Here is a 104,169-nt window from a genome sequence, read left to right as displayed (position 1 = left end):
AAACAATTCACAAACCTACTTAATAAAATTAGTCCAATAAAATGGAATACAATCTAATCTCCCCGAACTGATCTTTTACGAGTCATGCAATAAAAAATGCAAATGCTCATAACGAATAATAATAAGAGAACAATGAATAATGATTCGAAATGTATAATGGTAATTGCGTAATGCGAGTAGCAAAAATTTCAACACTGTTCTTTGAAAATCAGAAGCAGGTGCGTATGGAATGGGCGCAGCGCTTTCCTCATAACTCATAATGTTGAATGGATTGTAGATAAATTGCGTAGGTGTTTGTCGAAAGAGTTATAAAGTCTGCGAGAAAAATGTTTGTTGTTTTTCTACCTGGAAAACAGTCACTAATACAAAAAATAATTTGGAGGAAAGGCTCCAGAAATAGTCAGTTACCTTCATATCGATAGGCATGAAGGTGGCAAAAAGGTTGACTAACTATTATATTTGAAATTTTTTAAAAAATCGGAATTTTTAGTAGTAATGGCAAATCTAGTGATCTTAGTAGAGGACCAAAAAACAAAGAAGAAGCGATTAATTATTCACAATTTTCGAAAAATATAAAATCTTATTACAAAACACTTCTCAGACATATCTCAAACTGATTTTGATTTTAACTGTAGATTCACAAGGACTTCATTTTAAAATTAGTGAAACTTATACAAAGTCACTGAAAGAAGGTACATAATCAAAACGCCAAAATCTTTCCTCTCGCCGATCCGCTTTAACCCTACAAAACTGGGGTTCGATTTATAAATTGACCTTCAATTTTCTATTCGTTAATTTTTATTAAAGTAGTGGACATAAAAGACTGGCCACGTCCAAGTGTCCACAAATCTAGTCTAAGTTTCATTGCATCTTCGAAATAGAGGAACCTAGAGAGTTCAGGCATAGGGGTGCTTCTCGACCCCATTATTATTATCATATTTTGATAGTTTAAAATAGAGTTTTTTAACTGGAAATTTTTTTAAAAATTAAATTACATGTTCAAACCCATTCTGAAAATAAAAAAAGAAACAAGATGAACTCATAAGAGTTTACACATTTATTGAGTATAATTCGGTAGCAAGTGACGATAGATTATTTCTTCTTTCTTCATTGTACGCAAAAAAACATCCTAATAAGGTTTTATTTTTAAAATCAGTTTCGACTTTGTTCAAAAAACAGTGAGCAAAGTTTAAAACAGAGTATTTTCATTTCTTGAAAAACTTTCTCACTTTCCTGACAGATCGTAAAAGACAAATCAATTTTTGAACTGGATATGAATTCCTTTATAATTTTTTAGAACTTCACTAATTTAATTGTCATCATATGATTCTCTTACAGTTTCTTTTGTTTATTTCTTTCTCAGTTTTATCTTTTTTACTTACTTTGACTATAAGATAATATTTTATTTTCAAAATCCCTTTCGACTTGGTTTAAGAACTATTGAGCAGATCTAAAGAATAAACAAATTAACTTGGTGATTCGTCATTCATTAATTTTAAAAGAATTTTACCTTTTTTTCCTTTTCCCATTTCGGTGAAACGATAAAAACTGAAGCAAGTTTGCAAGCAAAATTTCTTACAAAAAAAATCTGTAGATCATAACCAAAATTCTTCAGAACTATACAGCTTCAAAATTAGGTCACTAAACTTAAAAATTATTATTGAAATTATGAAATAAATGATGGCTCTTAGTTACTTCTGGTTTAAAATGAAAAAATTCAAGTCATTTCAATAAAATTAATGAAACAACGATGCAGGAATTAGCGTTAAAAACAATAAGGAAGAAGGAGATAATGTATCAAATTATCAAATGATGCTATAGCATGAAGTAATTTTATGATTCAAAACAAATAAAAAAACAAAGATAGAAATGCAGCAATTAAAGTATGGCTAAATTGCAATTAAGTTACGGCTATCTTCAAATAGTGATTGCAACCAGGAGGTCAAGGAAAACACTTTTAGTAACTTCGTGAATTCTCACGAACAGAGGCCTGGAATGGCGATATAAAAAATAATGACAGGGAAGCATTTATACCAATTAAATAGATCTGGATAGATCTCCTGGACGGATGAATGATAAATTCAATTGGAATGCCCATAATAAATTTCTTCCACAGAATCAGAAGTGCACTTGAAAATGTTGTAAAATTGCCTACTTAATTAATGACCTAAACTAACGTAAACAACCTTGACTATAAAACACCTGAAATTAGTCCAAGACGATTTATATCATTCGCTGAACAACTTAACTAAACCAATACTGAAACAACATCATAAACTTAATTGGATGTTGTGATTTCAATCCCATAAACAATGTCGAAATACACGCACATACAACTCATCTACCTTCCAATTTAGCAAACGTTTAATAATGCCATATTAAACGTTGGTTTTATGGAATAACGTAACAGTGAAGAAACCGTGCATCTTCTAAGAAAAAATGACTGTGTGGGAACTTAACGTGTGTCGTGTCTTCTGTAATACCTTGCATAAAGCATTAGCCATTCAGTCAGGCAGAAATCTCATGGTGTTCCTCGAACAGAATAGATTTCTAGTAGTAATGGGATGGATAATCGATGTATTTTAACATTCGAATACCTTGAATTGCAAACCCTTTCGATTATTAAAAAAATTTTTCAATTCTTCTAAATTTTATTTAGATAAAAAAGTATGGAAATGTACAAAAAGATCTGTGAAATTTTTGAGTGAAGTGAGCTTTTTGGGTATTTTGGGCACATCTAGGTAGCAAGGCCAAAGAGAACGTATTGAAAATATCTAGAAAATCAAAGAGGAATTTCCGGCACATACCGCTAAATGTCACTAGTTTATATTGAATTTTCGATTAGATTCTTGGATCATCTGGACTTGCAAAGATTGAAGGGTAAAGAAAATTCTGACTAATTTTGAGTAAATTGGACTGATCTTAAGAGGGAAATATTCTTTATTTTTGGAACAGAAGCCTCAAAGTCCAACAATTAAAAGAAGATATCTAATTTTTTCTATTTAACTTATCATTTGCTACCACAATCCGTATCAACCTATAACTCAAACTAAATGTTAACTTCTACCTAACATATTATTATCCTCTTCTAGTACATGTTCTTAAATGAAAACAAAAGATATAACGCAGGTGGCCCTGCATTCAGGGCTTATTTTACTTCTTAGAGCAGTAGGGCCAATGTCATAGCTGTTGGTCTGCCTCGAGCTTTATAATATAAATAAAGACAGCTATCTGGTCAGAGGTATGTGATTCTGGATATAATTTGACGTCATTGACACAGTGGTGGAAATGAGAATTTTACTGGCAAAAGCACCAATTTTCTTATGTGGCATGCCACAAATTCGTAGCTTGTAGCGAGGTACCTTAACTCAGTGGATTTCAGAAATGGTTAGAGAGTGAGGGAATCTAGGTTCGAATGCCTATTTGGATTCAATTACCTATATGTTTCAATGGAAGCTCTGATTTTCTACTTAAAAACCCATTCTGGCCATTGAATGTGCCACAAATTCGTGTCTGCACGAGAGGTATTTCAAGTAAGAGGATCTTAAAAATTGGTAGAAAATGAGAAAATTTACATTGGAACGAACTCCTGTTTGGATTTAAATAGCTACATGTTTCAATCGGAACACTGACCCTTCACCGGATAACTCGAACTAACCTCTAGGGTTAAAAGAAAGGAACTTGAAGGTAACCCGGCAATTGACTCTTTACTCTTTGACACACAATTAAACCCAATAAGGATATTATGCGGCATGATCAATATCGTCAGAAACTCCCGTATATGGACAACAAGAATTGTAATCGTTCTTGTAATTGTATTTATAGGATCTCATCGCATGATTTAAATAAAGACCATTCTTTTTAAGGAAAGCTAATTTAAAATAAGTACAATAGTGAAACATTTCTTCCGAAGTTAATTAAAATGTGCAGATTAGTGGGCCACGAATTGCAGAATCTGCTTAATTGCCTGCGGGTAAATTATTCAACGCATAATCAATTAAAAGTCTTAACTAACAGGAAACTGGTCGTGCATAATGTATAGTATAGACCATGGATGGTGAGATATGGCCGATGATGAACCGTGTAATGCGAGATCGTTATACACTATTATAGCAATGAAAAAGTGAAAGCGGTAGGATGCTAAAGGTCGTATTTGTACTCTAACGGTGAAAAATTGCAAGATAAGTCGACAAGCAAAATGTTAATGAGTTAGTCACATAGCGCGGGTTACAGGTGCGTAAGATTTATGCATAGATTCGTAGCATTGGAAAATATTTTGTGGGTGTGTGTGACAATAAGGAACATCTTCGATGCCGGAAGCAATGGAAATTCTTACCTGATCCTACGCGATATAAATCGAAGTTGTCGCTGGAATAATACAAAGTAGACGCGTCGCAATCCACGTCCTCCCATTCTGCGCAAATTTGATGATCTTGATCAAAGGCCGTTCCGTTGGGACAGAGAAAACGGAAGTCTTGGATCTGCAATAATGATACATGCTAATAAAGATAATTTTGTTTTTAACAAAATTTCGTTATCCCGAAATGATCGTCTGAGCATTTCATACCTCAGAAACTGACCAAGGCTTTATTGCATCGATATAAAGATTGATGTTATTTTAATGCTATCTACACTTACCCCTATTCCAGAAACTTTTACGCAAATGTGGAACATCTGGCATTGCGTATCTGGATCAGCGTAGTAACCCCCCAAAATCTTTTCTCTACAACTGAACTGTGTATTGGGCATGTCCTCTAAGCTGTACGTGGGGAACGGTCGATGGTTGAGAAACACTGCTCTGCATGGCCATGGTGCCAGAATTCCTGCAGAGATGGTATGTCAAAACAATATCAGTTAACAAATCTGATAGGCACAGGCAAAATAAAAAAATCTATTCGTCTGCTAAGTGCCTGAGTGTTTTTGTTTAGACCAGAAAGATCCTAGAGACGAATCATTTTTAGGAAATAAGGTGTTCTTGTTCCTCTAATCTGAATTGTATCAATTTTTTTCTGAACTTAGAAACCAAATTTTGCACTAAATAGCACTAGAGGTGTTCCTTCCTACCGAATGAAAGCTGCAATAATTCCTTGCAGATGAGGTCAAAATGTGATTCAATTCATTTTTAAAGATTTTTAAGACGATTTTCAACAACACAAGAAATCTGATATTTTAGATTTCTGTCCAGTCGTAATAACAAGTAGGACAGTAGGAGTCCTATCCAACAAGTAGGAGGTCTAGGAATGTACTAGAGTTGTGAATGATATATTTTTTTGTGATTTCAATACTCTCCATTTGATATTTAGCCCTAAATGTGGAAAAAGCAACCCCCACAAGAGGATCTTCACTTCAGGATCTTTAGTTCCTTTGTAGCGTTTTTACTTCAAAATGGATTACTGTGGTCAAGTCGCAAGTATCTAGCAATTTGCGGATTGCTAAAATGCTTGGGGTCAAATCAATAAGTATGTTTGTATATATATATATATGTTCTTCTGAAGATTTTCTCTAAATTTGGGATTCTGAAGGTCTCCATGGGAGACTTTCCCAAAAATCATCCATTTATCAAAAAATCATCAGCCATCTCTTGACGTGACCAAAGGTCTGGTTTTGTATAGTTTATTTTAATGAAGATGTGTATCTTTTTTCCTCATTTTCGAAGGAGAATCGTCTCACATCCATTTTCTTTCATCAGATTTCGCAAACAATCAAGTACGCTTCAGTAGTACTAAATCGCCATTTACAATAAGCAAATAAAAAATTCAATTTCGTATAAATTCCATTCGAACTGCATAATCTCAATAATTGAGTTAACATAATATTTCCCCCGCAGATCATCTTCCAGATGTTATCGCATTCCGAAGAGCGTCATATAACAGAGATGATGATTTCTCGATTGCATAATCCTCAGTTAGCTCGCTAACGTTGTATATTGGTGTCACTACTTCTTCTGCTTCACGACATCATCGTTACATCACCGACCGATCTGCAGATGCCTGCACGATTAGCTGATTTAATGGATTAACCTCTAAGTGTATATAAGTACGTTTGAATAGTTATGAGGATACGGATTTGGGATTGACTTAATGGGAGTAATAACGTGTGTTTTGCCCGCTATTAAATTAGACATCTTCGCTCGTATAAAAGAAATTAAAGCAAATTGAATGAGGGTAATTACAGAGAAGTACAAAGAAAAGCCTTGGAGCGTTTGATGAGTGTAATTGGTAGAGTGCTCCCTAGACCTAAAGTGCAAATTTAAGGGGATATTTTTTGAGTCAAAATAAGAAAAAATCTCCTATAATCGTATGTTCGAAATAGGCTCATTTACAAACATACAGATTGTTAAAAAAACAACCAAAAAATTGTTCTATTCAAAATAATTATGAAAGTTTGCCAAATTCTACTGGGCATTACTATTTTTATGCACAATTCCGACAAACTACCCCCGTGGGCATGCCCTTGAAATTTCTGAATGTACTCTGACATGTCTGAAAAACTGATATTTTTGAGAAAAACAGAACAGATTACTATACGAACGCACACAACATGACGAGAATAACTGGAAGACTGCAACAAATTCAGACAAGATAACCGTCCCAACTGAACCATTCTGAACCTTTCTTATGGTACAAAGCAAACAAAACAGTCCGATTTCCATTTCCCTTCACCGACTGTATTGGAATATTTCCAGAAGCACATTTTTCTCTTTCCTTTGTATTCTATAAATGATTATTTATATTTAAATGTAAGTGTTTATACAGGGTATTTTCTAAATACGGTCCGTAACTTCAGGACACAATTTCTTATGGTATCTAAAGAAAAAAAGTTCCTATAAATATGTGGCCGAAAATGCTTATTGTTAGATTCCGAGATATAGGGTGCTGAAATAAAAGAAAATTATACCATTATTTGAAATAAATTTGGAACCGCCAATGCTAGGTCCTTAAGATTTTGCTGGTATTGTACGTTGGTAAAGAGCCGCATTTTTAGTATAAAGTCGATTTTTATCTGCCCCCGGTGACGTAGTTAAGCGTGAGTTAGTCGACATTTTCGTCGTAAAATATAGAACGCCAATAGTTTTTAAATATTTTTGTTATTTTCAAACTTTCCTAACATTTTACAATAAAAAAGGCCTCTTGATTTTTGCAAAGTACTACCTATTCTTAAAAAAATTGTACACAACTACAAATAACAATCCTGGAAATAATCAGTTTCGACACAAAATTACGGCATGTCATTTTTCTAAAAATAAGTTAGAGTTAGACAAAAAAAACGAGAGACCTTTTTTATTGTAAAATGTTAGGAGAGTCCAAAAATAATAAAAACGTTTAAAAATCCATTGGCGTTCTATATTTTGAGACGAAAACATTGACTGTTTCACGCCTAACTACACCATTGGCAGCAGATAAACAATGACTTTGTATATATGTGTATTTTCTATATATAACCTAGCATTGACGATTCCAAATTTATTGCAAATAACAATATATATATATTTTTTTCAACACTGGTATCTCTGAATCTAAGTGTTTCCGACCACACATGTTTATAGGAACTTTTTTTCTTTAAATTCCATAAGAAATTATATTTTGAAACTACGGATCGTACTTAGGAATCACCTTGTGTATAGGAAGTCTTCATTCCAATAGTCGCCTTCATCTTAAGCAATAACTTTCTTCTTCTTCGAACGATTTCTTGCCTTAGGGACAAATAACAAAGTTCAACGAATCTGTGAATTTAAAAAGTTTCGTTCCCACATCCAAATACCACATCTTGACATTCAAACTCATTTATCGAATCTTCACAAGCGTCATGCTCGACCGATGTATATAAAAGGAATTTGAAACACAGAACTCATAACCTTGATGCAGCTAAACACTCGGTGTATAATTATCGCCCCTGAAATAACAGGATCGAAGTTATCTCGCAATCGAGCACATCCTTCTTGGCGTAACATCCAATTTTGTCAAATTTTCCGGCTTTTGCTTTCGGAAACAATGGCTCTAGTGCCCTAAATTGATTTAACAATAGACCAACTATTCGTGATTCTGAAATGGTGTTACATAGGTGGTCAGACGTTACATAAGGACAAGTTTTTGTAGTATGCATATTTTGCTTGGTATGTCGAAAATTTGCATATTTAACGAAAATGTTAAATGGCACAGCCGATTTGGGCTATTCGCGTCTTAAAGATGTACGAAGATTAAGTGGCTGTAAATTATTCCATCGGTTTAATGATGAATTTAATGGCCCCTAATAAGATAGGCGGGGTATATCTTTAAACTCTTAACTAATTTCATCACCAGGTGTAGGAATTTCTTCCATCATATGATGTAGAAATAAAAAAATTGATATGGTTGTTAAGGAAAACACCTGAAGATGACCTCAATTACTTCAAAACCTGTATGTAACCTGAAAAAGATAATTACACTGCTCCGCGATATGTACGAAGAAAGATGCCTCCATATCCCGCTTGAGGTCCACAAAAAAAACAATTCTCAATATTCTTATTTCATATTTCCAATTTTAGCGTTCTCTCAATTTCTTTGTTAAGGTTCAGATTTATAGTCATTTAGATAGTTCCCATTTGTCCATAAATTTGTCGAATATCGAAATCGTGGGATACCAATTAAATTCTAATTAACCTTTCATAAATGTCTTATGTAATGTACAGGGTATTATTAAGTATGTAGATAAACTCTAATAAATCTTCAGCTTATTGCATGACAAAAAGTGTATATAAACATAGATCACAAATGCATCTTTACTGAGACACAGATTATTAAATTTCCAAGAAGGTTTTTTTTCTTAGTAGTTTGTTGAAAATTGGAATATGAATTCCGTTTTAGGGCCCACATTATTAGAAATGGCTGTGAGAATTTAAAGGGCGGTTTTTTCTGAGGTCACGCCTTCTTTCTCTACCCCAAATGTGCTGAAGAATGATTCCCTAGAGATTGTTTAGACAATTAATACCCTATATTATTCTATACACAACTTTGACTGTTTTTGAGATATTTACTCAATAATTATAATTTTTTATATAAAAATCTTTCGATTTGAAATATATAGTAAATGGAACAAATTCATGTGTAACAAATTTTTTTAAAGCACTTAAATACGCCTTCCACTCTCCGAAATATTCTAATCTGAAGTTGTTTTTCTGTAAAATTTTAAAGTAGGTAGAAAATTGCTGAATTGAAGCCTGGATTAGAGATCATAGATTGATAAAACGCCGATCTGCATGTTCCTGAAAAATTATGAGGATTGGCAAAAACATCTCAGGCCACTACCTATTAATGATTTTAATAAGAAGTTTTAGATTTCAGTTAAACCCCCCAAAAATGGTGATTTGGTTGTCTTAAAGATTTAGATATGCATAAAAATTAATCATGAATTTGAAAAAAGATGATCCATTTAATTTTACCTTATTTCAAATTATCATATTTATTCTCGTTAATGATGTGCAAAAGAAAACCAAAACTAAATCTATGTGGATTTTGGTCTTTTTATATAACACAAGTTGTCTTGTTCTTGGTCTAGTGGGTTCAATTAAGTCTTGATCTTGGACTTGGTCTTGATACAAGATCTCTGGTATTGAACGTTTAATTGAAAACGTTTTAATAATGGGATTTTACTGAATTTTGTGTAAAACCAATACCTTTTGCTTATCATTACTTATCACTAATGTTATCCAGAAATTGCCCTGGTCACTAACAATTCAGACGTATTCAATATAGAAATAAATAACACCTAATTATAGGCAAATAATGTTACACACCAAAAAAAGAGGATAGTCTAGTGTCATATTGGCAAAGTTTATCCCGATGTTTTTCTTTCATGTTGAACAGTTTTCAAAATTCAAAATAAACTTTTAACTAAAATTTTAATTAAAAAATTCACAGTTGAGCAAAGGGTGTTGGTAACTAAATATTTATTGGTTCACCCCCACACCTTAAAATAAGTCCATACAAATCTAAATAGTATCTAATCAAAAAGCTTCCAGTAAGACCAATTTCCAAAAATACATAATTAAAAACAAGTTTACTTTTATTTAGAGGTAATAAACGCTTGTGGAAGAGTGCTAGAATAAGAAACAACTTATTACACACTAAGATGACATGAAGAAACAACATCCCGTTGCAATTACTTCTATATTACTAAACAAATATTGCAAATCAAAGTAAAGCAATCTCGACAAATAATGGTTACACTTTAATTGCAGGTATTTGAAGATATCTACGTTTAATTCATATAAAACCCATTAATATTTTCTTTTTTTCTCCCTATGTAGGTAATATTCATATGCAACAACATCTTTGCAAAATACGGTAAATACTTATAGATCAAATATTTCTAAATAAATAAAAATTTTCATTAAAGAATATTTTTATTGGCTCATACAAATCAAAAACATCATATTGATTCTCTTGTGAATTCGAAATTTTACCATGTATTTGTACACACCCTAAAGACAACAATTTTGATTAATTAAATCTTCTCAAGCACTGTAATTGTTTCGGCCATGGCAGAATGCAATTTAGCATATAAAAGACTGAAACAATGACTCTCCCAAAGTTCATGTAAAATTACTGAAAATTTGCTTACGCAAAAAGTTACCTAATTGCCACCCAAAGCTGCAAGGTACCACTTAGCGATTCGTTTTGGGAAAATTTCATGAAAACAATGGGTAGGAAAAGTCAAAATGTTAAAGGAGTGTTTATGATCATGTTACAAATAGTGAAAATTTTAAAGAAATAGGGTTTATTTTTTTGTAAAATATGAGACTTGGATAAAGTAAATTTTGTAAATCTCACAACATCTAAATTTGTATCCAAAAAACACAGACACACGCAGCACAAAATGAGACTTCACTTGCAGGGAAATATCCATCGGTCACTGCTACTCACCTAAAAATATCAACACACTAACACTCTGCATTGTGACTAGTCATTGACTGCTGAAGAACGAAGACTAATGAAGAAGAAGATGCATCTCACGAAAACCTAGCGTTGTCCTAGTGAAAGGATACACATAGCCGCGTCCTCCATGATCTAAGTAGGGGGTCACAAGGATGTTCTCCATCGCAGGGAATAAGTCACGATGCTAGAAGAATTGATTCTTAATAGAGAATATTCTGCTAATATGGAACAATAGTACATGGTATGGAAATGATGATTTTTTATATTGTAGAAATCTGCGTCAATCGATCAATCCAATATGCCCCTAAATTTAGAAAACACTGAAAAGTTTAAAGAACGTGAAGATACAATATAAGCTGCAATTTTTGAAACTTTACGATTTTGTCCCTCTACAGGTTTTACGAATTTACAAAAACATATATTTATGAACTGAATTTTTGTTATATCTACACCTATAAATTGTTGATGATTCAAAACTCGAGGACATTTTTTGGAACATAGATTAACACTTTGACGGTGCAAGAAGAATTTCAAGACTAAGAGAGAACGAAGGTGAAACAAAAGGTTAAAATCTCGATAATTTGGTTAAGTATTAGTGTGAAGCAATAATTGATAAAAAATATTAGTTACCAACAGAAGAAGCATCATCCTTGAGCTTTTTAGAGTTTATAATTTGCGATTGAACTTTAATAATAATCATATTAAAAAAATATTGAAATAATGAAGACAATATGTGTTTTGCATGTTTAATCTTCATTACAAAAATGGCATAGATGATTGTGCAAGCGCATTCCTCATTGGTCTTATGTAACTTGAAACAACTATTCAATAGAGAAATTGTTGTTTCATGTATAAAAATCTTTGTAGAAATCCCACATCTCTTATGAGAAAAGTAGGTAGGTAATCAATTTCATTATTTATACATGGTTCCCCGCATTAGACTATGAACTTTAAAAGTCAAATAAAAAGTTCCTAATCAAAGTAAAAAAATCTTTTATTGGACTAAGATACAGTGTGGAAGTTTTGGATGGAACAGTTCATATAACTAAGATGCCGAACATATGAAGCCAAAATCTTCGGACACGTCAATTTTAATTTTTTCTCACGGTTGTTTTGATGATAAATTAATGCATACAAGGTAGTCCAAAAATCAGGTACGACCGCCAATTTTGTTTTTTCAAATGGAAATACCTATTTTTTATTTCATTTTTGAATTTTATGCAAAATTCTAAATGTGTGTTTCATGTACCATGTCCTATACCCAAACACAACAAGTCTCAAGAAACTTACGATTGAACGTATCAAAAACTAAAACTTTTGATTTCTTTTAAAATTTCTTTGGTCCTGAAAAGTACCGATTTATCACAAAATAGCACCCCCTCATTACCACGTTGATGTTAAGGTTTATTTGAATGGAATTTTTCCTGAACGCTGGTTTGGGAGACGAGGGGTAATTGAATGGCCGGCACGATCATCTAACCTCAAGCCTTTAGATTACTTTCTATGGAGTTATCTTAAGAATAAGGCGTACTTTAACCAACTAGCAACTATCAAAGCCTTAAAAGAAAGAATGCGTAATGAAATAAGAACAATTACCCCAGCAATGCTTTAAAATGTCAAACAGGAGTTCATTCATCGTCTTGCTTACTGTCAAGAAATAGGTAGGATCCAATTTGAACATTTAATTTAATTGATCCTTGTTGTTTTAATTTGTATTAAATCGATCCTTTTCACGACCAAAGAAATTTTACAAGAAATCAAAAGTTTTAGTTTTTTACATGTTCAATCGTAAATTTCTCAATACCTATTGCGTTTGGGTATAGGACATAGTACAGGAAGCTCACTTAGAATTTTGCGTAGAATTCAAAAATGAAATAAAAAATAGGTATTTCCATTTGAAAAAACAAAGTTGGTGGTCGTACCTGATTTTTGGACTACCCTGTATACATTAATTTACCATAAAAAAAACCGTGAGAAAAAATAAAAATTGACGTGTCCAAAGATTTTGGCTGCATATGTTCGGCATCTTAGTTATATGAACTGTTCCATCCAAAACTTTCACACTGTATACCTAATTGTATAGTATTTATTATTAATTTTGCTGAACGACTTTCGAAAACAATTATTTTTAAAATTTGTATCCCTGCTTGTTCTTCATTAACATGAAAAATCTCGCGAAATGTTACCGAAAAACTCCACAGTCCAAAAATCGTTGTTTGGTATGGTATAGCAACAATTCTGAAGCTAAAAGAACGAATTTGAAATGAAACTGCAAGAACAAATTGAGATTTACTTCTCCGGGTGATGCAAAATTTTGAACTTAAAGTTTAAAATTCTACTGAAGTTGGTGAAAGACATTTAAAGGATATGATTTTTAAAAATTGAATAGTTACTTAAATTAATAATAAATACTATAGAATTAGTTATATATTAGTTCAATAAAAGATTATTTTACTTTGATTAGAAAGTTTTTATTTGCATTTTAAAGTGCACAGTCTAATGTAGAGAACCCTGTAGTAAGTAGATCTTCCCAGTAAGTAAGTATTCTTCCCAAACTTAGCCATTTTGACGTATCCAATGATGCATTAAAAGATTGATTTTCAATTCTCATAACATAATTTATGTACCTATCACAGCTTGATTAATCTTTACATAAAATCAATACTACTGATATCCTCACACGATGTAATAAGGAACTAGGTACACACAAGCTTTACTACAATGGTAAAAGTTATTTACCAAATACGCAATTCTCTGGTGGGTTGAATGGTACATCATCACACACCTTCTGAATTGTTCAAGTCTGAAAGTACTACTCAATTTCTTTTATTCTTATTTGTCAATAACTTTGTGATTTAAAACCTGGGATTCCTCTGACCTTTGTTTTTATGGCAATACCACTTGTCCGACTATGTAATAAGGATATAAAAATAGGAAATTCAGTGTCTTAACTGATATTATAGTAATCTGCGACAAGTTCCATTTTTAGACTATGATTTTATCATCATTGAAGAAAAGTAAAATCATATACTAAAGTATCAAGAAATCGCGGTATTTCAGTATTATAGCATGGACTACATAGAATGTAGAACTACGACTACATGGAAATTTTATGATGTAGCTGGAAAATTGAAACAGATAATTAATAATTGGTCAATTTATTGAGCCTACTTGTTTTGTAATTTTCTACAAACGCATAATATCTGGAATGATCTTTAATTTTTCTAAGATTTATTACGTTTCTATTACATCGCCCACACCATTATTTTTTAGTGCAGTGAAACCTATACCTACAAATCAAAAAGAAAAGATACTCCATAGTTTTTGCAATTTTTTCATTGTGAAACCTTGAAAATGGTATTTTGTCACCAAAAATGATCAATCTTCGGCAACTTCTCGAAAAATGCCATCCTTCATCCACAAGCAACTTAGTTGGACGTATTTCAATTCTGACCATAACTGAATTCAGCATGCACACACAGCACAATATCTTTGAAGAAAAAGCAATTTCCATCACTCTGTATGTAAAGCGAATGGAATTACAGTTGAACTCACCTGAACAACAGAGTGTGGTATCTTTAGATGTTTCTAGAAGTGCCTCGACTCTCGCGAATTTCCTTCCTGGATGGGCATGAAAGATCTGAAATATTTCCAGTTCAGTAGTATTTTCAAGAAATTCTCGTTTAAATGTTTCAGATGTTCCTATTTCTTAAATTATCTATGTGACGTGAAATTTTCAAAATCTGATGAAAGATTTTCACACAAATTTTCCAATACATTAATATTTTAAAAAATTCACTAGTCCTTGCAATCTTTCTGGGTTTTACTTCATCGTAGTTTTAGCAGGTATCACGGTTTTTACTTTCGGATCACAACTAATCAGCAACGACCCCAAATCCATACTAATTTTCCTCACTTTTAATTTCCTTAAGTACCTTCAAGTCTTCAAGAAGATTGATTAACATTCTGATGATAGGGACCTCACTTCACATCCATCACTCTGAACAGTGTGGTTTCTGTCATCTGAATAGATTCTTAACGAAACTGGTGCTATGGTGCGCTTCCTCAAAGAACTTTCGCTATCCAATAGGTCACCAGAACGTCTGAAGATCGACGTAACTGCGAATAATAAAAGTGTAATCGTGAGAGCAAAACGGTTACCTACTTCCATTTCCTCTATTTGAAGTCATCTTGAGTAGCTCGGGTCATATAATGTTCATGTTCGTATTGTAAGATGGGAAAATGCAAATTGGTCTAATTATTTTTATGTAAGGATTTCGGATATTTCCTGTATGTATAATTCGAAAAGCAACACAAATGTATTAGGAGGTCATCAAAACCTTAAAGATCAAAAGTTGATAATAGCAGTAATTACAAAATGACGATCTTTATCATCCGGCTACGAAAAATAGATCCGCATTCTGTTATTCTAAAAACAATCAGGTTGATCTTCAGAACCTATTCACGTGGGAACACTAGTGCATTTGAAACCTTTACAGGGCCGTATTTTGATAACAGCAGGATATATTTTAATTATTGTTCGTGTAAGTGATGGTTCACAAGTCCATTCCTGTGGTATCATCTTCAAACCAATACAAAATTGCGATCATAGTTGACCTTCCTCCTGCTGGGGCACTTTCACTCCTTTGCCTGAGCCGTTCAATAGAACGGGGGTAATCGCCTTGGGGTCGTCGTCGTTTGGTTCCGTGTAACTTTATAAATAACAAAATTTATCGTTAGGCTTTGCGAAGATGTTCTTACGTCATTAGAATAATGCAGGTTGCTTATGTAAACCGTAGATGGGAAAATGAGGCAGCAGGTTTCAAAAATAACTGCGCCGAAATTTAACACCTTCGATTTTTTTAAGCAATTACAGGCAATTGAAAAAGTCCACAACGACAATAATAACTTGTTTGTTACTTTACTGTGTGTCCTCAAAAATTAGGCAAATGGCCACAATTTGAGCGCTCCTTCAGTTTTTAAGATATGTAGTTGAAGATTTGATATTAAGCTTTTTTTTTAATAAAATTCTTTCAACTGATCTTAACATCTAGCATCTAACTGATTTCGCCAAAATACATTCACACGAATATCTTGTCTAGGAATGTGTGTGTAAATACCTACGAATAAATCAACATCCACAAACAAATTACCATCCATTACGATGATTGATAACACGATTAAACGTCTGTTTACATAACAAACGACAATATTGTTACGAAATAGTTAAATTACGACGAGATCGTTGTTATATCAAATTAAATTTAACAAAAGAAATCTACTTAAAAAGTATAATTTAAATTTGCTGAAAGGAATCTGGCAACCATTAGACACTTCAGTTAATTAAAATTAACGACTTCAAAATGTTGAGACTATAGAACAAGTTATCAACGGTAAATAACATTTCCTTTGGCCTTGCATATAAGGTATACTTTTGTTTCGACATTTACGTATATTAGTATTGTTTCTTCGCACTTTGAATAGTTGCAAGGAATTGCTGCATTAATTTCGAAATCATAATTTGACCACTTTTTCAATATCACCCCTCAATTTTATCTTAAGACATTCATACTCGTATCGTGTATTCAGTACGTTGTATATTTAGCGAATAATGTTCACATACCAACTGAGGACTTTTACTTTTCGCGAGATTAAGTAATATTGCCTTGTTTGGTAAACAATGTAGGACATCTTCGTTTTATCATGGGCACGTTAATTAATTTGCTTTTTTATAACAAGGATGTCAACCGAATTTCAAGAGAGGAAACTGAGACATTTGTTTATACAGGGTGTTTCAGGTTTTAATCGGGAAAATTTAAGACGATAGAACTTGGAAAAATTATGATAAAAGTTCATATGAACTTGTATGTTTTAAAACTTCGTTACAGAAATACAGGGTGTTTCGGTACAGATTTAAAAAAACATTTATTTTCATGCTGCTTAAGTTTTTGAGATATCAATTTGAAATTTTGTAGGTACACTACTATTTAGAATTCACATGACTTGATTTGACAAATAGCTATGAAAATTTCTGAAATTATTGTACATAATGACCGCGCTAACCAAAATTCTTTATAGCTAATTAGTGGTACATTTGCAAATGGCGGGAAAACGGTGACAGATATGAAAAAATCCAAAGAACAAAAAAGTTTCTAAATTGAACAAGGAATTTAAAACATAGGTCACTGAAAATCAGTGACCTATGTTTTCCCACAAAAAAATTTAGAATAGTAAAATGAAGCTTGACTCCTGAAAAAGGAACATCCTGTAGATTTCCACAGCGACTTGTCAAATAAAATCGTGTTAATTCTAAATCTAAAAATTTTCCCTGCAAAATTTCGAATTGATATCTTAAAAACTTAGAGAGCTGTGAAATAAAAGTTTTTTGACATCCTGCATTTGGTAACGAAGCTTTAAAACATACAAGTTCATATGAACTTTTCTCATAATTTTTCCGAATTCTATCGTCTGTTAAATTTTCTCGATTAAAACCTGAAACAACCTGTATAAATTCACTGGGAAGCTACTATTCCGCACGTTTCCGAAACTTTATCATAATATTGTGCTAATTATCAATGGAGTATTATTATTCTTATTATAAATTCGAAATCAAGTTATCATAAAAACTTAGTTAAAACACCTGTTCAAACTCGCCCGCTTAAAAACCCTCCTAAGAACGTTAGTTTCAGGCAGAGTCCGGAAGACGGCGTTTTTTCACTGGAATAATTCTACAGATGTTCGATAGGTGGCGGGTTATTTGTTATTTGCATTTATCATTGTTAAAAAAATGTATGATTTTCCCAATTTCTGTTTATTCCTGAAATTGATTAAAACTTAGGGATTAACAGGAAGGAAAAACATATCTCATGCAGCGGGGGTCATAAATAGTCCCTGATGAAGTCAAATTTGGCGTTAAAGCTAGAAGAAGTGGACATGGAGACGATATGGTAACATGTTTAAGATTGTTTCTGAATTCCTACCTTAAACTCAAATTGGTTTATAAGAAATATTTATGAGCCTCTCTCTGTGACATATGTCTCAAAGTGTGTACATATTACGATATGAGTTGAGTATGACTGGACGTTATATACATGTAAGATTGTCTCTGAATTCCCATCTGAAACTTAATCCTCACTCACTTAAAGTATCCTTATGTCTCAGTGTACGAGATATGGTCTCAAATTAAATTAAATTGCATGTGAAATTTCTATGAGTGAACTTTTAGAGTTGTTAATTCCCAAATAATAATAGTAAAAAAAAACAGAAAGGGTTCTTGACACGAGAATAATAACCATAGTGGAAATTTAGAAATCTTATCGAGAAATTTCCGCTTCCCTCGCAAACATCCAAATTCAGACCTTCATTGTAGCTGGTCTTTGCTTCGAAGGATCATGGGTTATAATGACTAAAATAATTGAATTCGTATCCTCCATGAATTGGCCATTTGTTTTTATCGGGAAGTCTCATATCCGCACTTGTTACCTAGACCAATATGGTTATCTTGTAAAAGATTCCTGAGTATATTTTGGTTTTCCATGCATATTACAAGATCAAATAATTCGTTAATAGCTAGAAGATTAGGGAATCGGAATAGGGCGGAGTATGTAGTGTCAATTAATACACCAAATGTTAAGTCGGAATTATAGTTTTGCACAATATAACACAACACAAGCATAACATAAGCATATGAATGACTAATGAAACTGAATTTATATATTGCATTTTGACTGGCTTGATACAAGGTGAACAACGTGGAACAACACAAGAGATATGCCTTATGTTATGCTAATCTTAGGCATCTATATATTAGCCCACATATTCCGTGTTGTGCTATGCGAATCTATAAATCCAACTTTAAACATATGTTTACTAAATTTTTAAAATATATTTTATATTTTTAACAATTATTTTCATTTAATTGACCTAAAAGTGCATCATAGCTTCAGTGAGCAGCTCATTTGTGTGCTCAGATTTCTCAGGAACCAAATGACGGTTGCCGATAATGCAATTTTTGAGTTTGCTTCCGCTTTCAATTATTGCACTGTCGCACACGATGCAATTTTCTAATGCCACACTAAAATTACAATTAAAAACTTCAAAAAAACACAAAAGACATAACTTACTTTTCCTTGATAACCACATTGTTCATTACAATGCTGTTAAATACTCTACTAAAGCTGTTTACCATGGAATTAGTACCAATAATCGCATTTTTAAAAGATGTCTTTTCACTTAGTTTAGCCCCTTCCCATATAATACATTTGTCATCTATCTGGTTCGATAGAATGGTAGCTTTAGGGTTCTTTTTAACTATTTCTTTATCTCCCGAAATTTTGCTCCAAAAGTCATGAATCTAAAATTTAGTCGTGTTTGAAATAATCTTTTGCCCCCTTATCATACTTACCTTTCCATTTATAGCCCAATAAGACTGTAAAGTATTAACTCGTACCCCTATAGACCCTTTAGGAGCAATGCATATATAACATCTAATAAGGTCGCTGTTATATGTAGATTTTAAATCTCCTATATGGTCATTATATGCAGAAGTATCTCTAATAAGCAGCTCAAGATTATCCTCTTTTGCAAAACTAAATATGTCATTCTTATCGTTTGTATTCACGACTGAAATATCCGTTTGAGCGTATTTTGGAGGTTTTGACAGTTGTTTTTTTACAATATATGGTATGAGCTCCCCTTTAATTGAGGTAAAGTTATCTTGACTTTTAAGATATTGAATTACCCAGTTTTTAAGTACGTAAACATGAGAATCTATTAGGGAACTATACATTTTTATATTGGTGTGTTTTCTGAAGAGGCTCATTGGTAATGAGACATTTGACTCAAAGTCACTTGCTGAGGCTAAGAAAACTAGTCTGCTGGTTTGTTCATCTACTCCAACTAAATCTTTCTCTAAGAAGCAAAACAAAATTATTCTTACATCTGCTTCAACTTGGCTTAAACCTACCAGGCTTATGTTTAGATTTAGGCCCAGGAGCCACAACAGTATCTCCTGATGTCGTAGGAAACATTAAAGAAACAACAGATGCACTATGCTTTCTAAAGGTGTTTAATATACCAGTAAGATTGACATCAGTTATGAGATCACAAGAAACTACCAAAACATCAGACTTGAGTTTCTCATGCACCTCTTTCATTCTCAGGCTTTCAGCTGTACCTAAATCCTCTTTGTCTTCTAAGATGGATACATAATCAATTGTAATATCTAAAGAGTCTGTCTCAGTTGCTTTATCTATGGCGTTTTGTATTTCTGCCTTTTGGTTTTCTAATACAATCAGGATTACTTCTGAAATTGGTTAATATGGATGAGTTTTCAAATAGGATTTAATTAATGGTTTTAGGTTGTATCCAGAGAGTACAATGCATGTCACCCATAAGGAAGCAATTTGTTTCTTCTGTAATATTTCCATCTTGCATGTTAAGAAAAATTTTGCAACATATTTTTAGTCCCTATAAATAACAACATCCTAATTATATTGCAGTTATCGTTTTACACACATAACTTCAGAAGAAGAGTTTTTCAATCTTAAAGCCGATTTCGAATGAACATTAAATTGTTCATGTTGCCTTAATTTAAAAGATGCTCTATTTCTTATTGTTTACAAGATACTCATGCATTCCAGCAAATTTCTAGCATCCTGTGTTGTTGAAGTGTCAAAAATTTCTTCTTACCAGTAAATCCAGAGGCTGCCAGTTTGTTAAGAGTATACCAAATTAAAGGTTTAGGGCCCACAGGCAGCAGACATTTCGGTTGTTGTCCAGATGTGATTTCTAGCATTCGAGATCCCTTGCCAGCAGCTAAAACAACAGCTTGAAACTCTTCCGGAATTATCATTCTTGCGAAATAGTTTCACGTAAATAGGAGCGATAAAAAGTGTTATTTTAGCAATATTTTATTAAGAAACTATAAAATATGTTGCGTTTTGTAAAAATGAAGAAAAAATGTAAACAAATAACAGTGAGGTTAGAGATTGTAACGATTTTATAATAGACACTCAGAGGGCACTGTGAATCATTTTAGAGTATTGTTTTGTAATAAATGGGAAAATTTTTATATCAAAAAATACCAAATTAGTAGATAATAATTTAATAAATATCAAAAATCGTTGGCTATGTGCAACTAGAACTCACTAATACCCATAGTTTCATAATTTGCGTTAATTAAATTTAGTTTTTCCTCTATTAGTACGTAAAATAGTCTACATTAATTACATGAATATTTTGTTTTTCATTTGTTATAGGTGAATCTGAATCTGACAACTGGTAAGAGAAATAAAAAAATAAATGCATTTAATAAATAATTAAGTTTTAATTGTAATTTATTTCTTCAATTTAAAATTCGCTCACAAATAGTTAATATTGTGAAAAATACTAAAAGCAATTAATGCTATAAGTTCACTTAAAATTGCAGCAGGAGCAGTAGTTTTAATTTTGATAATTAGGACTGGACAAAATCTGCAAAAAGGTAACCTATCAAAAGAATTTTAAAATCTGTCTGTTGCTTGATTTCTACAATTTTGAGTCACCAAATGCATGGAGGAACTATTTAAGGGGTTGTCCTACCAACAAGCTTGATTTGATTGCTAAAACAAACTCTAACCTCTGTGAACTACTCAGGCACCCTATAATTTACACACTTGTCGACAACACTCTTATAGAGTAGTTACTTTTCAAAAAATGAGTAGCTACACCTCACTTTAATACCAAAATTGTCACATAGTCACAAGCACTCACTGGGTACCAATTTGAAATAGTTTATGGTTCTGTAATAGGGAACTCTTTTAGTTGTGTGATAAGCAGGATAAGCAAGTGTTGGGCCATTTCTAGTCTCTATGCATACCAGCTATTGGTGATGTGAAATGATTTTGTGTTTTTCTCAAGGTCTATCAATTCAGTTCTCAATCCAAAAAATCAACCTATATGGCATTTTTCAGTATCCCTAAACACACTGAAAAGCTAGATGCAATCCATGGAAAGTAATATCTCAAGCACAGAGCAAAACATTTTTGGCAATTTTCGCAAAAACCCTACCTAATTGACTGATATAGATATTTATCTACTGATCAAAAGCCTGACATATATGGGATAAATAGGATAATGAATGATGTCTCGCATCACACCCCACAGTTTTTTCTCATTTTCCTTACTTAAAAACTATTTGAACTTCTTGTATTGTATATAAAGCAGGGTACCAGGTTGATATTGAGAACAATGAAACACCAGCTTCCAGTATAACATGCCAATGTTTCTACTATATTTTAGCTTGCTCAAGGATGAAATATATGGGCCATATATAAAATAATTGCGAAATTTAAAGCAGATAGTTTTTTCCCCTGTATAAAAACAGAGATAGGAATCAAATTTTATAAATTAATGATTTTACAAATTTAACAAATGTCTGATGCAGGGTCTTTCAAAGTTGGGGTGACAAAAGCCTAAAGGAGATTCCTCTGACCAAAATAAGAAAAAAAGTTCGTGTGGACATAGGTCTGTAAGTGCTTTGTTTTCGAGATACAGGATATTAAGTTTTAAAAAAAAAAGTACGATGAGACAGTGTATTGAAGCAGGATGTGCTCAATTTAAGCATTTGTTGTAATAATGTTATCATTAATTAATTTTAAAAAATTCTGATGAATTTCTAAAAATTATTTTTTTTTAGTTCAGGGATGTGTCGAGGTATGACAATGTAATTTTTCCTCAAAAACTAAGCAAGATACGAAAAAATGCCAAGGGACAAAAATGTACAATTTTTAAAGAGATTATCTGAATAACACATAAAAACCGCAAAAAGTACAGTGTGATAGGTCTTCCTGTAAAAAACAACCAACTTGCCTGCTGAATACGCTCCTGGATACTCTGGATCAATTCTAACTGGTCCAGCACGTATATAATAATTGTTTTAATAAACAGTAAAAATTTTATTCAAATAGGTAAATATGTTTCTAAGCGATAAATAAAAAAACTTTTTTTAAACTTAATATCCTGTATCTCGAAAATAAAGTACTTGCGGACCTATGTCTACACGAACTTTTTTTCTTATTTTGGTCAAAGGAATCTTCCCTAGACTTTTGTTATTACAATTCTCAAATACTCTGTATATTTGTGCAATGTTTGCTAATTTCGCATTGAAATAAGTATACTGAATCGTTCAAACTTACAAAGCGTATTATAAGTAACTGGGTAGAGCGCCTAAAAAGTAAAAGCTAAAAATCCTGCAATTTTTAAGTAGATAAAAAAACCATAAGGAGATTAATTAACGGAGGTAGTGTTTTTTATTTCAGTAAATGGCGAATGAAGAATCATAGGTGCGCACAAACATTATTATAATTTGGTGTTTAACGCAAAACTAATGGCTTCATCTTGGCTATCAGTTTGCCTTGTCAACAGAGGACACGTTTCTTTTCCCACTAGTTACACAATATACATTTAGATAAATCTAGAGTATTATCAATCAATTTCCCACACATAATTAAATAGCAATTTTATCTTGGCAAAAAACAACCCAGACGATTTTTATCATGCCACGCGAAATATCAAGTTTACCTAATTGGACAAAAGATATTGAAATAATTATAATATGAAACAATTTCTTTATAACTATTTACCAGTGATAAGGACGAATTGCCTAAATAGTGTAGTCTACTTATTTACAAAAGATACCAACATCAAAGTCTTGAACTTAATTATTGTTTTGATGATTTATTTGAACAGGTGATACATATATTTAATTATTATTTGGTGAGAACCTAAATTCCACTATCTTCATACCAGCCCTAAATAGAATTGCCTATTTAAATTATTAGGTATAGATAGGAAAACCATATATAAGGAACTTTAAACACCAAGAAAGACATACTGTTAATGAATTCCTCTCAAATATCAATCTGATAAGTCATTCTTATCAACACTCGACCGGCAACCCCTAGAGATATTCACGATTCACCGTATATTCAAAATTCCTTATTTGAACAGATAAAAGCGGGCTCACAACTATTAAAAGCATCAGTCAAAATTCGAAGCGGCGAACTTGAATTTATTTGAGTTTAGGTACAAATTTATAGCGTCTGATTTAGTTGTGTATTCAAATTTACAAGTGCATGCAAGGTTATTATAAACATCAATTTAGTGCCGGTATAAAAACAGAGTCAATCTGTTGGTCATATCAGATTCAGTTTTCGCCAACTACAAATGGCCGATGTCGGTGAATGTGAAGTCTGTTCTTTGGCCAATAATGTCTTAAAGGCCGTAGAATCAGAAGCAGTGCTCAAATATCCTCAATTCCCTATTGTGCATTTGCTGATGAAAGAACTAAATTTGTGCGCCCACGATCCAATTTTTGTGCCTCCGTGGTAACTTTTGTTTTGCGTTAGTGAACTTTCTCTTAGTTCGGTTTAAAAAAATGTGAAAAAGTTATTAATAGGCCAACGGACCTAAAACTTTGTTTCTAAGTAGCTTTAGAGAGTGAGTTAAAATGCTGATAATTCCGTTGCAGAGATCTTACAAGTACATGATGTACGCCACTAAGCAGCCCTCATTGAGAATCAATCAGGCGGACTTGAAATGCAAGACTGGCTGTGGGTTTTTTGGAAATGCTGATTGGAATGGTAAGTTTTAGGTAGTTCGAGTACATTTTTTTCCCAGAAAATTTTATGCTTAATAACAATAAAAAACTTCCTAGCTGTTTTGAAATCATACATGTGTCTAAATTTTTACCCGTTTGATTAATAAAATATTCTTTGTAACGAAAAATAATCTCAGACTCGAGATTTGCTTTTCGCATAATTGATGCAAACTTGACCTCTGTTGAAATATTGATTTATGATTACCCTCTCGATTTAACCAACATCTGGATGATGTTCTCTATTTTTATGGGTGATCTATGATTTTCATAATCGTGTTCAAGAAAAAACAATGCTGTGCCTCTACTGTGATGTGCCATGATCAATCGGCCTTGGACCCTACCGAATATAAGTAAATAATTTAAGATAAACAATTGCACTTGGAGATTGAAAAATGTATAAATTATTACGACTTTGTTAGCTATTATGCAAGTAGGCCTAAGTCTATTCAAATTTTAGTTGACTTAGGATTAGAAGGACAAAAAAATCAAATAAAATTTTACAGACTCTCATTGTTCTTTGCAAAGCTTTTAATGCGTACAAGTTTTTTAAAGATTTTTTAACGTAGGCTCTTGTCTGTACGTTTAATGCAATGTTTTTTCGGTATAATTATGTTTCAAAAAAAAAAATTAGTAGACCTTAATAATAAAAATCGCGATAGAAATATTTTGGCGCTTTTTGGGAAAATTGAAAATTGTAAAACATTCTTTTTGTGGCAAAAAATAGGTTTATAATTTGATATATCCTATTAGAGGTATGGACCTATCACAGTATAAATATGTACAGAGAAGGCTCCATAATAAAAAATAAAAATTCTGACTGGGACGAAATGTAGACGGGAGTCTCTTTATATCTTCTTCGGTAGGAGTGGGACATTCTTACCGACTTCAAAATGACCCATGTGTGACAGGTGGCTTTTCGACCTTGTTAAGGAAGGCTGTTATTTTACGAGTTCATAAGGGGGTTACATGGATTAAACTAAAAAGACCATTCAGAAACTTCAGAAACGTGAACAGGCGACTTTTGGATTTTGACAATTTTTTCATATGTGATGAATAGGACATACAAGGTGAGGAGACGATCAGAAGCGTTCCTCAGGGTTCAGCTCTTGGATCTTTACTATTCCTTCTGTTTTTGATTGACTTGACCGACTTGGACATACAGTTGTGGTCATATAAAAAGCACATTTGGTTTTTTGAAACTTTAAGTCATTTATGACATTTCTATTTAAAAGTAATGGTTGCACAAAATTTAATGAAATTGAAAAACTTTGTTAGGAAAAAAATTTAAAAAAGAACAGTCCTTTCTCGAAAAAAAAAAGAAAATTAAAAATGGCTAGCCAACTAAATAGCACACTCGTCAAAAATAGAAAATAAATAGGTAAATACACCTAGAATCTTCAATGTTTAATGGGATAGCTCTTATTTTTTATCACAGTATTTAATCGGTATGGGATTGACTCCACTAATTTGTTGATATAGTCGGTGGAAATCGAATTCTAAATGTTCCTGATATTTCCCATAATTCGTCCTCATTGAAAGGATTTGTATCTTTAATTTTCCTTTTTACTCATTTCCATACATTTTCGATAGAGTTCAGATCAGGACTTTGAGGAAGCCTCTCTAAAATTTCCATAAAATTTTCTTCTATCCACCGTTTAACAAATCGCGAAGTATGTTTGAGGTCATTGTCTTGCATAAATATATAATTAACCGGCATAGATTCGAAAGCATATGGCTCCATTATGTTGGTCAAGATAGCTTTATATTTGAATTAGTCCATAATACTCTCAATTCAATAAAATGGCCCAACGCCAGACCAGGAAATAGCATCTCATACCATTAGTGATCTTCCGCCGTGTTTGATCGTTTCAATGGTATAGTGAGGATTGGCACTACAGTCTGGTGGACGCCGAACGTACATTTTCTTATCATTTCCGAATCTGTTGAATTTCGATTCATCGGTCCACAGAGTCCGGCGCCAAAATTTGAAGGAGTTTACTTAAGTGATTTTTGTGAAATTTAAGCGCTTCTTATTTTGGTTGAATACGTGTAGCTTTTTCCTGACAATGCATCCACGAAAGTTGTGATATCGTAAAATTCTTCTTACTATTCGGGCGTATGTATGTATTTACTTGGTAATCAGTAAGAATTTGGAGCATAATTTCTACAGAAGTTAAAAAAGATTTGGCTTTAGGATTCATACAATTAGCGCAACTTCTCGTTGTGTTTTTTGCGGTCTGGAAACCCGTTCGTTATTTTTAAAATTGTTGGTGTTTTTGTATAGCCTTAAAGCATTGTGCACCATTTTACGTGAACAACACAATACCTTGGAAATCTCTGTTATAGACTTTCCTTCTTCTTGTAGTCTAACTATTAAAATTCTTTTTTCTGGACCACAATGTTTGTTCCTACCCATTGTTTAAAAAAAAATCATATATTAGTAGTCATTAAGTATTATAGAATTGAACTTAACTTACTTTTAATAAAATTATTTCATGGAAAAAATAATTAAACATAAAATGTTTAGATGTGCTATTTGTATGGCCAGTACTAAACTACTAAAAATCTACCAAAATATAAGTATAGAACTATAATAATTTTTTGCTTTGAACCGAAAATGCATTCTATGATAACAAATCAATGAAATGAAATTTAATTTTTTATTTAACATTAACATTTAGGTATTTTATTGTAAAAATAAATAGTGTGCTATTTACGTTACCACGATTGTAAGTAGGAACTTTTAAGTGTTTTAACAATGGTTTTGAGATTGATATGATATACAGTAGTGGTCATAATTATAGCAACTTTTAAAAATTTTAAATAAAATGTATCTATTCGGCTAAACTCAATATACGTTTTTATATTATTTATCTTCCACAACCGTTGATGTTTAAAATGCATCCAACTAAAATATCAACAATTCCTATAAGAAACTATCAAAACATATTTTTTCAATACCGGACAAAAATATAGCAACTTTTGGAATTTGAAAATTTCACTTCATTTACAGACTTGTGTGCTTAAAGACGTTTTATATTCTAAATTAAATCGACGATTTTCATTATGGGTCGAGGTAAAACAATCTCATTAGAGATCAGGAAAATTATCATTGAGCGGTATAAAAGTGGCGAACGGCAAAGCGAAATTGTAAAGAGTTTGGGTGTGCATAAGTCAATTGTATCTCGAATTATTTACAAATTCAGACAAACAGGAAGTGAAGCAGCTGTAAAAAATTCAGGACGCACAAGGAAAACTACAAAAAGAACTGATAAATGGATAATTAGAATGTGTCAAAAAAATCCATTTCTATCATCCACTCATATAAAATCACATTTAGAGGAAACGGGCCTAGGTCATATCAGTTCCAAGACCATAAGAAGAAGATTAGTGGAAAATGGATTATTTGGTAGGTGACCAGCGAAAAAACCATTGCTGTCTAAGAAGAACGTGAAAACCCGACTTCAGTGTGCGCAGAATTACCAATAGACATTTGAACAGTGGAAATTGGTAGTTTTCAGCGATGAGTCCAAATTTAACTTATTGTAAGTGATGGCCCATCATACGTTAGACGACCCAAAGGCGCAAGGTTGCAAAAAAAGTTTATTTACCAACCGTAAAACATGGCGGAGGTTCGATTATGGTTTGGGGTTATTTCTCTGGTTTTGGTATGGGTCCGCTTCACAAAATAGAAGGTCGCATGGATCGGTTCATGTACCGAGATATCCTCAGGAATCATTTACAACTATATCTTGAAGAAACCATGCCACTAAGAAGCATTTTCCAACAAGATAATGACCTCAAACATAAATCGAAACTTGTTTCAGAATGGTTTAAAGAGGAAAGGATAGAAGTTCTTGCTTGGCCATCGCAATCTCCCGATCTCAATCCCATAGAAAAGGCCGTGTGAGGTTATAGGGTCAATTCGACCCTCACGGGCGATTGATCTGAAATTTTTACCAATTGTCCCTATCACTCAAAGGACTTACCACATAAAATTTCAACTTCCTAAGTCTCACCATTCAAGGGTAGGACGGGGTTGAGGGTGAAAACTTTAAAACGCCATATCTCGGGAACTATTCATCGTACAGCGTGGGGCAAAATGGTGCGTCCTTCAGTAACCACCTTCTTATTTTCATATACTTATAGATTTATCGGTTAATGCCAAAGGGTCGAAATCTCAAAAAAAAAAACTTAGGTGATTTTAGAGGAGTTCGCACTTTGGTATACTAACCATTTTTGCACACTGTGTAGAGGGCCTCTCGAAGTATCTACCCACGTTGAATCAGATTTGTACAAAATTCAGTATTTGAGATATAGCGATTCAAAGTATAGGTATACAGGGTTATTCACCCAATCCGTTCATTAGAAATTTACTAGGATCTGAAAGTGATACGAATTTGAAAATTTGGAGTTAAGTTAAGTTCGACATATACTATTTTTTTTTAATATTTTCAACTTGCTGTCACTTCCGGTTTAACCGGAAATAGCTGTAACTTGTTTATTTCAAGTGGAACCCCCAGTATATTATTTTATTTTTAGATTCTATATAATATTTTAGGTACATTATCTGTATAATGTTCTATACTTAGTTCTTACCGTTTTTGAGATATTTGACCTTGAATTAAAAACATGCCTCTGTAATGAGCAATTTTAAAATTGCATATCTCTGTAGCTATTAAAGACATAATATCCATATTTTTCAGAATGCCAATACATAGTCTTAGGTTCACTCTTTCATTATTTACATGGCTTAGTATTTTACAGGGTGTACAAAATTCAGCTCCTGACGTTTACATTTTTGAAGTTGCAAAAGTCAGTTTTTTTTTAATGGGACACCCTATAACTTTAAGCAGTACCAAGTAGAAAATGTAATTCTCCATTGAACTGTATTAGGGTTACCTATACCTATTTCAAACCTTTTTCGAAATAATTAAGTTTATGTGAAATTAATAGTAGATATTCATTCTGGTAAATTTTTATTATTTGCGTAGTTGGCCGTGGAAAAGAAATAATGACAGTTATTGTACGTTTTTGTTTTTCGGTGGCTGTTAGTAGCAAAATTAAAGTGAAACTTTGAATCAAAATGCAAGAATACACAAACGCTGATATGTGGGGGCCGAATTGACCCCTTAACCTTACACGGCCTTTGTGGGAATATGTGGATAATAAAATTCGGAATAATACATATTCCAGTTTACAGGATTTATTTCAGGCACTTCAAGAAGCCTGGAAGAGTATTGATAACAATTACATCAACAATTTAATAAATTCAATGCCACGAAGATGTACAGAAGTTATTCAGCAGCGAAGGTATTATACAAAATATTAATTATTGAACAATTCTTTTGTAATGTGTTGAAGTTTTATTACTCTTTATAATTATTTTGGAAAAGTTGCTATATTTTTGTCCAGGTCGCAATGAATATATTTTTTAATTTTTGTATACAAATTATTATTGTTTTATTGTTATATACTTGTATCACCAACAGTCATTGTAGAATCATATTTTCAAAACCTATTTTGAATTTAGGCCGTTAAGTCTAAATTATTTGAAATTCTAAAAAGTTGCTATAATTTTGACCACTACTGTATAATGCCATAGTTGAATAGTTGAATTCGGGGCTCTATATAAATAACAAACTAAGGTTTGATGGTCACGTTAGCTTTCTTAGACCCAAATTAGCTTCTAGCTGCTGTGCACTGCGTATTCTAAGCATTCAGCTTGACGTGTCGGTAGCAAAATGTGCTTGTTTTAGGCTTAATTGGACACATCTGCGTAATGAAATTTGTTTCTGAGGTAATTATTCTACCCATATATTTGCCTATATATTTGTGTTACAGAATCGGGCAATTCGCCATGTGTTTAAATCGGGGATTGTTTAAGGAATGCGAATTACTGACGTCGACTGGTTTTCCTTCTTGACTCAGCCTGCTTTATACATAAAAAGTTGAAAAATGACATTTACGCAGTGCTTAAAAAATCAATACGTTTTCCGAGCATTGTTCTTGTCGATCATGACATCGATACTGATCAGATTATCTGTCTTCTAAAGCAATAGAGCACATACTTACTGAACTAATATGGCGATAACTTTAATTATTATAAATGAAATAGTCCACATTTACAACGAAAAGTGAATACGCTGCATCTCTGTATCCTAACATCTTAAATAGCCGAAATTTTCCTTTTCAACTCAGTTCCTTACATACCTGAAATCAAAAGTCCATAAATGGTAATTACATTTTTAAAGCAACAGTTTTGCATTTCAATTTTGTAACTTGTGGTGTGTTTTTTAATCATTTCTGTATTATGTAATTGATCTAATTTTAAATTATTAAATTGTATAATGCAACTGTTTATGAGATTGCAGCATCCAGTTTATTTATCAGAAATGACTGAGTTTCTCTAAGAATATTAATTTAATTTTTTTTTGTCAAAACTTATTCTTGTCATCCTGCCAATTAACAAAATCTAGAAATTTCGACATATTTGCTTTATTATTTAAGGAACCAAATATTCAAAGAAATCATATTAAATGCAGCAATGAATATATTAACGAAGTGAAAGTGCTGGTAGAAACCCAGACAGCCTGGAGTTTTGAATGAAATATCTTCTTCAAGAAGAAACGAAAGGTTGCATTGAAAAAATGAATATAAACACAATTTGTCTTTTGATAATTTAAATTCCTATTTTGGTATAAACTATTGAAACAATAGATTGTTCCAGATTTAATCGTGAGTTTATAGAAACAAAGACCTATTTTTGCAACCGTTTATGCCAATATTTTTCTTTAAAATTCAGAAATCCCAATAATATTGTATTAACTTGTCAATTTTTTTTTATTAATCCAAATTTTGTTCAACAGTGTACCAATACAATTGTCTAATATTAAATAATCATCTCTTTTATTATCTTCAATCAATCGAAAATAGAGATACGAGAATTTTAGTATGTTAATTTTAAAGTGTTCTGAAATTGTGATAAATCTAGTGTGTGATAAAATCGTTATACTTTATAAAACATTCCTTGTTTGTCGGCGTTCAAGTTTGTTCTTGTTTTGGGTTTTTAGTTTAATTATTATTTTATTTATTTGTTGAAGCAGTAACTTCTGATAAATTGCTCTAAAATATTCTATGGGAACTTACTGCTGATTATTTTGAGTGTTGGTATTAATTTGCAAATTCTCATATTAGATTTGTATCATCTTACAGGATACTGTTCACAATGCTATCGAAACCAAATGGAATTGGAAAGGCAAAAAAAAGCGCGTCATTCTCACCCTCATTCTTCATCTCACCATCACGGAGAGAGCACGAAATCTCCCGGGTTCTCAAAGTTTGAGGAAAAGAAAAAGCAGCAAACCGACAAGAAGACCAAATATCTTAAAAGTCTGCCTGTATTCAGAAAATCGTCTAATGTAAAAGGTAGGTAATAGAAGCCCAAAATATTTCAAAAATAGTTATAGGTTTATTGCTTTTCCAAGACATTAGTAAACCCGAAAAATATGCAAATATCAGACAAAACAACCCCGATGCAAACAAATTGATGACGGAATTCCTGTCCAAGTACTGTCACTTGGGAGACGATGTCCGGAAAGACTTTTTAAAATGCATTCAGCATTTTATTTATAAAGTGATCGGGATGGATTCAAAGCCCATTGACGAGCTAGCAGAAGTGGCTCAGAAGATTTACAACTTTTACAATAGTAGAATAAATGAGAGCAGAGTTTATCAGGAGTTAAATACTGACATTAAGGGAGACCTGGAGGATTTCTTTGAAAAGTACAGCATGGTCACCCTGTACAGGTAAGTTAATTTGCGAATGGAGATGTTATTGACTAATGGTGTCGTTACCCACACGTCGACCTTAACTGATTGAGTTTTATCTAAAAATGGTGGGTATCTTTTCAAAATTTCACGTGCTGCTTTTTAACGATAAGTGATGTTTTTGTGGGGGTTATCTAAAACTTATCTCGTTCATTGTCTTAAGGATGAGAATCATGAAAATTTACAAATGTTTTGCAAACCTGGTTTTGTCAAATTTAAATAAGCTACAGGTTTTCATCTTAAATATGTGTTAAAATTGATATTTAGAAGAACATAAAGAACAATAAAAAATCATATTTACGTGACAAAAAGTAAACACTTAATTCGTTATTTTGTAATTTCTGTTTTAATTTAAAATGTCTAGTTTTCAAAGAAGTAAACTTTTAGTTATACATTTGCATTATTAGCACTGTTTAATCAGATTCATATCCGCATTTAGAATTAAAAACAAAGGTAATGAGTACGTTTCGGAGTAACCTTAAGTTGATTGCTTTTATCCTTTTGTTTTCGGGTGCTATTTGCCATAGTACAAGGTGATGAAGAAAACGCATTTTTAGGTAATAAATAATATGCCTGCTTATTTCAATAGTTTATTTACTTATTTGTTTTACAATCCAGTCCTGTAAATTACGCGTATTACAGAATTAGAAGAGACAAATAACAGACATATCACATGAACCATTAATATACAGGGTGTCCTATTGAAAAAGCATAACTTATATCAAAACGATCAACCGTTATCGATAGGAATTTTTCGAGCATGCTACTGAATTATAATTTAAAATCTCTAAAATATCACCACTTGAATGTTTACTCTATTTTCTACTTTAGCTCAGATACATTGGCCCTGTCAAAATGAAAATTTGCAAAAAGGCCCTGTATATTGATGTTATGTCAAAATGTAGCATTTGTATAGTAGTTACCCTGCAGTAGACATTAAGAATTCGTCAAAATGCGTTATTTTGGTTTTATTGCTCATGTAGGATTTCCAGAATAGATCCCTGGGGATACTATACCACATCTCTAGGATTTTTCCTTCTAACAAAAAATTTCACTGTGCAAGTTCTGAAACTTACCTCAAAATAATATTTCTTATAGCATACTTTTCTGCCCCTCCTTCACCAACGACGAAGAAAAAGATCTTTCGATCCAAGACCGCATAAGAAACCTGAACTGGGTTAATGCCCATCATTTAGATTGCTGTATCAGCGAAACCAGCCTGGAAGTACGAGATTTGGTTTACACTGCAATTACTGATTTGTTGGGCATGGATTCGGTCAAAGCTCCTCAAGAGAAACTGCAATGCGTCGTAAAGTGTTGTAGAAGTGTAGTGGAGGTTCTACAGCATTGTCAAGGTAAAGTTGCCATTTTTTAAGATGGAATTTGTTTTGCTCAATTCATATGCCTCTAAGTCTTAATTAAATTTTAAATTTGTTATAGTTTTTATTCTAGTATCTAGATAAAACTCCGAATGCACAATAAAAATATTAAAACAATGTTTATCTTATTATGACAAACAGATTTTTATTTGACTTACATAATATTGGCGAAATGTAGGTTATATTGTTGTTTGTTCTTTTATTAATTTGCCATTATGCTAGGCAGTTTTTAATCCGGGACAAATTCCAGATTTTAAGTGGGCAGTAATTCGGTTTCAGGGTTTTTTGTCAAGGAAAAGTGATGTCTCGTTTTGCATAAATATTTAACAATGGTTTATGACGCAGTGTTTTAGCAAAATATGATGATAGGAGATGGGAATTTGTCGGTTTCATTAATGCATTAAAAAAATATATTAATATTTCTGGAACATATTTTTCTTCCATTTTAGGCGGGCCAGTAAGTGCTGACGAATTTCTTCCCGCCCTAATTTTCGTCGTTTTAAAAGCCAATCCGGCGAGACTCAAAAGTAACATCCTTTACGTGACTCGATTCTGCAAAGAATCTAGATTAATGCAAGGAGAAGCCGGCTATTATTTCACAAATTTAGTAAGTTGAACTGTGGTTTATAACACACATTGTATATCGTTTTTTTACTAATTACTCGATAAATATATTAATAGAGCTGAATTCGACAGTAAATAATTAATTTTCTTCTGCGTGTCGTCCTTTTACGTCCAACTATGCATCCATATAACCTTTTAATTAACAACCGTAGTCCTAAAAATAAATCGCGCATTTTTAAGGAAGTATCTGATTTTAACGTTAACTTTCCTTTCAGTGTTGTGCGGTATCTTTTATAGAAAACTTAACCGCTGAATCTCTGAATATGGCAGAGCAGGAGTTTGACGCTTATATGACCGGGAAAATGACCTCTGTTAGTGCTTGGGATTCGGCGTTAGTTGCTTGTGAAGGTATAAATTTAATTATGTGTCGTGTATTATAATAATAAAATTACACTGAACTTCCAGGGATGCACCAACTTTGCGAGCATTTGGCTGTGTTAAAAACCCTCAAGGAACGCAATATTGCAATTCAAAATGACAAAAAGAAGTTAATGGAAGATATGGAAAAATTAAAGGTATCTACGTTTTTCTTCTAAATCAACAGCAATATATAATATCTAAAAACAGGAACATATCACGTCTGAGGTAGCCGCAGTGCTCGATAGAACCCCGTTGATAATTAAACCCCGGAAGTCTCCTATTACCCTATCACAAGATTACATACCAAGCACTGGCTCGCTAATGGCGAATGTAGCTTTGGCCATTCAGTGCACAGGCCAAAACAAAGATAAAGCCAAGCTTAATTTGGATATAACGCCCTGCATTTCCTTACCATTACATCAAAATGAGGAATTAGATCCCTTGAAAAAAGTACCATCTATGGAGCTTTTAAGCCCTTTTAACGATAATTTGAGTTTAGATGGGTTAACGCCCGAAGATAATAGTATTCTCGGATTGTCGAAAGTCAACTATGACATTGATTTTTCCGATATAAGCGGGGAAAATAGCATGGCAGAAGCCTTAACACCTGAAAAACGCAGCTCTCCTCTTCGAAGCTTCACTCCAGATCCTTTCAGTCCTGTGGGAACTTCATGTACGATCAGCCAAGAACCTCTAATTCCTTCCACAGTGCCATTACAAATCCCCAATGTGGTTGCTACTAAGGTGAAGGATGATTTTGTGTTGCCGTTTTTAGAGGATTTACCTAAGGAAGAACGGGAAGAAACGCTGCTGGATCAAATCGAATCAACTCCTACTATTAATTTGCCGCCTCCTTTGAATCCGACGAAGTATACAGGGTTTTCTAAGCAAGGTTCTAGAATTCCGAGTATTCCTTGTAACACTGGGGAGTCTCATTCATTGGAAACAGAACCGTCGACGTCTAATGTTGAGTAAGTTTTTAGATTAATTCATGTTTTGTGATTGTTACTATTCAGGTAATTCTATCGTAAATAGTGTTTATTAAGTAAAATATACATATGTGCGAGATTTATATATATACAGTCCAATTGCGATAGTGTGAACATAAAAAACCTAGGGTAGTTAATACCAACGAGGGTGTTTATAGAAAAGAGGGTGTAATTAAATAATTTTTTTTTAATAAGTAATAGTTTATTAATAAACACCAAATCAAATTATACATTTCAAAGATGAAAGAAATCAGTAATTTTTTTTTGACATTTTTCTGAGAAATTTTTGCCATTACTGCTTGTCTGAGAATCCTTTTAAGAATGACTATTTCATATTTACTGAATTTTGATTGGACCATTCTTCTATGGTCATATTTAATGTCCTAATGACATTGGAATGGCAAATTTTTTCAATACGTGGACCACTTTCATTTTCATTGTCGCTTTCATCTGACGAAACATCTTCCACACCAATAACTGCTTCCTTGTCTTTAGTCCAATCTTCCACATCTACAGCACTGTATTCAGCCTAGAATTACAGTTTGTCATTATTTTGTTAACCTCTGAAAAATATGTAATCTTATTGTGCATTCACTTACTGGAGCAATTTTTTGTAGCAAATTTATTGTATCCTTAATGGCATCAGGGACAAATGTTTTTTCATTTCTTAATTTTAGCTGTAAGGTACCTTGAAGAAGGTTATCTTCATCTTCATTCTCCTTATCTCCATCAAAACCTGAAAAAATGTTTCTCCAGCATTTTTTAATAACTTCTGCATCTAATTTATCTCACGCTGCAGGCAAATGTAGAATTGCATCTTTTAATGAAATGTTCTTGAGAGTTACCACTATTGCTTTTTCTGATGATACAATAGAACTGAGCAAGCTCTTTCTATAGTTTACTTTGATGAGCCCCAAAATATTTTGATCCATTGATTGTAATAAAGAAGTAATATTAGACGGCAAGAATTTGACGAAAATTATTCCGTCTTCAGTTGTCAGTTCTATTGCCTGGTGGATGAGAAGATGCGTTATCCAAAAGGAGAATTGCGTTCTGTGGCAACTTCTGAGCACGTAGAAAACACCTACAAATTAATAATTTTGGAATATTGGTATAAGTAGGATGTATCACAATGAATACAAGTGATTTTAACTCTTACTCTCATTTACACACCCCATAAATGTCAGTCTTCGTTTTAAAATTTTTAAACCAGAAGCTGTTTTTTCAGCCATTGCGACATACGTTTTGTCAGGTAATAACTGCCAATACAATCCTATCTCGTCAGCATTGTAAATCTGATGACAATTTAATTCATGTTCTTCAATCACTCGTTTTAGGTCCTCTTTGATAGTACATCTGGATCGAATGATAATTTTTCCCCTGTGATTTTTAAAAATCTTATGCCACGACGCTGCTTGAATATCTGCAGCCAACCATCACTAGCTGTAAAAATATTAATTTTTTAATCTTTGGAGAGCAACAATGCTTTTTGTTTCAACATATTTCCTGATACTATTAATTTTTTTTCCTTCTGCTTAAGAAACCAGTCGTACAACTTTTGCTGCAATAGCAGAAATGCTAACTTCTTTAAAGTATATTTTTTCGATGGTTTCAACGTGTGAGTCATAGTATCAATAAATTATTTTTTTAATTTTTTTTTATCCCACAAATTGTCAATTTTGTTACTTCGTACTTTTTGGATAACGTCATGACAGACATCTATTTATTATGCTCTTCCAAAATGTTGTCTTTTTTTCTCAATCTTAAACATATTTTCTTTAATTTACCAATCTTGTGCTGAGTATTTACAGGACTATATTTTCTTCTGATACGTACACGATTACACATACACACACGACATACACAATATTTCGAGACACATAAAAAGGAACTTCCCGCAACAATAAACAAATGTTACACACGATCACTGGTAAAATGTTTAAGTGTTAGATAGGTTTTAGTCACGAAAAAAAGTACGTGTCGTAGTCTCGTCGGAAACCGAATGTCACATAATATAAAAATGCATCGGATTCGTCCCGAATGTATATATCTTAAAAAGAATTAATAAACTACATTCCACGCCTACAACCCTCCATTATTTTTTTCACACTTGCAAATTTCCAATTATTTTTTTCACACTTACGTTAAAACGAATGGATAAGTAAAAACCCTCTATAATTTTCTAACACTTATGTTAAGACGAATTAATAAACAAACCCTCTATCCTTTACGATCAACGATTTATTATAATCGTTAGAAATGCAAATTAACTCTAAAAATATAAACGAACAATAACAAATAATAACTACTCGGTATTTATAATGAATTATAATGTAATTAATTTATAACACAAGCAAAAACTGAGACAGAAACGTTATAAATGCACTTCTTCATATCGTCGAGCTGTTCATATTAACGCATGTTCACACTACGGCAATTGGATTGTGTATATATGTATATACATATATATATATATATATATGGATATTATTATTGAGGCAATTCCATGATAATGTTGATTTGAGTAAGATATGTTGTTATTTATTACATTTAATTTTGTTATCGGATTTTGAAAGTGATTTTTGTTTTATTCCTTATTTTCAACTAATTTATTATACAAAGTATTTCAAATTTCGTACCTGACGTTTTTTGCCCTAACAACTCAGTTCCTGAGTAAGATGATAAAACAATTTGTTTGTCTACTTTTTAATGGTGGATATGACGGCATGATTAAGTTTTTTCTCTTCAACGCATTTTTTCCTTTCTAATATCATTTTTCAGACCAAAAAACCGAAACTCTAATTCGAATTTTGACTTTATTGTATCAATGCCCTTTTGTATATGTACTGCAGAGCCAAATATCGTTAAAATCGATGCAACTCAAGTCTTCAATTTTTTGGTTAACACTGTCATGTACACTACTGACTTTTCCATAATAAAATTTTGCAAAATTTTAATATTTATCAATTTCAAAAGCATCTTTTATATTTTCATTAATATCACATTAATTCAATGCATAATTATTACATACTTGCAGAATCTAACTGTGTAGATTTAAAGGGAGTACAGGATGGACAAATTAGAAAAAAGGAGGGAATAGTTTTTTTATAAGGAAATTACAACTTCCTTTTTTGGACAATCTGCATTTTTAGTATTGATTTTTTGGAAAAAAACAAAGAAACAGCTTTTGATACTTATTACTTTTTGTTAAGGTGAAAATATTGAAAAACTACCTTTTGGAGATTCTTTTAAAAAATTTATTTACAAAAATACCGTACACATAATATTAAAAGTTCAAAAAATGTTCAGTGCAACCAACAACAAATTTTGTTCTCGAAAGCTAAAAGCAACAATGTGATAAAACCCAACAATAAAAAACTTAATAGTAGATAGCCACAAACTGCTAATCTTTTACACGCTATGTCTGAATCGTAATTCGCTTTGCACAAACTTTTTATTATTTTATTATTCTAATGACATTAAAGGTCCAGTTAAATTTTCGTGGCAATTTTTTTGGGTTAATGATTGAAGCCAAAAATGTGTGATGTTGAAACTTAATCAAACCACAACATAGTTCAACTAAATAAAAGAATCGAATAAATGCTAACAAATACAATAATATAATATCCAACAATGTAAAACTAGAGACCAAATTTGGCTTAAATATTTACAAAAGACATATTAAGGGGAATAGTTTGCTGGCAGTTTTTCAACTTCTTTCATATATTTTCCCCTGTCATACCTTTAATTTGTTCTTGTACCTAATTTAAGTCGATTTTCAAGCTACTTGGTGAAACAATAAGGGTACGAATTTGTTTTGGTGTTTTATTCAGACACACCCGTAGTTCAAGCGCTCGCAAAGCAGTAAGAAGTAAACTTTAGTTCTTAAAATAATATATACAATAAAAAAGGAAATATTAACTCTGGTTGTGGTCCAAATACGTAGTACAGAAAGCTTCAAAAGAGGAGTGAAAACTTGAGTATAACCATTACACACGCACCAAGCAAATGTAGGCACTAATGGTTTCACTGGAATAACAAAGAAATGCAAAGCATATAAACAAACGTGGTCCCTTCAGCTGATAAGAACAAGAAATCTATATATGAAAAAAAAACACGTCAGTTTCACTTTTTATGTGCTTATTGAAACTGGGTACTTATTTCTGCAAATGTCTCGAAATAGAATATCTTTTAAAGAAATTGTCTCTTTGAGTCTCAAATCTCCAAAATACCAAAAAAAAAGATACTAACGGTAATTACTATAATATACACATCTATCTGTGTTTATTGAATATCCTAGTTTGAGGATTTAAATATTGAGTTGAATAATGGTAATCTAAAACATAATATATAACGTCCTAATTTGAAGTGAATTATCTCATTTTATAAATTTTATGAAGATTTTATGGAAATGTTTATTAAAATTACACGGGCAATTGAAACTGCATATTCTATAAATTGCTCATGCTCTATTAACTCTCCAAGTTTTAAAATTAGAGATTTAGCACAGAACATGAATTATTCAAATCGAAAAATAAGTGAATATTTAGAGCGCGCCAATTAAAACGAAACAGAGCTGTTTTTTCGGTTGATAAAAAAAATTATGCAAAAATGCTCGGACACGTCAACTTTAATGTGGAGGGGGAAGTTTTTTCATTAAATATTTACGGTGATTGCCTTCACTTTCTGGCCAGGGGATGAATCATCCCTAACATTTTAAATTGGAAGGGGGGTCGAGTGATACGTCAAATGAATGATTTTTTGAAGAACTCTATGGTGTTACAAAAATGTCTTACTTTGAAGCAATTACTGACGAGTAAATTGATTATTTCTTTTTGAACCAAACTTGATGTTAAAATCATAGATTTTGCTAGCTAATAATAATGGGTTTTATGAGTCAAGAAAAAAAATGAAATACTATGATTGAATTAACATTCTGTCTTTTTCTCTATTGAGGATAGAAGCGATCTAACCATTTTTGATAAGTAATTCAAAATTGACAATGATTAATGTTTTTTTGCTATAATGAAAATAAAATCTTTATCAACATGTTTTTTCCTGGAAGTATTGAAAACATCGAATGTTAAACCCACTTGGTTTGTCAGTCTTAGGTAACCTGCTAATTTATTGTCTGTGTTAATCGTTAAAAATTGTTTATTCCACTGCAGAGAGAATTAAGATTATTGAATTGTTTTTTGTAAATGAAAAATGTGCGAACCAAACAGCTAATGTTTTCAACCAACGTTTTGGGGATAAACATGTAAGCCAAAAGTATGTCCTGGAATTAGTACAGAACTTTAAACAAACTGGTTCAATTCTTAACGTAAAAAAAATCGTGGACGCCCGGTCAAAAATGAAGCGGTGGAGGTAGAGGTTTTAAAACCAACAACTAGTACTACACAGTTGTCTACTTCCACTGGATTAAGCGCAACCAGCATTTGTGGTTTTAAGATTACACAAATTTCATCGCTATAAAATTAAATTTATTCAAGAATTGAACGAGGACGATTTTGTCCACCGACTACAGTTTTACGAACTTATAAGCCAAAGAGCCACTGAAAATCAGAATTTTATTTTCAATATCTGTTTTTTGGACGAAGTAAGTTTTTCTTTAAATGGCATTGTTGTTGTTGTGTTAATCGTCACAGCTGTAGATATTGGTCAGATATTAACCTAAACATCTTCCATGAAGCGCGTATACAACATCCTCAAAAACTAAACGTTTGGGTGGGTATTTTTGGAGATTACATTATCGGACCATATTTTATTCCCGGAAATCTGACTGGTGGGACTTATCTTCAGTTGCTGGAAGACTTCGCTTATCCCTAATTACTAGGTCTTGTGGAAAATAATCCAGATTATTCAGAAAGTCTATTGGCATTTCAATAAGACGGTGCACCGCCGCACTATGCTTTAGCGATTCGGCAATTTATAAATGAAAATTTTTCTGATCATTGGATTGGTAGAAGGGGTCCAAATTGAATGGCCCGTAAGATCCCCAGATTTAACTTCATTAGATTTCTTCTTATGGGGTTATCTTAAGTTGAAAGTATACGGCACTCCTCCAGGAACCTTGGAAGTGTTGCGTGAACGCATTGTTAATGAATGCTGCTAAATAACGCCTGAAATACTCCATAAGGTACGACAGCGATTCAAAGCAAACTTATTTCACTGTTAGGAAATTAATAGATAGCATTTTGAACAATTGATTTAGGTGCTTTTGCGTTTTATGTATTCTTACTGTTCATAAAGAAATAATCGATTCACTCGTCAGCGGTTGCTTTAAAGTAGAAAATTTTTGTAACACCATAAATCCTTCAAAAAAAACATTTATTTGATGTATCACTTGACCCCCCTTTCAATTTAAAACTTTAGGGGTGGTTCATTCCCTGTTCAGGGGTGAAGGCAATCACCATAAATATCTAATGAAAAACCTTCCCCCCACACAAATGTCGACGTGTCCGAGCATTTTTGCATAACTTTTTTTGTCAACCGAGAAAACAGCTCTGTTTCATTTTAGTTGACGCACCCTGTATAAAGGTGGTGAAATTAACGGGTGTAGGGCAATGATACACCTTATCTCATTCTGCAACGCAAGTTATTTTTTAGTAGTGTCACAGTCAAACTGTATCAACATTTACGAGTACGCGAGTGTACGAGTACATATGCAAATACAACTGCTTGTACTGGTACAATAGCAAACTTAGTGGACATAAACATACGGATTAACAATGTAAAATGATAGATATAAAATAATTAGCCACGATGTCGTTCATCTAGAGAACCCCGAGAATGACACAAATGCAGTGGATAAAGTAGGAAAACCATATAGGCATCATTCAGTTTCAAGATGTGGAAGATACTGGAAAAACGAACTAAGATTGTTGTATTGATGTATCAGGAATGTTCATGGGCGCTGATCTTATAGAAACATGTGAAGATAATGAAATTTTTGTCTAATCAAGTTTATTCTCACATGACCGTAAAAAATCTGGACCCTAAAAGCCCTTGGTCTTTAAATCAAAAGTGTGCACCGCTGATATTTGTATTTTATTTATTGGTACGCTTAATACGCAGTGCCTAGTGACTAATTATTATTCATGTAGTAATTTCATTGTTTGTTGGTGTGTTTATGTTCAATAAGATTAATTTTGTAAATATTATAGAGCAACCTGATTTTAACACTATTAAAGCATAACCTTCTTTAAAGCCTCGATAGTGCGAATATCAGTTGAAACGTAGGCGTTTTCTTGAATAAAAAAAAGTGTTTCATTCTCCTACACTTGCTAACTACAGCACTATACCGTATCTAGAGAACACTAATACTATCATGCCTCAAAAAATTATTTTTAAAATCCAGTTATTGCAATTTTTGGAGTTTGATAGAATTTATTTTCCTATATGTTACGACAGTTAAAAATTCGAAAAAAATTCAAAATTTTTATAGGGCATTAAATAATCTATACTCAGCGAGACAATTGCTGAAATATTTTTGGCCGGTTTTAACCAAATTCCCTCAATGATGAGATTCGCGAAAGAAAACATAGTTCAACGACAATCAACGTGCACAGACATATGAACGAATTTTACCTTCCTGGACTCTGTTAACTTTACCTTAACAAAACTGATAAATATCAAAGTCTCTCTTGTAACAACTGTACAAAAGGTATATGTTTAAACATTAAGATCACAGTCCTAAGTCCGGAATATAAAATTCATTTAACAAAAGCCCGTCTTAAAACTGATGGTTTTATGCCTTCAGTAAAAACTTCCACCGAACAAAAAGACGAAGAAGAACCCCCTAGAAAAGTATTGCTTCATAAGCCATCAATGGGTACCACTTATTTACGGAAAATACATTAATAAATTATTACTGATTTAATAGGATTGTCCTAGATTTTAATCGATTTTCTTGTCACTGCGCATTTCGATTGTTTGTGTGACGAAACCTTTGGTGCTACCGTTGGAGTAGCACTCTTTGTACGATTCGGTTTGGATGTAAGTGTTCTTTAGGGTGCCACTGATAGCTGATTTGGCTACTGAATCGTTGGCAGTGTTGTCATCCACAGGCTGAAATACAAAATGTTTTATTTAGGAAAATTATGTATATACAATTTCAGATCATCTTAAAGTCATGAATGAACCTATATAATTGATTAAATAAAAACTTATGAAGGTTCAAATTCATGGTACACTTTACCTATTTTAAAAGTTTCTTATAAATACTATAAAACTGATATAGACCCTATCAAAAACTTTAATCCGGAGGTGGCTGAACCAATGTAAACAGTACAACCGAAACCAATACAAATTCCCGGCCCTAAATCCATAATATTTAAGTTTCCTAAGCAGTATTTCATGACAGATATAGTTTAATGCTTTAATTATTTCACAAAACGCCGTTGCGGTAACCTCGCAATGATTAAGGTCCAAGTAAAGCTTTCTAAAGATCAATCAAAGCGTCCGAAGTGCGGTTGTCCTCTAAGAAACCAAACTATATTCCCGACGGTAAGTAATGTTTACATAAATAACTTTATTAACATAAATAAATTTTTCTAACAGTTTTCTCCACAATCTTGACTAGTATTGGCAATACATATTATCATACAATTACATGTGGAATCTTCTTCACCATCTTTAAACAAAAAAAACATTGGCAATTTCCACGAAATTAAAAAAGTAAAACTGACCCATAGTGAGATTCATTGTATTTATTGGGGCGCACAAGGCGACCACTTTAGAAAGACACTTAAAATTCCTGACAAGTATCTCATCCCACCCCGCAGCACCTTAATTTGTCACACATTCAATCGATATTCAACAAAGGATCCATTCTATCATCGGACATCTCCCGACATACCTTTAGCAATAGATCAATAATAGTATATTATAGTGTGAGTATATAAGAAGACTTTTAAAGCAAGCGCAACTGAACGTTTTGTATAACATAAGGCCTTTAAAGGCTCTTATACACGTTAATTATAACTATTTTTATCAAAGGATAATACACTTTCATAGTATTATCTCTGGGCATTTGCCTTGAAGTATAAACAGTAACTTCCAGCAGTCTTATAAAAAAACAATACGTGGAGACACGCTTTTCGGCTACTTCGGTATCATCAGACCTACAATAAAATAAATATAAAGTTTCCATGTTAATTTGAGTAATAATTTATCTAATTAAAGGTCTGTAATGATGAAAAATTAAACGAAACACGTATCTGCAACTAAAACTTACACCTTTATTATGCTATTTTTCCGCCTTATTGATTCGAATGACATTTATATGCATGTTTATGACGACTAATTTAGAAACAAAATTATTATTTATTAATTGCAATATATAAAATCATTTATGGCTCATCATTTTATATTTTTCTATGTATAGATGGAGGAAAAAAATTATAGATTTGACGAAGAAATCTGTTGGTATTGAAGATAGTTATCATAGAAAATATGGTCTTACCAAGAAAAACTAAAAATCTTATTCCAAGGTTTTGCAAACATTTTATTAAATGCCATTTATATTTTAACAAATATATAGTTTATTAAAATTAATACTCTTTAAATAGTTTTCGCTCAAAAATGTTGCGAGTTAGATGATTCATTATTTTAAACTTTTTCTAGAAAGTAGAAATTTATGTCTGAAACGGGAAAATTTCGAATCAATATGCATTATCCACTACCAGGTAAAAAAGTAATTAATCCAAATAATGAATATCATTTAATCCCAGAATCATATTCATTTACGTAGGAATGTTTTTAACTCTACGAAAACACACAAAATAGCTCATTAGTTCTTTTACGCATAGTAACGTTTTTTTTGCTTTTGATGGTGTATTTTACAATGACTTTTGAAAATAAGTATAATGCTACAAAAAAAGGAAATACATTTTTTTTGTTTTTCGCATATCCGAAAGTTTTCGGTTTTTTAAAATTGTGTTTTTGCCGGTCATTACGTAACAAAATTGTTAGTTTTTCCAAAATTACCTGATTTTATATAAAATTTATTCTATAACTTACTAGCTCTATATGTAAAAAATATTCTTACCATGCATGCGCCTTGATTTTCCTTTTTGGGCAATTTACTGTAATTCACTTTATAGAAATCTGAGAACAGGAACAAGAACATAAGGCCGTGAATGGCGATCCATATCATAAACGATTTGGGATAATCGCATTCGGTGAACAACAGCTGGAACTGGTGCGTGAAAATGGCCACAAACTGCAGCATTTGGAATGATGTCAGATATTTCTTCCACCAAATGAATTTTTGGTATTTCGGGCCCATCGCGGACACCATGTAGTAGAAATACATTATAATATGTACAAACGTATTGAGCAATGCGAAGAAGGTACTATGGCCGCCTAGAAAATGTTACATTGTAACTATGAATAAGGGTTTGAGTATAGAGAGCTAACCTGGGGCAAATTTCAAGCCCATCCACACAGAGAAGGGCATACAGCCATGGTGGATGACGTGCAGAGTTGACACATGGCTGCTTTTCTTCCGCAAAATGAAGAAAAGGGTGTCCAAGAATTCGGTGAATTTCGAGATGTAGTACCACCAGCACGTTTTTGCCATCTATATGACAATAATGTAAAGAGCGAATTCTACTCTAGTTAGAAAAGTTTACCCTCAATGCCATAGGGCTGTTGGAATAGTCCACTGGCTGACACCTAAAGCTGTAGCTGCCCCACCATCCACTCATAAGGTACTTAAAAAAAGATAGTTGAATATTTAATTGTAAATCTCGCCATTTCACTCTATTTAAATACAGTACTTAATAAGTATGTACGTATATCGTAAAATCAAATAAACATCAGTAAAACCGGGTAGTTAACTTACCTCATAAAATATCCAGGTACTAAAAAGTGTTTGTATCAAATTGTAAACAATTAGAAGATTCCTAAGGTTTAACGGTTTCCTATTTTCCATTATTTTTGGTCCTAGAACTCTGGAGAAGTACGCGTAGAACAGGCAGATGGCCATTGTGGGCAGAGGACTAGACATCATTGGCCAGTCTTTTACTCTAGGATCTGAAAGAAAGAAAAATATTATATTTTTATTACAATAGATAAACATGCAAAAATGGTGAAAATATGGAAAAAATAGATAGTATTTTGTAGTACATTATCCTTGAAATTATTCATTGATACAACAGCATAACAGATCTGAAACAGTATGGCTCTATTCAGGGGGTGATCTTGTAATTTTTATTTGTAAGTAATTTACCGAAAAGTAAAATCGATGTTAAAACTATATCGTATCTAATAAATCCTCTGTTAAATAAATTATCACGATCGCCATGACGGATATAAGGTTTTAATCTGAAGTATGAGGCGTCTTCCACTGGCGAGTGTATGGATTTAGAACCCCAAATTGGTGTTTAATCGCATAAATAAAATGAGAAAGAATCATCAATTTCGGGTACCAAATTAAGACGCCTACCAATCATCGGACAAAATCTATATTGTGGTTGCACACCAAAGATGCATGATACATAAGACATGTAACATAGAATACACAGAAAATACTGCTTGGAGATAGACTGGAACAAATCAACTGAATTTAATTGGATGTCATTGGAAGCATCGCATACCAGAACAACGCACGCAAATTTTGCACTGGTGTACGATACATCGTAACACATCTGTTTAAATTCCAATGATTTGCAACGTTATGTCATCAAGCAGTATGCCAAGTAGTATTGCTGAAAATGTCATGGTGCATGTGTCACATCTCCTTCATTTTAAATGTGTGACCGGGCTAAGGTAAGCCGCATACCAGAAATACAGGATACATAGAACACGCAACATGAGGTATGCAGTAAACACTGCTTGGAAGCCTAATAGCTCAAACCAATGGAATTTAAGTGAATGGCGCACCAAATGCCGCACACCAAAGCAAAGTACTAGATGTTTTGCTGTAAGATATTTCTTGCGACATTCGTTTAGATTTAAATTATTTTAGAGTACTTACTCAGAAGTAACAAAAAATATTTTTCAAAGATTCTCCCTTTTTCAAATTATAAAAAAATTCTAAGTGTTGAATATTTAATTTCAAACGAAAGATGATAATGAACCTACAGAAGTCCACCAAAAGACAAAAACCTCGTCAAATTTGTGCCGATAAAAACATTTATTTCATATTTTATGACGCTTATTTACTATACGTTATCGTGGAAAAATAATTGTAACACCTCTAATGAATCTATACATTTTTTCTACCATTTTCAGATAAATCATCAAACCCAAGATTTATTGAAATTGCTCCAACAAGAATGTTAATCATTCTAAACCAATATATGCATCAACAATTTCAAGAAAACATGAATCACTTCACTACGGAAATCTGTTGAATTTATACCTACAACGTAACGTAGAATAGTATAAATGACAATTAAAGCCGATGCAGTAATAAGTCGCTGACCTATGCTAATAGATTGCAGGTTAAACCTCGAGAAATATACATAACTAAATAGAAACAAATGTGGTTAACACGACCGATAGCCTTTCAGAGGTCTCCGCCTGAGACTCTGAATGAAATTACTAAACAAAAGCTATAAATAATTATTTATTAAGAATAATTAGTATTCACAAATCAAGCATTGTATGCCAATTCAAGTATTGAGGAAGTTAATAATAAGGAGAAAGATCATTTCGATGGGTACCTAACGTAGATGTTTATTGTAATATGTGTTTGTTTCAAAGTAATCGTAATAAACATTGCAACTTATAAAAACAATAATCACGACTAACGACAAAAAACGTAATAAAAGATATTTGGAGGGTCTTGCTATTAATGCCATTTTAAAGGCAAGTCGAATTCATTATGCTATTATTAATATGTTGGGATATAACATGTATCATTTCGTGTATGCCTCAAAAACTAAGCGATGCCACTTAGTCACGATAGGAACAAAAATGTTCATAAATATGGGATAGGCGGTTAAGGGATGTTACAACACGAATTATTTCAAAACATAGGCCTTATAATAATGTAGTTGCAATTCATCTCCATTCTTAACAAATCAATTAGTTGCGAAAGTAGGTCCCAAAAACCAACCAAACACCGCTTAATAAGTACGTCCAACTCACTGTTACTTCCTAGTTCACCATGTGCATAACTACACGTAAATGCCGACGGTATTTCAAACGAAATCTCTAATACCTTGGGTGTTGTGTGTGTGATTGACATGCTAAATCGACGATATTGTCATTTTTGGATGTGGAAAATGGCCTCAGTAGTATGGTGAAATTTTTGCAAATGTTTTGGCCCCATTTCAATTGGGAGCTGCATATCCAATGTCTCATTCCATTAGCTGATACCTTTTTTAGACAAAAATTCAAACTTTCGTATGGAAGATATTCTTCTTAACAAAGATATGGTAGATCTGAATATGTAATTCCGAAAAGCTCAAACTGAATCACTTCCCCAAGTTTTTATTAGTTGGTTATGCGGGAGATCGATATGTATGGTCTAATGAACGGGTAATTTTGCCCTTTTAACGCGACAGGGGAAAGAAATATGTATTATATGTCTCCCTTGACGACAGCAAGTTATGAGGGTATATCTTCCCTATATTTGCTAGACATACATATATATGATCTTATTAGAGGAATATTGAATTTCTACATCCTGAATATTTCAGCTTCGACAAAACAGAGCTATAAGGAATATTATGATCTGTGAAATGTATCAATGTTATTCAGTAATTTCATCAGAGAAAGCGTTTTGAGAATTCATAATAAAAACGATCGAACCCTCGAAAACATGAAATTGCCTTAATTTATAGCTGTGACTAGAAAAATTAACTTTCAATGTAAGAAATCCATTAGTTTCCAATCCATTAAGCAATTTACCTTGTTTTAAGCTTAAACATCGTTTATTCCCATTCAAAGGTTCAAGCTATTACACACGTACTCGTGTACTTTTTAACAAAATGAACTGTTCCTATATTAGCGATAGCGTATTAAGTACCATAAAACATTAACAAATTGATGTTCAACGTCAGGATGAAATGATAGTTGAAAACACATAGTAACAGCATTTATCGAAGGCGAAATAATTAACACGGCCACTATTAGAAATATCCAGAGCGTAATTAATTTCAACCTGTAATAATAATAATAAAAATAAGTAAAACCAACTAAAGCTTCCCAAATCCACTTTTAACTATTATGTTTTATAACAAATGTTACTTTGCTTGCTACATTATACAGGATGAGAAAGAAATAATGGGCTAACACTAAGCTGTAGATACTAGTCACCAAAATGTTATAATTAAGCTCAACATGGCTTATACTAATGTCGCTGATTTAACCCATCTTGTCCCAAGCATCGAAAAATTAAACAAAACGAATTTTTTGTTTGTAAATATTTATTTTGTTACATTTAAGAATACATTACATATGTCAAAAAAAACTAGAAAAAAATTATGTACAAAAAAAAATACTGGTGCGTAAACGAACCATTGGGAATATATATGAAATACTGTTTTGGGACACATAAGGATACTACTAATAATTTTAACGAAAATTTATACCATAATGTTACAATCTTACACAAAATAACTAAAATTGAATTATTTTGTACATAAAACTTTATTTCATATAAAAAACAGCATAATATTTCATGGTGCATTAACGCACCACTGGTAACAGACGGTCATCAGTAGACCAATAATGTTGAATATGTGGTAATGAATGGTAACCAGAAAAAAGTAAAATTCCTATAAAATTTAAAAATTCGTTTTTTGATAATAAAAATTCATGGTGGTTATTGTCTTGAGCATATTTTACCGAAAAATTTAAAACCAAGTCAATCACTTCATCATCAAAAAACATAAAAAATATTTCAAGGGGAGTTTTCCCCGAGAGCTTATTTTTTAGTTTCTCGCGTGATTGAAATTCATCAGATATAGGTGCGTGAGTATATTCAATTTGACCTTTCCTCCATTTGACTGTAGAAGCAAGCCTTTCATTTGCCGAAAGCAAACGTCTCCTTTTGGACTCCCAAAGTTTCATCATCCGATGAATCCCATTGAGCTTCATTGGTCAACAAAGTACAGGACTGATTCGTACACGACTGATTTGTATATTCCGGTAGATGTAATTCGAAAGTTCCAACTATATCAGTTGGTTCCTCAAACTCTTGTAGATTATTTTCATCGTTTATATTTTCCTCATCGGTCAAAGTATCCACGTCGGGTGGAATATAAACAGCGTCAATATGTTCTGAAAATATTATCTTTTCTTACTTTTAGCTTAAATTCGCAAAAAACTGAATATTACCATATTGCATCTAATACATACATATAAAAATATGTAAATACAAGTAATACTTACGACTTTCATCATTATTCTGCAAATCCGTCACGATCTCCTCCAAGGCTGCTTCTAATTCTTTTTGAGTAAAATACTTCGAAAACGACATATGGATTTTTTTTATTGTAATTAAATATCAAATGAACGGACTACAGCTTATATGGCGCTGAACCGATACAAAAAAAACACTGGATGAATACACGGTCACTCAACAAAACTACACTGTATAGTTACTGAAATTCTAATAGGCACCTGGGTTATAGAGAGATGTGAGTTTTGTTCGCTTAGAGAGACTCAAACCAACTAATTCGTTTTTTCTTCATCGTGAGATCATAGCCACAAAAAAGAGTATTGAGTCAATAAAAATCCAAATGATTTTCTCATGAGGATCAGTTTTCAAACCTATAAATTGATTGGAACTTTATGCCTATATCAACATTATCGGTAATTACCTTATTTAGTCTAAGCAATAATTTGGGTAGATTTTGTGAGTAATGACATTATTTAGTCTGAGCAATAAATTGGGCAGATAGATGGGTTTATTTATTCTAGAATAGTGTTGGGTATTTTCCCAACACAAGAAACAAATAAATACTAAACAATACACTAATCGGCGACTATTCACTCTGAATGCACACACTTTTCGAAAATTGCAATAACTTGATTTTATTTCATAGATAAAACCAGTGGTGCGTTTAGGCACCGGTATTATTTACACAAAATAAGTGATAATTTATATGACAATTCAAATGCACTTTTTCTACTATGTAATCTACATATTATAGACTTATCAAAAAAGATTATACTTTGCAAAAATAAATTACCTTACTATATTTGAATCACTTCAACATTTGACACAAAATTATGCAGCGTTTTCCATGACTCTAAGATGTCATAATTTTTTTGTTTTAAAACAAAAATCAACAGTATGTACGATACTAAGTTCTATAATCTAATAGTAATAAAATTTCTAAATAGGTATGAAAGAATATATATTGGATTTAGCAAAAAAAAATCATAAAATGTGTGGTTCGATAATGCACCACTGGGACAAAATGGGTTAAGAGATACAGTATGTTCAAAGTTTAAATTTTATTCTGAAATTTTTCAATAATTAAGAAATATTTGATAGTATAAATCTGAGAATAGGTAGTTTTATGTTTTTTGGTGTGAAAATTGCGAATTTTAAAGTTATTTTGACGTTGCTCCTAGAGGGCGCTCGTCCCACCGTATTATTTAAGTAATTTGACATATATTTTTTTTGCCTGTTGAGCCATGTTTAAAACAAGTCAAAAATTTAAAAGAACGCTCAATTCTACAGAGAAAATGCATTCTCGTTTAGATTGTCTAAACTATCGGTTTTTAAGTTATTTGCATTTAAAAGGTTCAATGTATTTTGCTATGATTTTTTAAAATTAATTTCCGTGCTCTTCAAGATCTGCGACAGAGAATACAAAAAACCACGAATATATTTTAAAATAATAGGGAAATTTTGTTTAACATTCAGAGATATTTAAGAAAGTGTATTTTAAAATGTATTGAGGTAGGTGGTGGACACTTCCAACATATGATTTAAAGTTTGTCATTATCACTATTACCAATACTTGTTATTGTTATTTATTGTTGCATTGATTATTTCTCCGTACCTTTCCTTCTTTTAAGAATAAAAAAATCATAACAAAATATATTGAACCTTTTAAATGCAAATAACTTAAAAACCGATAATTTAGGCAACCTAAACAAGAGCACATTCTTTCTATAGAATTGAGCATTTTTTTTAAATTCTCGACTTGTTTCTTCTGTTTTTTTGTTTCTGTTTTTTTTTTGTTCTTCTGTTTTTGATGGCTCAACAGATAAAAAAATATGTCTTAAATTACTTAAATAATGCGGTGAAACTAGCGCCCTCTAGAAGCAACGTCAAAATAATCTGAAAATTCGTAATTCTCACACCAAAAAACAAAACTACCAATTTTCATATTTATACCATCAAAGCTTTCTTAATTATTGAGATATTTCAGAACAAAATTTAAGCTTTAAACACACTGTATCTCTTAAACCAGTGATATTGGTATAAGCCATGTTGAGCTCAATCACAATATTTGGGTGACTCGTATTTCCAGTTTAGTGTTGGCCCATTCTTTCTGACTCACCCTGTATAAGGGTAGGGAAGTAGGATGAAACCTAGATCATACTCTTGATAGTCTGGATGGATACTAGAATGGTAATATTCTATCATAATTAATTTTCAACTTATTCTTCAACGACTTTTGAAACGGTAAGGATCAAGTTCTTCCACATTTACAGAAGTACTTAGTCATAGCAACTCCGAAAGGATATTTTCCCCATAAAAATAAGAGTTTGTGGATCAGCTACTGGCAGGGCTACGTGACGTTGTCTGTTACCTGAAAGATATTCTATAGATCTTAGGACAACTACAGGGTGCAAAATTTAAAAGACGAGTTGAAATGTGATTGGCTCAATTATAATGTGATATATTTGCGACATAGGATGAACTCATTAAGAGGATTAAGCAAATGCTTTTACCTCTAAACATTATCCTATAATCGACAGAGAAGCTTTCTATACAATTACGAAGTTTCACCGATCAATGGCGTTTTAAATTTGTTAGTGATTACCAGAAGTTACAATACATGCTCAAAGTGGCCAGTGATCGCTAACTTTTGCATGATAACTTTAAATAGCTATGATTTTTATATCTTCTATAAAGTTGACAAAGAGAATTCCCTAGCAACTTCCACTAAACCAACAGTCAGATATAGTAAATTTACATTTTTATTAAACATTTTGGATGGCGACGAAGAATTATATAGGATATCTTCGAATTGCGTGGTCAAAATAATACCAAATATTATTTGACTAAAATAAGTCGATTTAACTAAACTTGCCTCAGTCCAAAATTTGTTAATCGCGGAACTACAGGATGTCAAAGACTTTAAGATCTTTCAATTTATTTGAGTTAATTTCACGAAATTTTGTATGTGAGAGTGTTTTAGGATGCGAAATTTAAATTTATTGACGATTTAATTGTTTCTTCTAGATGGTGCCATAAACGATCATTAGGACACATTTAAACCTCTGCAACTTTTTTGTACCACGGTGTATATTATTTTAGCATTGAAAAATCTTGTTCCTTATCTATTGTACTTAGAAAAGTCTTTTATTGAAGTCGCTAGAAGCAACGATTTCCGAGAAAAACGCATCTAAATCTGATGATGCATACAAATTGCCTTAAAATTATTTCTTGTTAAAAGAAGTGTTAGTTTTTCAAAAACAATTATTGTATTATTAAAGATAAAACAAAAATTATAACTAACAAAGAAACAACAAAGAGGAATAAAATTAACTTATGTAAATTTTTAGTTTCATTTTTTTTTTTAATTTAATTTGCTATCACAGCAAATATTCAAAATGCTCACCATTTTCCTGTATGCACAAGTTAATTATTTTTAAGAAATTATATTGTGCTCTGAACAATATTTCAGGAGTATTCTTCAATAATTCCACTTCATGAATTATTCTTGCCTCTAATTCTTGTCGGGTATAAACTGGGAATCCATAAACCTTTGAATTCAAAGCACCTCACAAAAAAAATTATAGGGTGTCAAGTCTGGCGATAGAGCCGGTCAATTCACAGGTGCATCACTTCCTCTTCCAATCCAGCTTTGTGGGTATTCCTCATTTAAATGTTGTCTTACATTTAATGTAAAATGAGGAGGCGCGTCATCATGCATAAACCAAAGATCACGACGAAGGAGTAAGGGTAAATCTTCTAATAAAATAGGTAGAGTTTGTAGTAAAAGATTCAAGTAGTTATCACTATTCAGCGTATCTGGTATTACAAAGGGACCAACAATAAAATTATCTACAATTCCAGCCCAGACATTTACTTAAATCGATGCTGATAATGAGTCACTATTGTCTCTTGAGGATTTTCTTAAGCATAAACATGTTCATTATGCACATTAAAAATACCGCATCTAGTAAAAACAGCTTCAACTGTAAAAAAAGTTCTTTTACTAAAATTTGGATTTTCAATTCTTCTGTAGATTATAAATCGACAAAAATTTAAACGTTGAGCAGGATTCGCGGGCAATATGTCTTGATTGAACTTTTTGAATATGAGAGGGCCGTTCGAAAGAAAGTTATTACCTAGTTGCGATTTTTGTGGCATTTTTAGGCTACAAAAAACGAACGAGATGAATTTCCATGAAAGGCTACTATATTGAATCCAAATGGTTTCATCAATCAAATGGTTCGTAGTTTTTGTAAAGTATGTAACAGTAGAAAAATGTAGGTAAGTACAAATATCAACACTAATCGCCAAAAGTAGGAATGTTTTCTTTTGTAAAAATAAAGATTTGTATTTCATTTCGTAACTTTAAATCTATTGAGTTATCCATAATGCGTAGCCACAACACTTATTAAAACTTATAATGGTGCGAAAAACAAATAAATTCCAAAAGTAAGCATCTGCTCCCACATGTAGCCGAATTCAATACGATTACTTTCCATGCAGTCAAAATAGATTTGCGTATTTTTACTCTCCAAGGCGGTCACTTTCATTTTTTTGTATCTCGGCGGCTTCAAGCTATCGATAATCATTATATCATCGTTTCATTATTCATCCATGAAATTATTATTTTCATAAACCGTGTGCATGACCTACTTTGTTCATATTCGAGTCGCTCGCATCTGCCAGGTAGATGACCAACTCAGCCTCAGGCTCTATCACATTTACGGATATTATTCGTGTATACAGTTATCTTAAGACTACTACAACTTACTCAGACGATGGCTTGGCCTCAATAAATGCTTTAATGCAATGGATCAAACAAAAACAAGTGAGGTAATATTATGCATTACTTTTTACTTTCACTAAAAATTTAGGCAAGGTCAGAGGACGTTTTAGGTCATGGACAACCGTCGATCTTAAAATAAGCATCGATCATTGAATTTTTTCGTGGTTCTCCGAGTATAATTTCAGTAAACCGAACTACATTTTTGCTGATTAAAAACCTCCACTAACCTTGCATCGAAAGTTTGCTCAAGTGACTTCAATGTTAAACGCAAAAGTAAACATGTAAAAGTTGGTCATACATTCAGATTTGGCAATCCAGTAACACCCAGACGTAATTCTTACCGTAGAAGACAAGTCGGGTTTACCAGTTTTACGTAATTTCTTCATGGAATGTTCTCTCAGAAGAAAGTGGACCGTAACACTTATAATAGTTAAGTATATTTTGTTGCAAGTCACTGACTGGAAAGGTTTTCAACAATAAAATATTTTTTTGGCAGATTTCTTGTTTTTAATTGAAGAGAGAGGACGAGAACTTTCCACTAATTTTGCAAATATCTATGTGTAGATCTTAATAATGACGTCGTACGTTAGTTAAATAATACTAGTTTTCCAACAATATGATGCATATCAGACTGCAGATCCTACTATTTCTTTATTTTATCCACAGATTCATATTTCATCCACCGGATTCTTTACATTGTGTAAAATAATGTCAAGTTTTTCTTCTTTGTTTAAACTTATGTGAGTTTTTTAAGAGACAAATTCAATACCTTCATAGTCATAATTCTATATTACTAACCTACAATAACCGTTGCAATGTTAGTTATTTAAGGTAGGGTTTGAAGGTCTTTAGCTGGATTCATGGTTTTAGAGTTGTATTTATGTACGTAAAAAACATTAATTTATATACCTTGTCGAATAGGTGATTGATTTGCTAGTTTTATACGCATGAAATGACGTCAGGAGTTCAATTTGGAAAATGTTAACAAGTATTGTAACAACACCTAATAGACATGTCTCGTATATTGTTTAATTTCATACTGTCGCCTAATTTACAAAGGATTTGTATTTTAGGTCAAAACAATCAATATTTCTTGAAAATATTGCGAACGCAAAACTTGTATACATTAGCCATTCTGACGCAGTCGGCCAATTAGGTATTTATCGAAATTTACCAATATCAAACGCATTTGAAATGTATTTTACATATATTTAACTATAAGCGAATCTCGATTATCCGGTGTAATAACTGCAAGGCGGTTTCCTTATAACCAAAAAACATGGATAATGGAAAAAATGCCCAATTTTTTAATTTCAAAGAACTAGTGTTTTTATATATACGGGTAATTCACGGTGAGTGTTCTATTAAAAGTTCACGGGGTTGTAATATAGCTAGAGATCTGAAATTTTGGATACCAATGTAATGGAGTTTAATCTATTCAATTAAAATGTTGGTATTATTGCGACGTTGCCAGATGTATGTGTAACTGAACACAACTTTGTTATTTTAAATGCCACAGCCAGTATTTTATTAGATTTTCGAATTGCCCAGAAGATTTAAACCCCAGTTTATGCACCATATGCCATAGCTATGATGAACCGTTTTCAAAATAAACTTTTTTTGGCTGATTTGGCAACAAATAGCTCTAAATTAAAAAGCACATATCTTTTTAACTATCATAGCTAGAGCGCTGAAATTTGAGCTACAGACTCTTATTAGTTATCTTTATTTTCTAGCATTATAAATTTTTTGTATTTACATACAGGCCGTGGAAAAATTAATGCGATATCGGAACGATATAAATGTGAGTGTTAAATCATAATCATAAATAGAACACCCTATATTTTTGGATGACATATGAAAGATCAATAAATTCTCTATCGAAAATTATTATACATCGATACAATTATTTTCAGTCGTTTTTGAGATATTTAGAAAAATAGAATCTTTGAGAGTAAAAGGTATCACTCATTAGTTGATTTCATTAGGAGGAGGCTATGGGTTAACAACGTAAAATAAACGAAATTGTAACATTCTTTATAGTAAACTAGATCTAAGTAATACACTTAAAATTACAGATTTTGTTGAAAATGGCCACCGTTCTTCATTCTTGAATTTAATTCATAACATGGATGTTTGTAGCTCTCTGTAGCTCATTTGGGTCAAGTAGATCAAATGCTTCTTTCACTCGTTCCTCTAACTGTTCAATATTTTGCACCTCGTCCCGGTATACTCTATTTTTAATGACACCCCATAAATAAGCATCAACCAGTGTAAGATCTAGTGACCGGGTTGGCCAATTCCAAGGACCCAAACGCCGTATCCATCGATCTTCAAACATTAAAGTAAGTTGAGCACTCACTTCATTAGTGCAGTGAGCAGGAGCACCATCTAATTGATACCAACAGTTCCCATATAAATTTAATGGTAAATTGTCTATAAACTCGGTAACTGTTGTTCTTAAAATATCCAAATATTTTCCACTGTTTAATTTTTCTCGGTAAATAAAATATTTTAGTTTATTATCCATAATTAAACAAAACACGTTAAAACTAAATTTAAATTGAAATCCCCTTTCTCGCAAGATTTTTGGGTTTTGGGAAGACCAAATGTGATTATTGCGTCTATTAAATATCCCTTCCCGGGAAAATTTGGCTTCATTCGTCCGAATAATTTGTTTCAAAAAGTTTGGATCTTCTTGAGTTCTCATCAAAATCATTTCACAAAAATGTATACGTGGTTGTGCATCACCAGGAAGAAGTTGCTGTACTGTGATGAATTTATAATTATGAAATTTATTTTTTCCTTAAAATGCGTTGGATTGATGAGTAGGAAATTCTCTAATCTCTTTATGCAGATGATATTGACGCATGTGAAAAGGCCTGGAAATACGCGAGCACGTTTGTCTCATTCTCTTCAGAATTTGTAACTGGCTTTGGCAGTCTTCTTTGGGAATGAATGCAACCATATTCGCGAAAATTCTATTCAAATCTTCGGAATTTTTTTTCCGTCATTGGAGGCAAGTAGGGATATTTTTCATTCAATTTTCTACATGTTCTTGACGTCAATCTGTCGCACTCACCGTGGATATAAAATAAATTTAACATATCCCTATTTGAATATTCAAAAACCATTTCTTATTTCAAGAAATTTCTAATCTAATGCTTAATTAATAATATGGAGAATATTGCAAAAAATCAATTACTTATTTATAATGCTTCCATAGTAACCCATAGCCTCCTTCTAATGAAATCAACTAATGAGTGATACCTTTTACTCTCAAAGATTCTAATTTTTGCAAATATCTCAAAAACGACTGAAAATAATTGTATCGATGTATAATAATTTTCAATAGAGAATTTATTGATCTTTCATATGCCATCCAAAAATATAGGGTGTTCTATTTAAGATTATGATTTAACACTCACATTTACATATATCGTTCCGATATCGCATTAATTTTTCCACGGCCTGTATCTAAATACAAAAAATTTATAATGCTAGAAAATAAAGATAACTAATAAGAGTCTGTAGCTCAAATTTTAGCGCTCTAGCTATGATAGTTAAAAAGATATGTGCTTTTTAATTTAGAGCTATTTGTTGCCAAATCAGCCAAAAAAAGTTTATTTTGAAAACGGTTCATCATAGCTATGGCATATGGTGCATAAACTGGGGTTTAAATCTTCTGGGCAATTCGAAAATCTAATAAAATACTGGCTGTGGCATTTAAAATAACAAAGTTGTGTTCAGTTACACATACATCTGGCAAAGTCGCAATGATACCAACATTTTAATTGAATAGATCAAACTCCATTACATTGGTATCCAAAATTTCAGATCTCTAGCTATATTACAACCCCGTGAACTTTTAATAGGACACTTACCGTGAATGACCCTGTATACATACATACATACATACATACAAAAACATTTTAATAAATATGTATACAACTTAGGACTAAAAAAAGTCAGTTATTTGAGTTTGACATTTTTTACCGGGAATTTTCGTACAAATGAACGTTCAAATCTTGAGTAAACTTAAAATATCCATGTAATCAATCAGAATCATTTTCATTATCTAAAAAACTTAACAAGGCATTTGCGTACCTTAAGGCATCTTCTGGAAGCAGCTTTGCCTCCTCAGATTGCGACACTTCAGCAACATCTGATTCTTCCCTAGACTTTTCATTATTTAGCTCTGTTTGATGATGTATACGCAACTTCATCATCACCCCAAAGCAGATATCCTGGTTCGTTCAAGTCAGAATTTAAGTATTCAGTCATATGTTCTCAGGTGACATTATCAAATTCAATAACATTTTTTACTACATTCAATAAACTTTAGTTTGTACTTCTTGCATAGGTTCGCGCTATTTTCTTCTATCTGTGGCCACAAATCGTAACATGATCTTTGTAAAGTTACATTTTTTACATCGTTCCAACTTTCAACCGCTGCAAAAATAGCATGTTTGATGTTCCATTTTTTCCAAAATTATTTCAAAAACTGCAGTCTTCTTCTAAAAGTAGCCTTAAAATATTTTTGCGAAATGCTCGTTTCAAGGCTCCTCTAACTCCCTGATCCATCGGCTGTAACAACGATGTAACATTCGATGGTAAAAACTCAACAAAAATTTGACCATCGTTTGTTTTCAGAATGTTTTTATCTGGATGCGATGGAGCATTACCCATCAATAGCACAGCTTTTTCTGTGAAGTTTTTTGATTTGAGATGAAACTTCACTGCAGGAATAAATTCTTCAAAAAACACTTTTTAAAAATTTCTTGGTTCATCCATGCTTTGACTTGATTTTGGTAAGTTATCGGTAATGTTTTTACTTTTGTTCATCTAAACGATCGTGGATTTTTCAATTTTCCAATACATAATAGTTTCAGTTTCTAGCGTCAGTTCATTAGCATTCAAATACGGCATCAACGTCAATCTTTCCTTATTTGGTTTGTGACCAGAAGTAAAACGTTCCGTATCCATAGCAAGCGTTTTAGACGGTAACGACTTCCAAAACAACCCAGTTTCATTTGCATTATAGACTTGTTCGGGAGGTAATTTATGTTTATCAATCAAACTTTTAACTTCAGAAAGATACAAATCAACTGCATTTTTATCTGCACTTAGTTATTCACCTTGAACTTCTAATTGCCGTATTGGATAACGTGTTTTGAGTCTTTGAAGCCAACCTTGTAATGCTTGAAATGGTTTTTCAATTTGCATTCTATTGTGGAACCATTTCTCTTTTTCAATAAGTAGTGGTCCAGACACAGGGCGACTTTCTACATGTTTTTGCCTAAACCACTGATAAATTGCTTTGTCTAAATCATTAAAAGTTGAGGCTTTTGTTGTCTTTCTGTTTGATATAAGGATGTCCGGTTTTCGTTGGACAGCGGTTGTATCTCGGTAAGTAGAGCAAGTAGCAACTTCGGACAAAAAAATTTATTACTAATGTGACTATGAGAAATCTCTGGAAAATATTTTCAACTTCGTGAAATCGCCGTAAGGGGGCGTAGTAGGGACGGTAGTTCCTTAAAATCGACAAATCTATACTAAGTCACTAATTAAGTAGCACATTTTAATTTTCTATCAATAAGATTACAGCATTCTGAATTTTTTTTGTTTGACACATAATTTCATAACCCACACAATAAAAGTGGGGGAAGCCGATGAATCATTCTAAGTTCAAACTATCATATCTCTGTTTCTAATTATCCGATTTCAGTGATTCTGTACTTCATTGTGAGGGAATTATAAGCCGATTTAATATCCACATTGACCAAAAATCCATAGTCCAAGACAAAATCGCTAGAGGGCATTCTTTCAGGTAATGGCGATTTTCTTCATTTTTCTTTAATAAATCAAATGGAACTGTACTATTTTCATAAGCCCATCTTGTAGAGCTTTAAAAAACCTACATTTTTCCCGAAAGGCGCATTTCAATATTCTTTTTCGTTTTTGACTTATTGATAAATAACTGAAAATTTTAACTTACAACGAGTTTTCCAATAAACGGTAAGTAGGCTTTGGAGTGAAACCAAATGTTTTTGTTATTTTGACAAATAAATGTTATTAAATTCTTTAATTTACAAACACATAACTTAATTCATTTTATTAAAAAAAAAAAAACAATATTCAGAAAAAATTAAGTTTAAAAGTTAGAAGAAGGAAATTAGTTCTAAAGTTAAAAGCTATAAATGTTCGAAATGTTTTCCGTCACATTCAATACATCGTCGAATTCTTGGCAAAGTCGAATTTACAGATCTCTCAATTTCATGTTTACTTAAACTTAGGATGGCGTTTTTTATTCGAACCTTCATATTGTTCTTGGTGGTAGGACTCTCCTTATATACAAGATCTTTTATACGTCCCCAAAAATAGAAATCTAGACACGTGAGATCAGGAGACCGTGGTGGCCATGGAAAAATACTTCCTCTCCCAATCCACCGAGAGGGAAATTTCTCATCCAAAAAACGACGTACATGTCTATCGTAATGAACTGGGCAACCATCGTGTTGCAGCCACATGGTTTGCCTCGTTCTCAAAGTAACATTCTCTAAAAGAGTGGGTAAAAAATCGCTCAAAAATACCAAATATCTTTCCCCGTTTAGAGGTTGTTCAAAAAATTATGGCCCAATAATTTTTCCTTCAACTATTCCACACCATACGTTTAGAGTCCAGCGATATTGATGGTCAACTTCACGCATCCAACGAGGATTTTTTTCCGACCAATAATGACTATTATGGAGATTTAATTGTCCATTACTTTTAAATGTTGCTTCGTCGGACCAAAGTACTCTTGATAGGAAGTCAATTTCATCACATATCATATTCTCTAACCAATGGCAAAAGTTTAGCCGATTGTCAAAATCCTAGTCACTCAAAAGTTGATGCAAAACAATGTGATACGGATGCAATTTATGCTCTTTTAGCACTTCATGGATTATTGTTTTTGGAACACTTAACTCTCGTGCTACTTCTCTGGTACTCCGTTTAGGATCATAATTAATATAGGATAAAATATTAACAATATTTTGCTGATTTCGGGTTCTGCGTTTTTGCGTAACAGGTCGAGTAGGATGAACATTTCCAGTTAATTTAAGGCGGTTAGCCAATCGTTTAAAAACTTTTCTTGAATGATGTTTTCTCAATGGATACTTAACACTGTATTCTCTTGCTGCAATTGCCACATTTTCGTAACACTGAAAATACACAGCCAGCATATCGTAAGCTTCTTCATTCGAAAACGCCATTACAAAATACTTAGAAATATTAGGAATATTATCAGTAATCAATAACTCGACAATAATATTAACTATAGTAAAGTAGTTAATATGACATTTATTTGTCAAAATAACAAAAACATTTGGTTTCACTCCAAAGCCTACTTACCGTTTATTGGAAAACTCGTTGTAAGTTAAAATTTTCAGTTATTTATCAATAAGTCAAAAACGAAAAAGAATATTGAAATGCGCCTTTCGGGAAAAATGTAGGTTTTTTAAAGCTCTACAAGATGGGCTTATGAAAATAGTACAGTTCCATTTGATTTATTAAAGAAAAATGAAGAAAATCGCCATTACCTGAAAGAATGCCCTCTAGCGATTTTGTCTTGGACTATGGATTTTTGGTCAATGTGGATATTAAATCGGCTTATAATTCCCTCACAATGAAGTACAGAATCACTGAAATCGGATAATTAGAAACAGAGATATGATAGTTTGAACTTAGAATGATTCATCGGCTTCCCCCACTTTTATTGTGTGGGTTATGAAATTATGTGTCAAACAAAAAAAATTCAGAATGCTGTAATCTTATTGATAGAAAATTAAAATGTGCTACTTAATTAGTGACTTAGTATAGATTTATCGATTTTAAGGAACTACCGTCCCTACTACGCCCCCTTACGGCGATTTCACGAAGTTGAAAATATTTTCCAGAGATTTCTCATAGCCACATTAGTAATAAATTTTTTTGTCCGAAGTTGCTACTTGCTCTACTTACCGCGATACAGCCGCTGTCCAACGAAAACCGGACACCCTGTATATACAGGGTGTTACAAATTAGTAGGCCAATCCGCTAACCACAGATTCTTTGAGCGAAAATAAGTCGACTTTCCTTATGCGACTTTTTTCTTTGGCGTTTTATACTCTCTATACAGAGTGTTAAAGTTATTAAAAAATTAATTTATTTGGTTAATAACTTCGGTACTTCTTATCGTATTTTAATGAAATTTTGTAGTTATGCACATTTCAAGGAGACGTTCTTTTCCTATAATTTAGGTAAAAAAAAATTAAATCGGAAAAGGGAAATTGGGGGTTACGGACACGTCCCCCCCCCCCAAACTTTTTTTTGCGCGCGCCAATGGTGAACGTATTTAGTTTTTTAAACTAAATATTCTTTTATCTTAATTTTTTCATTCTTGTAAAATTTTGATTTACCGCTTACTTTAGAAGATATTCCAGCATATTGCCTTTCAATACATCGTAACTATTTTTCGTTTAGTATATCGGAAACGTATCTTTAAATACACGATATATTGTCATACTTATCTTAAATGTTATAAGTAAAACAGACCTTTTCCTAAGTATTTCTGCTAGATTTTATTCAATTTTATGTAAATTGAGAAATTTCAACAAACGGACAACGATTTTGAAAAGTTAAAAATAAATAATAATACTACAATTAAACGGATTGAACGAATCTAAATTAAATGTTCAATATAATTGCCCTCTTCTTCAATACACATCCGAGCTCTTTTTATTACTGAGATACGAATATTTTGAAAAATTTGTGGTTTCAACTTAAATTGTTCTGCGCCTTCTATAAATTTATTTTTAAGAAAAATTAAAAGTTACTCTCAATAATGTTTAATAAATAAAAGCTAATCGTTGCCTTGGTAACCTGACGCATCATCACAGATATCTACTCGATTTTTCAATAGTGACGCAACGTACATTTTGTACCGGAATAAATAATCCATAAGTTCCCGATATACATAAGTGAAAAATGGGTACCATGTATTGAGAGATAATGTGCTGGAATATCTTCTAAAGTAAGCGGTAAATCAAAATTTTACAAGAATGAAAAAATTAAGATAAAAGAATATTTAGTTTAAAAAACTAAACACGTTCACCATTGGCGCGCGCAAAAAAAAGTTGGGGGGGGGGGGGCCGTGTCCGTAACCCCCAATTTCCCTTTTCCGGTTTAATTTTTTTTACCTAAATTATAGGAAAAGAACGCCTCCTTGAAATGTGCATAACTACAAAAATTTCATTAAAATACGATAAGAAGTACCGAAGTTATTAACCAAATAAATTAATTTTTTAATAACTTTAACACTCTGTATAGAGAGTATAAAACGCCAAAGAAAAAAGTCGCATAAGGAAAGTCGACTTATTTTCGCTCAAAGAATCTGTGGTTAGCGGATTGGCCTACTAATTTGTAACACCCTGTATATATATACAAATCTTTATTTCGCAAGAAACAGGCTATCGACCAATTGATCTTTCTGCCTATGTTACAATATCAATAATGTGCAATAAAAAAAAAGTGAACATATTTTCAATTGGAATAATGCTCCAACAGGGTCGTGGGAGGGGAGAGATATCGGGATTGTCTAGTTTGTCTTTTTAGGCAAAGGGGATTAAGTATGGTCCAATTATGAAGGTTGTCTTTCCATTTTGTCTGCAGTTGTAGTAGTCTTTCTGTTGTTCTAGTTCATTTGTGTCTGTTCGTATAAGATTTTGTTGGATGGGTTTCTGTTTGATTATATCACGAACTGTTTGAACACCGATATTGTATGAATTTGCTAATACAGAAATCCTTTCGGCTTGTTCGTATTTTTTTATTATTTCTATTTTATCTTCTAAATTTAAAACTATTTGCTTGTGTTTTGCAGTCATTTTCAACGAAGATAAATAACAAAATTCAAATATAAAGAAAGTAGGGGAAGTCTAGTTGCCTTCAGCAGTAATTTATACATTAATTATAATTGTTTTAAACAGTAAAAATACCCATGAAAGCCGACAAAAGCAGGCCGACTCTCGACCAGTATATGTTCCCGTGTCGCGGGGATGCAATTTCTTAGGGTCGGTAAATGGATCAAAAGAATTTCAGTTTTTAAGTGTCGGCTTTTTCATTTATGTTAAGTATCAGTAAATTACTCAAAGAAATTGATCTTTTGTACACGTATGAATTATCGCTGGAGGCAACTATGTTTATAAGCATTTGTAAGGGCGTATCCATATTTTCTTATAAAACCCGGTTAATCGAGTGTTAGAAGAAAAAATGCACGGTTCAGCGAAATAGGTCAACAACACGGTTAACCGAGTAAAACAGATAACCGGAACACAGATAATTGAGATTCTACTGTATTTATATCTTTAGGTCAACATTAGTGCTCACTTCGGTCACAGTCAAAGAAAAACGGTTAATTTTAACAACTGTAATTCAAACGACACCATTTACAACATCTAATAACATATAAAATGTCACATTAAAAAATCATATTTATAGTCAATTGCACCATATGGTACAAGAAAAAACGAACTATGTTGCTGGATTCTGCGACAAAAACTACATCGGAATCCACTTTTACTTTCTGTTCTTATCTTATATATTCGAAATGAAGTCTGAAAAAGAAGAGTTTCTATTAGGTGTACAACTTTGCTTCCGCCGTTTTTTTTCCGAATTTCGCGATTTTATTGTAAAAAACTAATTATACCTTTAGGATCCAAAGTATTGTCCATCGCTGGCCACTACTTTCTCCCATCTTTCGGGCAGCATACGAATCCCGTGTTGAAAAAATTGGACATCTTTTGAAGCGATCCACGATTCTATCCAATTTCTTACTTCTTCATAAGACCGGAAGTGTTGGTCAGCTAGCCCATGTGCCATGGATCGAAACAAGTGATAATCAGAAGGAGCTAGGTCAGGAGAATATGGCGGGTGGGGTAGGACTTCCCATTTCAATGTTTCCAAGTATTTCTTGACCACTTGCGCAACATGGGGTCGAGCATTATCGTGCTGCAAAATCACTTTATCATGTCTCTCGTTGTATTGCAGCCGTTTCTTTTTCAATGCTCGGCTCAAACGCATTAATTGGGTTCGATAAAGAGCACCTGTGATTGTTTCAGTTGGTTGTAACAGCTCATAATATATTACGCCGAGTTGATCCCACCAAATACAGAGCATGATTTTGGAACCATGAATAGACGGTTTGGCCGTCGACGTGGAAGCATGGCCGAGATATCCCCAAGTCTTTTTGCGTTTGGGATTATCGTAATGAACCCATTTCTCGTCCCCAGTCACAATACGATGCAGAAATCCCTTCCGTCTTTGCCTTGCAAGCAACTGTTCACAAGCGAACAGACGCCTGTCAATATCTCTTGGTTTCAACTCGTACGGCACCCAATATCCTTGCTTCTGAATCATTCCCATGTCTTTGAGGCGTTTTGAGATTGTTTGTTGAGTCACTCCCAATGATTGTGCCAATTCTTGTTGACTTTGACACGAGTCTTCGTCAAGTAATGCTTCCAAGTTCGCATCTTGGAAAACCTTCTTTCTTCCACCGCTATGTTGGTCTTCGACGTGAAAATCACCGTTCTTGAAGCGCTGAAACCACTCACGACATGTCCTTTCACTAATAGTGGCTTCCCCATAAGTATCTGAGAGCATTCGATGAGCCTCAGCAGCAGATTTCTTCATATTGAAGCAGAAAAGTAAAACCTCCCGCAAATGACGAGAATTTGGCTCGTACACTGACATTTTCAATTGCGAATAACTTTATGATGAAGACACAAATAGACTAATATTTTTATGAGGTTATGTTAACAGGTGCCCAAGGCTCCTGCATGCCCACATGGGGTTATTTATTTCGATCATTACTTACCGCTACATATATCTATTCAAAAACGGCGGAAGCAAAGTTGTACACCTAATAAATACACCCTGTATCGATGAAAGCAAAGTGATGATTTATTACAAAGTGGTGCATATAAGAAAGTTCATTACATGTGCCACTAATTTGCAAACACTACAATATATAAATTCATGTTTATGGTTGCATTTAAAGTTCTATAATATTCTGGTAAAATTTTTACGTTCCATGCTGTATAAACTCTAAAACCGATAGATCTTACGGCTCTCGTATATTTTTTCAAATCCCATAAATTTCTGGATGTTTGTTAATTGATATTATTTAAGACCGCGGGTGTATTTCGGTTCACCTGGTGAAATTGGGCACTGTCTCCTCCTTGTTTGTTTTTCTTATTTTTTCTCTCCTTAGGCTCGACCCAAGTTGCATTCATTCCATCTTAACGAGGTGTTCGAGTCAGGGCCTTATTACTAAGCAATTATTATATTAGGTCGTGTAGTATGAAATGAGTAGATTCTCGAAATGCTACATTCAACTGCGAATAACTTCACTCTAAATCTATATTTGGACTTGACTTTTTTATGTGGAAAAGGCACATTCTTCCTCTTTCGATCAGAGTTTAAAGTGTTAAAAATTATTGAAAACTTTTATTTTTATAAAAATTTTTGTACAGCCATGCAAAATAGTGAAATTCGTGTGTTAATGAAATATGAGTTCCACCGTGGAACCACAACAGCTCAGACGGCTCGCAATATTAATGATGTGTTTGGTACTGAAGTCACTTCACAGCAAACAGTATCTCGTTGGTTCATGAAATTTCGTTCTGGCAATTTTGACCTGAACTAACCTGAACAAATGAACCACGTGGACGACCTGAAACTCAAGTGGATAACGATTATCTGAAAGCCGTGGTGGAAGCGAATTATCGTTAATATTCAGTGTAACCAAAAAAACAATATTGACTCATTTGGCTGAAATTGGTAAGGTGAAAAAGCTGGACAAGTGGGTACCGCATGAGTTGAGCGACATACAGAAAGAACGACGTCTCGAAGCTTGTGTTTCTTTGTTGTGCCGGTATAATAACGATCCATTTTTGAATCGGATTCTTACTTGTGATGAGAAATGGATCCTATATGACAATACCAGACGTTCATCGCAGTGGTTGGATCAAGATGAACCACTAAAACATTGTGCGAAAAAAAATCTTCATCAAAAGAAGCTTATGGTGTCCGTTTGGTGGTCCAACGCAGGTGTCATCCATTACAGCTTCATGAAACCTGGTGAATCGATTACGGCTGATGTCTACTGCCGACAACTGACCGAAATGATGAGGCAACTGACGGTTAAGCAGCCAAGATTAGTCAATCGAAGCACACCGCTATTGTTGCACGACAACGCTCGGCCACACACCGCACAAGTCACCTTGGCCAAGCTACAGGAGTTGGAATTGGAAACTCTTCGTCATCCACCGTATTCACCCGACTTAGCACCCACTGATTACCACTTCTTTCAAAATTTGGATAACTTCTTGGTAGGGAAAACATTCAACTCCGACGAGGCTATCAAAGCTGCCTTCCAAGAGTTTATCGACTCCCGGCCTGCAGGCTTTTACAGCAGGGGAATCAATGAACTTCCCGTTAAATGGCAGAAGTGTATTGATAATGGTGGTGCATATTTCGATTGACAATAAAAACATTTCATATGAAAAAAAAATGACTAAAGTTTCAATTCAATTCTACTCATTTCATACTACACGATCTAATATATCTTTTCATTAAAAACTTTAAAATAATTCCTACCAGTGTTTTCTTATAAAAGGGAAAACTCGCGCGCACACATGCAAATCAAAAATACAATTGAAATCCTGAAACAGAACTAAATTGAAATATTTCAATTGGCAACTTTTTTTGAGAGAGCCCCCTTAACATTAAAACAACATTAAAACCAAAACAACTTTTTGGAAATTGTGTGGAAAATTTTATTAAAATTTTTATATCGAAATTCAAGTCCTCAGATGCATTATATTCAGTCAAAAAATATTGTTAAATCTTGACACTCTGAAACAGAAGTAATTTTTTGATTATGCTAATTAACCCTCTTCGAGAGACGCATCTGTTTCCAGATACCGATATGAAAATAGCGTGGCGTAGCGTCGTAGTAACCACCCGTAGGACGAATTTCGAGTCATCCTGTTGTTTCCTGTGTCACTGGTGAGTATAACACCATGTATAATAGTCCCTATTTTCGCCCATAAGAGCAGTAAGTAAACTCACAATACAGGGTATAACATAACTTGAGATATCTCGAATAATAAGCGCTCTACAAAAAAAATGTTTATTATAAAAGTTTAATTATGCCACGGGTAAAATAAATTGACGCTAAAATTAGTGCCCCTCTGCCTTTTCTTGCGGGGAGATAGAGGGTAACTTTGATTTCTTAAGCGGCATTCCTTACTTTTTATTGTAGATTCGAATTCTACGGCAAGAAACACGTAGAATTTGTCTGAAACATTTTTTTCGATTCACGACAGATGGCGCTGTAAGAAACGAAATTTTATTTTCCTTTCGCTTATGATTTATTGGAATGTTTGGTGAAATCTGCTTTAAAATCAAGGTAACCAACAACTTTTTGCAGTTAGTGTTTAAAGTAAGTGCTCAAAATGATGGCCTTCAACTTCAATGCATTTATTAATCCTTATCTTTGTCGGTCTCCACATAATTGAAGGCAACTTGAATGGTGAAATGTACCGAGACATTTTGGAAAACGAACTGCCAATATTACTTGAAGACTTGAGCTTAGAAGGGCTGCAGAGCATGTTGTTTCAGCATGATATTTTTCCATCACACTATTCGGTGGTAGCATGAGAAGTCCTTAATCGTGAATTCAATAATCGTTGGATCGATAGAGCTAGTCCGGTGAACTGACTTGCTAGATCACCAGATCTCACTTCGCCAGATTCCTTTTGGTAGGGCTATCTTAAAAACAAAGTTTCTAAATAAGTATCAACGACATGTGAGAATATGATTAAGCGTATCAGAAATGCTTGTGCCGAAACTCCAACTGACGTACTTCTTAATTGTGTGTGAAATGCGGATTAATAAGTGCATTGAAGTTGAAGACCATCATTTTGAGCACTTACTTTAAAAACTAACTTCAAAAAGTTTTTGTTTAAATTAATTTTAAAGCAGATTTCACCAAACATTCTGCTAATCATAAACGAAAAGACAATTAAATTTCGTTAAGAGCGCCATCTAGGTAAATTGAAAAAAAAATTCCAAACAAATTCTACGTGTTTTTTGCCATAGAATTCGAATCTGAAATAAAAAGTAGGGGATGGCATTTAAGAAATCAAAGTTATCCCTCATTTCCCCCACAAGAAGAGACAGAGGAGCACTAATTTTAGCATTAATGTATTTCCCTCGCGGAATAATTAACTTTCATAATATACATTTTTTTCGTGGAGCGCTTATTGTTCGAGATATTACGATGTCTCAAATTAAACGTTACACCCTCAATGGCACTTTTGATGAGTACGCAAAATGTGAGTTTGAAATTTTTATCTTTAAAATTATCGTTTCGAAAGAAGCTTTATTACAATATAATCGAAAGCCGTCTTAACCATAAATGAGCGTTCCTATCTATATGAACTCAAGATTAAATATAATCAGAAGTGTATAACATATTTGTTACCCAACTACGATCAAAAAATTCACACATCCCTTCAAAAAATTAATAAGTCTACACTTGTATCTTATGAGGGGTTAACAAACTGATGGTCCATCATTCGTTGTGTAGGTTAAGGCAAAACCTAGAACTTAACTAGACCATGACCAATTAATTTTACTTATCATTAATTTACAACATTAACTTGAAAATTTAATATTTCAATTAATAACCTACAACTACAGTTTACTTATAATCAACTCTTCTATTTCCCTCCTAGTCTTATCTTCTTCTGTCGTTCCCCGAACTAATAGTACAAATTCTGTCAGTAGGTTAGTTCAGGTAACCTGCGTGTAAATATCTCAAGCAGACATCGTTATTCGCTATCTGCTCTCGTGAAAACTGACTTCTAGTGTCAATCTTTATTAGATTCTTTGTGTTTTTAGGCACTGCCACACGTCTTTGATAGTTTTCATACTTCATGTTATTGACTCTAAGGTGACATTAATATGGACTAACCATGATTTAAGCCATAATGATTCGTTTAGGGCCAAATTATTGACGCGTTGTTAAATTTAACTGCAAACAATATTCCATAGAAACGGCGAAATAGCTTCTGGATTTGTCAGATTCTTTGCTTCTGTTGAGGGTTACATCAGTGGGTGAGTAAAAGAAAAAGGGAGCACCTGATTACAACACGATATATTACAGACTGCCTATTAAAAAGGAAAAAGAACACATACGAAAAGGAACACTGAAAACGCTGACCCCGCATATACATTTGGCGGACCGCCTTATCAATATTATTGCTTTTAGGCAGATTAAGGTTTTGTTTCTTTAATAGTTTCTATAGGTACTAGATTGAAATTAAATTTAACACCAAAGCTGTGTTCAATTAATGCGCTCAGCTGATCCATTTTATGTAGGAATAACTACACTGTAATAATAATATGTTATTCCCTTTCGTTTAAAGTATTTATTTCTTTATTTAACTTCGCTATAGACAAATATTTCCTACTATTATCACAATACAAATTAATCGAGGATGTAAACAATTTTTTATAAAACGAAGCTGCACTATTAACAACGTAATATTTAAGACATGTATACAAAATAATAGCAGTATGTAGGTACTTTTTAAGAAACATAAAATTTTACTAATTCTGCAAGGAAAAGCAAAACAACTTATGAAAAAACCCTTACTCACATAAAAAAAAGTATTTACATTCCTCTGTCAAAAATAAATATATTAAGAAAATAGTATTTCTTAAAAGTTAGGAAAAATGAAAAGGAAAATATTAAAATTTAAAAAAAAACTTATTTAGGTAAACTAATATTAATGTTTTATAATGTATCTTTTTTAAGCAATAATAGCCAAACATCTATTCTGCATTGAGTTGACTAAGCGTAGACATCTCTAAACTGAAATTGCATTCCAAGTATCTTGGACAATTTTCCACACATCTTCATTATTGATTGGTATTGTTGCAAAATCTCTTTTTTAAAATCTGTCCGTAAATGCTCAATAGGGTTGAAGTCCTGAGATTGAACAGACTACTTCAAAACCTCTACCCTATTGTCGACAAACCATGCCTTTGCCCTTCTGCTCGCGTATTTAAGATCATTATCCTATATAAAGATCGATTTGATGGGCATATTGTCGTTGACATGAGAAAATATTATTATATTTTCCAGGATATCAATATACACAATTTAGTCCATGATTTTCTCAATACGGTGTGTTGAACTTATACCGTAATACGAAAAATAACCCCATATGGAAAATGTTTTTTATAGTTTTTAGGGTACACTTTGGGTTGTCTTTAGATGGTAGAGGTCTTCTAACATATTGTCTGTGTCCAAAAGAACCGAAAAGAAGAATGTTTTATTCATCATCCGATTTTATTCGTTATCCGCCATCTGACCAATGAATACGCCTTCAACTAGATGGGGGTAAGAAATAAGCTCTCTTACAAATTTTAAGCGATTGGAGATCTGTATGTAAGTTACTTTAGAAATTTTTTTTCGGTTTTTCCCATGTAAATTTGCTTCAGCTAATCGCCTCAATACCGTAGAAATGCTCACTTTAACTCCAATTGGTGTTTTTATTTCTTTAAATGTTAAAAAAAGAGACACTTTCGCCACCCTCTGTATTCATCTATCATCTATTGACGTGGTTTTTCTTTTTCTACCACGCATCTTCAGTTTTTTTACAAATTTTGCGGTATTGCTGATCATTTTGGCGGAACATTTTATTTCATTTTGAATAAAATAACTTTTTCCTTCATTTGTAAGTGCTAAAAACCTGTTTCGCATTTCTGTCGTACAATGAGCTTTTCTACCCACAAAAATCAATGTACAATTCAACCTTACTATTTATGTTATATTTATCTTAAATGAAAACTTTAAAACGTTTAAGTAACTATAGAAGAAAATTACATAGTATTTTAATGCGTCCAACAGTCAACACTGCTATTTTTTGCACAGGCCTATAAATATGAGATTTACTTAAATAGGGGAATCCCAAAAAGGTTTCAACATAAGGTGTCTGTAATTGGACCCACTGAAGACCTGATACAGTATCGTGAGGAGGCCTGACATCTATGATTCTCAAAAAGCATTACCTAAGTTAATAATCAACCCTCTGCAAAGACACTCTTTGCGCTGCTATTATTTTGCACACCACTGTATGTGTACCTCTTATCTCTTCTTTTCTTTGTTACATAATAAATAATGGTAATTTTATACAACGTTTTTTCTTCAGCTTTAGCAAAAAGAAGACGTGCTTGTTTTGTTTTAATACAGGTTTCACATAAAGAATCAATAAAATTTATATCCCTTAAGCATTCGCTAACTCATTAATTTGAAATTAAATAAATTTATCTTATGTGACCCACATTGCCACATATGTCAACCACATTGCCTTCAGTTACGTGAGTTACAGCCCGTGTTTTATCATGCGTATTATGTATTATTAACTCTATAATAACTACACAAATTATTGATGCGTTTACCTTTCACAATTACTGTCCTCTCATTTGTTGACTTCCACATGACCAGATTCTGTGAATAACACAGGTCTTAGATCCAGATCCTCACCACTTGAATGCGATTAGATGAAGACGTAATGTTGGTCGACACACTTTTGCTGTAAATGACACTCTTCAGCTCTCCATTGAAGTCGACAACGGTAGAAGCAACTTTTGTCTCGTTAAAATGTGTGTATATTTTTAATTTGCCTTTCCCTTTTTTCATTCCATGAGAAAATTTTAATTATTTATGCTCATCGCATCTGAGTCTAACACAAAATGCCCTGTGACGCATCATAGTACAGGTTTTTATTACACATCTTAAAAATAAATGATTTTTTAATCATTGCTGTTTTTCACAACTGTCTTCCTTTTTGTGTTTTTCTTACATCTTTCATCATCAAGCTTTGCTTACAAAAATAACAATGTGATTTGTTTTTTGAAGGAAACTTCTTCCTCTTTCAATTTATATCTGCATTTGTAGGGCGGAAATGAAGAGCTTTCATACTGGCATTAATACTTTCCCGCATTAAATATTCTTCATGTTCTAATAACAGTCCTTTTATAAATTCTAGCGTGGGTCTACCATCAGATATAGTTTTCATGTCAGCTTTCAGTGGGGCATAACTGGATGGCAATGTGGTTAATGTATACCACAGCTGACAGTACTTTCGCTCACTTTGAACGAACTCGATTCGATCGAATCCCTTTACTCCATTTTAGACAAAACTACACTTGTTAGTAATTTCTAACTGTACTTATTCCTGACGCTGGCATTTCAATTTTATTACGAACAAGTTCGATAATTTTTCGTGAATTATTTATAACTTGTAATAACTAATACCGAAACTTTCAATGATTACGAATAAGACTTTTGCCTTTGTGAAATAACTCCCACAGGTATAGTTAGGTTAACTATGTTTTAAATGCAAGAATACCACGAGGGCGATGTAGATATCATTGAGTTTCAGATTCGACTTTAAGAATCTTAGATATACTATCTTCTGCAAACTCCATGAAATTCCCATTTTTGAAAATTATACTCAAATCATAGACTGTTTTCAAAAATTAAAATTTTCTACCACCACTACCCAGAATTGACCAGAAGGATTATTCAGAAATCACTCATAACTTACCATAAATTCCAACTTTGGAGAAAATTCTAAGAGCACGCAGAAAGTATTTTTTACATATTCTTTTATTTATTGCTTATCATGAATATGTAAGTGTGATCTAAATTATCCGGGTCAAATAAAATTAGTTATGTAGTGTTAATATAAATACAAAGTACTAATGTTTATAAACATTTAAATTTGGTAATTGTTAATAGTCACATTTTAAAAGCACCTAGATGAATGAGTTGATAGAAATATTTAAACAAATAAAATTTATTTTGGTGGGCTTCAAATCCATTTCTGTAGAATAGAATACTTTGTTGTTATTGACTGATTTTACCAAATTTTGGAACGAATCAATGGAAAATTCAAACTTAGTGGACAAACTAGTTATTACTATAGTACTTAAATCATAGAAATTTAAAATTAATGATTTCTATGACTAGGCTTTTTAGCTATAATTTTTAAAGCTAAAGTTTTCAACTATAATGTCTTTCTTTGAAATAAAACTAATTAAGAACAAATATTTAGAAAACACGTCACTTAAGCACTTCTAAGGTAATTATCAAATAATTAAATCAACTACTTGACATAAATCCTTAAAATACCAACCAGAATACTTATATTAATTTGAGTTGCGTATGGTCAATTGAACGAAACAATTGACCGCAAAATGTTTGACCGCTATTTGAACAGTTAAATATTACAAGCGCAATGATTTTCTGCACATTTGAGAAAGATGAGAGGATTTCAATAAAACACATTCAAAATCATCATTGAGCTGAAAAAACTTTGTATTCTGAGATAATTATCACGTAGAAGTTTTTTGCAGTTGAATATAATACTAATCTTAGTATTAACAACCTCCAAACATTTTTTCAAGCACTTTATAATCGTGTATTAATCAATCAATTTGGCTGAAGTCAAAAATACACCTCGAAATAATATATGTGTACCTAGGCACACATTTTTAAAGAAGCAACGATCCCCGTGAAAAAGTTTTCCCCACAGGAATATCGAAGACAAATACTGCACCTCCAATCAATACAATCAATACAAAGTAAGCACACATGATAATAAAGTAATCAAGGTCCCTAAATATAACTCGCAGCATAAAGCTCTCTCCAGAAATTTTTGCGTTCACTTCAGTAGCGTCCGGGATCTCCATTCATTATCCACCCACAATTCTAACAACTTACTCCGCTTCATTCTATTGACATCCTTGTTGGTAGTATCATGCAAGCCACACCTGCATGACATTAAGCTTGTTTTATTCACATTCGTGAATAGTTCACGACATGCGACGCACGTATTAGCCCCAAATCCTTGATGATCGTTGCAATAATGCACTCCCCACGAGCACAATACCAACAAATACAGCCAATTTTCCAAAAATGTCGATCCAAGTTGAATTGTGGATATGTATAAAAAAAAGATTGGTCCAAAACGGAGTCTTGCTATAGCCAATAATCCACCCTTATTGCATCTAACAGAAGGGTCGCCGAAACGTACCCTTTAATTCCTACCTGACAAACAAGAGGCAAATCGTTCTAATGCTCTGCCCCTAAGCCCATAATGCTTTAGCTTCCTGTGCACAATGTCGTATTACACACACAACGATCTTATTCAGTTTCAAGTACAAAAACTCCATGAATGAAAAAAATGCCTTGTTAATATCTCTTTTTTCAAAAACCAAACAATTCTACGAGCAGAATACAGTATTTCTCAATAAAAGCCATTACCCCTTTCTTCACCAACAACATTTCGACGATCTTTAACACGGAGGGATATGAGTAGGTAAGTCTCTGGAAGATGAAAACATTTTCCTTTGTGTAATGGAACAACCCCGGTGATCTTGAAAAATGCGACAAAAGAACCATTTATGAAGAAACAATTTGCCAAAGATTACAACTCAGGGATTTGAGATTCTGATTAAATTAATAGGCTCAATGACTTTTAAGGCGTAACCAATTGTAAAGTGTAAGGAATGGATAAAGGAAAATGTTGATAGATAAATTAATTAAGGTTCGAAAATATGTCAATGCGAAAAGTTAGGAATTCCTACTAGAGTCCAAAACTGTATCATCAACTGATTGAGTGATAGTGGATTTTATGTCAAATTATCAGATTCTTCACTTTCACCTTTTAATATTCTATCTCAGGGGAGTACGTATGTATTAATCTATTCCTAGAGAAGACATATAAAATTGTATTCAAAATACTTTGTAAGACAATTGCATAAAACTAACCATAAATTATAGAATTATCCAAAAGCAAACAATATTCATGTATCAAAAATGCAGTTTGAAATTTAAAGAAAATCTCTACAAGGACAAGCAACAATCTCAAATATGTACAATAATAATTATTCATAACAAGAAAGAAAAATTTCAAAAATGCATTACTTATTAAGATTAACGATAAAATTTGCTATTTTTACAGATAAATTATTAGTCAGTGTTTATAAATTTTAAATAAGTACTTCAGTAAATAATTTATTAATCATATTTTCTACGTACAACAAGTATATAGTTGATGAAATTTTCCAAAAAACTTAATTTGTTCTAAACACGGCTAAATGAATAAATGTATATTGATGAATATAAAAATCAATGAGAACAGGAAAACAAGCAAAAGGCTATTATTTATTTGAAGGTAAAAAAGATTATAATATAAAATCTAAATGGCATCCAAGAATTAAAAGAATGACTAATCTATGAGTCAATAGAACGGACTGGAAATTGGAGATAATGGAGATAACTGTTATCAAACATCAGGCCACATTTGTTATTTAACAGCATATAAAAAATTATATACAATTTTTACTAATAACAAAGACAATTAAAACAATTTTAACTCAACAAAATAACCGAAAAGTTTTCTTAAATGGTGTCCCTGTTGTTTAATTATTGATAAGGTGTTAATAAAACAATTAAAGCATTTTTTGTAATAAAACCTGGTTAAACACAAGAAAAACTGGAAATAGTAGCTATTTAGCTCAATATTCATGGTTTACAGACGACCGCCAACTCAAAGAAGATATCATTGACAATGCAAGTAGGTGTAGAACTTTTCATTTATTCAAGAATTAGCAGTAAATTCGAGCGCGAGGTTACCAGGATTTATGCATGACTTTAAGACGTGCTTGGGTTGGACGATTTTGGGGATAATACCGCTACGAATGATTAATTTGAAAAATGTACTTACCACTTTTATTATCTAGAATGTCATGGTATTTATCCACAATACTTGTGACCAGATGAGCCATCTTGAAATCTGAAATTAAAATAGAAAAATTATTAACCATTATGAGTCAAATAAAACCCATATTACAAGCATAGCTATACACTTTCAATAAGGAAATGTGCATTAGTGTCTTTCTACTAACTGCTCTTAATAGACAAAATTAAATATAATTAATGAGCCGTTTATTGCATTAGGTAATTAATTGCAAAATAAGATATACATAAGCTTAATAATCTTTTCACAATGAAATTAGTGAAATATTAATGACTACACCGGAAAATTTGTAAAACAGAAAGTGTTTTTAAAGTTGAAAGTGGTTCAATTAACAAACCAAATCAAAAGATGCAATTAAAAAATATTCGCCATTGTAGGGTAAAAGAGAAGCAGCTTACATCGCACAGATAGGTAAGCAGGTTATCGAGATGTTAGTGGTTTATTATACAGTTTGTGCAGTTTATTTAAACTATTTTTACTTTGTGATACATCCATCTTATAAAGTAAATAATTAATTTCCACCACTTGTTACATTCGAGATTGCACATTCAGTCTTTTCTGAAGAAAGAGCATTGCAGAATCAGGTGCATTCATTTCGGATCTGATTAATACGATATGCAGTGAAGTCGTATCTAGATAAAAACATGATGAACCATAACTATCGACACGAGCGATTGTAATCGAATTTATTTATACACATTAGAATATCTTAATTATATGCAGGTGCGAGTTCGCTGTAAGCAAATCTATTCTTTCTACAAAATTATTTTCTGCATTAGACATTACTTCCCATTCTGGAAGTAGACATACTTAAGTGAATTTTAAGAATTGAAATTTAAAATGTTCATCAACTGATGGCAACAGGCGACTTGGGGTAAATATGTGATAGACCAAGTAATTGATGAATTTATTTTAATGATATTAGAAGGAAATTAATACAAAACATGTTAATTAGGTAATTAATAGGTACATTCTCAGTTACATACACACTATACAAATAAAGCCGCTTAATTAGTGAGTATAATGAGGGTAATAACCGAAGGTAAGTGGGAAAAAACCTTTAATTGTGGACAATTTATGGAAAATAATTTGGAAATTATGGCTACAATATACACTGTGAGTCAGTTTATACTAACAGGACTCTGGAATTCGATAGAGTCCCTTATTTTAAGTTCAGTAAGTTATATAAATATATTTCGGCAAATGCTTCGTTTTTGAGATACAAGATATGAAAGATTTGGATTTTTTTTGTACTTTCCAAACAGCTCCTACATTTTTTGAGATAATTTATTCAATTTTTTACCACTTGTTACCTATGATGGTCCAGAAGCTTTAACGTGTCTAGATGATTTAAAAACCTACAGGGTAATATTTTTCCAACGGTCAGGCCCACTTTTACCGTCCAGAATTTTTTTGTGATTCGCCATTAATTACTGAATTTCAAAAATTTGGATTCCACGTTCAATTTAGAAACTTTTTTGTCTTTTGCAGCTTTATCGTATTTGTAACTGTTTTTAAGTAGTTTGAAAGTCTCTGAAAGAACGTAACATTGATGCGGTGTCGATTATACATTGAACAGAATGGATCGCATTTTGAAAATTTAAATTCAAAATAAAATAGTTCCGGGTTATTTGTAAAGTAATAGTGCCCTAGCTTATTATTATTACACGCTTTTATGCAAAAATTTTTGATAATTTTGATGCTCTTATGCTATTACCCCCTAAAAACATTTTTTTAAACAAAACGTTCTTTCGGGAACTTTTTAAAATTACTCAGTTACAGATGGATAAAACTGCATAAGACAAAAAAATGTCTAAATTGAACGTGGAAGCCAAAGTTTTTAGATTAAGCAGTCAGTGGTACACCACAAAAAATTCTGGATAGTAAAATGAGGCCTAACTGCCGAAAAAAATCACCCTGTAGGTTTTTAAATCATCTAGAAACAAACGTCAAAATTTATCGACCATCATAGGTAACAAATGGTAAAAATTTGAATAAATTATCTCAAAAACTATAAAAGCTGTGTGGAAAATACATTAAAAAAATCCAAAATTTTGACACCCTGCATCTCAAAAACGAAGAGTTTGCCGACATATATTTATATAACTTACTAAACTTAAAATAAGGTACTATATTGAATACTAGAATCCTGCTAATATAAAGTGACTCACCCTGTATAGGCCAGTAATGAGGAATGATAAATTATTAGAAAACATTACTTGTACTAATGAAGATGTGTTGAGCCTAAGCTCAAATCCGCTAGGCAAATATGAAGTATTTAAAACCATCCATCAAAACGTGATAGGTAATAAAGTAGTCACCTCACTTACTGGTTTCGGTAGAGGCACAACTAGGCATGTATAATACATCATTTTTTTCTCTGATTAATGGTTAAATCTATTGAAGAAAGTAAACCTTAATCTGCCTAAAAGCAATAATATTGATAAGGCGGTCCGCCAAATGTATATGCGGGGTCAGCGTTTTCAGTGTTCCTTTTCGTATGTGTTCTTTTTCCTTTTTAATAGGCAGTCTGTAATATATCGTGTTGTAATCAGGTGCTCCCTTTTCTTTTTCTCTCCCACTAAAGCAACCCTCAACAGGTTATGGGCCCAGTGCGCGAGTGAGAATAAGTCGCGAGTGTTGTAGTGAGAAGTGCCGATTTGAGCTTTCGTTCGCGATTATACGACTAATTACAAAATTAGTGTATTATCTGCCATAAAAAAAATGGAGATCGACAAGCCCAGAATCGAAAAACTACGTGATTCCGAAAACTGGCAACAGTGGCAGTTTGTTATACAAACGATATTAGACAGTGAAGATGCGTTAGACATCTGCAATGGTACTGAAAGAAAACCTGAAGAAAGTGAGCAGGACTATGAAAAGAAATTAAAAAATGGATCAAAGGTGACAGGATGGCAAGAAAATTGTTCGTCACAACTGTGGAATCTAAACCGTTACAACTGTTGATGAATTGTGCTACAGGAGAAGAAATGTGGAAGAAATTGCACAGCGTGTACGACTTAAAATCAGATGAAAGTTTATCCTTAGTGTTGTGTTGTGTATTGCTTTATTCTAGTTAAGTTTTAGGGAGAGTATTGAAGAAAGTAAACCTTAATTTGCCTAAAAGCAATAATATTGATAAGGCGGCCCGCCAAATGTATATGCGGGGTCAGCGTTTTCTGTGTTCCTTTAGATGTGTGTGTTAATTTAAACACCAGTAGATACGAAAAAGAGTTTATTATATATTGAAGTTCTGGCTATAACGAGCGGCAAAAATTAACTAACTAACACTAATATATCTTATCATTAAAAAGGGGCAAACGGCGATGCTGATTCTGATTATTATTTGTCGCCTAAGAAAATTGACTCTAAGCAGAATCAGCGAGGAATAATAAAAAAATAAATTACGCCAAATAGCGATTAGATATGAGCTTAATAAATAAAGGCTCAAATATTTTTCTAATCTAATTCCATTTTAACAGTGTGTTCTTTTTCTTTTTTTAATAGTCAGTCTGTAATTCATCGTGTTGTAATCAGGTGCTCCCTTTTCTTTTTCTCACCCACTGAAGCAACCCTCAACAAAATCTAACTAGTACTTACAATAATTTAGGTAAAAAGCTACCCCGAAGAGTGTCCTTAAGTTTTCCTCTAAGCTTATAGGCAATATGTGTGTGTATCATGAAATAACGTAAGAGAATATTTCTTTTCAACACCTGATAATAAATCCAAGGAATACACCAAACAATAACGTGTTTATTTTATTCCTAACAAATGCATAGATTGCAATTTTATTTGGAACAAGGTCAGTATTTATGGACGCGATCCAAAGCAAACTAGATCACTTTAGATAGATACTTTAGAATCAAGATCAACATCAACTATTTCCTAACTTGGTATGATGATTGAACCAGTATTTTAATTAAAGAAATAATAAATCATTTGTTCAAAAAAATACCAAATAAACTTTCACTTCTAACTTAATATACAGTTGTGGTCAAAATAATAAGAGTGGTAGTGTTGAATTTCAATATATTATCGCCAAATATTTAATGAATAAATTACATACTTTGTAATGTATCACCAATATAGAGTAACGTGAACTCATGAAAAAAAATATATAAAAAATAAAAATTATTCAAAACCACAAATTTACAATATTTATAAAAGAGGATATGGATCTTTTTCCTGGCCAATAAAATAAGAGTGTTCTATTTTTAATTTTTACTTTGGTCGAATGTTGATCAATTTTTTGTAAATCTTATTTGTTTACAATTCTTCGTTTATCTATTATCCGTTAGTATAGTTTTGAGTATCACCATGGGTCGTGCAAAGCACTGTAGTGCTGAAGAAAGGCGTATAATTTTGCAACTGAGAAGTGAGAACAAAACTTACAAATTCATTGCTGATGTAATCAAGCGATCCGAATGTGTTATTGCCAAAGTTTTGAGGGATCAAAAATTAACTGAAATACCAACAGAGACTAGAGGCCGTCCAAGAAAAACCAGCAAATCTATGGATAGAAGAATTGTAAGAAAAGCAGTAAAGAATCCTTTTTCTACATCTTTTGGCATTAAACGAGATCTGGACCTACCATTCAGTACAAAACCTATAAGAAGACGCTTACAAGAGATGAATCTTCATGGGAGAGTGGCAAGAAAAGTTCCGCATTTGAGCAAGAAGAACATCAAGCAAAGATTAGAATTTGCTAAATCCAACTTAAATGAGAATTACAATCGTAACTGGAAAAACATTTTATCTAGTGATGAAACCAAAATAAATTTGTTTGGATCCGATGGAAAACGGTATGTTAGACGATATAAAAATGAAGAATTAAATTCTCGGAATACCTTACCAACTGTAAAACATTGTGGAGGAAACATCAAATTATGGGGCTGCTTTTCTTATAATGGTGTAGGTCCGCTATATCTGATTAAAGAAAACATGACTAAAGAAATTTATATGGATATACTGGAAACTGTTATGCTTCCCTACGCCGAAATTAATATGCCTCTAAATTGGATCTATCAACACGATAACGACCCGAAACATACCGCCAAAGTTGTGAAACAGTGGTTCGTAACAAATAAAATTGAAGTGTTGCCCTGGCCGTCGCAATCACCTGACATGAATCCAATTGAAAACCTATGGAAGTATTTAAAAGAACAACTTGCAGATAAAAAAACTTCGAATAAAAGGCTTTTGTGGGAAGAGGTTCAAAAAATCTGGTACGCCACACCGGTAGAGCTTTGTCAAAAGCTAATTGATTCTATGCCAAAGCGATGCACTGCCCTAATTAAGCAAAAGGGACACGTTACGAAATACTAAAGTATATTTGTTTTTTTTTGTTGAAAGTTCATGTTTACAATTTTTTTTCTCAAAAGAAGTGTATACTCTTATTTTATTGGCCAGGAAAAAGATCCATATCCTCTTTTATAAATATTATAAAGTTTGTGGTTTTGAATTATTTTTATTTTTTATATATTTTTCTTCATGAGTACACGTTACTCTATATTGGTGATACATTACAAAGTATGTAATTTATTCATTAAATATTTGGCGATAATATATTGAAATTCAACACTACCACTCTTATTATTTTGACCACAACTGTATATTAAAAATATTTTCTTGAAACTTTGAACTAAAACGCAAATATATCCGCGGCAATCTTCCAAGATCACCTCAAAAAAATGTATTTATTTATTATTCACTACCAAGCTAGTTATTAAACTATAATGTTAATTTATGTGCATATTTCTACATATGTTTACCATTATTTTCGGGTATTTCTCGGTTAATCACAATAGCAATGATCTGTCAGGGCTTGTTTTTTGCGAATAATTCCTGATAATAAATAAATGTTAAAAAACCTTGCCCGCTTCTCGGAAATTACCTTGAATTTTACTGATATGAATATCTTATAGGATGGACTTTACCCAAACCTATACCTTACCCAAGACCTATGCTCCAATAAAAACAATTATGTTAGAATTTCAAAATTAAGATACTTCTATAAAAAGTGTATTAAGATCAACCTGTAATTTTACTTTGTGTAAAAACAGCAGATATGAGAAAAAATATATATCAAAGCAAATCCTATGGCTCTTATACATAATGTTCTTTTTAAATTCATACCAGGGTTTGTGCACTGAATTTGCTACTTTACTCCCTGCACTAGGGAAAAATTATGTTAGAAATTTCTGAAAACTTGTCTAACACGTATTTATTTATTTATCAAATTACTAGTATTAAACACCCATACTCCTGCCACTCCTGCACTTGACCACTAAATACTGTTTATTCTTGTAAACCTTCAAGATAGAGTTTTGTACATTAAATTTTATTTAAGAGGCTTTGACAGTTTAGAAATGAAAAAATAAAAGCAACATTTTTTATCTCTAGGCCTGACTGTAGGAATCCGAGACAATTTGAAAATGCTTCTGGACAACACATATTGTAGATCTAAACCTAAAATGAGCACTGCGCTTGCCCAAATGGGGTTTTCAACGATTATGAAGTAGTTTCCTGACGAATTGAGCAAAATCTTTTGTCACCTTATTGCTCAGAAATGAAGAACATTAGGACAGAGATTCATCTGAACCACCCACATTAACTACGTTGTTCTAACCTTTCCTGAAATCCTTATCATAAAATCTGGGACACCCTGTATAGGACCATTTTATTTTAAACATTTTTTTAATATCATATAATAGGTCAATTTTATCGTGGGCTTACCGAGAAATAGATCACTAATGAATTTTCGTATACCAAAGTATTTATGAAATACGTTAGAAATACCTCAAAATACCTTGAGCATGCACACCTCGACATACACTAAAATGTCTCGGCGATCTGCCCTTCCATTTACCAATTAATTCGCGAACAATTATTAAATAATTAATAAGTCCTCCTTCTAGGTCATAGATATGGACCCTGGACTCGCCCACGGCCTAAATATTTTTTTAATAAAAAATCAAAAAGCTGTTTATGATTTTGTTATCTTAATCCAGCCAAACATAATGCTGGTAAATAAAGCACACATCAAGGCTCCTATCAAGGTTTATATTAAAACCTGAGTTACATACAAATCTACATTAAATAAATCAATTAGTTAGTTACCGATTTTCCAGACAATTGTGAAATTTTATAAACAGAGAATAGAAGAGTTTCTCGGCACTGATCTTCGATCAGTAAAATCAGTAAGAGTAAATTAGGCTCAATAGGGTATTTGCTACAAGGCGGCTCAAAAAAAAATGTTTCAAGTAAAAAAAATCTGTTTTCTGTAAAACGATGGACATATATATATTTTTTTTTCATTTAATAGAGTTCGAGAGGCACTTCAAGTCAGCAAAAAAATTCATTTACCTGTATCGCTTCCGGTTTACACTTAATTCAGCAAAAAGTAAGCTTCAGACCATTTCGTAAAATTATTGATGGCAATCAAGATGTATTTATACCCTTTGGTACTCTTATGTATTTGAAACTCATATTTTAAATTTATGACAACTATATTTCGCTTTTAAGGAATAAATTGGTTCCTATTCTTATGCGCAAGTAAATTCTTCATTTATTATAGCTTGTTTTCCAGAAATTGAAATCAAAAATTACATTTTTTTTTTTCGTTTTGACGCTCCAAATCAAAGTTCAATAAGAGCTAAAAAAAAAAGTTACGTAACAGGTCAGGATTTTGACAAAAAAAAAACAACCGTCTTTATAAGCAAATAAAAAAATTCTGGTGTATTTAAAATTTGACCTTCTAGCAATTGACTACTACCCCTGATGGTTTTAGAATAATAATCCCTGTCGAATGCGCCCCGAGAAGCAGAAAAATTCTACACCAAATTTCATTGCACTCCATATAACGGATTTCGACCTATCTGCAAAACTTAAAACAAAATTAGCTTTTGGGAGGTTTTATCTTCAGAAGGAGACAATTTCGTATATAAATATATCAACATATCAATTTATTAACATGAATTGATATATTTTTGACCAAGAAATATGTGATTAAGCGTTGACCACCTTATTCTGGAATACCCTATAAGCAGGAACAACAATCAGGAGAATTTATTCGGTGTTTTAGGAAGGATATCATTTCTACCTAATCAACCATTCATAACAATAAAAATAATAATAATTGAGAATATTCTTTGTTTTTTGGGATCTTAGAGACTTGTCTACAGGTAAACTGTAACCAATTATTATTCCAAAAAAGTGACAGACACAGGGGGCAAGAATCAAAAGAGTTTGTAGACCAAATATAGATTCAAAATTATACAATAATAGACACTTCAATTCTCTGTGTTTGAAAAACAAGGCACTGGTTCAGGTATGTATGCATATTAAGGCTAAGTTATTAAATTTGTTTAAACTTGGTTCACCTAAATCTGGCTCTCGTAAATATTGACGTCCATAAAAAACTCATTGTTATCATAATAATAGCAATCCGAGCAACTACCTGCTATAAACAAATTTTTTACTTGTATTCCTAATGTACATGGGTCAAGTTTATCAGAATGGAGCTTAAGCCATAATTGAACAACTCCGCATAAAAAGAAAGGCATTTATGGATATTTATCAACATTTTACAAGCTGTTTTTTTATCTAAAATCAATCCAGAAATAGGTCCTCAGGTTATTCTCAGACTCAGTTGTGTAATTATGATTCAAAACTCGGTTCAAATAGAGTTTCAACTAAACTGAAACCAATTTTTGAACAATGATTGTACGGGGTGGTATCTTCTCAATGGATTTATGGGGCATTGAGAAAACTATAATAGATAGATGAAATTTGATAGCACATTCTGACTTAAAGAGAAAACTTATATCAATATTAATATTTATATATCATTGCTTCATAGTTACCTTAATTTGTTCTTGACATACAGGGTGTTCTTGAAGTATTCTATTTAAGCAAAGCACCATATACATACAGGGAATTTCAAATTCCACCTTCATCATTAGGATCTCAGAAACTAGAGAAGATATAAAGAAGTTTAAATGGGGTCAAAATTGCATAATTTAAATCTTGACCAAATGGCACGTTCAAAATTTGAATTTTCCGAGTACTTCCGAAGATATCCGAAAAAAAAATAAAAATTGGACATTTCGTTTTAATTTATTTGTAGCATTATTTGACAAGGAAATCCAAAACCACAAGCACATTTTCATTGCCACTTTTTCTCAGGTACACAATAATGTTTTCAGAACTGCTGTCCGACGTTTCGTCTTTTGTCTAGCATCATTAACTTTTTTTTATGAGTGCCATATTGGATTTTTCAACAGAAAAATAGTGCGTTTCATTCTGATTTCATTGATATACAATTTCCTATAATTTGCTGTTTTAAATGCCCAAATATTTAAATAAAAATAAATATTACCTTAGTTGGCCTTGATTCTGTCAAACGATTTTCTTTTATACGCATTACATGACAGAACTTGTCAAACGAGAAATAGTAGTAGTAGTACAAAAACAGCTCAAACGTATTTTGAGTTACATCTGGAAAGGGAACAGCCACATAGAACTTTATTTAAAACTTTGAATGAAAATTTATTATTATATTCAAATTATTATAAAATATTATTATCATTAATCGTCGGTCCAAATAATGGTTTTTAAAAAATCTGGAGAATCGTCTCTATTTCAGAGCCAATTGCAAAACTCTACTTTTCTCTGAGGATTATCTGGGTATAATTTATGGGAAATGTATATTTTATAAAATTTTAAATAATTTCCTTTAAATGATCTCCAGATGCTAGTATGTGGCACATCCATATCTAATGAAACTTGATAAGTTAATTGTGAAGGATTCGCACTTATCTAAAAAAAAAACAAACGAATGTTACCTGTTTTTAATATGAAATTTGACTTTACCTCTGCCAATAAGTTATTTCTAGTATCTTTTTTTATTCTACTTCCATACTTCATCCTAAGTTTTTGAAAAGCACCAAACTCAGCTAAACATTCATCCAAAGTTTTAAATAAAGTTCCATGCGGCTGTTGCCTTTCCAGACATAACTCAAAACACATTTGTGCTGTTTTCATACAATACTACTACTTCTCATTTGACAAGTTCTGTCATGTAATGCATATAAAAGAAAATCCTTCAATGGAGTCAAGGCCAATTAAGGTAATATATCTTTTTATTTAAATATTTGGGTATTTAAAATAGCAAATTATAACAAGTTGTATATCAATGAAATCAGAATAAAACGCACTATTTTTCTGTCAAAAGATTCAATATGGCGCCCATAAAAAAAATAAAGTTAATGATGATAGGCGAAAGACGAAACGTCGGATGGCAAATTTAAAAACGTTATCGTGTACTTGAGAAAAAGCGACAATGAAAATGTGCTTGTGGTTTTGGACTTCCTTGTTAAATGACGCTAAAAATAAATAAAAACAAAATCTCCAATTTTTAGTTTTTTTTCGGATATCTTCGGAAATACTCGGAAAATTAAAATTGTGAAAATGCCATTTGATCAAGCCCTAAATTACATAATTTTGCCCTCATTTAAACTTCTTCATATCTCCTTCAGTTTTGGAGATCCTAATGATGAAGATCGAATTTCAACCACCCTGTACCATTGTTATGAAAGATCAAACAGAAATTTAAACGGCAATATTTCAGAGACTTTCAGTTGAAATTCAGTTGCTTGAATGACATTTTTGTTATATGTACGTATAAGGTTGTTTTTTAATATAAGGCACCACATGCATATATTATTAATTATTGTCAATTGTCCCATGAATAATTTTTAAAGAGGTACATAATTTTTGATTATGAATTTTATTTACTGTGGCTAAACTGTGTGATATAAAAGAAAATGAATGTGGCTCTGGAGTTTTACATCAGAAAATTTTCTAGATAGCATTTTTATCATTATGAGAAAACTGAAAAGGTGCGTGATTTTTGCAAAGTGTCAAATATCAATACACAGATACCGATACAGTACTGATACAGATATACAAAGGATAAAGACACTGCTTGGAAAATGTTAAATTTCCAACACTAAAGAGACCTAGTTCGTGACTTATTGGTTGCCTAGGAAACCATTGAGCTTTGCAAAAGTACAATTCATTTGTTTTTGTTTTTAGAAAATGGCTCCCATAGTGGTAAATGGTAAGCCAAATAACAAGTAATAGAAAATTTGAATTTCTTTAAAAAAATCAGCAATATAAAAATGTAAGTATTTAAAGTACCAAGTTATTTACTGGTCTTCCTATTACTTCATACTCTATAAGATTTTCTAGCAAAAATTGCAATAAATCCAGTAAAAACTTAAAAGAAAAATACAAGAACAAAATGACATAACCTTCTTTCAGTCAGACAAATTTCCAATCCAAATTCAGGATGAGGGTGTGTCAGGAGAACCGTGCAAACGCCAGCAAACACTTTATTATCTAATACACATTAATGACTATATCACTATAAAATTATAATCTTACCTTTAATATTCTTTTCAGACGATAATAACAATGTTTTTAGGAAATAAATCACAGGCAGATGTGTAGCACAAATCCAGGTTCCCAGGTCAGGACGCCAGGAGAGATTAAAAAACTAGGTTTCGCTGGCACCGGTTAACTTAACCCCCAAAAAAACAAACCTCCGGACACCGAGATCACTGGGGCGGAGCTGACTTTGTATGGTAACGAATTCGAATTTTTTTAATCGTTTATCACTGATTTGAACACATTATTGTCTGTTAATTATTACTTATTTTGGGCGTGTTTGAGTCACACCAACACCTACTGTTGGTTACGTTACGCCGGTATGCACCGTCGCACTCCTCGACGTTTCTATTTCTATCAAATTCCGCTATTCGTTCGACGAAATGTGAATACAAACCGCGCCGACTGTAGGAAGGGATGCTACAACATTTCTGAGGCCGTCTGCCTCTTGAGTTATATATTGTTTTCTCGGCGAAAAAGCACGAACTGAGTCGACGCACGTTGCTGCTTGTCTGACGTCATAAAATACAAACAGTTCATCATTAGTCATTTTTTTTTTAAGAATTCCTGCTTTTCTTATTTTTCCACTCCACTTCGATCTCTTAGTGAATTGAATAATATTATGTCCGTCTCTGAGTGATTTTTTTAGTTATAAGCGATTAAACCACAACATGAAGTAAATTGTCAGAAGAATAAAGAAAGATCAGTTCCCAGTACCGAGGTCTGGTAGCGGTAGTACGGTACCGCCACTTATTAACAGTTAGAGCGGATGTCCGCTCATATACCAGGGTAGTCCGAATTGTTATCAATTATTCGAAAACTTTGAAATTAGATCTAAATCAACCACAGAGGCTTGTTACCGATCTGCAGTGGAATGCGGTTTCAGATTTTTTAAAACTATTGTCACTCGCTGCCAAAATTTTTCAATAATACTTCGCGTTTTGAAGATCATTGGAAATTGAATTCGTCTGTATATTTGTGTTTTTTTTGCCTTCTATATGATACTTAAACCCGTAACTCAACCGGATACTCTGTATGGTCTAGGCATCTCCTAATCTTAATAAAAGGGACAATCTGAATTTATCCCCCTCCCCTGTCAAAACTTTTTTAATTTGAATGTTACAAACAAATCTCAAATATAGAAGTTACAGGCTTTTATGAATCTCATTGAAGCCTGGACTATTGTTTACATAGTAAACCGCAATGTATTTTTGGATTCTATGTAAAATTCTAAACAGATTTTATATAGTGTTCCCCATCCCTAAATTTAAATGTTTTCAAAACAAAAACCATGAAAAATAAAAATGATCACCTAATATAACTTTTACTTTTTCAACTTAAGCTACACTGCGTATCTCTAAGCGGTTGGTTCCCTCTTATCATATTTTTTTGTTTTTTTTCTAAATACCTATAAAAATAACTTTTTAAATGAGTCAACTTGAAATATAAAATTTATATGAACATATAAATGATTTGCTGCATTAGATATGAATGTGAAATTATTTTAAACGCTTTTAGCAAAAAAACACCCTATATATTTTTAGGTTTCTTCGTGTCCATATTTTCCAAATTTTCATATCAGAAGTAGACAGACTGTACAAAACCATTTTACTTTGTGATGATAACGAAAAAATCAACATGATACCCAATAAGTCTTCAAAGTTAAGAGCAAGAATGTTGTCCATCTCTTATTTTCATTTAAATAGGCATTGGACCAAAGCAGGTGCATTTCATTTTCGACAAAAGTAGTAGTTCTAACATTTAATACCTGAAATTAAGAAATGAACTGAAATAATAATTAAAACCCAATACGTTTTAGCAGTAATTGATGGATTGACGTCATCACTCGTTTCTCCACATTAACCGCGAAATTTACCAACTATGAACTGGTCATTTGCTTAAAGGGGGCCACTTCAATGTATTATTATGGTATAATCGTAGTGTAGCCATTACAAGCAACCATCATAACTAAATATCCATGGACAAACCGACAATCACAAGTTAAGTATAAATGCGCTTACTGTGAGCTACTGAATCAGATGCATTAGGCCTCGATACCCCGACAACATCTATGTATATACATATAAACGCTCCAAATAATTTAAAACTTCGTATAACATTTCTAACTATTTCATTACAGAGCGAACAATGCAACAAACCGAATGCCAAACAAAACACTAATTGAGATGGCCATAATGCAAGTTTACAAACGTTACAGAAGTGTACCCCATCCAAATTAGTGTTCTGTTCGGCGTTCGGTTCGTTGTATCGTTCATTGTCCAGTCAAATGTTCAGGTTTATAGAAAAGTTTTCTCACGTTTTCTACTATAGCTCAAACAACCCTCACTTTAGTGTGAATACACTGATTATTTTTCAATGTATTAAATTTTTACTTTGCTTTAGAGGAGTTTAAGTGGCGCAATAGTATCAAACGGCCTTTAGAATCAACATCTATGTTCCTGCACCAAATTTCGAAATGCTTAGCTAGCTACGTTTTAGTTTCATATTTTCCATTACAATATCCGCCAAAATAAATAGTAGATACCGAAAATAAGAATTAAATATATATAATTCTTTAGAATATGCATTTTAGAAACGTTTGAATATATATACAGGGTGTCTGGTGACTCGACGGCCATAGATTAAGGATGAGTTCCTTAAGGAATTTCGAGTCGAAAATACTTAAATAACTTAGGTCCAGAAACGTTTCTTTTCCAAGATACAGAGTGTTTAATTACTTTTTTTTTAAATATATGTTTTAATGTTTCAAAAACAGTTGTAGATGTGCGCCCGTTTTGTAGGAATCAGAATATTTCTATATATGCCAATAGTGCCCGTATAGCCATAGGAATGGCCATTATTTGGGCATTTGTTGTCTTAAATAACCATTGTTTTGGAATATGGCAACTTTAGAAAATAACCATAGCAACGGTTATGTAAGATGTATAGCAATTCTTTTAATATTACAATTTATCATTCAGTTTAAATTTGACGTTTGTCGCTCCATTTGTATTTACTTGTATTTCTTTAATTTGAATTTGATATGGCTACATTTACAAACACAGAATTTTATTATTAATCTTTGTGATATGATTGTTACATTTAATAATCTTAAACTTACTTTACATTTAATAAATTTTCATGCGCATATCTAAAATCGTTTTTGAAATATTAAAAAATACGTAATTGAACACTCTGTATCTTGGAAACGAAGTGTTTACGGACATAAGTTATTTATATATTATTATATATATTTGCATCATCAGGTTTTTCCTGACGTTGAACTTGTCCGAATTTGATCAGTAAAAACGTTTAATATGGAAAAGCTGATTATTCTAATTAAGTATTTATCGGTAGACATGCATCAAAATGTTAAGTTAATTTATATGTAGATAATTTAGAACAAAGTTCGAAATATTTACCAAAAATAATTAAATTATGGTGAGAATTCCTGTTTAGGTAACATTAGATCATCACGTGGCTTGTATGACGTAACGAAGGTTGTTAAGTTTCGAATGCATGCCATCAAAAGTAATATTTAAGTAGAAATTCATCTATTATTAATTGAATACATTTACAAGTTGTACAAAAATAAGTAATTTAATATAAAATTGGAATTTTGTTGTGGTGTAAACGAAAAAATTTAAAAGGTTTCCAATAAAAAAAAAAACTACCTTTTCCTTTAGTCTCCTTGTTCACATAAATCGTTTATTCAACTAAAATAGTTAAGAACCTGATTTTGTCCGGAAATATATGAAAGGGAAAATAAAAATTCTATCCAATGAAATCAGTGAATGATTTTTTTTAACCAATTAGTGTCGACAAAAATGTTATTCTCCGGCCCTGAATAAGATAACAAGCGGAATCTCAACAGTTTTTTTGCTGTAAAGTTTTTTGATTCACTCTGTATATAATTTTTTCTAGTTCCACTCGGAAAGGACCTTGTTCTCAACGCACTTATTACTCCTTTCATGTGTCAATGTCAATATTGTCAATCTATTAATTCACTGTAAAATATCTCAGCTTTATGTTAACGTTCCAAACTCAAAGGTACAAAATAGCAACATTGCATGGTGATTGGTTTCGTGACCTGTTAATCATATTAACGCTAGGAGGCTAAAGGCATAGTTTAATAGTTATTTACAATATAGCTGATATTTGAATAAAATTATTTTATAATTGGTATTTGAGAAGACCAAATAAAAAAGCTCTTTTCGTGTGATTTGAAGGTTATTATGTAGTTGAACTGATGTAGTTCTTGTAAATGACAAGATTGTTAAAAGTTTGGAAGATAATTGAAACCTTAATTGTCGATTTTTTTTAATTATAGAGTTGATCGAGTCAAAGACCAAGCTTGATCAATATTTAAAAATATGTTCTATACCTTTCAACTGGGTTATTACATTTTTTTTGTGTTTGGGAATGATATTTTACAAACAAGAGGTGAACCTCGGATATATAAGAAATTAAATCTTATCAAATACTACTTGGGATAAGTAGATAATGAAGTTTTACACAAAGCAATTTAAATTAAATACCATGATCGAACGTTAATTCTTCAAATCAATCTTTTCAAATGATTCATGTCGAAAAATGTTAAGTTTATCAATCTATTGGATTGAATAGTCCTTATGTTTCATATCGTTAAAATTTGTCGTATACGCTGGCATTTAGATAGATATCCACAAAGGTTGTTCTTCCATACATTTCTAGTCCGGGAAAATCTGTAGTTTTAGAAAAACATGTATAAGATCTGTTTCAATAGTAAAAAATATTTCTTAAGGTACGTATTAATACCAAAAACCCAAATAATCAATTAGGTTTATTCGGTTATTTGTAAACACAATGGTAAAACTATGAGATTAATACCTGGTTAACACATGGACTATTTCACGGATACAAAAACGCGGTGTTGCCTTACTTTTCTATCGCTAGTACGTCAGTGTTAGCGCTTAATTGCCCAATTTTTATTTCAAGTTAGGTTAGGTCAGAAAATGTCAAAAGTTGAAAATCTTAATAATTTTAAATATACCATAACAAATAAGAAGAAATTACTCTAAAACTCCCGAAAACAAAAAAAAAAATAGTTTGAAGCATTAAAATATTTTTCATTTTATCAGTACAACCGCTCTCAAAACATGTCCATCATCCAAACAAATTTATCACTTTATCAAAACACCCTTAATCTTCCCCAAGAACTCAAAATAAAACCCTTAGCCCTGGTCGGATTCTCCGGTCTGGACGTTGTCAACAACGCCATTCACAAATCAATTTGGGAAACATTTAACAATAGAACTGACAAAGCCCCAGTGCTCTACAAACTCATCAGCAACACTCATAAGTTCCCTGTCATCAAACCGAAACGCAACTCCTATGACTGGTATATTCCCAAGGGAATCCTGAAGAAAAACTGGCTGAACAAATATCTACAGGAGGTTCCTGCTGTAATTGTTGTGTTTTTTGATTTGGATTGGAATGACAATTCATGGAGCGAGAAAATGATTGAGTGTGCTTCCAAGGTCCAATCAATGAGGTATGTCATATCTTATTGGTTTGTATTATTTAGTAATAGGGATGGATGCAACTCAGGGCTGCCTTAGATGGAAGGGAAACTTTTATAGTGGTAGTGTTAATTCAAAACCATTTGCCATTGCCAGAAGATCCTTTAGCTTCAGAGAGAGCCATAGCTTTGTGTTCTAGTTGTGAGTTAAATTCACAGTCGCTGTATGTGTTGCCACATGGACAACATTTACTGGTTAGTATCTCAAAAATAAAAATGTGTAGTTTGTTTTGATTAAAATGAAATTAAGCTTTCATACCAAATCAGAACAAAATAGTTCAGTCTAAAACAGGTAATTATCATTGAAAAAATTTACATATGCAAGTAGGAAAGGTAGATTGGTACATTGGAAAGCATTCTTAGAAGTTTTTATGGTTTACTGTTATAAGACAATTTCAAACCACTTAATGTGCAATTCATGTGTTTGTCTTTAAAAGATCAATCCTTCTTAATTTGAATTGCATTTTTAAAAAACTGCTGTGAAAACAAGTTTCAAATTCTCTTAGATGATGGAAAAAATGTTTAAAAAGCAATGTGATAGGACTTTCTCACTTGATTCTTGATTTAAAGATGGTCAATAGAGATTTGAGTTTGGTTGATCAAAAACTAATCTCAGATGTCACAGATCATTTATACACCAACCTCAAATGAACTTAAAAGCAGCAAGCCAAAAATGCTATTAAAATTTTTTGTCCTATTTTAAATTTATTCACTATTTGGTTATGTCATATCTCTATGTATGCAGAGTTAGAAAAAATAATATATGTCTAGTGTGCTTAATAATTAAATCAATTTGAATCATTAACAACTCTAATTTCAACATCTTTTAGGGATATACAATTAGGCTGGAGAAAGCCTTTTGTGATTTCTGTCACAATTATTACTACAATTGTATCAAAAATGTGAAAATGCATAAAGAGTACTTAAATAAAAATTCCCATCAAAACTTATATGTCAGGCATCAATTTAAAATGGCGTTTTTAAATGAATTGAAGCAAGACATGCATGCGTCACATAAGTATGTTAAACATGACTCCCATAAATAATTTTCTTACAATTAATTGGTTTTCCAGACATTACTTATCAGCCTACAATAATTTACTAGAAATACGCATAGTTGATACAAACGCCATGGAAATTCGCACCATAGCTGGATTCATAAATTTTAAAATTTGCAAGTTATTGTTCACTTTAAATCTTCCCAGAGATGCAATTTCACAGTTCAAGACACATGTTGATAAATTCAAGAATAGAATTGGGTTTCAGGAACTTGTTTTTGAACATTATGCCTGGCTATCTAAACAGTAAGAACACATAAGATATTTTTTCATTGTTTTGGAAATTTAAGCGATTTTCAATATATAGATATGAAATTTTTGCTGAAATATTTGATGAGGCAGTCAAGTCAGGCTTGCCTGCAGTGCAAACTCAACACCCAGGCATTTATTACCAACCAGCAGCACAGTTTGCTATTGACAGAAAGCAGTCTTGTCAGAAGATTTGTTCTGTAAGTCATATAATATAAGTGCAGAAAAAATTAATTCCTTTTAGAGTATCATTGCATACCCTCACCCAGACCCACTAGAAGGTTTGGATAGAATAGAATTTTATGGCCAGAGGCCCTGGAGACCTGGGAAAGTTTCCACAGAACCTCCAGATCCTTCCATAGAAGCAAACGGTATTCAAGCTTTGCAGTATTTGGAGAACCAAATTAGTCATTCAGTACAAAGAAATCGTCATAGCCATGTTTTTTATAATTTAGATGTGTATATTTTAGAGCATCATAATATCTCTGTATGGTTTAGCTATCGCGCAGTATAAAGTTTATAAATGTCCTCGAACAAGGAGACATTTGGTTCTGCAGATGGCAGATGAATGTTATCATTCGAAAGATTTTGGAAAGGCTCTAACGTAAGTAATTATTTGATTTATTTTATTATTTGCAAAATAACTCCAAAAAGGGAAATTTACACATTTTATAGTTATGAAATTTTCATTTTAGTTTATAAGACTGGTCCTTCAATGTCCTGTTAATGAGCTCTTGCTGTGAGTTAACAACTAACTGGCAAACAAAGTATTTTTTACACTGAATTTCAATTTAGCTAATAGTTGAAGTAAAGACATATATATGAAACGCCTCAATTGATATAGACACTTTGACTGATGGTTGGCCTTTACTGCAAGTTCCTTCACATGTAATTTACCAGGACATTGAAGAACAAGTCTTAAAACTTGCAAGTTAAATGTGTCCTCAAATTATATAAATGTTTCAGTTTGTATACACACATGCTCTCAGACTATAGAGAAGAGAAATGGTGGGGAATTATATCAAACATATTGGAAAAAGCCATTGTATGTGCTTATTTGACGGCAAATATTCAAGATTATATGCAATTAGCCTTTGAAATTTTGGGGGCCTCTGCAACTTTGAGTATAGAAGACAGGCGTCGAATTTACGAGAATTTGAATCGTATTTTGAAAGTAAGATTTTTTTGCTTGAGTTTTATTATGTACTGAGAGTTTTTTTAGAAGCAAATTCCATATGGAAATCCTAAATTGGCGCATGATATCCTACAAAATGCCATCATTTTATGGCAACCAGTATTCGGAGGTGATTGTCCCACTTTTTCACTAGATTTAACGCAAATTCAAACTTGCATCGATGTCAAATCCCGGTTTTTGAAACCAACATTTGCAATTGATCAGCAAATTTCTTTGGAGGTTTTCATTAGGTATGAAAAAAGTAACATTAAATCCTTTTAATTCAGCCAGAAAATTTCTAGGAGCACTTGCTCATTTCCACTAACATTTACCCAGATTGCTGTAACAGTGAATTCGCTAAATCAGAGCTCGGAATATGCAGTGATCAATGCTGATTCCTTAACATTCCACTTTAATGAAGTTAAGAAATTTCTTGTGAATTTTGAGCCAAACACTCGGGACTTAAACAATGAATTAGAAGTAATTAATTTAACATTTTTAAAAAACTGTAGGACTTTAATTTAAATATTAATAGATCGATTCTGTAAATATATCAATCGGCAATCCTTCAGACTGTTGCGCGAGACTTAAGTTTAGTCCAAATTGCGCCCAAGTGGAACTTCCAGAGTTGCAGCACTTTAAAAAAAGTTTAACATATTTGGACTTCGACAATATCAAAGCTGCTTCCAAAGCTTCGGTCGTACCTAGAGATTCGAAAATTAGCGTTAAATTTGAGCACGCTCCTCCGGCTTTAGTAGGCGAATGCTACGAAGTTTACCTTACAATTATTAACCAAGAAGCTGGTGCTATTAAAGACTTGAGAGTTGAAGTGTCTTCAGATGAGACTAATGAAGGTTGTATTTCTGACAATAATACATTTTTTAGTATAAAGACAGGGTTTTAGTGGAGTTTTCTTCAGTGCCTGAAATGCGTTCAGAAAAACTTCCATTCCTACTTCAAACCCCCAGGGATATGGACCTAAACGCCAAAGCTATGACCAGCTTGTTTCTTCGGGCAAACAAGCCGGAAATTAAGAAAATATCCATACAGATTACTTATACTTTAGACAGTGAGAAGCCTGTAATAAGCATTAAAAATGAGGAAATTGTGTTGCCGGTTGTGCAGACTTTTGAAGTGAATGCTCGATTTGTGTCTATGATGATGCAGACCATTCAGAAATTTTATGCTGGCGAACATTTCTGGGTTATGCCGTTGGTGGAAATTCAGTCGCCTTGGCCTATTTGCATAGAGGATACTTCAGTTGAATTTGTGAGTATGTTTTTGGGTTGTGATAAGAAAAGTTCATTAAATACGTCAGAATTCCAATACTTCCTCAGAAAAAAATAAGAGTCTGAACATACTTAACACGTTCTGACTTTTCAGAAAAAATACAACCGTAAGGCAAAATTTTAAGTGTTGGCAGTTTTTTGGAACACTGAGAGTTTAAGGCTAGCCAATACGGCCATTAATGATGCGATTTGTAAACCACAAGGCCAACCTTCCGGTAAACCGTATCGTGTATATCCATAAAAAATGCATTTCTGTTATGATATGAGCAGCCTAACATAAACATATATCTTATGTGTTTTGAAATATACGAGGGTTGAGTTTAGCAGAACCGGGTTTAAGCGAGTTTGAAACATTTGGCCTAAGTGGAACTCACGATATCTTATCATTCATCGGATGTAGTGATATAAGGAATACCTGTGTTATTCTCTAAATCTTTCTAAAAGGCACATGATTCTATAGAAACATTTTGATGTCCTTTTTGACCAAGTAGGTACATATTTTTTCCCTAATCCTATTTTGTTTTAGTTGCATCCTGTCAAGTCTGTGGAGACGAGAATTCAAAGTAATTTAGCAGGATGTACTTTCAATAAAGAGGAAGTGGGCACTGAGCTATTTTTGGCCGTATCTGAAAAGCAATCTGACCAAAACGTTCTTGTAGGTGAATATAGAATCACGTGGAAAAGGTTTGTATATTTTTTCTGGGTATGTAAAAATTTCAGGATTTTGTAAGTCTGTGTCGAAAACTGTGTTCTATATTACATCGAAAAAACCTTGAAAAAAAATACCTCATATGAAGAAAAATATAAAGTGCGTAAAAAAGTTTTTGGTTTGTTTCATTTCAAACGTCGCGATTATTTTAATTTAATATTTCAATGTACGTGTATCAGATTAAGAGTTATTTTCTTTATTTAGGGAAAACGGTTCCTCTACTACAACACAAGTGACCCTGCACGGCCACCATTGCGATTGGATTCCGCTGAACTTAGAAATGACAGTCCCGGCCCATGGTTTTGTCAGAACTCCTGTGATAATTAAATATCATCTAATTAATCAATCTTCACACCTTATTCAGTTGGATGTGGCTATGGAAGCTAGCGAAGCTTTTATGTTTTCTGGATACAGACAGGTAAAAAGACGAAAAAACAATACACCTTTTCCTAAATTAAAATTATTTATTGGTTAAACTAACTATTCATCTCATATTATCACATTGAAGTCTTTATATTTCTCGGGAAAATTGCTGAAAGTACTAAGGTTTGCTTTGAAAGGCATTGAAGGAAAAAGGATTTTTTTAGACCACTGTGTCAGTATTACCATTCTCCACTAAAAAACTTCAATACAATTTATACCCATTGTTGGCTGGAAGTGTTCCTTTACCCAAACTATTACTGACCATACCAGAAAATAGCACCGAAGGTCCTGCTTTGAGACAAGACCAATTGAATCAGCTTATAGAGAGAACCATACCAACCTGCATTTATGTTATGGTATGAATATTCTTTGTTAATTTACTGTAAGTTTTACAAGTCACTTGAATTTTAGCCTCAGTTAAAGGGTAATCCAAAGCTACCTGATGTCGTAATAGCAAGTAACGTGGCAGTAAGTTAAAAAGCTTGTTTTCACTTTATAGATTTTGTACTACATATTTGATATGTTATTAATAAACTTGATTTATTTAAATAAAATGAAACGATCTCCTTATTCTGTAAATTCCAGACAAGTTTAATGAATTCTATTTTCAAACAATTACATTTTTTTTATTTGGCGAAATATGTAGGATAAAGGATAGACTTGGTGAAAATGCATTAAGTACCATTTAACTCTGAATAGTAAATAATTTTTTTTAAATAAATTGTGCACTTCGTTTTATACAGGGTGTCCCATTTAAAGCCGTGATTGAAGCTTGCTCAAAAACGGTAAGTTGTATGAAAAAGTTTGAAATAAAAGTTATCCGGTAAAAAGAGGGACGTGTCATGAAGATAGTGACTTTTAGCCAAAACGTCATTTTAAGATCATTTCAAAGCAACTTTTTTTTCAAATGGCAACCCCGTTTTTTTTTACAGATCCTTGTAGACCTTCAAAAAATGAATATCCTTTATTTCACACACAATTTTTTATTAAACATTTTGCTGCAGAGATATCCCTGATTTTTGTCCAATTTTTGAGATAGTCGAAATTATTGCATTTTTTTCTAGAAAAGTTTAGCTATGCATATTCTGTTTAAAATTCATAACAATCTATCTAATCAAATCTTTCTAGTCAAAAAAAATATTTCTATGAAAAAAAAATTAATTTGCCAAATTAATTTAAAATCCTGATTTGAGAAATTTATGGGAGCAAATGTTCAAAAGAATGTCCTTCCTGCTTCAAATACGTTTCAACTTTTATTCGAAAAGAATTGTTTACTCTGCGCAACACCTCCCCGTTTATCAATTCACACGAATTTTCAATTCTCCTTTTCATGTCGTCTGCAGCTGTTGGTACTTCTGTCTTTTAAAAAACCCTTGAGGAAAAAATCTGGTAAGGTCACGTTCAGCGACCTAAAAGGCCAGTTCACTGGATCACCCCGTCCAATCCATCGATCTGGATACATTTCATCCAGAACCTCACAAGACATTCTAGAAAAATGAGCTGAATAGCTGTCATGCTGATACCACATCATCCGTCTAACCGTAAGCGGAACGTTATCTTACAATTCCGAAAGATTATTACGCAAGAAATTGCGTTACATTTCTCCATTTAAGTTTCCTTTAATGAAAAAAGGTCCAATTAAGTATTCCCCAATAAGACCGCACCATACATTCACTGACCATGGTCTTTGATGTTCAACTTTTCTAAACCAATATGGGTTTACAGCACTCCAAAAATGTAGATTATGGCGATTCACTGCACCATGATGCAGTGAATGTGGATTCATCCGAAAACAAAACATTGGAGAAGAAATTTGCATTTTAATTTAATTGCTGCCTTGCCTAATTACCAAAATTTACTCGATTTCCAAAATCAGTTCCATGGAATTCCTGATATAAAGAAATGTGGTAAGAATGGTATTTATTCACCTTCAAAATTTTTTGAACACTTGTCTTTAATATTCCTGAGTAAGTAGCAATTTGACAACTTACATGAAGATCGAAGGCAACAGCTACAAGAACTGCTATTTGATTGCCTTCATGTGTTGTACTTCAGGAGCGATTGCGTTTTTTTGTTTCCAATGTTTTCGTTTGTTTGAAATTTTTAATGACACTGTTGAAAATCGTCCAACACGAAACTCTCATCTGGAAACCTTTCAGTATAAAGTTCTACTGCCCAACTAACATTTCTTCCAGCTTCTCCATAAATAAAAACCATTTCTAATTTTTCATTCAAAGGGTAGCGATCCAATTCAATTATTGAATTTTGAAATGAAAAAAATAATTTTTACACAACAATTAGATTGATTGTCGAAAAAAGAATATCGATTTCCTGTAGACTTTGTTATAAGGTAAACTCTAATAAAAAGATTTTTTTTCATAGAAATATATATATTTTTTGATTAGATAGAAGGATTGTTATGTGTTTTAAATATAATATGCACAGCAAAACTTTTCTTAAAAAAAATGCAATAATTTCGACTATTTCAAAAATTAGACAAAAATCAAGGATAATTTTGCAGCAAAACGTCTAATAAAAAAATTGGTGAAATAAGAGATGTTCATTTTTTGAAGGTCTACAAGGATCTATAAAACAATACGGGGTTGCCATTTGAAAAAAGTTGCCCTTGAAATGACCTTAAAATGATGTTTTGGCTAAAAGTCACTATCTTCATGACGTGTCCCCCTCTTTACCTGACAACTTTTATTTAAAACTTTTTTTCATACAACTTACCGTTTTTGAGTAATCTTCAATCACAGCTTTAAATGGGACACCCTCTATAGAGGTACTTTATTTCAGTCAATTTAAATGAAGCAAGAATAAAGTAAACATTTATTCTCAAAAATAATCACCTTATAACACTTATTTATATTTCTAATCTATGGTATAAAAGTTTTATAACTCTCTATTTTATATCACCTTAATATCCCAATAAAATCCAAGGGACCGTTAATATTCGTAATAAAAATTTCAGCGGTTGTATGGGTGCTTTTATATTTCGATCCAAAATATGGAACATTGAAAATTGTATATAAGATTCAATGTCCAACATTTTTCTTAAAACTATATTCCACTCTTTTCACGAATTTAGAGACTATTCTTTGCTTTAAATTACAGGGTATAAAAAATGTCAAATAAATAAAGGTCTACTGTGAAATTAATAAATTAAATAATAAAACAGATTGAAACCAATACCGAAAAAAATACATATGTGGCAAACGAGAGGAGTCGAAAACTGGGCTTGTGTTTTAGGTAATTGCCACCGTGATTACTCTATATCTGGCACTATAAAAATAGCTTAAAAACTTCTGAAATGTCACCAAAATAGAATAAAAATTGTTCATAAATTTCCAAGATACACATATTAGTCGCAGTTAATAAATAAAATTTCAATGGAATCCGTTACTTATGCAAATAATTGTAAAAAATCAGAGATTAGTGCCTAAT

The 104,169-nt window shown here is 32.4% G+C and overlaps 6 protein-coding genes and 3 pseudogenes across 8 annotated transcripts in view; 4 read left to right on the top strand and 5 right to left on the bottom strand.

The window, feature by feature from the left end:
- LOC136413603 (DNA-directed RNA polymerase II subunit RPB1-like) overlaps positions 1 to 10,978 on the bottom strand; it is a 12,757-nt gene extending 1,779 nt beyond the window's left edge. Inside the window, exons 1-3 of the mRNA XM_066397273.1 lie at positions 10,902 to 10,978; positions 4,639 to 4,823; positions 4,337 to 4,481 (exon numbers count right to left, since the gene is read on the bottom strand). Of these exons, the coding sequence (XP_066253370.1) occupies positions 4,337 to 4,481; positions 4,639 to 4,823; positions 10,902 to 10,932 (361 nt within the window). The 5' untranslated portion in view covers positions 10,933 to 10,978. The remainder of the gene's footprint in view (positions 1 to 4,336; positions 4,482 to 4,638; positions 4,824 to 10,901) is intronic.
- Positions 10,979 to 18,776: 7,798 nt separating this feature from the next.
- On the bottom strand, positions 18,777 to 20,797 carry eIF2Bgamma (eukaryotic translation initiation factor 2B subunit gamma). The gene is made up of 5 exons (XM_066397287.1): positions 20,604 to 20,797; positions 19,879 to 20,217; positions 19,318 to 19,823; positions 19,037 to 19,266; positions 18,777 to 18,987 (listed from the first exon to the last, which is right to left on the bottom strand). The coding sequence occupies exons 1-5, from the start codon at positions 20,764 to 20,766 to the stop codon at positions 18,837 to 18,839; spliced, it is 1,389 nt and encodes a 462-aa protein (XP_066253384.1). The 5' UTR covers positions 20,767 to 20,797; the 3' UTR covers positions 18,777 to 18,836.
- Positions 20,798 to 21,212: 415 nt separating this feature from the next.
- Rabex-5 (Rabaptin-5-associated exchange factor for Rab5) lies at positions 21,213 to 38,246 on the top strand. Of its 3 annotated transcripts, XM_066397269.1 has the most exons (9): positions 21,213 to 21,396; positions 24,426 to 24,535; positions 31,768 to 31,980; positions 32,040 to 32,361; positions 33,481 to 33,737; positions 34,211 to 34,368; positions 34,601 to 34,733; positions 34,791 to 34,900; positions 34,953 to 38,246. In XM_066397269.1, the coding sequence occupies exons 2-9, from the start codon at positions 24,439 to 24,441 to the stop codon at positions 35,718 to 35,720; spliced, it is 2,058 nt and encodes a 685-aa protein (XP_066253366.1). In that variant the 5' UTR covers positions 21,213 to 21,396; positions 24,426 to 24,438; the 3' UTR covers positions 35,721 to 38,246. The 3 variants fall into 3 exon arrangements, with proteins under 3 accessions (XP_066253366.1, XP_066253365.1, XP_066253367.1); XM_066397268.1 differs by lacking the exon at positions 21,213 to 21,396 and having other exon boundaries at positions 23,964 to 24,535; XM_066397270.1 differs by lacking the exons at positions 21,213 to 21,396; positions 24,426 to 24,535 and adding an exon at positions 30,256 to 30,352.
- Positions 27,337 to 28,006, top strand: LOC136413618 (uncharacterized). Its single transcript, XM_066397298.1, has 2 exons — positions 27,337 to 27,671; positions 27,711 to 28,006. The coding sequence occupies exons 1-2, from the start codon at positions 27,619 to 27,621 to the stop codon at positions 27,967 to 27,969; spliced, it is 312 nt and encodes a 103-aa protein (XP_066253395.1). The 5' UTR covers positions 27,337 to 27,618; the 3' UTR covers positions 27,970 to 28,006.
- Positions 38,247 to 38,977: 731 nt separating the features above from the next.
- Positions 38,978 to 90,713, bottom strand: LOC136413612 (very long chain fatty acid elongase AAEL008004-like). The gene is made up of 7 exons (XM_066397292.1): positions 90,258 to 90,713; positions 78,777 to 78,845; positions 46,584 to 46,774; positions 46,372 to 46,452; positions 46,157 to 46,319; positions 45,786 to 46,102; positions 38,978 to 43,804 (listed from the first exon to the last, which is right to left on the bottom strand). The coding sequence occupies exons 2-7, from the start codon at positions 78,835 to 78,837 to the stop codon at positions 43,634 to 43,636; spliced, it is 984 nt and encodes a 327-aa protein (XP_066253389.1). The 5' UTR covers positions 78,838 to 78,845; positions 90,258 to 90,713; the 3' UTR covers positions 38,978 to 43,633.
- On the bottom strand, positions 50,077 to 51,684 carry LOC136413458 (piggyBac transposable element-derived protein 3-like; annotated as a pseudogene).
- LOC136413626 (uncharacterized) lies at positions 62,079 to 64,352 on the bottom strand (annotated as a pseudogene).
- Positions 68,438 to 69,526, top strand: LOC136413610 (histone-lysine N-methyltransferase SETMAR-like; annotated as a pseudogene).
- A 4,569-nt stretch (positions 90,714 to 95,282) lies between the features above and the next one.
- On the top strand, positions 95,283 to 101,281 carry gry (trafficking protein particle complex subunit 11 gry). Its single transcript, XM_066396931.1, has 16 exons — positions 95,283 to 95,793; positions 95,850 to 96,015; positions 96,651 to 96,838; positions 96,894 to 97,124; positions 97,186 to 97,327; positions 97,372 to 97,542; positions 97,598 to 97,731; positions 98,094 to 98,301; positions 98,350 to 98,552; positions 98,604 to 98,781; positions 98,837 to 99,155; positions 99,206 to 99,570; positions 100,117 to 100,274; positions 100,504 to 100,717; positions 100,887 to 101,078; positions 101,134 to 101,281. Exons 1-16 carry the CDS (start codon positions 95,399 to 95,401, stop codon positions 101,197 to 101,199), a joined length of 3,330 nt encoding a protein of 1,109 aa, XP_066253028.1. The 5' UTR covers positions 95,283 to 95,398; the 3' UTR covers positions 101,200 to 101,281.
- The last annotated feature ends 2,888 nt before the right edge of the window (positions 101,282 to 104,169 follow it).

Source organism: Euwallacea similis, chromosome 14 (genome assembly GCF_039881205.1).
Source record: "Euwallacea similis isolate ESF13 chromosome 14, ESF131.1, whole genome shotgun sequence".
Classification (NCBI taxonomy): domain Eukaryota; kingdom Metazoa; phylum Arthropoda; class Insecta; order Coleoptera; family Curculionidae; genus Euwallacea; species Euwallacea similis.
This window is presented reverse-complemented; position numbering and strand designations above follow the sequence as displayed.

Bases quoted from the DNA above. Each gene is read 5' to 3' on its own strand.
- eIF2Bgamma (XM_066397287.1), bottom strand. From the start codon at position 20,766: ATGATAATTCCGGAAGAGTTTCAAGCTGTTGTTTTAGCTGCTGGCAAG. The intron at 19,824-19,878 runs GTAGGTTTAAGC...TTTGCTTCTTAG, and splicing joins TAAATCTAAACATAAGCCTG to AGAAAGATTTAGTTGGAGTA. The intron at 19,267-19,317 runs GTAAGTATGATA...ACTAAATTTTAG, and splicing joins ATTGGGCTATAAATGGAAAG to ATTCATGACTTTTGGAGCAA.
- Rabex-5 (XM_066397268.1), top strand. From the start codon at position 24,403: ATGCTGATAATTCCGTTGCAGAGATCTTACAAGTACATGATGTACGCC. The intron at 31,981-32,039 runs GTAGGTAATAGA...TGCTTTTCCAAG, and splicing joins AAAATCGTCTAATGTAAAAG to ACATTAGTAAACCCGAAAAA. The intron at 34,734-34,790 runs GTATAAATTTAA...CTGAACTTCCAG, and splicing joins GGCGTTAGTTGCTTGTGAAG to GGATGCACCAACTTTGCGAG.
- LOC136413618 (XM_066397298.1), top strand. From the start codon at position 27,619: ATGGGTCGAGGTAAAACAATCTCATTAGAGATCAGGAAAATTATCATT. The intron at 27,672-27,710 runs GTATAAAAGTGG...AATTGTAAAGAG, and splicing joins AGGAAAATTATCATTGAGCG to TTTGGGTGTGCATAAGTCAA.
- LOC136413612 (XM_066397292.1), bottom strand. From the start codon at position 78,837: ATGGCTCATCTGGTCACAAGTATTGTGGATAAATACCATGACATTCTA. The intron at 46,453-46,583 runs GTAAGTTAACTA...TCTTTTTTTAAG, and splicing joins GTACCTGGATATTTTATGAG to TACCTTATGAGTGGATGGTG. The intron at 46,320-46,371 runs GTAAACTTTTCT...ATTGTCATATAG, and splicing joins ACAGCCCTATGGCATTGAGG to ATGGCAAAAACGTGCTGGTG.
- gry (XM_066396931.1), top strand. From the start codon at position 95,399: ATGTCCATCATCCAAACAAATTTATCACTTTATCAAAACACCCTTAAT. The intron at 96,839-96,893 runs GTATGTTAAACA...TTGGTTTTCCAG, and splicing joins GACATGCATGCGTCACATAA to ACATTACTTATCAGCCTACA. The intron at 97,543-97,597 runs GTACAAAGAAAT...TGTATATTTTAG, and splicing joins AGAACCAAATTAGTCATTCA to AGCATCATAATATCTCTGTA.